Genomic DNA, 117,517 nt, shown 5'->3' with positions numbered 1-117,517 from the left:
AAATCCTTCTTGAGAGCAAGAGCTCCCACATTCTAAAGTTACGTGTTTTTCTGGAAAAGAAACAAAAAAACCCCAGAAAAAGCCACCCAAACCAGAAACAAAACCTGAAAACATCTGCTCAACTCTACAGACCTCCTACAGTCTGCAACTTGTTTTCTCTTTTCAAACCTACTGAAGGTGCTGCCAGGAAACTTCTCCAGGGGGAGGAATTACAACCTGCTTATCCTTCTGGCTATTGCACTCACACTCTCAGTTCCTGGCTTGGTCCAGTATTGTGCAGCCCTCTTTGCCAATAGTAAAATAATCCATAAACTCCCAGGTTAAAGATCATCTCATTCTGCTTATTCTCAGGCAACTCCATTATTTTCACTCTTTTCCCACCACCTACTTAGGAAAGTCTTTTATTTACATTTTAGAAAGCATTTTCACTTTGATATTCTGAAAAAATGGGGTGTGCAGGAGGACTATTGAAAAATAAGATGATATCTGAGTTGCTTTTTGGACAGGATTGCAGTCAGCTAAATAGCTGTGAAAAAATAGCAATTTCCTAACACTTAAGAATCCTCTGCCCCTTAAAAAACTATAGGTAAATTCAAGCCATCAAATTCAACCAGGTTTTAAAATGAAGCCTCAAGGAAGATGGCTCTTATGTTACCACCCCTTCTTAAAAACTACTTAAAAAAAAGATTTTAAAGAAAACATTAAATATGAATTCAATATCAGCACTGTGGAGAGAAATCAGTAGTTGTCTCAAGGCAAGGCTTGCTGTTACTTCATTGTTTACAAAGGAGTAGGCCCACTTGTGTCCTAAATCAGGCCTACAGCTGGAAGACTACAAAGGGTTTACACCATTACTTACACTGAGGACAGGAGGAGAAGAGATCAAAATCAGCATAAGTAAAAGATGAATCAGATCACCAGCTTCTGTTTTGGACCCCCAGGAGCAGACATCCCACGTAATCATGTCCTGATCACAGCCTTGCCTGTGTGCAGGTGGGATTCATGAGGAGATTTCCAGGGCTTTCAAACTGCCTCCACCTGCTCTTACCCAAGGTTAACTTCCACACACCCATCTCTTCATTTTCCCAACATCACTAACAAAGAGATAATACCACAGAAAAGTTCTTTTCATATTTGTCTGTGAAATGTAGAGACTTTCAGTCACAGGAAATGAGAAACAAAAATGTTACCTGCTTATCAAACCCTCTAATTAGTAATGCGTGGATGAGAGCTGCAGAGTTATCCTCAAAAACAATTTTTAAAATAATTATTTAAGTCAGGGTTCAGGTTTGCCAGCTGTGATAATTTGGTGTCATTTAGCCTGGTTTAGATTTAATTGCATGGCACTTGATATAATGCACACAAAATGACACCAATAAGCTGCATCACTGATTATCATATAACCTTTAAGTGAAAGTTGGAATAGTCAGGATCACCTAATGAATTCTTGCAATTAATCAGTTTGCAGTAGACAGGCTCCCAGTGCCTGGAAAAGCACCTCATGTCCTGTTCCCAGTTATTTTTTGTTCACATTGTACAAGACTGAAAACTGAGACTGCGTTAATACAGAAATGTTCTGTATTTTTTTTTTTTTGTGTGTGCCTATTTAGTTTGATTAAAATTTTTACAACCAGATTTAATATACTCTGAGAGTCATTGCAACGGAAATGCCAACAGAGATGACGCTGATATAAGCAGGGGCTGAATCATTTTAGAAATAAAGAGCAAGGTTGCCCTCTGGAGACTTCTCTAGAAGTGCTTCTGAGAGCTAGGACTTCTGAGAGTCTGGACTCTTCAGTTTTTCGGTCTTCAGATTGTTTATTATTTCTTATCTACAGAATTTTCTTTCTGCCCAGCCGAGGTCTGACCAGCAAGGCAGCCAAGGGCACTCTGACCACCCACGGGGTGGTCGTGTCTTTTTATACTAAAAACTACGTACATCATATTTACCTTTATTTCCCAATACCTTTCACCCATATTAGCAAGTGCACCTTCACCATGGACCAATCCCCAAGTGCCAACATCACCACAGAAAATGGATGACAAGAAGAAGAAAGAAGAAGGACAAGACACGCCCTGATCCCTCCATAACCCCCCTGTACCAAAACCCCTAAAATCTATATCTCACCCTGTAAATCCATCATTCCTGCACCATTCACTCCCAAGTGACTCTCACATCCTCAAACAGGTGGCACATCCCTAGAGGGATCGAAGTCAAGCCACCAGGCACTCCTGGCAACATTCTAGGATTTCTGAGCCCCCCAAGGGTTCTCTCGGCAGCTCTGGACATCCGGAGTGATGTGCTGAGTTCCCACATATGATGAAGCTACATTTCAACCTAATGCACTGTATTGTCATTCACCCCCTGGTTCATTATGTCTTTTCAATAGCAGTCTCATGTGTCAGCCTAAAAAACCAGTCATGGAATGGTCCTAGTTACTGAAATCCAAGTGAATTTTGTATTATTGACTCCTAGAGTGAAAAATTCTCAAGTGCCTTAATATTTTATTTTTTTTTTTTTTAAAAAGGCAATTTTCACAGTTGCAATTTCTGAGTCTATTTATGCTGAACGCACAGGCTGTGTTTGGGCTCACCGTCGTCTGTAGCTACTGTTGGGGCAGTAAACGTGCTAGTTCTAAATGTAAATGTAAATACACGCTCTCCATGTATTTACATTTACACAAATTCATGATCTCCCTGTATTCACCTCACGGATAAGCAGTTCTTGGTGGGATGTTAATCCTTAATCCCACCTCAGCCGCTGCCCGTGTGTGAGCAGCTGCGAGGGCAGTACAGGTGTGCCTGGTGTTTCAGGTGCAAAGGGTGAAGAGAAGCCGGGAGGGCAGAAATTAAGAAACCAGTCTAACTGCTGAAAATAATAATCAGCCTGCATGCAGCTGCGGCGCACGAAGGCAGTTTGGCAATGCGAGCTTTCCCCACCTTCAGCAGCCAGCCCCACGGCTGATGTTATTGCTGCCACTTGCGGCATTGCTCGCCTCACCGGCAAAGCAGCTGCATCTCCAGATGCCCTCAGACCACCCGGCCTTATCCGCCACGGGGAGCAGCTCCCTTTCCCTGTCCAGGTAAGGAATCTGCCTTGTTTACTGCAAAAGGGCTGCTCGGGGCGGCGAGCGGGCGGCCGCCCCTCAGGAGCTGCTCCCGGTGTTTCGGAGAGCGCCGCGCATGCGCCCCGCGCTGTGCCGGGCCGCGGAGCCGGTGAGGGAGCGGTGCCGCCATGGCGGGCCCGGCTCTGCAGGCGCTGCCCAGGTAACGGGGGCCGCCCTGAGGGGCGGTAGCGGCGGCGGCCGCGGGGAGCGAGGGGAGCGCCGGCCGAGCCTGCCGGGGATCGCAGCCCCGCAGCTGCTGCGAGTTATAGTTCGGGCCTAGATCAGCCAGGCCTTCACTAACTTTCACTTTCAAAAACAAGCATGCGATTAAAAACCAGCGTAGTGTACCGCGGCACTAACACATAACATGGATTTGGCTGGGTTTGTGCGCTGAAGTGGTTGAAAGGTGAAGTTTCTCACTCCAACTCTGCTGTGTGGCCAGCACAGCCTTCCTCGGTGGCCATTAATAAATGACAGCCTCAAAATTAATAAATTACTGCTCAAAACCAGTGGCGTGTTCACAGAGTTTGACAGCCTGGGTCTCTCCTGTCACCCACAAAAGCGCGAGCTCTTACGCAAATCTTGTGTAAATGTATGTGAAATGTGTACACACGAGGGCAGGTTTGTGTCATGGAAGCTTTTGGAAATAGACGAAGGTTTTGACAAGACTTTTTTCTTTTTATGTCAACATTTAAACGTGCCCTCAAAAAGGCTGTAAATCTTTAAAAGACACAGAGTGTCAATCATATCCCCAACCCCTCTGTCCTGGTAGTTTTCAGGTTCTCCTAACTTGAAAACATTAGTAGCTGATACTGAGATCTGCTATTTATTTACTAGTAAGCAAAGAATTTCCAACTGTTTCAATAATAAAATTTTAATTGGTTCTTAGGAGGACAACGTCAAGAAGTTGTGTTCCCAAATTTTTCTGCCACTGCTTTGCTTAACCTGGCAGTCAGGTATTTGGGGAATCATGTGGCAGGTTTATGGTTTTAACTGGTTTTTTAATGTTCTGGGTTTTTTTTTCAGGCTGAGGGCACTCAACAGGCTACAAGTAATATTTCAACATTTGGTAAGGACAGCATCATGTTTGACTGAGTTGGAAGCTTTCAGGACTTTTTTAACTTCCCTGAGACACACAGCACATGTAACTTCTAATGTGTCTGCACACACACTGGTTCTCAACTCTGACATTTATTGCTCAGGCATGGTATTGCCCACATCTTTGAGCACTTGGTTACAGGTGTCTATTATATTGTAAATTAAAACTTGATTTTTTGGCTATACTTTATAGATATTTCTTTAATTTATAGATAGTTTCTGTGTTAGCTCCCATAAATTCCTTAAATATCATCCCACTGTGAGTGTGAAAATAGTTGAGGGGATTTGTTTTCTGCTGTTTAAAGTTACTTAAAGACAAAGCAGGGTGTACATTTGGGTTTGCAGTGTCAAACTACCAGTAAGGATATATGGAACTGTCATTGTTCTAATTGTTGCAAGTATTTTCAGAATGTCAGTTTTAAGAAGCCATGGATTTCTGTTTTATTAATAGGGTGGGGAAATTTTTATTTGTTTGATTTGATTTTCTTTTTGTGTGTGTTTCTGTTGTAAATTTTATTTGACTGAACTCAAAACCTTACTGTAAAACAATGTGTGGTCCAAAAACTTCTCTGAGTTTTACTACTCTGACAGGCTCAAAGTAGTTTCCAAAGAACTGTTTAGGAAATGCAAATAGAAGTACAGGGGGAAAAAGTTAGCATACAATTCCAGAATGCATGTTTTGTGATCCTTGATAGTGTGTTTTGAGAATAAATTTCCATAAAAACTTTTGTAAATATGTTACTCAAGTTACCTAACTGATGACATTTGTTTCATTTATTTGTTTTTGCATGCACAGAAAATGTCTAAGCAGACAGACTCAGCAGCAGAAGTGTTGTTGGAAAAGAAAGGAGGTGCAGGAATAATAACTTTGAATAGACCCAAGGCTCTCAATGCACTAAATCTGCCTATGATCCAAAAAATTTATCCTCAAATAAAGGTTAGTAGCTGCACTTCTACCCATCCACTATACATATGTTATTTGAAACCAGTTTTAAAATGCAGTTAGGCACTTCTTGGTGTACTGATTGAAAGGATGAAAGTTTGTGTGAGTAGAGTGAGCTCTGATTTATAGCATGGGAAAAACCAGGCAGTGTCAAGCAAGTTAGAAAGAGGAGACACATCAAAGAACAGGCTATCAGACAGAGTTACATTTAGCATCCTCATAGGTAAATGCACATCCATGTTAATACCAGAGCTGAATTAAGAACAAGCAGTGCTCATCATTGGTGTGTTCCTTTTGGCAACACCCACCTGCTCAGTTGGTACAAATTTTGACCCATACAGTGGTGTTGCCTCTTGAGGGAGTGCAATACCACTCCATCAAGAGTGCAGTACCATTTTCATGGCTGAAAATAAGAGATATCAGCCACTAGGAAGCAGGGGGCTGTCAGTGTCATTCCTTAAATGACAACTCATGGATTTGCAGGCACTGTTTCTACAAGTGAAGTACCATGAGATTTTAAGCATGAAAATAATCTCTTTTAATTTAATGATACTATTTATCGTATTCACAGAGTCAAATTCATTAGATACCAGCATTTGTTGGATAATTCTCTGATGCCTTTTGGTGTTTATTAGACATTTTTAAAGCACAACCTGAAAAGGTGTCAGTTTTTGATTTCTGTCAGGCCCTGTTTTGTGGGGTGCTGCCTTTCTTCAGAGGCTGAGAGCTGCACACAGGTGTTTTTCTGAAAGAGGAAAGGCAGCTCTGCTTATCTCTGCTCTCAGGGTTGAATAGGATGCAGAAGTGGCAGAAAGACATTTAGATTTCAAACTTCAGTTTAAGACAATCTATTTTCAAGCATGGTTTGATTTGCTTTTTGAAAAAGTGAAGTGTGTGTTAGAGACACTAAACAGATTTTAGTCTTATGTGGAAATATTTACTTATTTTTTAGACATGGGAGCAAGATCCTGAAACTTTCCTAATAATTATAAAGGGAACTGGAGGAAAAGCTTTTTGTGCTGGGGGTGACATCCGAGGTAAGGACTATCCTCACTTAAACATTTGATGTCTTTCCCAGTCACTACTTTGTGTTGATTTCCTTTGTTTACTGTGTCTTGGGTAAGCAAAATCTTGCTACACAAGAGTAAGAGACCAGTTGTGCTGACTCTTAGGACACCTTGATGTGTTGATGCTATTTAAGGTATTTTTCAGGAGACAACTGTCAGGACAGTGTATAAAAAATTACATTTTTATGAATAACTGATTATAGCAGCCAGTCATTCTGGGAGGAGAGGTTCTTGTCTTTACATTTCTCTTCCCAAATTTTCATTACAGTCAGCCTCTTTCCAAGAAATTTGAAGGGCTCTAACAGGTAGCTCTGATAGTATTGGATAATTTGTGTCTAGTGTTTTATATGGTTAGATACAGATCTGACAAGGGTGATGAATGTATCTGTGATTAATTTTTAGCTATGAACTGCAGGGAATCTCCAAAGTGTCAAAATTAGCAAAATTGTTGTAAACTGTAGGTAAACAAGCAGCACAGGTTATTGTTATTACAATATATAAAAATATATTTTTATGTCATGCTCTAAGTGGCTCCTCATTTTTAGTATTTTGAGTCTTCAGAATAGTCAGTTTTAAGTGACTGTTCTAAATGTTGGTGTGAAAAATATCACAAATGAGTACTGGACATTAGGAGGGGTTAGAAAATGGACCATACTCTCAGAAGTATGTGACAAAGTGTCCAGCAAAATACAGTTAAATCAAATTTGAGACTTATGTTCATATTTTAATTTGAGCAAATCTTCTCAAATATAATAAAGTGGGATTAGGTAGGTCTCTGTTTGCTGTAGGAAAAGACCCAACTTATGAGGCATTATTTTCTCTTACTTGTATTTTCTATTAAACTTACAATTATCTTTGGAATTTTTGTTTCTCTTAAGCCATCACAGAAGCGGGAAAAGTTGGAGATAAACTGATACAAGATTTCTTCATAGGAGAATACAGGCTGAACAATGCCATTGGTATGTTAACAGCAATTTCTGAAACAGTACAGTTCTCATAACATTGGCTTCAAATGTAAATTTATCTCTTTGATAATCTGTTAAAGACTGTGGTAACATCAGAGAAGTAGTAATTATTTTTTTTAGCAAGTTCAATACCAGTAATACAACATATCCCATTTTTATACCTTGCATGCAGAATGTGTTTCTTTTGTTTGAGTTATTGTGACAGCTATTTTATCCCATCCCATTATTCTGGTTAACTGTATTTCCTCTGTGGAAGAATTAGTTTTAACTGTAGACACTGCAGTTCTACACTAGTATCTGCTTCAAAGAAGACCTGACATAAAAATAGATGTGTGAAAAATCATTAATATTCAATCAGAAAGCAGAAGATTAAATTATATGAAGGCTTTCCATTTAAATAGACTGCATGAAAGACTAGGGCTGCATAACTCAGGAGTGAGCTGCCTTAGTTTATTGCAGAGGCACTGGGTGAAGTTCACTGGAGTGAAGCATATTAAAAAAGGATATTAATTCTTTAGGCTAAAAGTCAAGAGTTGAAGGTTTTGATGAGAAGAAACTACTCCAAACATATTTTAATTGAATACAGTTTGAGTTTTAAAATATGGTGTCCTGTGTTAGTCCCTACAGGAGGAGGGGTGCTGTTGCTTGCATTGACAGAAGAGCACAGCTATTAGAGTAATTCCTGAAAAGTTACTTTTACTTTGTTGGACAGAGTTTCAGGACTGAGCATGCTTGTCATGCACCTTTCTTTCCTTCACCAATACAAGGCAAAAAAATAGCTTAAGGTTTCAAATAGTTGGGAAAAAATAGTATTACCTTGCCAGTTGAACTTGATGATGATTCTGTTGCAAGGGTACACGATTTAAAAGTCTGTTTTCTTCTTTTTAATTTTTTTTATAATTAGCTGTGTAATATCTCTAATGTATGTAATTGCAAAACCTAGATTTTTGCTAGCTTTAGTATGACTGTATTCCTTTAAGCCTGAGATTTCTGCTAAAAATATTTATTTATATCTTACATATTATAACTTAAAAATACAGCAGGGAGCTGCTGTCACAGCATTGCAATGGGGAAGGCTTGCTGCTACAGAAGTTTGTTTCAGGGAGTAGCATCTACAGCCCATGCATTAGCTTGTATGTTCATGTAAGAACAAAGTTCAAAATACAATTCTCCTAACATTTTCTAACTACTGATTTGGAGGATTGAACTGCCTTTTAAAATAGTTTATTTTAAACAAGGCTCTACATAGTTGTTACAGAAAAACTCACAACATGGTTGTAGGGGATACCTGTATCAGCAGTAATTCTGACCTGAAAACACTGAATACAGGGCAGCTGTTTCATTCACAGTCAAGTTCTGAGTCTTTCCATGAATGGTACTTGAAAGCACTGGGGTTTAGTTTTGTGCCATCTAAAGGCCCCAACAGGTGAAGTTGGTAATTCAGGACATTGTCACCTGAACCTGCCTGCACCACGTTCAGGGCTGTATGCAAGAGCTGCCATGACAGAACACGCCTGCATTGCAGAATTTACAGTCACGTTGTGGCTGGGACCCACCCATGCTTCTGCCTTTGTAATAGAGCACTGAAGGGCTGGAACACACCCCCTGCTCCTAATCCAGGCTCTGAGAGGGGGTGAAAGGGCATCTGCTGTGTCCCAACATCAGACAAGGCTATTTGTGCTGGCTAAACTGTCAGGTACTCACATAACAAACAGGCCAATGCTTGATAGTTGTATAATGTTCTCTTACAACACTCACAATCCAGTAAATCAGAGACTGGTGTTTCTTTTCATTACTTAAGAATTACATGAGGTACCTTCATTGTAAGATGATAATATGATTACTGCTTAAATTCCCATTTATTTTCTGCTGCTCTTGCTAAAGTAAGATGTAGGGAAACCTGTCATGTGGCAGCTAGTCACAGGTCCACTCTTGAAAAAGATGAATGATTGTTTTCCTTGACATTTTTTACAGGCACCTGCAAGAAGCCATATGTGGCACTTATTGATGGCATTACAATGGGAGGGGTAAGTTAAGGACCTTACCTGATACCTGATAGATTGTTTTAAAGTCACCTCATGTTGTGTCTCAGTTGAATGAAGTGCACACAAGGCATTTCCAACCTGTGGATTGAAGAACAAACATCATAATCTGAACCTTTGTCTTGCTTGTCTGGGTGCACTGCTGCCCTTGTAGGGCCTCTGCTGTTCCTTAATAGCTAATACAAGTGGTTTCTCTAGGAAAGGAGCAGAATCCCCTCACAAAAGTTCTAATAATACCCAGGGGGAGTTTATATATCATACAAAATCTGAGAATAGTTCTCCATTCTAATTGTATTAAAAATAGAATTATATAAAAATATATTTAAAGAGCAGCTCTTTGAGAAATTGAGAATTCTAAGCTACACCTTGACAGACATTCATGAGTTTTATATTTTTCCAGCAAATAATCTGGAAGTGCATCTACCTTCTTGCCTCTGTAGTACTTTTAAATAATAATTTGTGGGATACTGATTCCACACAACTCACCCAGGGCTGCACCTTATTACTAAAGCAACATAGAGAAGACTCCATCATATTGCTAGTTATACTCAGTGTTAATAATTTTTTCAGCAATTGCTGTCTGTAAGCACCATAAGTAGATAACAGGGCAATGCCATGCTTTTTTTACATGCTAAAATTCTGTTTTAGTGAGTTTCACATCTGTAGGATATATTTGCAGCACATCAGAGAGTGGATTAAAATAATCTTCAGTTATTTTTAACATGGAGTTTAACGATGAAGCCTGTCTGCCATGCCACTGCTTAGATTTGTATTGTTCTCTGGTATGTCCCTATGATATGGGTGTAGAATCTATTTAAAAAAGTTTGTCAAAGATAGATGTGAGAAGTGGAACACTACATGATCCATGACCTGTCATGACTCTTTTATCTTTCCTTACCCATTTCATTTGTCTGTTTTGCTCTTCTCAGCTTTTCATCTAAATACACAGCAGCTCTCTTGCCCTTTGCTTTTTTGCTACCAAGCCCCAAAGATCTCACTAGAGAGCCATTCCCCCAGCCTAGCATACATACATTGTTTCCAGCATAAAGGGCACTTGTTCTGTAGCTCTTCTTCCAGAAAAACTGCTTTATTGACCATAGGAGTTCTGAAGGTTCATAGATAAGAGATAGGGAGTCCATTTATTTTATGGACTTTTGAATAATAGGATGGAAAGATGTGAATGAGCCAAACTGCCCAGCAGCCAATATCCTTTAAAAGGTCCTGCAGATGGCTTGTTATGACTGTGGCCTGAGCAGGAATAGAATTTTGTCCTTTGAAAGGAAAGTGTATTTTTGGACTGAAAAGAACATAATGGAGTCAGATGGTCCTGCATTACTAAGATTCTTTATGAATTCTCTTTCCTTTGACAAGCTTTTAAAAGACAGCAATTAGCCTGAAACTGTATTTTAGTGCAGGATAAACCAAATTTTAGTGCAGGATACCCAAATTTCAGTGGGACTGTGACACAATTTAACTGCCATTAGGGTCTGAATCATAACTTAATTTGCTTATCATATCCTAGAAGTAGCATCTTTACTTGAGGGTAGGGGATTAGATTTTGACTCAGAAAGTATGGAGCCTAATTTAGGGGAAATAAGTAAAAAATCACAGAAGTGTGTTAGAAACTCAGTTACTATGTACTTGGATAGTAAAGGTTGCTACTGGTGCACAGATGCCATAGATCTGTGATAGTGAAACCTGGAATTTTATCCAAAAAATGAACTGGTTCTACTCCATTACTGGCTAGGGGCTGGTAGATGGTTTTGGGAGCTTCATTAGCCAACAGATGGGGCTGTGGAGCTTGTTCTCAGCACCTTCTTGTCTGTTCTCCTGTAGTTCATCAAAAATTGATATTAAATATAAATATATCTTTTCATCTTTTTGTACTTATTTGGAACAGTAAGTTCAAATTTGTAAGACAAATTTGTTAGAAGCAAAGGTGACTGCAGTTTACTGAAAAATAGTGAAATGAGTAATAATACCACATTTACTGCTAAAGGATGTGCTCTTTTGAAAGGAACACTGGGCACACACTCTCACATTGCTAGAAACTAGTTCAGATTTAGCTGATTTCTATCTGTAAGTTTTCTTTTCCTTGAAATTAAGTACCCAAACAGTTGACAAGAAATTCAGATGTTTGGGGCTTTAAAAAATATTATTGTCTGCAAATGACATCCCAAGTTTGGTCTTCTGGTTTTAGAAAAGTCACAGTTTTAAGTTCTTTGGAAATGAATATAGGTGATTTATAAGATCAGGCCAAAGCTCTGGTTTTAAAAAAGGCTTTGGCACAAAGTAAATTACTGCATCAGATACTCTCTCTGCCAGACAAAAAGATTCATAAAATTGTTTTGAGACCTGTTTCAGAGCCAAATAAAGCACACTAGACAGCCTGAGTGGTGGCTTTTCAATGTTTTGGCTTGGAATTCAAGGAGAATATTTGACAGAGAAAAAAAAGAAAAACTGGGCATAGACTTTGGAAGTTGGTGAAAATGGTCAAGGTCACTGGAATAATACAGTTTAAAAATCTGTAAAAATACTAAAGTAGCTTTGCAAAATGAGAAGTAAGTTTTCAGAAGGAAAGGCCTTTACTTGTAGTTTATAGAAGAATCTGTAACAGCATGAATGAAGAACCCTTTTTTGTAGTATCACATTCTAGAGCATGCAGGATTTAGAAACTTCCTGAACCAGGTTGTATTTCAGAACCACAGTGCTAAATAACCATCAGTGGTCACACTCACCTCTCTGTACATCTCATACTTTTCGACAATAAGTAGGCTTGCTGTTCAGAAAGGCCTCACATTTCACAGTCAAATGTTGTGCTTGGTGAAAAGCAACTTGTTGCTCTTTCAGGCCTATTGTCTAATGCTTATTTTTTTACTGATGAGTAAACAGAGTGTTGCTCAAACATAAGAATTCTTGGCCTTGGACAATTTTCTACAGGATTTAATCCTTTAGTCTGGTCTCTTACGCAACATATTTGCTAAGTTTGTTTTAGCCTTGCTTTGAAAATTTAGGCTTTTAGTTTTAGGATGAAAAAAATCTTCCTGTGAGGGAAGTAGGTTTTAACTTTAACTTACATTTAAACAACATTTTCAGAATGCAGAAATAAGTTTGGTAGAATTGCTAACAGTCTTAAATCTTTTGCAAAGCACTGTGCTTTGAGTTATTCCTAGCATCTTATTTTCCAATCTTCATATTTAGGAAGATCATTGGGAAGGTTTTTCTTTAATATAGTTTGCAACCTGACCAAATGTCCATCTGTGACTCCTCAGATTGTGGGGCCCAGTTTGTGAGAGTAATAGCAGTACACAGGACTGACTCCTCCAATCTTTCCTCAGAGGAGGACTTCAGGAGTACAGACTGGGAGAAGGAGATACCAACCCGTGACTGGGTCTTTGGGTTCATGAGTGGCTTTCCTTTAGTTTTGTCACCACACCTGGCAGTATGGGTTTTTAGGCAAGGTCTCATACTTACACTGAGTCAACATCTAACTTATTTACTAAGCTTCTTTAGGGTGACTGTTGGACAGTAGAATTTTCTTAAGAACTGTTTGAGTGTTACTCTCTTGTGTAATATGAAATAAGTTACACATCTACAGATGTGTAGAGCTGGGAGGAGCATCAGGATTATTCCTTTGCACTTGCATTAGGGTTAAGTACAGCTAAATGACTGCCTAGCTGATTTTCACCTGATGCACTCAGAACTCTCCAACAGCAGGAATGCTGGTTTTTTCTAGATATACCACCTGAGTGCTAAGTTACTCTTTCAAGCTTGGTTTCCCTGGTGTCTAATCTAAGTCTTCAGTATGTGTAATCAACATATTCCAGTCTTAGTCACAGCTCCCTGTGGACATTTTAAGATACTTGCACGCCTTGCTCCTAGTCCTCTCTCTTTAATGGGTATAAGGATAGCTATTCAGCCCTTCTTATAGATTAAGTCTTTTAGTCTTCTTGCAATCCTCTGGAATCTCTCCCATTTGTGTACTTTACAGTTTATTGCCAGAGACCAGGCAATATTTTAGCTGGAGGATTCATCAGCACCAAGTAGAGCAGAATAATTATCCTCCCTATATTACAGAGATATTCTGTCACGAACAATCCATGTAAATAGCAGTTTTGAAAGCATCCAGTCCTAGGAGGCCACCATTTCTACTTACTCCCAAAACTATTACTGCCACCTCTTTCCTCCTTGCCTAACATAAACTTCCATCACAGTACATTTCTTTATTGCTTACCTTTTACCAATTTTAAATCTTCTTCCTTGAACTGAACTCATTTGTCAAAGAGTCAGTTTTGCAGAGCCACCCTTTTCTTCAGAGCCTACAAAGGAAAAGAAAGTACTCCTTTTCTCTGAATTCCAAGAAACCTGAGTGTCTTATGAGGTGGCCCTGGGCTGACGAGGCTGCCCAGGTGGAGTGAATCTAGGCTGAGTATTCTCCCCTCTGCCTGCTGGTGCAGGCTCTGCCGTAGTGTGATACCTTCAGTAGCTCTTTTCACAACAGCACTGCCTTATTTGTACCAATTGCATGGTTGCTGTAAACCCCTGAAAGCATCAAGGCATTTATTCCACGAGAAGCACACTTACCATCTCTGTATTTGATTACACCTTCCTAAGTCCGGTTATTTTCATTGTGTTAGTTCCTCCAAAGCGAGATGGTTTTCAATCTTGCCCTTCAAAGTGTTTGCCTTCCCCAAAAGTCAACTGTGAATGATAGAAATCCTGGTTACTTCATCATCCAAGCAGATAATGAAGCTGTCAAATGAAGTTTCATTGATGATTGGCTCTGCATGACCTCAGCTGGGGTACCCTCTCAGTTTTATTGCAAACTGCTGCTAACTCTTAATATTGTTTCAGAGGATGGTGCCCTCCATTTCCCAGATTACATCTAGGCTGTGCTTCCCTGGCTTGTTTGTGAAAGAAAGCAGTGCAGTGATGGGGAGACATCACAAACATTGCAGTTTAAAATATGAAGCTTTCTCAGAATGCTGCCTAATGAGTGATGTCATTTTAATCAAGGGGTAATGCAGGTGTTCTTGCAGAGAAACATGTGCAGCCAAATTCCTGAACCTACTCCATGGTTTGGAAATATTAATTCTGTTGTGCATCTACCTGTGCATTTTCTCTTCTGGAATACAGAATCAGAATTCCTGCATCCATATTGCAATAGAAGAGTAAACTCAGTACCCAGTATTTAGCTTTAGCTCTTTTTCACATTAGTGCCATTTCATTCTTAGCAAAACATTGCAGATGCTGACATTGCTAGAGGAATCTGCCTTTCATTTTAAGTCAGATCTCAGGACCTGATGGCACATCTACCAATAGTTACAAACATCTACATTTACACTTCAGCAGGATTTGGTCAACAATCCTTACTAAATTAATATTTGTTCTCAAGTAAAATTGGTAGTGATGTCATAACCAAGCTTGTATGTTATCCATTTTAGTCTACAGAATTTTAGTACACAAAGGAGCTGAGTTGACCAATAACTGTCTTTATCCTGTCCCATTTTTATCCAGATTGTGCAGCTGTAACTCTTCAGGAATGTTCCTTTCACTGCCAACATATATCTAGTCATATAAGTTGTGTGCATGTAACTTCTACTCAGAAGTGTAGATAGCAGCATTTGACACTAACATTCAAAAACTAGGAAACATTAGGATTAAACATATCTATAAAGTCTCACTTTTTTTGCCCACGTGTGATGCAATTTTTAATTACAGGAATGTGCATTTACAAGTGGATATTGCCCACAGAACAAAGCTATTCATTTGTGAGTGTAATTTGGGGTGCAAATTTTCTTGCACATCATGGAAATACTGCTTAATATTTATCTATATCTATATAGATGTATACAGATGGAGCTTGGGCTGACTAGCTGCAGCATATGAAAGCTCATGAAATATTATGATTTTACATGGTACTTCTCTACTCTAATGGACATAATTACCCCTTTAGGCCTTTGTAAAGCTAGGAAACTGGAATCTATGTCAGTACATCTTGGGACTTGTCCCGATTCTTACTCTTTTTCTTCCTTTTTGTAAGCATGTCATGCCTCTTGTCAGCCATCACGCTCTGGAACATCTTTGGTTTTGTTTTAATTTATGCTCTAAAATCTGCCCTGGAGTAAAAGTAATTGTCATACTAAACCTAGATAAGCTGCTTTCCAGTCCTCTCTCTGCCTGTCCTCCTCCCCCCTCGTGCCTGTGTACCACAGAGAAGCTTGTGGCCTGTTTTATTGCCAGTGCTTCAAAGCTGAAGGCAGCTTTTACTGTGAAATAGAATGCAGATTTTGCAAGTACAAACAAATAGTTTTGAGATTGACTTGTGCACCACTTATGTCCTGCAATATGGGGTGTTGAAAACAATGCTGAGGTAATCCTAAGAAAGAGTTCACTCCTTGCTGCCGTTGCAGTCCCTTGGCCATCTGGCCATGCTGCTCTGCCTGCTTGGCTCTTGTGTGTGATCCCAGGGATAAATGGGGCTCTTCATTTTGTGGCTAATCGGACTAGAATGGCAGCAGCTCTCTCTTGACATTGGGCATTCAGTGGTTCTTTCTGTTAATCATTTGCACATGATGTTATTCCCCAAAGGAATCATAAAGCACTGTCTTGAATACAAGTATTTTAAATTATAGCTCAGTATTGGTACAGTAAGTAAAACTCCTTTCTCTCCCTCTCCTTGCTCTACAATGACTGAGATTTTTGCTGGCTTCTGCACAGATTTGTTCTTTCCATTTAACATCAGACTCTTGCATGCTGAAAATCTCTCTATTTTTCTCTAATTCTTGGCCTTCATGTACCTACCTAGCCTCATATTGAGAGTTACCTCATTATTTCCCTCCCCTTCCCTTTATTATAGATCAAAGAGTAAATGTCTAAAGGGAATTATCTTTGCCTGCTTCTCCATCCTTTCATATTTCTGCTCGTTTTCCTCAAATCCTGAGGAATTTGAGTGCTCATTTTCTCCTTGAGGTGTAAGACTTTCAATCACTTTCCAAGCACTTTTTTCAGCTGAGTAGAACATCATTACAAAAATCCTCTAGATTCACTCCTGTTTTCCCAAATAACTGTGCCACTGTTTAAATAAAGTTCTGATGCACGTACCTGTCTTTAAGAACAAGAAGCGTTTCTTCAATTTCAAGATAAAACCTAAAAGCTCAGTTATGCACTGATGCAAGGTGCTGGAACAGGTTCCCTCCCACTTGCCTGCCCTCCCTGCAGACATCAAGATTTGATGAGCTGGACACAGGGATTTCTTGCAGTAGCTACATTTTTAGGTGATACAGAAGGACAATTCTTCCAGAATTTTAGGAACAATAAAAAAGCTGCTTTTGCTGTCTTTTTTTTTTTTCTGAATACACATGGCCAGTTACATATAAAGAAACAAAATTGGGATAAAAAGAAGACTTTCAAATGTGAAACTAGAAAAAGTTGCACTTCTTACCAATTAAGAGGTATAGGCTTTTCAGATCCAGGTTTTCTTACATCTTCTCTTTTCTTCCTGTTGTAGCAGAGGTCTTGGGTCTGTAAAAAATTGTGCAGATTTTGACAGCTACCCTAGGAAAAATTGTTTGTGGTGACTGAAAACTAGGGCTTTTAAAAAGTCAATCTAAATCTGGTTGATATAGGACACTCACTGTAGCAGCATTGCTGCATAGAATGGCCTATGTGTCTTTTTCCCCAAGTTTCCTTGTGAGAAGAACCCAACCTAAATGATCACTATTCATGTAGTTGAATCAATTTATTTAAATACTTAGGGGTCAGAAGAACAACTCTGAGACATCAAATACTACTAGAGATGATCTGTCTCCAGTCACCTTGTTGTGCTTCTATGTCTCTTGTAGCAATTTGGACTGAGACTCTCTAATACATAATCAGTATATGGAAATAAATCTTTTATATTTAAATTATATAACATCAATATTTTATGTTTGAAAATACCACACTAAATTATTGAAACATTCACAAAACCCACTGTTTTTAATGATACTTTTAAAACACTTGTATAGAGTTGATTTATATGTCAGCAGCCAAAGCAGGTGATATTCTGTGTCCAGATTGATCTGTCACACTGCATTGCTCTGGCTCACCACGTCATCTTGTCTGGTAGTAGCTACAGATGAAAATGGATTATACTCTTTGGAGTGGGCCATAACATTAGTGATAAACAAAGATTAATTTTGGTTCAGTTTAAGATTCATTGTGTCTGGATGCAGGGCATAATGCTCTTACATCCATGATTTTTGATCCACCATAGCTATAAGCTCCTGCTGCCTCCTGAATCAATTCCACTCGCTCACTTTGCCTTTGAAAACATTTTTGCTGGCTATTTTTGCACATTTGTATGCAGACATATTTGCCATTGTTGTGTTCTGTTTAGTTGATTACTACATTTCTTTTTTGTTCTAGCTCTGCCAGCAGCTATTCTCATGCAGTTAAAAATGTAGGAAGTGTAGTCACTTGATGGGAGCTGTTACAAAAGGACTTTCACTGCAGTCAATATTGGTGTTATCATAACACTGCTTACTCAAACAGCTAAAAATTATTTTCCAGCCTGCTGAAAGTGACACAAGTAACATCCCTCAAGACCTTTTCTATTTATGTTTCTTTTATTGTGTTGCCTAAGCATTCCTAGGCAGTGATTCCTTTACAGTGTGAGTAGATTATTTAGTAAATAGCCAAGTATAATGTGTGGTTTTGCTGTGACACAGGTCTGCTTTTCTATATGTGAGCAGGAAGGGAGAATTTATTTCCCTCTGTGTAGTTCTCTGTTGTGGTGGCCCTCAATTTCTGAGTAACTTCTCTAAATTCTCTGATTTACTAAAGGTGGGTCGTTCTCAATTTAAGATAATACAGCCTTTGGGACACAAAAGGGTCACAGTAGTTGTATTTCATTTCTGCATCTGCTGGTCACATTGTTTTTCATTAGAAAAATACTTGAAATAAGGTTCTGTATCCATCATGAGAAAAAAAAAAAAGGAAATCAGTGATGAAGTTTCTATACAAAGTCACATAATGACTTTTGAAATACAGCATTGAATGGGCAGTCTTGTATGGGAAATAGAATTCAGATACTCCCCATTCTTTTTTATAAGTGTGTTGATGAACTCAAACTGAACTGCCTGTAAAATGATGTGCCTCCCTGAGGTATGCAGAGACTAACACAGCCCCATGCCATGAAGAAGCTACTGTGAAGAAAACCAACTCTATCTCAGCCAAAACCAGCCCAGTTGTTTAAATTGGTTGCTTGTTAATTTCTTTATTCTCCTTAACTCCTAGTCTCATTCTGTAAGTACCCTTTACAAAATTCAGCTGTCAGTGGAAAAAAAAGATTCCAGAAGTAAAAGCCTGATTGACCACAGGAGTGTATTACCCTGGAGAAGCCTGAAGGAAGAAATCAGCTTTAGTACATAAGATCATGAAAAGTAGAACCCTGGCAGTGAAGAATAAAGTGTATTTTAATAAAGATATTATAGTTTTAAGACTTGTATGTGTAAATGCTGGAAGTACCTGGTGAAGTGAGCACATAAATTTTTTTAATGGTGTGAAGGGTCTTCCTAGGGGGAACTCCAGCTATGTAAGAGTTCAGCTAAATGAAAACAAAATAAAATTAGAAAATCCTGAAATGAAAGAGGAATGCATTTAGACTTCTGACTGGTTTGTTCTTTACACAGGATGTATTAAACTAATGAGTATTTGTCCTTTGTGTTACATCTAGAAGGTTAAATATGCATTGGTATGCTAACCACTTGGGAAGTTACAAATAAACAAAAAACATGAACACCAGTAAAGAAATTACTGGGATTTGCATCATTAACTAATTTTTCTTTAAAAATCTTATCTCAGTACTGGATTATTTAGAAACAATCTTCAAAGAAGCAAGAACATATTTGCACCTCTTTCTTTAAAATGAATAAAAAGAAAATATAGTTTTAGTCTCTTAAATATACATCAGAAATAAGGCTGTACAAAACTTGGAGGCTATCTAGAAACAAATCCAATTATGGCTAAAGCACTTGAGAAAGTGAAATCTGATTTAATTACTTCTTTCAAAAGAAAATTACATCTTTCAACTTTCTATTATTAGAACCCGCCATTTATTTTTATCACTCTAAAAAAAGAACAAGCTTGGAAGAGAAGCTCCCTTCATGGAATTCACACTCAAATCTTTGGTACTTAATACTCATGCCAAAAACTTGAATCCTTAAACAAAATTCTGATTGTCAAGAAAACAAGCCAGAAAAAACGCTTTGAGATAGATGGTATTTGTATTTTTAGATATGGGATAAGAAAATACTAATTTAAGCATTAGAAAGACAAAAATGGGCATGATTGCTATTTCATTAGCTTTAGAAAAAAGGCAGAGTTATTGCTGAACATGCATAAAAATAACAGCAGGCTTTACTTAATGCAGTGAAAATATGCTATTATGACATTAAAGAAGTTTGAAGTGATGAAGTCACTTTTCCATTTCATGAAAGAGTTCTGGAGCTGTTTTAGGAGTGAAGGCAGCTCTACACACAGCTTTGCATTTTCAGGACAACTAAACACAGGCCCATTGCTCTTGCTGCTGCACAGATGAGATCTGCTCAGTGCTCAGAGAAAGGGCTAAAGGACAGATGAGGGGTGAGACATAGGGTTTTACCCTGTGCAAATAGGATTCAGATGTTTGCTCAAATCCCATTTGCCTCCCTGCAACAGCAGTGCTTCGTGTGAATACATTTGGCTTAGTTCCTGAATATGAAATTGAGTTTGGCAACCGCTCACTCTATGGGTGCATTTCTCAGGAAATTAAACTGGAATGTTAAAAACTTCATATATCTATATTAAAACCTGAGAGCGGCAGATAGTCATTACACAGAGGAAACTTGAAAATATTTTCAGATTTTAGTTGTGTATCACCCTAATGGAATAGATTAATTTCTTCTTGAGCAGAATTGTAAGACAGGCCAGGGAAGGGTGAGAGGAAATTTACTTGATATTAAATTGAGAGGGCTTTTAAAAAATTTTGATGTAGAACCCAACCGAAGATCTCTGTAAATAAGCAAAAGAAAAAGAAGTTCTACTCTCACCTTAAAAACCTGTTAAATATATATTGCTTGTCCAAGGGAGTATCATCCAGTTAATCTCACTGGTTTTGGTGGGAAGTATGAAATACTGGGAAGATACTTGTGATGACTAATAGCCTTAGTTGGGTAAAGTGCCCTTTTTCTAGTGTTTGAACAATTTAAAATGTTATTTAAAATCTATTATATCCTCATCAGACACTGGCTTATTTTGGCCAACGATTTTTAAGATGTTTTAGTTTTAATAAGAAACATGGATGGCTGGAAGGTCTGAGTAAAGGGAAAATTAACAGTGAGGAAGGGAAGTAAACTGAAATGGTGGAAAGGATGAAAGAGAGAATATTTGTGTGAAATAATGACTTGTGAATTATTCAGCAGAGGGTCTTGTCTCCAGATAGGATCAAACACACATTTCTATTGACAATGTTGTGGTTGTACCCTATAATCTAAGTATTCTTGGATTACACTGAATATTTTTGTATTATTTATCAGTCTGCCTCTTGAAGATTTATCTAAAGTAATTTATTTTGTGCAAAATTATTTTTTTAAACTGGAACTTGTTGCTGCTTACTACCTAAATCCAAAAATATGGCATAGACAACACCAGAAACTCTTCTGCTTTTGAGGGAAGGGTTTCATTATGACAGGCTGCTAGAGAATTGTGCTAGATACTTAGAAATGTGAATACTATTACTGACTTGGTGAACACAACTGCCCAGGATAAAAAAATTTAGTTTCTAACCACGTATTTTGAATTTGAATCAATAATGCCGAAGGCTTTTTCTGCTTGAAATACTTCTGTGTTTATAATGTAGGTAATTATCACATTAGAAGAATAGTTAATTATTAATTATTTTGAAAGTATTAGGACAACAACTTTGTGAAATTTATGTGTTTTTCAAAAGTATTGGGGTTTTTTTTTGGTGGTGATTTGAAGTAGGTGCAAAAATTATAGATGGAGTAACATTAGCAAAAGGATGTCAACTCCCTTAGTAGTCCAGTGGAGAGAACAGAGTCACTCATGGCTTTTTGAAGTTATTCTCTGTATGACTCACCCATCTTTCAAAGCATAGAAAGAGCTATTTCAGCCAAATGATGAAGATAATATGATGCTTTATTAGTGTTTGAACCATAAAAGCTCTTTCAATATTTTGTTGAGCTGCACATGGTAAATCTAGTATTATTTAAATTACAAAACAAAGCAAGAGGTATTCTACATAGAATTATTATTTTTATGATTAATCATTACCATAATTGTGGTTATGATTATTTTTACCAGTAATTTTATAACGGTGTCCTTTGCCTGTGTAGGGAGTTGGTGTCTCAGTCCATGGAGATTTTCGAGTTGCTACAGAAAAGACTGTTTTTGCCATGCCAGAAACAGCAATAGGTAAGTGTTTTCAGAAATTATCACTTGTTAACATTGTTAGAGCTTCACTGTTTGTGTAATCAGGGTGAAATGTCTTTGACTGAATGCTTTGGTGGTAGGGAAAGCATTTTAAAAGCGAACTGGAGATTACCATATATGTAAAGTATTTTCTGTTAAATTACCAGAAACTTCTCTGTTCTGGGAGTTGATCATTGAGCCTCTTAACTGTGTAGACTGACACAAAGGATGTCAGGATAAAACTATTTCTTAAAAAAAGTCTTGCTACAGATGGGGGCAGATAAGTCAGAAGCTCCCAGAGCAAGTACACCAGCTTTACCTTGGGAAATTGGTGCCAGTCAAACTGGGTGTACCACAAGCTACTCTGCAATTTTATAGAGACAGATTTTGGAATTCCAGCTTTTCTTGTAGATTATTAAGGTAGACCCATCACAACTGTGCACAGATTGTGCCTAGGCAAGATCACAGTGGCTTCAGTGTCACCTTTTTTTTGTTTTAAAAAGCAGCATGTACCTTATGTTTTCTAATGTTTGATCCTACAGTTTCTTTGTCAATTCTGATAAAATTTCTTTCAAAAAAGAAATGTATCCCAGAACTACATAAAGACACAGGTATGGCTCAAGAAAAATGAGTCAGATTAAAGGAAATTCTCCTGATGCAACTGTCAAGCACAATAAAGCATAATAAACCACCCAAATACAGGCAAGCTTGTTACCATTTTAATTCCTGAGAGAAATATTAGAGCAATTCCTGCTAGCTGATAAATATAATGTAATTTTTCTGAACAAGTAAAGTTGGGATGAAAAAACCAAAAACTACTTCAGCCCTCCAAGTATTGTTTCATTGCTGAAGAAAAGCTTAGTAAACCAAACTTAAGCTTTAATACAAAATGAGTTTTCTAAGCTCTGAAGTTAATAATCAGTTGCTGTATATGAAAACCATTTGAAGTTAACAATTTGTAGTTTTTTAAACTAAACGGAGGTTCATTGGTGTATGAAATTATTCTAATAATAAAAGCACCTTCACTTTCTTCTTCAAAGGGAAAGATATGAGTAGTTTTATATTAACAAGAACTATGTACTTTACACAGATTTATTGTGTTGACAAGGACTTATTTAAACAAAAATAGGCTGTGAAGATGTGAGGGAAAAGCTTAGAACTTGCTTGGGAAAGAAAGTAATTAAACCCCTTTTAGGATCACTTAGAAGTAAAACCACTGAAATCTGTTTGGATTTAAAGGCTTAGCTGTTTTGATCTCTGTGGGGTGTGTTTAAAATGTCTAGCTCTGTAGATACTGTATTAATAGTTTTTTTCATGTGTTCACTTATTTCAGTAGGCATGACACCTTTGCTGTGAAATGAAAACAAAGCATTCATTCAGCTGCTCTGTTTTCACACAATTATTCTGCATTTGTACAGCACCATAAATAAAAGGATATAGATAAATATGCCACTTAGCAAATAGAAAGAAAAGGCTGTTCTAGACTGTAGGAATTTCCCATAGATAAGATAAAGCACTGGAAAGCAGCACAGGAGGAGGAAGGTATGGAAAAACCACTGGTAGGGAGAACAAAGGATGGAAGTATAAGGTATGGGCTTTGGGGTGAGGTTACACTTCTAATGGATACTTCCTTGCACATCCCTGCAAAGTTTTTAGCTTTCTAGAAGTCAATAGTAATGAATTCCCAACCCTCTCTGCCAGACAAGATAAGAACATAGCAGGACTGCTTTTCTTCTGCCTGGCAAATGCAGGATTGCACCTTTGGGACTACAGCAGAGCATGTTGCATCTGTGTGAGAGCAGACTGCAAGTCAGCAGTACAGGCACAGGCTCATGGCCTGGGCAGCCCAGCAGCTCTTCTCTAACTTCACTAATTGAAAAATGATTGCTAAATGCTAACAAAAAACCCAAAAATCAGGTATGGAATACATTAAGAGAACCTCAGCAGCAAAGAGAAAAATGCAAAGTGTTACTGAGAGAAGAGCAATATGTAGAACATAGACAACAGGAGTAAAATTATAAGAGAAAAAGGAAGACAGGAACATTGAAAAGGATACAGTAGAAGCTCTAGCAGACTATGCAACCAAGTAAGTTTAAAGTGGATTAGGTAGACCTTCAATAATCCTGTTTGTAAATTCCTTAATTAAAGAAACCTTCATTCAATTTAGGTTTATTTGCCTCTAAAGCTACTTAAGCTAATCAACTTCACAGGTTATTTAGAACTGATTTCCTGTGTATGGCCAAGTGGAAGGACACTATGGATCCCAATAGAAATATGTTTTTCCACTGGAAATGTGCTGGAGAGTGGGGGGAGCAGTAGTCCACCATCAGTATTATTTTAAGTATAGCAAAAAGAAAAAAATATTGTTGCTGTTGTTGTTCTGGTGGATGGAGAGAATAATGTAATTGCCTTTTTGCTTTGGAGGGCATTTTTAAGATAGGTTTTACTTTTAAATGAGGTTGGGTTGGGTTTTTTTTATTGCAGTAGAAGGATATCCAAGGGGAGACAGATGAATAGAAACATAAAACTAAATAGAAGTCTTGGCATCACTGTTGTGATAGCTCAAGCTGAGAAGGTAAAATGTAGAATAGACTGTTTGAGAATATGAGTACAGATAAAAAAAAAGGTAAGTGATGAATTGGAGTTAATACAGCTTAGGGCTTTTAAAGGGTATCAGCAAGGCATTCAGCATTTCAGAAGAGTTGTATGTCTCAGTAGCCTGGGAGATGAGGGATAAATCAATTAATGACAGCACACACATCAGTGGGAATAGAATAGTACAGCTGTAACTGATAGGAAGTGACTCCTAAACCCAACCTTTTGATGTAGTAGAAGCAGCAGAACAAAAAAGACCAGGAGGGAACCAGAGGAAAAAAGCTGCTATGGGTTAGACATTCAGATTATTACCAGGGAAACACTGAAGGACAGCTGTCTGAAAGAAACCTCCCCTTGCTGCATCCAAGAGGGAGAACTATTCAGGGACCACTAATTTCACATGTCTCAAAATACTTGGAATAGGGTCTTTCTGTAATACATATATTGACTGTTGTGAACAAAAGCAATTACATGTGAGTGAAAAATTACCATCTTCTATGAGAACCCCACTTAAATTCCTTAGCTACATCTGAATTTTCCCAGTTAGTATCTCTTCTTTGGCAACTGCCTTACAAGTTTCTTACTGCTCATTTCTATTCTATGTGTTTTCATGATTCATTTGATTCATTCTCTAAAAGTGAAAGAAAAAAAATCCACCACACCTTTAATTTCTTTAGAAGACTTCAGTTTCATGAATGATTTTAAGTCAGTTTCATTGGCATGATTTCAAGGTAGTAACTGGACCCTGCTTCTATACATTCAGATTTTTGAAACCAAGAGTAAATACTGAAATCAATCTCAATATTGAAATCCATAGCTAAACTAAAGTTTTTTCAAGTTTAAGTACATTTTAAAATATGTCTAAATTTATTTTTGGTGAGCAATTTATTTAACAGAAGGTAGATACTTTCCAATACAACTTTTAAAAGTATTTAAATTCTAGTCACAGCTTTAAATTCTTAAAAAAAATTACCCTAATCTATAGATTTAAAAAAGTATATAAGAGAGTTACTAAACTGGAGAGTTTAATATTATTTTTAATTTTAGCTTAGTCACAATCCTGTCAAAGAGCCAAGTAGTAAGTCAGCATCTTGTGCCTCCACCTTCAGGAAGACTCTATCAATATTTTTGATCTATTATTGAATTCTTAGCCCCAAAATTTGTTCAAACTAAGCTGTGCAAGAGGCACTTCATCAGTGTTTAGTATTTTGATCATAATAAAAGATTTCATTGAAAAAGCAGTGTTCAGTTTGAGCTTGCACAAATTATTTCACAATTCTTTGGGTCACTTCTATTTCCTTGCTGAGAGCACACTTGATTTTTAAAGCACCTAAAATTGTCTCAAGTTGTTGGCAAATAGAATAAATATTCTTCTTTGGTATATGTTTGTGAAGTATGTGCCAGTGGAAAAGATGAAGTTTGGAAAGTGTTCAAGAGTTTGCTTTTAGGAAGGGTTTTGATGCCAGAAATGTCAAGCCAAGTCAAGGAGAAATTTGGGCAAGGATGCTGTGCCTATTTTAGGAAGATGAAAACAAGACAAGAAGAAATTGCTGCTAGTGATGATCAGTGCAAGATCTCCCTTCACTTTTGTTTTGTGTTGTTTATTGCAGGCCTTTTCCCTGATGTAGGTGGAGGATATTTCTTGCCAAGGCTCTCAGGAAAGATTGGCTATTACCTCGCACTGACAGGCTGCAGGCTGAAAGGAAGAGATGTGCTAAAGGCTGGCATTGCTACACATTTTGTAGAATCTGAAAAGGTAATGTGCCAGCAGTGCTGGCCAGGGCACAGCCCACAGCCACACTGAGAGCTTTGGGGTTTTAGCACCCAGACCCTGGTACCAACACCCCTGTCTGCAGAGGTGCACTCCCATTAGCTGCCTGTGCCCTGCAAACAGGCATGGTGAGGCACTCTCAAGCTGTCCTTCTGACACTTGCCAGCTGGTGACAGCTTTGCTTGAAGGAAGGAGCAAATGGTGCTGTTTTTACAATTCCACTCTTGGAAGGGCATGATCTACTCAGCAGAATAAAGCTGCTTAAAAAATTGTGCAGTTTATACAACAGTGTATGAAACTAGAGGTTTATACAATTGCAAAGTTTGCAGTGAAGGTAACACTCCATTAAAATGTTCTTTCCTCTCAGGCTGGTGCAGCCTGGCTTTACCTGCTGCAGCTGTAGCACTGCTTTTGTGGGGGGACTGCTTGGGAAGCAGCTTTTTGCTGGTCACTGCAGACATAATTAAATTGGGGTGGTTCCACACTGACACATGAACTCTGTCTCCTTGTGTTGTTTGCTTTGTCCTTCTTTAAGGTCTGTCAGAAAGTTAGGGGGGGTGAGGGTGTGTTTATACATGTATATCCTACTATTACCATAGTAATGACCCAAGCAGTGTGGTTTTACTTACTTGTAATTAAACCTTATTTTTAACAGCTACCTGCCTTGGAGAAAGACCTGATAGCACTGAAATCTCCTTCAAAAGAAAAAATTGCAGATTTATTGAACTCTTACCACATGAAGGTAATCTGAAATTACTGAAATCAAGCAAAATTGTTAAATATATGTAGACATTATTTTTTTATCCATGCTACTGATTATCTTTTTCTGTGTTTGAAAATAATGAGTTTCCAAACTCATTGCACTCATTCCATAATACTTGTGTTAGCCCCATGTAACAATGGGCATGAAAATAAAAGGTTTTGCCTTCACAATCAGTGGCTATTTTAACTCTTTTCATGTGCATTGCAGTTCTCTTTCAAAAGAAACCTCTAGAGTCAAACCAGTATTCAGTGTTACTCAGTCAATTACTCTGCTGTTGTTCAGCTTTAAAATGAACTGTGTCTACTCTTGTTATTTCTGTTTTGTAATTACTAAGTTCATAAATAAGATTAATTGGAAAAATAAATGGGATAAGCTAATTTACATCATAGTACTGATTATTTTGACTAAACAGAATGCTGTGAAATGGGAGTGATTATATGTTGCAGTATCCTGCTTTACAAGAGTACACTGAATGGAAGAGGAAACTGTATTTTTAGTTATCAGAACTGAAATGCCAGGGAACCTTTTCAGCTTCAGCTGCTGTTCCTGAAACATCTGCTTGTGTCCCAAACCCCTTAAATGCCAGAAGATGTGAAACATTTGACAGCCTTCCCACAGAAGGCCAATGGATCTATCACACCCTTTGTATGTCTAAATAAAATTTTGTTAAATGATGTAGAAAAGAGAAGGAAGAGAAATGCATTTTCCCTTGGCCATTAGAAAAGCCTAAACATAGGTCTGTATATTTTTAAAGAAAACGAAAGGTTGTTTTTAAAAACAATCTCTGATTCTTGAGTAGATTTATGTGCACTGAATTTAGTGTATTGCACAGAAGTGTTTTGATGGAATAATCAGAATTACTTGTGTACAAGATAACCACCCAGACAAATATGCATTCACAGTAGCTCAGACAAAGCACTGCAGTATGAGGCAACATATTTAACATTCACAGGATAGTGCCAAGTTCATATATACACACTGCAGGATTTTAATTCATTAAAAATTTCACTGTCTTAAGAACATCAGGTGTTCATTTATGAGAAAATATTTCTGGAACACAAGTCACTGAAATTTTTTGTACTGATACACTTTTCAGTCTAAAATAACCAAGTAAAATATGTATTTGCTTTTTAAATAGTGCACAATTGATCAAGAAAAGGAGTTTTCACTTGATGAACATATGGAGAAGATTAACAGGTATTCAGTAATTTTTGAAATTTTTTCACTCTTGTGTGTAGAGAACATGAAGTTAAATCTAGTAACATTATTTCACAGATAAGGTGAGAGAAATTACCTCCAAGTTTAAATAGCATTTTGTCTTTAGGGAGCTTTATCTGAAGCTAATTAAACATTTCACCCAGCAGTACATTAAATACTTGGGCAAAGTAACCTGATTCATAGCCTATGGCACATTAAAATGAACATTTTCTGTAGATATTGGATGGGAATTTGTGAGAGTAACTGTTCCATTGCACAGGAAATGTAACCTAACACATTTACAGTACTCATTGGGTAAAGGCCAATGATAGCTTGGAACTTAAGGAAAGGAGAAATAAATGAGAGTGATAAGAAAGAGCTAAATCTCTGCATGAAGGATGGCAGTAACTACATTTAGAGATAAAAGATGCTGACAGCAAACCAGCAGAATGGAGCTGATAGCTAAAGATTTACTATGTTATAAAAATACAGCTAAGACTGATGGTAGTAATTGAAGTTTATAAATAAATACCATAGTTTCTTAGTAAGGTTTATTGAAACACTAGAGATTTGTAAAGGAAAAGGAGATGCCTGAATTACTTGAAAGTGAACAGCATGGAAGACATTGCTAAGAAAAGCCATATCAGCTGGTTATGCTCTAACATCCCTTCAAAGGTAAAACAGAGACTGAAGCAGCTTGTTAACTGATTTTTTTTTCCTCTAGTCTTTTTTCAGCAAATAGTATGGAAGAAATTGTTAAAAAATTAAAGCAAGATGGTTCTCCTTTTGCCATGAAGCAGCTAGAGGTAAAGTCTTCTATGTCATTTTTATTAGAAATTTTAAGTCTGGTTTTATGGTTTCTTATCATAGGGCAGACTTTAGTTACCCTATAGGGCTTTGGACTGAGAGCCTCAGGTTCTCACACACAGTCCTGAGGGATTCTCAGTAGTTCTACTCAGACAAGGGTATTCCTCTAAAATCACAAAATGTGAGCACCATCATATGGTGCATAGAATTGTAATTTAGTAAAAAAAACCAAACTCCCCTTTCTTTTCCCCTCCTCATGGTCAGGGGGTTGTTGGGAACAAGTGTTCCCTTTATAGCTTCTCATTATGTTGCCAAGGCTTGGAATAAAACAGTGCTGGAACAGTGTTGTTGGTTTTTTTCCATTCCAGATACCTCATTTGGGTAAGCAGCAAAAAAATTTATAATCACAAAGTATTTTTTGATCTTTCTAATGCATTTCTGAGTGTTGGATGTAGTCACTACTCAAAAAACGTGCAGCAATGCTACAAATATTATTCATAGTTCAGCCTCAAAAGCAAGAAGCAACTTACATTCATTTATGAATAATGTGTGTATTTTCTTTTTTTCCTTTGAAGTATCTTTGTTCAGGTGCCTTGTAAAAGTTTTGTATGGAGCTAGTGAAATATTCCAACTGGATAGAACTGAAGTATTCCTCCAGCAAAAGGGTCGTTTTAACTTTAGTACAGCTCACAGAAGAAATCCTCCTTTCATAGTAAAATAAAACATCCATCATCTCTGACTTTGATATGAAGCAGAAGGAATTTTATAAGGTAGTGTTCACATTAGGCACCCTGTCACTTTAAAAAAAAAAGAATTCAAGATGTAACACATTGTCACTGCAACTATCAAACAGTTTGTGAGAAAGGAAGTTCTAAGACTATTTTTGTGCCAACCAGTACATCTAGTACACTGCAAGAAGTTTAGCATATGTCTTATAATAGCAAAATTGAATACAAGGGAAAGCTGATTTTTTCTCCTAGTCCAAATTTCATCAGATAAAGCAGTCAAATGAGTTGGTGCCAGAATAAAAATGTTATCTGTTCATATTATATTGATTAGGTTCAGTGGATGTTGAAAATAACAAAGAATTATTTGTTCTTTTTCCTTATTATGATAGCACATTTGTTTAAGAGTTTTAATTCAGAACTAAGTTATCTAGTGATGACTAAATTAGGTCATCTACTTCAAAGTTATGATTTTGTGTAACTGATTTTTTAAATTCCCGAACAACAACAACAACAAAAAAGGGCTATTTTGTTGCTTCTTCAGCTCTCTTATGTCTTTAATAGGACTTTATAACAACTTTTTTCTTTCATGTGATTCATAAATGAATGTCCTTGGAGTTGACCAGAGTTTCAGAACAATTGTCTGTTCTGTTCAAGAGATAAGACTCTGTTGGTATGACTTGCTTCAGTCCATGCAGAAATTCATGGGAAAAACCCCATGAAACAAATCCCACATTTTCTAGCAGATGCAAGATTTTAGTGTGATCAAATATTTAAATTTCAGAGGCGTTTCTGACAGCAGACATGCTGTGCTAAGCAGTAGGATTGGGCAAGGTTGAGAAACTGAGGTTTCACTTTAGTGACCAGGTACAGGAACAACAGCAAATCCACCTGATAAATATCATAGCAGCTGATTTAGTAACAGCAATGTCTATGCTTATTCTCCTTGCTCATTCCTGTATTTATTATATGTATAAGCAAGCTTATGGAATAAGCCCTAACTGAAATTTTAATACAAATATCCTAATTTGGAGGTACCCCTTGGTACATCCACCTTGTACCTTGGATCAGCAAGGTTAATAAAATGGAACTCCTAGTTCCACAATAATCCAAGTATGCTGGTGAGCCATGCTATCCCATGTAGCCTGTTCTCATTGACCTACAATACTCCTGCTTTTTACTTTCAAAACATGCCTGCTTGGCAGGCTGTCACATAGCTGATACTGAAATATCGTGTGAAGAATATAAAGTTGTTAAAATTCTACTTGAGAACGACTTCATGATTTACACCACACTTTGAACCCAGCTACAAACAGGTAGAAAGCTAGGGAACTTACACTTTGAACTCACTAGTTTTCAAACCTTTAACTTTGTAGTGCTACTTTGTTTTCAGTATTTACATGAACCAAAAAGCTTTAATCTGAGGGGCAGGTGTGCCATTTCTAGTGGGGTGAAGTAAATGCAAGGTCTTAACCTGAAAAGCACCAAATACTTGACTTGGTTTTCACATAAGTAAATGATGGAGGTCTTCATCTATTGCAAGGGGAGTCATGCACTGGACCTCTGGGAGGCTTTGGGGTTTTTAAGTGAAAGAAAGTCACTATTCCTACTTTTATGCTTGTAAGGGAATCTGCTGTGTCAGTGCCACTTAATTCAGTCACCTTCTGTTAGTATTTTATTGGTGTTCAGTCTACTGCAAATTCAGCTTAGAGCTTTTGGAATCATTGTGTCAGAATCAGGATGGTTTGAAAGATAATGGAATACATGTCAAGTACTTCTATGAAGACTTCTTTGCATTTTAGTACTCCCCACTCCAGCCTATCCTGTCTCTTTTCCAGGCTTGTTCCCTAGCACCAATCCCCTCCTCTTTGTACAGAGAATGTATTTATAGCTACACTGGTGACTCATTTTTCTGCAATTACACCTACCCATTTTCCTGCCGTGTTCCTCTTCCTCCAGCTTGATTTATGTCAGTACCTCCTCCACCTTCAGCCTCATTGATATGCCAAGATAACCAGTGTAGTGCATCTAGCAGCTCCCTTAAGTGCTGTTTGCAGATCTTCCCCATTCCAGTGCTTGCTTTGACCAGAACTTGCCATGACCATTTCACCCCTGGAGCCATCTGGCTGTACCATGCATAGCATTTAACCTGGTCTGAGCAAAGACTTCCTAATCTAAATGACAGAATGCGGAACTCAAAGGAGGAAAGGTCCAGCTGAAAGATGAGGCCAGCAAGAGCATCATACAGGAAAAAAGGGGTCCAGTTAAGAGCTGCCACCCATCTGGGACCTACAGAGTGATGTAGGTGGAGGTACAGCAGATTTCTTAATCTTCTGAAAGGCAGCTCATTGTTGGGAGAGCTTGACCAGAACTGAGGAACTGTTGGCACTTGGAGCCAATGTTGGCTCATTCTTTGCCAGCCTCTCTCTCTCAAGCACAGTGATCACATGCAAGTTACAGAACGACAGAGCCAGTGCTTTGAAGGCACAATTCCACACACTCCTGCTTGTGTAGCAATCACATGTTTTCCAGCTTAACTAGGCAAAATGGGTCACTGCTGTATCAGCTGGTGTCTGGAGGGATGAAGAGTAATTGGGAGCTAGAAAAAAATGTTGTTGCTGATGACTGGAAACCTGCCATTTCAGGCTGTGGTAAGGAGCCTAATGTCTGCAATGAAAATAATGTAAAGAGGCAAATCATACCATCTGCTGCTTTTTAATAGTGATGAAAATGTCCTAATTATCAGGAAGTGTCTGTTGTACCATGAATGATACATATCTTTTATTTGGGTTTATAGTGAAGGGAGGGTTGTGTTTAGAGTAAGAAAACAGTGATAAGCAACAATAAGATTTAGCTCCTTTTCCCCACAACCCCATGAAGCTTTAAAGCTCAGTTCTTTTTTCTTAACTAGGATTTTTATCTTTCTCCCCACTTTCCCCTACTGTTTACTGGCACACAGTTCACCAAAGGTACTCCTGAGAGCCAGATTTACAGCATTTGTTTGTGTGCTTTACAAGAATCCTGTCTGTGGCACAATATTTATAGCCTGTGCTTCTGTCAAAAGAAGGCAAGACCTCCAAGCTTCCTATCAGCAAAGTAATTTAGGGCTAAACTACTTCAGTATCTGTTAATCCTATACAAGAAACCTGGATAAATATGTTTGGTTTATTCTAACATTTTCTTCCACAGATTTCTTCCTTGCATATCGTTTGGTCTTTGCCAGTGATGGTGAAGCAATGACTTGAAGTTTGTTGCCAATCTCTCTATTATACCTTACTACTCTGTTGTACCAAATAAAACTTACATGCTAAGCAATACTAATATCACCTACACCTAGTAAATCTAGGAGTAATTCACACTAAATATATATATATGATATTCAAAACCAAAGTATAATTGCTTGTAACACTTGCCTTCACTTATCAAAAGATTCTCCTTGAAAATGTCTTTCAAACTGCAGTAATTTCTCTGGCCAGTAGTAATTTTATCTCAAATGATGGGACCTTAGGAGTTTCAGGTTTTCCACAAGTGATGGCACACATCCTAGAGATCTTGCTGATCAAAGCTCATGCAGGAAAGTTCATTTAATGTGACAGCTTGGTGGGAGGGAGCAGGAGGAGTAGGTGTCACAGAGGGAGCTCAGGGGGAAGAGAGCCATCATTTACTTCACAAAGTTTAAAATACACAAAAGACAGACTTGCAAAAGTGTCCAAATTGAAGAAAATCAAAATAATGTTACTGTCTCCCCCAGACTATTAATAAGATGTCACCCACGTCTTTGAAGCTGACTCTCAGACAGCTCAGAGAAGGAGCTTCCATGAGCTTACAGGAGGTGCTCCGGATGGAATACAGACTGAGCCAAGCGTGCATGGTGAGCAACAGCTGAGCCCCTTGTCCCTTTCCAGCCACAGGAGGGGGGAAGGTTTATCAGAGACTAAAAATTTCATGGAGATTTCATCAAGAGTTTATCATTTATACGTTTTAATTTTCAACATCATCAAGGTGTGTGGGTGAGGCTGTCACTTTTTCCACGTTTCATGTTATTATATGGTATGCAAAGGACACTACATCAGTGATGGTCAGATGGGAATGTAGAAGACTTCAATTAAAAAATATGAAAATATTAATATGTAGATAGTTTCATATTTGGATTGTAATTTTGAAACTGGTGTTCTTGAACAGGTTTTCTATTCAAATTACTTAGCCCTCAGTGCCTCAGTTCCCAGCAGCAGGATGCAAATAGTTGTTTATCACTGCCTTTCAAAAGTGTCATCTATGAAAAATTTATCACAGCAAGAGATTTTAGTGCTATTTGTACTAAGTGCTGAGTACTTGGATAGCATATGAGAAAGTGATCCTTGCAGTGGAACAGAGCTACTAACTGAATTACCTGAACAAATGCCTTATGGGGTTTGCCATGGCATCCTTATTATATTAGTTTTGGCACATTTTAAAATAAGGTTTTTATGTGTCCAATTAAATTATTTGTGATAGTCAAAGTAAATACTTAAAGAAGTGAAAATCTGTCTAATCCTGATGTTCTAATGCCTGACTAAAACTAAGATTGTGGCTCCATTACTAATGAAGCATGCTTAGGGATTTAAGTGTTACATTACCCTTTTTTAAAAAAGAATTGGATGTTTACAGGATTCCATTTCACTGCAAAGTGTTCCAAGGCTACAGAATACATCACAATTCCTGAAGACTGGCTTTTCTCAAAAGAATTTCTGATACTACACACCTTAGCCCCATTATGTGAACCTCTTTAGAAAAAGATCTGAGGTGTTACACAGAGACAACTTGGACAATGGCACAGCTACAGGTCAGACTGATTTTAAGAGATGTGACTGCATTTAAGCAAGAAGATACAGAGCTCTTTAATAAGTAAAGACAAAGTAGGCCTAGGAAAGGACAGTACAAGTGGGATTTAACTGAATCTTGAGAACTTGCATTTCAAGCAGAAGTGGAATAGGGAAAGATGGGATAAATAAAACCTGTCATGTTACAGCTTTCTTTTTTATAATCTTTCAGAAAGGCCATGACTTCTACGAAGGGGTTCGAGCAGGTAAGTATCCACACCAGAAACACTCCTCAAGCTAATAGCCCACAAATTCACAATTATGGTGTTTCTTTGGAAGTCACTACTAGGGCATGCAGCAACAGCCCAGAAAACTTCCCAGCTTTCCATAGGTTTTGCTTATTAGACTTCTGTGTGGCCAAAATTTATTATTGTTCCAAAGCACAAGATCCACGTTGTTTCCCTTGTGCAATTTCAGTTCCCTATAACATTATTTATCCACCTGGTTGCACCATTTCACATTTAACACTGACAGTACTGAGTAGCTGCATGCATCACTTGTGTCCAGGTTTAGTGTTGCCACAGAGCTGGTTCAGCCAGCTACACAATGCTTTGAGACTCAAAATCAAAAACAATTGTTTGTATAGAAAACTGTTAGAACAAAGATTTACTTTCCCTCCTGTCCAGAATATCTCTGAATGGAAGTGTCTTACTACTAAAAAACTATATATGTAAACATAAACTAATTCAGTATTTTAAGGCATTGGTCAAGAGAGGTAGAGGTAAAAGTAGAGCAGTGGCTCAGCAAATTCATCCAGGGGACAGACTTCAAGCCTGTCCTTGATCCTACTGCTGATTCACTGTGCAGTTTTTCAAACCCAAAGTCACATCTGTTGGGAGCTGTAGCAATTATTTATGTACTGTTCATCACGAGATGAAATAAAGCACAGGCTTTTTCCAAGGAGCTTACAGTACAAGGCATTTGGATGGATAACTTTTGGTTGGACTTTTAATTCACACAGTTACATATTCAAGTATTATCACCTCCTCCTCATTGTTTTATATCTGTCTTTATAAAGCAGTTTAAATTCCACTTGAGGAATGGATATTAGTTGGAGTGGCTGCTATTAGTAACACTGTACTAAAGATAGCCTGGGGTGAGAGATGCAAAATTTATTCATACAGCATGGGGAAAGTTTCTGACTTTAATTAATTAGTCTTTAGCACTCATTAGCAGACACTCCTTTGAAGAATTTACCACACATGTTGAGAAGTGGTTTTCATTATGTTGGTAATGGGGACAAGGGTACCTTAAAAATACTGTTCCTGGCATATATTCTAAATCAGCAAATAAGCTGCTAAAATGTAGTTATTCAGGAAGTGACAAACTCCAAGTTTGAGAGTCACAGGAGCACCAACTGAATTTCTCCTTGCAAGGCACAAGGTCATAAAACCATCTGGGACTGCAGTACAGTACAAAGGCAAATCCCTTGTCAGTATGGGCAGGAAATGCACAAACTGCTTGTAAAGAGAGGGGCTGCAAGAACAGCAGTTGGGAAACTTCTCTTTTCCACAGGATGATGTAGCAAAAGTTTAACTATATCAGGGGAAGGAAAAAAACAAACCCACCAAAGATCTAACTGCACTGAGGGGATTGCTTATAATAATTTGTTTCTGAAGCACTTTTGTTCTCTGCTTACTGCATAGATCTTGTTCCCAGATTTTCACTCTTAGCATTGTTTCTCCTGTTGCAGAGGAGTGTAGAATCTGACTCAAGATCACTTTTGTAGTTTGGTCTAATTTCATAAAAATCATTATCCATCAATGTGCTGAGCATCATTTTTAACAGGAAGGGAGATTATTAAGTACTTCACAGAACCAACCATTGTGAATAAAATTGATAAAAGTGTTATGTATTAGCTTTCTCTTTCCTAAAAGGTTACATTACAAGCATTTAAGAGCCAGTTCTTGACCCTCTCCACCACAAAAAGATCTACCATCAAAAGAAGTTGAGTTACAACAATCAGATTTTAGTTTAAGAATGTTTCTTGGCAGCCAATGGCCACAGGTCAGGTTTTACTAATACCTTTCATCTGCTTCAAACCATAATTTTAAAAGGCTTTCTAGGGAGTAGTTTTAAAGCTTTTTAAACCTACTTTGACCTGAGGTCAAAATTTCTTTTTTATTTTTAGCCAGTTTTCTTTCAACCTGAAAATCTGCTGTGGCAGTCTTCCCTGTTTATGATTCTTGTGATTGGAGTGATTAAAGAAAAGCCAAAACTCTTAAAGCGTAAAACACATGGATCACATTTCATCAGCATTTTCCTATAAAATAGTAATTGTGGACTTGGAACACATTAGGTATCAATTTTTCACCTTGATTAATAGAATAGTATGTCAACTAAGAAATGCATAGGTCTGGGTAGTTGCCAAGAATTGTTTTTCAAACCTTACTGCCTAAGAAAAGTGCTCAAACACATCCAGGTAGGATACAATCTCAGCAGCAAATCTCAGAGACAAATATCTGTTAATTCACCCTCCTAACTCTTTGTGCAGGAATGTGCACTTGAAATGGAACTGTAAAGGTCTTCTACATCTTGCTGATGCTGCAAAGATGATGTTTCTGTGCAGCTTCTGCCACCTCCCCTGCAGGGCTGGCAGATGTGAGCTGTACCCAGGGCACCCCAGGGCCCTGCACGAGCTGAGAGACTTTATGGCAGCAAACAGAATGTCAGGGGCTTGGAAATACCAGAGTTTAGACTGTGCTGGAGGAAGCTCAGCAACAGAGCACTACCTGAAGTCTGGTAAAGTCACTGCTGCTGAACAGAGGGGTTTGGGATTTTGATTAAAAAAGGTGAAACACAAGAACAAACCGTTAACACAATGTCTGTGCTCAGTTACTTTTATCATAATGAATTCTCTTAGCCTACCTTAGAAGTCTTCAGAATTTGTTTTCTTAATGATTGATGTCAGGCTGGAGAGATACAAAATGTAAAGAAGTCAATGCAGAAAGGGATTATTTTCATGATTCTACTAGAAAACAAATATTTCGACTCATACAAGATTAAAGACTCTACTGGAGAGACCATTATGAGCATTGAGTTTATCCTCCAGAGTAAAACTGGCCACAGATCCAAACAGAAAGATAAACTTGAATAGACAGCAGTACCCTGGAGTGGAGAACTAGCAGCACTTACAGCATGGCAGAGGGGAAGCTGTACTAACATACACATGGACACTTTCTGCTCTCTAATTTAAACCATCTCTAGTCACTGTTCACTCTTGTGGATAGCAGTTAGACTGTGAACTTCAACTAAAATTGAAGAAAATCTATAGATAATTTTTATTCCAATGGAATAAATATAGTTGATTTGGGATAATTACATCTTTTCACCCAAGGCAATCAGTGGTTTCACTGTGTTCAGAAATACCCTGCAAGATCACAGCTTTTCAGTAAGTTACCCAGTTGAACATCACAGTAAAAGCACTCTTTTACAGGACTTTGCTTCTAAAGAACTGTCCTCATGGATTCTGTTTTCAGTGGAATTGAAGTTTCCCATTTAATGGGTTACCTTTTACAATTAATTTGTTTCTAAGGAGTCCTTAGTTCCCTGTTTACAAGTAAATAGGTGTAGGGCTCTGATTTGCCTTTCTCTGTGGGGATGTATGCCTGTGTATCTTCAGCTACAGAAATATTAATTAGTGCAGTTGTCGTTTGAATTGTGTGTATTTTCTAGCCATTTTCAACCATTGGTTAAAGACAGAAAAGTTAAAGAGAAGTTTTCAGGTCACATCTTTTTTTTACTACAAGTTGGTGGGCAGAGCATAAGGCCTGTTACTTTGCTAAGCACAGTCTCTAGGTAGGTATTCTTTTAACTGAACATAACATTCCACCCCCTTACACATTCCTCATCTTGGATATTTCTAGTTCACTCAATAAGAACAAACTCAGTTCAGAAAAACATGACAACTTACCCAAAAATAGCTGTTATTCTTGGAAATACCCGGTCTCTGGAGTGTCATAGTTCACCTGCCTTTAGAACCATTCTCCTCTAAACTCTTTGTCAGAAAACAAACAAATAAAGGCCATTCTCAGGAGAGAAATTGGAAATGTGCTCCCTCTTCCTGCCCATCCTCTCTTATATGCTGTGGGCTGTGTTGGTCAGGAGTCTCCCCCCAGGCCACAGGTGCAGCTCCAAATCAGGTGCTGATCTCACTCATCTGAAGGGAATGAGGGTTGTGAGGGTTGTTGGCAACCAGTGCATCCTAGGGAGCCACAGTTCTTACAGCTGTTCTTCTTTAAATGATAAAAATGTCACATTTTCAGTAGCACCTTTATGGGTTTCTTGAAGTTTGAAAGGTGTTTGGAAGGATTCTCTGCAAGTCCATTAATACTGGTCAGTTTTACACGCAAATTAACTCCTTCTTGTTTTACTGTTTGCTAATGCAGCCATTGCTGACATGCCTTCAACATTCCTGTGATACAGGGAATGTTCTTTGGGAATTGGCATTTTCTTGTTAGCCTTTTACATGTGATTCATTCAGTGATGGTTTTTATCTTGAGTGCTGTATTTCCCAGGCTGCAGCATAAAGTCTGTGTACTAAGGTTATACAGATTGTCACAGTTAAATGTACCCAGGCCTCAGCAGCTGTCAGTATTTACAAATAAACACCCTCAGTTCCCACAAAGACACCCTCCTCATGAGTTATTTCATTATTAATGTGATGTGTTTAAATTAGCTTTAGGCACTTAGCACCACTGAGTCATCTCCTGTACTCTCCCAAGAGTCAGATTTTGCACAGAGGTGTGAAAGCCTTGTCCAAAAGCAGCACTGTAAAGTGCCATTCGCAGGCTCCCATGAAGTGTAAGTCAGCCACGAGTGGCAGGTCTGACTAAACCACTCATTTCAGGGCTGTTCCTTCAAATCTTGGGCTGCTCTGAAGTGATTCACTGTTCCTTGTGTCATCCAGCAACTCCCAGAGACATCTCTGGGCAGGTCACAACTCAGGAACTTCTGCTAGAGTCGAAACACCTGTGTTACAGGAGCTCTGCCTTCTCCAGAACACACAGATTTGTCTCCCCCATGGAATCACTGTAGTGATCTGTCTTGATGCAATCTTAAGTCATTTTAATTAGAGGAAGTTCATGAGTAACTTTGGTGTTTCTCTGTTCACCTGGCAGTGCTGATTGACAAAGACCAGTCCCCCAAATGGAAGCCAGCTGCTCTAGAAGAAGTCAGCGATGAATTTGTGGACAATTGTTTTAAACCACTGGGAAACGATGATCTCAAGCTGTAAAGATCAAACCTATTGACATCTATCTGCTTAGTTCTGTGATACAAAAATTAACTGCAGTGTGATCAGTTTGGACAAGACTTTTTTAGCTAGCCTGAGATTCACAAGTCTATTTTTCTTCATCTTTTTTTTTTGCATTCAGGAACATTCTTTGTAATGAGAAAATAATTGTATCTCTGGTTAATAATGGGAAAAATTACTTCAAGGCAAATTGTTATTTTTACAGCTTTAGACAGTGATTAACATTTAATTTTTTGCATCAGCTCTTAGTTTAGGAGGAGCCCTTGGGCAAAAGAGCACAGTTTAAGGGGTGACCTAATAAGCAAAAAGTCAAGAGATCTTTTGTGTTCTTGGCTCTGTCACTGATCTGGTAAATTGGGATTGTGCCACAGATTCTTCTGCGTACAATGAAAATAAAATATGGTTAAACCTTTAATGCAGTCAGAGCTACAAAGGAAAATGGAAGACAGAATCCATGGTGTTAAATATCCTTTTAAATAAAAGCTCAGACTGATACATTATTAGTCTGAGAACAAAAAATTGTTCTATTGATTAAACACTTGTAATTTTTCAGCCTTGCTGTGTGATGTAAACATTGTTTCAAATGTGATAATCTTGCCAGAGCCTGAAGCACACTTCACTTCGCTTGCATAGCCCGCTTTTTAAAATGTCATTATGTCTGATTCAACTGCATAATCAGTATTTCACGATTTCAGAAAATTGCTGGTTTTTCTTGGTCTAATAGTGGTGAAGAAACAAGTGCCTCAAACCTTGCTGTGAACACCAAGCAGCAATCTCCAGTGCATTCAAGGTGGTGGGGTTCTGATGCTGATAAGACATGAAGTTACACAACATAACCAGAACCCCTTGATACAAGTATTTGTGGGAGGGAAAATTATTTTTTCTTTTGTATACAGACAGCTACTAATCTTTCTTCAACATTACGCCTTCTTTTTTATGCTTCATCAGAGCACGTAGCAGTGTTTCTTTCTGCTTGCTTCTACACTTACAGGCAGGTCACAAGTACAAATTTTGGCTTCTCTGAAGAACAAAGGAAGAAAACTATTGTTCAAATGCCATAGTCAGCAGTGGGGGATGAAAAAGTCAGAGCTACAGCAGAACCATGGTGGAGTTTTCAATGTTGGGCAGTTTTTTTATGACGAACATCAATGGTCTGCAATGGCTTAAGGCTCCTTCCTTCTAGGAGCTGTTGCCTGGAAACTAAGTCCAGGAAATTCAGGCATCAAGGTGAACTTCCAAGAGTGACTTTCAAAAAATCAGAGGTGAGCAAATGGAGAGCTAAATCAAGAAAAAATGGCACCTTGCTTTGGCACTAGAGTCTTGTAAGATAAAATTGTTAAAATTTCAGCTGCAAGTTCATGTTACTGTGGACATACTTGTTATGGGACTGTCCTTGAGTTTAGTTCCAAAAGTAATTGAGATTTCATTAAAACCTCTAGGTAAGTCTGAAAGTGTCACAAGACTTTCTACCTCAAGCTGGTCCCATAAGCAGTGCTGCCCCTGTATTATTTAATATTTTTATATGTTTTACGTTCATAAACAATTGCTATTTTAAAATAATTTTTTCAATATTTGTTATCTTAATAATTCCATTATTTTTAATTATTATTCCATAATTCCATTATTTATAAAAGGAGCAATCTTCAGCCAACTATATTAAACAAAAAACAATAATTCCCAGGGAGTAGGGATCATGGCTTCTCTGATTGTACAAGATCTTAGGAAGAGCATACTTTTGAATGAATAAACTTTGACTTGCATGTTCAGTTGCTTCCAGAATTTATGTGAACAAGAATTATCCCAAGCTCAAGGTAACAAGATCCTGTCCAATCTTCGCAATCTTGTGTTTTTTTCAAATAAAAGGCATACAAGCAGATGGTAATTTGAATTTTATTTGGTCCACAAGAAAATATTTTCCACAAAAAATATTGTAAAAATATATTGTAGTGTGTTTTATTTGGGAATACTGATGTGCCTTAGTCCAGAAACGTCAACTGTACAAAGTTGTGCTGCAGTTAATGTATTTTGAACCATTATTAGAATATCAAGTCAGTCACATCATACCCACTCAGATTAATCTTGTTTCCTGGAGAAAATATAAAGCAAATGTATTTTTAACTCCTAAATAGAAGTAAACAGTTTTGCAGAGTATGCCAGTCCCAAACTGGAGTGCCTTTATTACACAAAATGAAGTCAAAGAATCAAAGGTAACTTAGTTGGAAACCCACTGTCAGTGGCTCTAAAACTCTAGCACAGCTTAGCATAAATTTGTTTTGGTGAAGAAGTCTTTATTTTTACAATGTATTAGTATTGTGCCTATTAAATGTACATACAGCAGAGCTCTGGGGAGTTATCTCCCTCCATCTCTTACCAGACTGTAGCACTGAACAGATTTATTTTCTATTAAGGGTAAGTGCATTATTTATAAGGACAGCATCCTGTAAAAGAGATGATTTTCCTGGTGAGAAGCCGTCTCCCTGTTGTTTGCTTTCCATTTGCTGCTGTGCCTTCCCTGAAGTGCCAGTGTCATGGAAAGCATCCTAAAGCAGTTGGAATTGCACTTGGGGCCACTCTGGAGCTGCTGGAATCTTCAGGCACCAGGGAGTGCCAAGGTTGGTGGCTGCAGGTGGGGGACTGGCTGGGCCACCAAGCAGCTGGTGCTGAGTCAGCCCGGGGGCAGCTGTGGGGCAGGCAGGGCAGCCACCCCACAGGGCAGCCACCCCACAGGGCAGCCACCCCACAGGGGCACGTTTCAGGGTGCCTGGGTGACCCCTGCTCTGGGAAATGCCAAGTGCTGATCACAGGGGATGCTCTGGTGGAACCTCAGCTGTGCTATAACTCTCTCTGCCTGCTCTCAAAAGGGCATCTGATATTCCTGAAGAGTGTCAGGTGCTAAGGCCACATCCAGAGGAAAGGTTTGAGACGTGGCAGCAGGAAGCACTGCAGCACCTCACTGCCTGTAAGTGCCTTGTACAAGGGCCAGGGCAGATCCACCTCAAGGTGCTCTGACAGCCAGTGCAGTTTTCTACCTGCTCCTCACCTGCCTGGCCAACAATGGCTGTGCAGCTTTGGCTTTTTAATTACTGTGGTTAGCAGTGTTCACATTCTCAAGCCCACACTCATGTTAGAAAGGTTGGCCCTTTTATTTTCTTTTTTGTATTAAAGCTTTATTTTAGCTAGAATAAGAATATTAATATTTTTTAATACTGAGGTTAAGCAATATCCAATTGATATGTACTTGATCAGTGTTTTGGCTTTGCTTTCTAACTCACACTAATATATGGAGGTATTTTAAAGCAAACAGAGTATGATCAAATATGTGCTGTAGAACTTGAAGGAACATCACTTATCAGGAGAATTTAAGTGAACCATAAAACCTTGGTCCCACTTTGCAAATGGCTTTGAAGACAACTATGTAACTTCAAAGAGGACGACGTTAACAGCATAAGCTGATTTTGTTCCCTTTTCCAGCAAAAGCCTGAAACAGCCTTAATAGCAGGTCACTGGGAATCCAGTCTGGTCACTGGGATTTAATGGCAGCCTTGTGCTGTGTCATAGAGAAGCATTTTTCACCCTCCATTCCTGATAAAACCACTTCCCCATATAGGTGAATTTCAAATACCTAAGTTTGTGTCACAACATTTGCAAAACAGCTCAATTCATAGACTGTCTTTCTACAGCATTTGACTTGGTCCTCTTTTTGCTTGCTTCCCATTGCTTGAAAAATCATGCTTTGGATCATTTACTAGAACTATGTGTACCTTTTAAAAATAGTAACAGCTTTAGCCAGTATGGAAAGCATTTCTCTATAAAATGAAAACAAAATGGAAAACATTTTGATCTAGGAAAAAGAACTATGTCTTTTAAACTGGGCATCACAGAGAAAAGAACAAACAGGTGGTAAAAGCCAAGCTGTTGGAAGGCCTTCACTTTGTATAAAGCATCAGCAACATTGTACCTTTGGGATGAATGAAACAATCCGTCGGTGTCCTGATGTGTCTGTGGTGCACTCGAGTGCAGTGGGTCAGGCTGTGAGCCCTGGGCAAGCAGGGAGCTGTGTGGGGATGCACTGGGGGAGAAATGGAGCCCCTGAGCTTGGGGCCTAAGGCTTGGTCCCTAACTCTGCACTCAGGGCACTGCTCAGGGCTGGGGCTCCTGAGGCTCCTGCTGGCATTGCCATGGACAGGTTTGCCCATGGGGAAGCAGCAGCCTACAGAAGCTGAAGGAAGAAGATGTCCTATCCCAAGGGTGATGCTACAGAGTGGAATTGCAGTGAAATGCAGCCACAGCTGCCATGAAGCAAACTGTCCTAAAGCACTGCCACACCTCTGAAGGTTCCTTTCACCAGTTACCAGCAGTAGTTTTTGCACATCTCTCTGGGTTACAGTAAAACAACAAAACCAAATCCTTCCAAACCGGCACCCTAACACAAAAAAAACCCAAACAAAACCAAAAAACCAAACAGCTTTGGTCTGAACACAGCACCAGATGTCATTAACCTATCTCACTGCAGGGTTTTAGAGACAAGCTCTCAAGCATTTACAGAAGCATCTGTTAATGATAATGCACTGCTTATCGACACTGGCACGTTTCTCACTGGTTCACTTCAATGGAAGGTGAATAGCATCATCATCCAAATGGCTCCCTGAATACTACTGGGGCTTGCAAAGCGCCTCCCATCACCTTCATTTTGCGATTTTACAGATTTGGTTAGGTCACAGAATCAAAAGTAAAATTTATGACAGCAGTAACCTTTGCTACATGCACACCTTGATTTCACTTTAGCGAAACGCAGACAAATCACCAAGCACGGAGAGTTCATCTCACCTACAGACAGACCACTGATCTTTTATGCAGAACACAGAAATAATCCACGTTTTGTCCTCTGTGGCAGTGCTTGTAGAGGTGCAGGGCAGCCACAGTCTTCTCATCCCCCTTTTAACGCTGATTTCTGCTCACATCCAACACGTACAAAGACAGAGTACACTCAACACATGGCTGACAAGGAATGACACTTGACAAACAGGTTCTACTGCGATCCAAGTGGTTTGTTAGCAATCCAGGCTGAAAGGCAGATTTTCTCAGGCTCTCCCTGCAGACACCTCCCCACGGTGATGCTCAGGGGACAGCAGGGGCTGTCCCGGCAGGAGGCTCAGGGCACGTCGCTCTCGATGAAGGGGATGTCGCTGTACTTGCTCTCGGTCACCGCCCACTGTTTGACCGCCTGCTCCAGGATCTCCCGGGAGAGCCGGTGCGCGTAGTCCAGCACGGCGGCGCTCGAGGGCCCCTTCTCCTCCGCCTGCACCGCCAGCAGCGACGACTTCTCCCCAGCACAGCCCTCGCCGCCTGCCCCGATCCGCTCATCCTGCACAGCGTTGGAACCTTGGAAGGCAGCCTTGGATTTGATGCATCCCATGGTACATTGGAAAATGCAGCTGCAAAAGTCAGTTCAGCAGCATGTTTGGATAACCTGGAAGCGGTTCCCTTGTTCGGTAGAGCGTTGCTGCTTCTTGCCAGTGGCTCCAGTTATTTTCAAAGAACAGGACATCTCCTTTTGTGCTTCTTCTGAGGAAATCTGTCAAAACAGTGTTTCACATAAAGGCAATAAACACGTTACCATTCTCAGTGAGCTCAAAGGAAACGTACATTCACTACAGGCGCTCGGAGAAGCGGCTTAAGTAAATCTCTGCCCAGCGTGTGTAAAATGTTTTTATCGGTAACATCCATCTACTACAAGTAGGCAAAGTTTGACCTGAATTCACGCTGCCTTTGAATGCAATTCCCAGGATGGGATGTAGGCCATCTAGGAATGTAAAATATTATAAAAAGAATAAAGTCTGTTTCTTCCAAGCTGACAATGCGTTATGCTTCTCCTGAAACTGCAAACAAATGCTGTTTAGCTCCAGGGACTGCTGCTGCTGCTGGAAATAAACACCAAAACCACCCCAGAGCAGCACCACACAACCACCATAGCCAGAGTCCAATGTCATGGCTGTCACACGCCCTCTGGGCACAATGACACTAATTCCCAGTGTCATTCTGCTGTTGCTGAAGGAGGCTGGAGCAGGGCAGCCACCAGAAGGTATTCACAAGGAACAAGAGCTGGTTTTGTTTTTTCCCTGGAGAGGGTAGGGAAAGCAGCAGCAGCCTGCTGTGATCAAGGCAGAGCACTTGAGAGCACAACAGAGCCAGAGCACCATTCTCACTAGAGCAGGACAGCTCTACACCCAGAGATGGGAAAGTGACCAACAAAACACCTGGCAGGGTCCTTTTCGAGTCCTTTTCAAGTCCTCAAGATCCAGAGCTAGTCAACTCCAAATATGGGTTTTGGTTTACTGGCCTACAAAGCTGTTTCTGGGGCTACTTCCTCTCAGGCAAAGCAGAATCTCACGCTACGCCTGACTTTGCCTGGCATGCGCTTACCCACTTATCAGAGTTAACAGACTGCCAGCCAAAATAAAGACTGCACAGCACAGAAACCAACTGTTCCCTGCAGCTTCACCCAATGACGTTGTACTAAGGTCAGCCAAAGTTAAAGATTTTTTGTAAATAGCCTTTGAAAACACACAATCGTGGCAAAGATGTTAAGCCTTATTTATTTCCTTTATACGCTGGAGGAAATTGGGGCTCCAATCCAGTAGCCTGATCAAAGGCAAATATTTGCAGAGGAAATCAATCCCATTTGCAGGCAAATGGTGCTTCACAGGTAGGATGGGACTTCCCCAGTCTAGCAGCTGGCTCAGGAGAACCTTGAACTTGTCCCAGATTCCTGGGACAAGCTCCTGTCCTCTCTTTGCTGCTTCATAAAAACCACTGCTACCTGTTTGTAGGGCTGAAGTGCAGCACAGAAGGAGTGGCTGGCACTCCTGGCAGGAAGTCGGTCCTAAAGGGCTCCAGAAAGCACCAAGTCCACACAAACGGTGCCACACCTTTAGCTGTGTAGCAGGACATTTCAGCATTGTAGAGGAGCATTTGTAGATCACCTCAGTGAAGTTCAGTGAGTCTCTTTGCGCACACTGACCTGTGCAGCACGTGCCCAGTGCTTTGGGACAGGCACTGTAGTCCACAGGCCTGTAACACAAACCCTGCTGCCAAGGGCTGACCTCTACCTGCAGTTTTACCCAACACAGAGGAGAGCTAAGCTATCAGATTTTTATTTCAATATCTCATCATTAAATGAGTAAAGACTGGATGGATAACTTGTTATTAGATGAGTAAACAGCAGGATTCCCTTATTACACAAAAAACTACATTTATCCCTATATCTATACCCATGTCTGTCCATAACATACACTGATCAAACTTACCATGCCTCCAGACCAGAGGCCTGAAAGCAATTCAGGCAGCTGAATAATTCAAAGCTTTAATAGTAATATCTTGTGAATGTCTAATTTCAATATTTACCATCAATAAAACATTAATACTAAGCACTTCCACTTGCTCTTCTGGACAAATATGTAGCTCCAAATACATGGTAAAGAATCACTGACAGCAGGTACCACCCAGCACTGCTGAAAGCTGCAGTCTTGATCCAGCCAAGGTAATGCACAGCTGCAGTGTATTTTTATCAGAGTTTAACCTTGACACTTTCCTTAAAATAGACTTTTCAGATTTGGATTTTTTCATCCAAGTCTGGAGCTATGGTTTTCCTTTTTTTTTTTTTAAGTTTTTTAATGGAGGTCTGTTAAATAGAAGCTATCTTTAGTTAGGATTTTATCATTGCTTTCATTGCTTTAATGTTTCCCATGTGCAGCTGGAGATTTCTGTTAGGGGACACCAGCAGATGAGTTAGCGTCTAATGGAAAGGACAGAATGGGAATAGAGGGAGGATAAACTTCTCCTTAAAGCAGGTAGGGAGAAATTCCCTAAGGTCAGCATCTTCCTCTGCAGAACTCACCACCTCTGCCTCTTCACCTGGGCCAAGTCAAATGTTCCTGGGACTGTCCTACACAGAGGGCAGGGTGGCCCAGCTTGCAGACAGCAAGGCAACTCACAATACAATTCAACTGTTCCAAATCAGTTGAGCTTCAAAGCCAAGTTATGGACCCAAGTTTAAATTCTTGCCTGTTGCTCATTTCATTCTTTACAGAGCTCAGTGCTTTCCAAGCCACTGCAGTGAGTGTTACAGTGCCTGGTCTACTGGAGTTAATAATTGTTGGCACAGAAATAATTGCAAATGAAGCTGCCCTCAACCTTTTGGCTGCTTCCTTGTTTTGCTGACAGCCCTTGCCTGCACACACATGGTGAAATGCTGTTTAAATCCTCTCTGCCTAACTCATCTCCAGAGTGTTAAGTTCTGACAGATTTTAACATCCCTACCTTTCCTCTCAACGCTCATACCCTGAGAGGGAAAAAACCCAACAAATCAGAGTAGCTCATTTTACTCCCAGCACGATGCTGCATCCTGAAACTGCACAAGGCCAAACTGTGTGATAGGAGCCTGCTTCTGTCAGTGCCCAAGCTCTGCTCTGAGCCAGTTGTGCCTCAGACATCACTGCAGAGATGGTTCGGGGCTCAGGCCAAGAGCTCTGCAGTTCCTCACGTGACAAAGCTGCTGGGCTTAGCTGGAGCCAGGGGTCAGCGAGCTCTGCTTGCTCTGCTCACTCTCAACCAGAAGCTAAAGCAGCACCATCAGAAACCAGAACTCATCTTCTCTTTTTAGAGACAGATTTTACAGTGGGTGAAATGCTGATTTATTCATCTGAAAAATATAGGCTACTAGTTGTGCTCTATTTTACTGGATGTACAGTCAAAACGTTTTTAAATGCTTCATTTAACTTCAGCACAACACTGTGCATGACTTTAATGGAAGTCTTGAAAACAATCAATTCTGTATTGGAATTGGAAGTTCCCAAGGACAAGTTCAGATGTTTTTTCACCTAATACTTTATTTACTGTGGTAATACTAGGAGAGAGAAAATTTTGAGGAGGTGGTAGCTGAACTCAGCAGGCACACTAGGGCTAAGCAGTCTCTTTGCCAGCCTGGCAAAGTGTTTCCTGCCAAGGTAAGTTCATTTCTACTGAAGGAAACAGAAAAATGGTGACAGGATGCCTGCAATTCACTATTAGAGAATATGAAATAGAGGAAAAAAGCATTAATCACATAACTGCCATTAAAAAAAACAAACGGGATTTTTAAAAGCATTAAAATTCTCAATAAAAATAACTGCAAAAAGGTAAATGTGCAATATCAAAAATTAATGGTTTCACTGGCCTCTGGAATACACCAGCATAAGATGAAAACAGGCAGAAGAGCAAGCATTTTGCTGTTATGCAACATCTGTAGCCATCATAAGCAGGTAAGTTCCTGCTGTCATCTACTTTTTTTCCATTCATGAGAACCTTACGAAAAAAACCTTGAAGTTCAATATTACACTATAAGAAACTGCTTTCTGCAACACTTTATGTTACAGCAGTCACCAGATTAAAAATAAGCCAAAGTTTTCAAAGTAGCTTCAAAATGTGCAGCTTTGCCCAGCTGAAGGCAGCAAGTAATTCCTGCTGTGACAGAGGCAAACTTGTGAGTTCAGATATGATTCTTCCTCCAGCAGGGACTTTCAGTTTTCCCCTGGGTATCTGCAGGAGAAGCTCAGAGTGCCACTTACCAGAACCACGTCTGTTTCTAACAGGTTGTCCCCTCGTCCCCAGGAGAGCACAGACAACTTCACGTCTGGGAGTCTGCAAAGGGAACCCAGGAACAGAGCTTAGCACCCTCCAGGACGTCAGAGGTGCACAATATTCACCAGCAAGGTGATGAATCTGTAGTGCTGGCCTTGCACAAGGCTGCCTGCCTTTCTTCCCACTCAGAACTTGACTTTGACAAAGGTAAAAGGATGATACAGCACTTAATAAATTAGATTGAATGACAGGCTGCAACAATTTACACACAGCACCTAATGCTGGGCTCAGAGTGGGGCCACTGCTTGGGCAAGGGGCTCCTGACCATCTTTAGGATGCCAACCTCTCCCACAGCAAGTCCAGGTCAGGAGGATTTCAGCAAGGATATGGGAAGGGTATTGTGCCCATCTGTTGCCCAACCTCAAAAGTTCTCTCCCATTTTCCCTTCTCCCTCTCAAAGCTTCTACTGAGACCTGGACCATCCAAGGACACAGGGAGAACAGTCAGACAATCCCAGTGCTGCCATTATCATAGAAACAATAAACTCTGGAACAAAGCTATTCAAAGCTGGAGTTTGGGCAGGTGACCTACCAGCACAGGTAACCAAACAGCACTCAGGCATCTGCACCTCTGAACTGCACCCAATCACTTAAAATATTCACACCCTCCATGTAATAACAGAGAGGGAACCCAGAGCACCCCTCTCCCTTCCAAGGTGGGCTGTAACTCAGGAGCACTCGTGGCACTGCCTTTGGATCCTCTGCAGCTGTGAGCAGAGCAGCAGCACATAACTGGCAGAGGCATGAATCATTCACTCAGTGCACAGCATCCCCTCCATCCCTGCAGGACTCTGAGCTCCCTGTGCAAAGCAGCCCCAGGCAGAGGCTCCCAGAGCAGTCCAACCCACCAGGCCTTCAGTTCTGCTCTCCTGAACATCCAGCTTCCTGCAAATCCTACAGAGGAGATGCACTGCGTAACATTTATTAGAACAACTCATCCTAGGAAAAGGAAGTTTTAAACAGCTACAGTTACTTTTAGACAAGCACAATACCAAAGATTCTGCTGCCTCAGGCAATCACTGATACCCAAATATCCCAGAACAGCTCAGGACATGAAAAGCAAAAATTGAGCTCTCATTGCTCTCAGAGCCATCCCCTCCCTCTCCTGTCGCTTAGTGCCAACAAGAGATAAGAGCTACAGATTGAAAGGCTGCATGCAGCAACTGCAAACAACTGCTGTGCAGGATTAGCATGGAAGGGAAAGTCTCCTGGTTATCTGTCTCAAGGAATGTCCTGGAATTTCAAAGGCTCGGGTTTTTCCCCCTCCATGGCGAGAATTGATAAAGCTTTTCCAGGCTTCTAAGCCAGTTTCTAACTGAATGGGGGAATTATAAATTTGCTTTTCCAAATCAGGCAGACCTCTAGTTTACTTTAATAGGTTTTTCAATAAGAGCACAGCTGATCACAGAATCATAAATTTGCTTTGGTTAGAAAAGGCCTTTCAGATCAAGTCCTACCATTATCCCAGCACTGCCACGTCCACAGCTAAAACCTGTCCCTAAGGGCCACATCTGCACATCCTGGGCACCCTTGCAGTGAAGAATCTTTTCTAACACCCAGCCTAAACCTCTCCTGGCACAACCTGAGGTAATTTTGTCTGGATCTATTGCTTGTTACCTGAGAGAAGAGACTGAGCCCCACCTGCCTACAACCTCCTTTGTCAGAGTACTGAGTTATTTAATGGAGGCAATTTCCATGTCAAATTTCATCTCTCAAGCACTTTAGCAATGCAGTTAAGGAACACTGAAAATCTTCAAACTAGAGGGAAAAACAAGACAGAAGAAAATGTTTCTTCTTACTTCACTTTATGATTTACATGCACAGTGCAAGTGGGGTGTTTTTGCTGCTAAATAGTACAGCTGTGTCAATGTGAGTTTTTATACTGACAAACTCTGGAACTCTAAAACTAGCACTGACTTAAAACAAAAGTTAAAGAAGGCAAAAACCCCCATAAAATCAAGAAACAGTCTGGCCCCTCTGCAAGACACACACCCACAGAAGCCAGGAACAAAAACAAGTGCTTTCTGCACCGTTCTAGCAATCTTACCCAAGCTTTGGGAGCAGCAAACCAAGGTGAAATACCAAAAGAAACCGTTGGGTGAAAATACCAGTAGTTCAGAGAACAGCAATGCCAGTAGGTACAGCCCTCAGCAGCCACAGTGTTATTCTTCATCCAGGAAGAAGAAGTCTTGTTAAAAGCAAGGAACATTGTGTGCTTGGTAGCTGTCTAATTTCATGAAAGTAAAACTGTACCCAGTTGGCCTGTCCTGAAATCCTCCCTCCAGTGCAGCAGTTTATTCACCAGAGCTGCACACACAGTGTGAGTGCCCCTGTTCAACAACACAGCTCAGGGGGCAGCCCAAAGGCCATTGGAGAACAGGATGCTAAAAACCTCTTACAGGTTCTGTTCATATTTTATCTCAGTTACTTGTCCAAACAGCTGTATAGACTGCTGTTAGTGCAAATATAGACAGAGATGTTTACAATGTATTGATGTTTTTTTCTCCAGTGTCTCAGAATACATGCATGCACCAGTACAGACTCTGCCAGACCACAGACAATAGGAAACATTAATTTAACTACCACAGGAACAGGAGAAAGATGCCTACCATTGATGGAAGCCTGTTTTCTAGGAGGGTAACAGTAAACCAATGGATTTCCTTAGCAATTAAGGCCTTGGAGTGAGGCTGGAGAAGAAAGGGCATGAAGAAGATTCAGGGCTTCTCAGAAACTCCATCTGCAGAAAGTTTAGCCAAGACTTAAGGAACCCAACTACAGAAACTATAGAGGAATACCTTTGGAAGGGAAAGCTAATAGTGACAGAGGAAATCCAAAATTCTCCAAGACCTCAAATACAAAATAATGCTCAAAACTGGTGAGTGAACAGAAATAAAATACCAGAAATGGATATAAAGATTTTGATCTATATGTACAGCTGTTTCCTTGCCCTGCGTCACACCAAAGGATGCAGGTCCAACACTTCTTTCAGCAAAACCCACAGGTCTTGTAATTATCAGCCCCTCCCATCTGTACTAGCTGCAAATCCATGGTCTGAACACCATCCCCACAGCAGGGGAAAACACAAGGCACACCAGCAAAGGTGTCAGAGACACTGGCCAAGTCCCACACTGAGGTTAGACTGCTCTAAGGCACAGCCCTGGGCCCAGACAGAGCAGCCTCTTGGTTTATTGCAATGCTCCAACGCTGTAACCAACTAGAGTGGAAACAGGAATTTTCCTACATATACCACAAAACTTCATCCCAACAACTCAATTATGGAGTCACAGCCTTCCTACTAACAGTCCTCTTCAGGAACCCATTGAGACATTAAGCTGCTAACTCTCAGACTAAGGCTCAGGATCCAGCCTGGTTTGTAAAGGTGCATTACTGTCCTCCACAGGTGCCTGGCAGAGACAGAGCTGCAGACAATGAAAAGGGATGCACAAATCTTTACGAGCAAGAAAAGCCCCTCCTGCAGCTCTTGCTGGCTGCTGCCCAGCCTGGGGATCCTGCCAGCAGGAGCTGAGGAGCAGCAGCAGCAGCAGCTAGAGCAGCGGATCGGTGCCTCAGGCTGACAGGGTCGGCCTTTATTGTAGTGGCTGTCACAAGATTCAACCACGAACATATGGAGCTGCAGAGCATAAGGTATGAATGAGGGACACTGCCTGCCTTTGTGACACCCTCAGGAAGCTGAAGGCTCCGCTGGAGTAACACAAATGAAAGTCAGAAGGAAGGCGATGGTCAAGATCTGCCCAAGATGAACCACAGAAGAGCACAATAAAGGCAGCGCACGACCCTATTCTGTTCTTTAATCTCCAGAAGCCAATTATAAAAAGGGAAATGGGAATTAGGAATGCACCAGGAAAGCCATCTTTCCACATCTCACATAGGAAGGCACAGGAGAACACAGCCCCACATTTTAAATCACAACTCTGTTACTACTGATTTGCACAAACTGAGGAGTAAGAGAACAAAGTGAGGAGCAAACAACCAGATGCTCCAGCTGTACAAAAGCCGCCCCGAATTGCAACAAAGAACTTTGTCAGCCTTAAAAATCACTCTGTCTCACGGCTCTCCCCCGGTATTTGTTTCCTTGAATTCCACCACTCCTGACGTGCCAGCTCCTGCTTCCAGCAGCTGCCGCCTTCGCGCCTGGGAAGCGGGAAGGGCCGGGAGCCAGGCGAGGCAGCCGTGCCCGCACAGCCTGGCACCGCTGCCAGCCCTGTCCCCCAGGACCCTGCCCACGGAAACACCTTGTCCCCAGGGACAGGAGCGTCCTGGGGCTCTGCTCAACCCCCTTGGGCAACTTGTACCAAGCAAGGTGATTTTAAAGCAAGAACGTTCTCAGCAGAACGTGATGTTCAGAAGAAAAACTAATTTGTATGTACTTGAAGGTTAAAAATGCCACTTTGTTAAGGGTACAGGATAAATCCCCGCATTTTTTCCTTTTTTAAAATGACTATATTTAGAAACCTAATTTGGATTGCTACTTACTGAACTATGAGAAAGCATAAAATATTTCTAAATGTTTAAGAATTTTTGCCATGATTCATTATTAAATCTGGCATTATTAAATTTGTATTTTATAACATGCCAGATGAACATAACCTGCTCTGTATAAGAGTCAGTGTGGAAGCCTGGAAAGGTGCTCATGGCAAAGCAGGGGCTGACAGACCCTCACATCACCTCGGCCGGCAAACACAGCAGCCTCACGTCTTCCCCACAGCAAGAACAGCGCTAGGAGAGAACCAGCCACGCCGTTCACCTTCCCACTCCGCATCACTCCCACTGCTGTCCGTAGCACCACCTTTCCTCAGAGTGCTCAGGGGGAGCGGCACCTCCGCTTTGCCCAGTTCGGAGGAGTCCGCGGCCGGCCCCTCGCTGCGAGAGGATGGCAGGAGTAAGGCGGCAGCACCGCCGGCTGTCCTGACAGACCCCAGCTCAGAGCCCGGCTCTGTCTCCCCGCTCTCCGGCACGACACCAGCCCGAGGCGGCCGAAGGCCAGCGCTGCCCACGGCCCCGCGGGTGCGGCCGCACATCCCCGCTCCCTCCCGGCCCCGGCGCGGCTCGGGGCGATGGAGCCGGGCACATACCGGCGCGGCGGGGCGGTGTCCGTGCGAGCAGCGTGCTGGAAGCGTGGCCCCGCCGCGCACGGTCCCCGGCCGCCGGGCTGCCCCTTCCTCCGGCGGTGCCCGCGGGATCCGGCCCTCGTCCCACCGACGCCGCCGCCTCCTGCAGGCTCCTGAACGGCAAAGACGCAAACCCACCGTCAAAGTCCATGCTGGGAGCGCCTCCCGGCCCCGCCCGGCCCCGCGGCGCTCGCACAGGTAGCGCCGGGAGGGCCCCGCGCCCGCCGCCACTCCCGCCGCTCCGCCGGGCGCTCCCCGCCCTCCCCGGGGCGGCGGCGGCGGGGCCGGGCGGGGCCGGGGGCGGGAGCGCCGCCGAGCCCGGGAGCGGCGGTGCCGCGGCCCCGACCTGTCCCCCGCCGGCACCTGAGCCCGGCCCGCAGCCCCCGAGCGCCCCTGGCCTCGGCGCTCCCGCCCCGCCCGGGCACAGCCGCGCCTCAGCGCCGGCACCGGCCCTGCCATTTAAAATAAGGGAAAAGGGGAAAAATCACCCAGGCAGGAAAGGCGCCTCTCATTGGCTTCTCCTCCTTTAAATCCTCCTCCCTCTCTACTCGGCCCTAGTGAGGCACATCTGGAGTGCTGTGTCCAGGTCTGGGCTCCTCGGTACAAAAACACCAGGAGCTGCTGGAGAGGGTCCAGCAGAGGGCACAAAGATGATGAGGGATCTGGAGCACTCTCTTACAAGGAGAGGCTGCGGGAGCTGGACCAGTTTAGTCCAGAGAAGAAGAAATGGAGAGGGGATCTCATTAATGCATATAAATATCTCAAAGGCAGCTGCCAAGAGAATGGTGCCAGACTCTTTTCAGTGATGCCCAGCTACAGGACGAGAAGCAGTGGCTACAAAGTAAAACACAACAAGTGCCACCTCAACATGAGGAAGAACTTCTTTACACTGAGGGTGCCAGAGCACTGGAACAGTTTCCCAGTGAGGTTGCAGAGTCTGCTTCTCCAGAGACATTCCAAACCCACCTGGGTGCATTCCTGTGCTCCTGCTCCCCTGCCTTGGCAGGAGGCTGGATGCTCTCCAGAGGCCCCTTCCAACAACCCTAACAGTTCAGTGATTCTGTGAAATATGGAAAAGGTGTTCAAAGAATGGAGTTGCCATATAAAAGCTTAGGGCCATCAGCATTGTGTGTTCCCCTCAGCCCTGGGACAGCACTGAGGTGCCAGAACACATTGAGCACACAAGGACCGGCGAGCTTTAAAGCAAAAGAAAACAGTGGAAGAGACTGGGGGAGAGGCCTGGGTGATGCTTCTCTGATTTTATCCTGTCAGGCAGCATCAAATCATGTACAACCACAGAGAAGTATTAATTATACCAAAGCTTTTTAGGAAACACCCCCATTCCAAAGGAAAGCTTCCAGAATGAAAGCTGAGCAAACTAAAATAGCATTTTCAATTTTTCAAAAATAAAAGCTATGCTAAAAATGAAAACTATTTCATAAGAGAGGCTGCAAACAGACACCCTGGGTAAAGCATTCCTGCTTTTGGGGAGTTCTTGACACCCAAACTACTGCACAATACACACGAGCACGCCTGGGCATCCCCTCTGGGAGGCTTTCATGGAGCTCACACCTGGCTGGGGCTGGCAAACAGCACCCCAGGACTCACAGGAGTCTCCTGGCCCTGATGGGACAGGCCTGGGGACACAAGGCTCATGCTGGCCCTGGCTGGTGCTACAGCAACAGGCTAAAAGCCAGAGATGCTGCAGGGCTGGGCACTGTGCTCGTGCCCCTCACTGCACTCAGCACTCACTTCCAGTGTCTGTGCTGAGCTCTGGCTAAGTCTCCCATCTATTTAGGCAGGTTTTATAGAATCAGAGAATCATTAGGATTGGAAAGGATCTCCAAGGTCATCAAGTCCAACTGATAACCTGGCACTGCCATGTCCACCACATCCCAAAACCATGTCCCTTAGTGCCACACCTATGCAGCTTTTCAATACCTCCAGGGATGGTGACTCCACCACTGCCCTGGGCAGATTGTTACAATGCTTGGCCATTCCTTTGATGAAGGAAATTTTTCTAATATCCAACCTAAACCTCTCCTGGCACAACCTGAGGCCATTTCCTGTGGATCTGTTGCTGTTACTTGGGAGAAGAGACAAAGCCATCTCACTACATCCTCCTTTCAGGTGGTTTAGGGAGCAATAAGATCTCTCCTGAGCTTGCTTCTCTCCAGACTGGACCCCCCCAGCTCCCTCAGCCCCTCCTCACATGACTCTCAGCCCCTTCACCCAGCTCTGCTGCCTGCTCCTGGGCACACTGCAGCACCTCAATGATTATTGCCAAGCAGGTCTCCAGTTGTCAAGTAAGTTTCTAACACATTTCCAGTCAGTCATTGCCTTGCCAAGGAATTTCTTGCAGTGCTTTCAAAGCCAAAGAAAACACTGCACTGGTAGCATTCATCAAGAGAAGCACCACTGTAACTGTAGCTGCTGGTCACAGATTACCCATTGCATGCTGGAGGGGCTGCAAAGGGCCAGCAGAGCCAGGGGATGGACAGGTACACAAAAATAAGAACAGCATCCCTCTGCTCCTCCAGTGGCTGGGAAACCCTCCCTAACCTGGAAAGCTGGGGGACAGGGAGCAGGCAGCCACCCCTGCATACACCACCAACAAAATCCAGCAGCTCCTTGTACAAAAGCACTGCTGCTACAGCTGTTGTGACCACCCAACAACAGCACACAATATTGCACTCATTACTTGCAAACAGTCCACCTGTGAATTAAAAACCCCTCATCTTTTACTAATTACTGCCTTGGGGCCTGGAGAAAGCATTGTGCTGCCAAGTGCTGGGTGCAGGGTTTGTACACACTGTGTGTGCTGTGTCATTTCATCCAGCTCTAATGGGAGCCATGCTCCCTCAGAGACCAAAGGCAGAGTTTCTGGGGCTGGGGTGCAACAGGAGACCAAAGCTCAACCTCAGGTCCTCACAGGTGTGATTTTTTAAGTGACAAGTTCCCCAGGCAGGATTAAGCCCCTTGGGCACTCAGCAGGTGCTGCAAGGGTTTACAGGGGCAGGTCTGAGGAGCTCGACCACCCAAAACCTGTTAAAGCTGGTGACACTTTGCCCTCTGGTTTCAAGGAGCTTTGACTCAGGACTTGCTGACCTGGGCAGATCTTGTGCAAATGTTTTATTACTGTTTTAGCTCATCTGTAGGTGGCCAGAGGAGAAAATCAAACTCCTGGCCCTGAAAATTAAAACAAGATGAAGTTCTGGAAAGGTATGGTCACCTTGCATTAACACAGTGGTATTGCTACAACAATGACTTTTAAACTACATCCTGTTTTTAAACAAGAATTTTGTAACTAAATTATAAATATCTTTGTATAGGCTTATGCCTACTGTGCTCTTTATTATTCTAGCCTGGTTTCTAATGCAAGTTTCTACTTTTATCTTCAGCTTTTAAATGAATGCAGCTCCCACTGAGCATCTTGGTGCCGTGGGGCAGACATTCCACAGGCTGCAGGCACAGCTGGTGCCTGGCTGGATCACTTCACTGCATCCCAATAGATAACAGTCTGGTCTAGTGCACTGCTCATCTCCTGTGCCACCACCCAACAACAAGCCTTGGCCTGAGCAGCAGCACCTCAGTGTGATGTGGCAGGGACAGGGAGCTAAGGAGAGGGTGATACATGTGACAAGAACCTCGAGCCCGTATTTATTTCTGGGTGCTAAAACAGATTTAATATTTCATTAGCTGTGGAGCTGGCAAGACAGCTGATTATGTTGGGCTGAGGCAGAGCAGTCAGTGTTTTTAAATGCAGAGCATCCGTTTGAAATGACTACAGCCAGGCACAGGCTAGGCAGTCAATGAAATATTTAGCTGGTAAAGCATTTCAGTGTGCAGGGCTGGGGCCAGACATGTGTGCTGTGATGTTAAAAACCACAATACCCAAATCTGAGGTGCCCCAGCCCTCAACATGGAGGCCTCAGAGGTGCAGCAGTTGCCCAGAAGCTATGGGGCTTCAAGGTCCCCACCCTGTGCCAGGGTGCAGGAAGCCTTGCTGGGTATGGACTAGCTTGGGAGGGCACAGGCATCAAAGCCTTTCCTGCAACTCAGCTTGCCAGATAATGCTGCCTCTTGTACCCTTCTCCCAAATTTCAGTGAAAGCATTTTCCTGTAGGAGTAAGGAAGGCACTCTCCCCTCCAGAAGAAATAGTTTTAAAGCAAGTTTGACTTTTTGTTGTCATAAGACCTGGTATTTATTTTATTAGCTATTTTTACTCATTATTTGCTTATTGGAATTTGCTAGTTCTTCTTACAATATAGGCCAAACCCTCTAAATTCTTGGCAGGTCAGGTCCTGCTCTGTGTGCACATGTTCACCCCAGAGTGATGTGGATGCAGCATCAATCCAGCTGCAATGAGGGAAACTGGTGCAAACTGAACCACAGAAGTCAGGGAATGGTGTTAGCATTGGAACTGCTGGAATGATATCCAGACTGAAGGATTCAGCAGTGCTGAAGCTTCAGAGGAATCTGGGTAAGGAACTGCTAACCTACCTCTTTTGGGTTAAAATTTGTCACTTAACAACCTCTGCACCAGATGGCAAAGTTTTAATGAGTTTGTCCAAGGGTAACAGAATAAATGAAATCTGGTTTCTCCCTCCCTCTGACACAATTTTATAGTTCCTGCCCTTGCTACCCCTTCACAGTTCCTCCACATCTGCGAACCCCTCTCCAAGCCTTCAATTCCTCTTCTCTGTCTCACACACCCACAATATCCTACACTGACTTCTGGACTACTCACATGCACTTCTCCCTCAGCTCCCTCCCATATCACCTGTAAATAGTGCCCAATTTCCAGTAACCCCAGCTTTCTTCCACATCTTCTCACCTGAGCTGTGTGGTTGGCAGCAGTAGCACCTGCTCAGGTTTTGCCAAGGTGCTGTTCAGATGCTCAGTCCATCAGTCCTGCTCACCATGATGCTGGGTCACATTCTCCCTGCCTTTCCAACAGAAAGCAGAGAAAATACAACCATTTTTCCCAAGCAGTGCTTAAGTTCAATTAAGAAGCCACTGATGTGGCATTCAAAAAAGGATGACAAAGCTCCATGAATTTACCCAAATCCAACCACCAATTCAATCCCTAGTCAGAGGTCACTGGTTGAAAAACTTGCTCTGTTTCTCAATTCATTTTTTAACTGTACCGACAGACCCTGGTATTAGGGAGGGCTTCACTGAGGCACATATTTCTAATTCAGATGAGGAGGTAAAGGAAGCCATGACAAGCACTCTCTGCCCCAGGATCTCCCCCCCAGCATGCCCACAGCCACGTGGTGACTTTACCAAATCTATTTTTACGTGCAGTAATCCACTAACTGCATGGGTTGGAAAATGTTGCACAGTCTGACAAGAATCAATATAAAGTCTAAAGAGGTATGAAGCCCTGAAAATTTTTGTTATTGACTAAAACCTCCTAATAATCCAAAAGCCTTGAAGTTGTACCTGATATGCTGTGAATACATTCTAATAAGTATTTTAGTAGAGTTTCAGAATCAAGCCCATAATGCAAAGAAGGTCACTGCAACACAGCTTTATAGACTAAGGAACCACCATCTAAATAAAGGTTCTATTTTCAAAAACCTTGTGCATGGGAAAGGTGTTCTTTTCCTCAACTATGGATTTTTCTTTTGTTTACCTAATTCTTCTTTCATTATACACCACTCTCATCTGTTTTTGCTGTTCTACACACAACCAAGATTTACCAAAGCCTTTTCTCAGAGCTTTTATTCTCTTAAAAATATTTCCTTGGGGTTTGAAAACAGGTTGATTAAAAGCAAGGGCAAATATGATTGCAGGATGCCCCAGCACATGCCATGGCAGTCCCTCAGTGCTGCCCTAGTTTCCAACTCTGTTACTACCAAAAGTAAATGACAGTGGGGATTGCACGACTGCTCCAAACCTTAGGGCACAACATTGATTTCTAGATCATGATTATTTTTGGAATGTCCCATCCTCCTGCTCTGAAAAAAAGGTTTGATAGCTTTTACATTTAAGTTAAAATACAATAGAATATAGAGGTAAAGCCTAATTCCACTCTCTTGTATGAAGAGATCCTGAATATTTAAAATAGGTTTAGCACATTGCTATTAGTTTTACTTCTTTTGGTATTAGCTGGATGTGCATGTACTGCTATAATTCAAAGAAAAACACAAAATCAGTGCGTGCACTGAACTTTATACCCATTAAACAACTCCCAGCACTTTGTGATTATCACAATGAGACATTTGGGGGAAGAACTTTTTTTTTTTTTTCAATGATAAAATACCTCATTTAGCAGCAGAATTTGAAGAACATGCTCAGTTTCACTCATGTACTTACACATCAGTGTATCCTGCAGGACTTTATTGGATAGGGGCTGAGTTGCAGAAATTCATTTCATCCAGTCAGCAACACCTGTGCAAAGATATTTAGAGCTGCTTAAGTCACCATATTTGCAAAATTTTCCAGGAAAAAACCCAGCATTATATACTTAGAATTTCTCTGGATGCTTAAAAATGTGCTAAGAAGATAATTATGACAAAGTTACACTATAAAGGCACTCTGCTCAAAAAAATGAGATAGAATATGTGGGCATTTTTTTCTCCCATAGAACAACCTATACTTAGCATCAAAGTGAAAAAGAAGAAACCAGAATCACAGAATGATTTAGGCTAGGAAGCTTCTAAGCTAATCAAGAAGAGGATTAAAATAAATGACATGTTTCTACACAGCACAAATGTTTATCCAACTGAGTGTAATAGTTGTTAGATCTTTTGTTTCAATTAGTGTAATTAATTTTATTAGAAACTTTTTAATGGAAATTTTTTTGGGCAAATTTAGGAATCTTTAAAATGAAATTTTTGCTCCTGAGGCTTTCCAGGTTTTGTGTCCTGGAATGCACAATGGTGCTGACTCCCTGGGCCTCTCCAAACTCTCCCCAGGGGCAGTGAGGTCAGTGTCTCTGAGTAACCACAGACACCCAAAGAATTGAGAAGCAGACAAGAAATTGTGTATTAATTCTGACTGGAGATGACAGTTTTCCAGAAGAGGGGAATTTCTTCCAGCAGGGGGAGATGGCAGTGAGCCCGACCTGGGCTCTGCACTGCCAGAGGAGTGCAGCCTGCTCCCCTGGTTACACTGGCCCTGGGTAGGGCTGATCTCGAGGCCACAGCAAGAACTGGGGTTGTTTTTCCCCAAGAAACCTCTCTGGGTGATGGCTCCTTGTGTGGCGTCCGCAGAAGCCGGGTGCTAAATCATCACAGCAGCACTGCACATTCATTGTGGAGCAAAACACAAACAGCAGCAATAACCCCCCAGCAGCTCTGTCTGGGGAAGAGGCAGCTACAGCTTTTGTTCAGTCTGTTTATGAAACTGCAGATTGTGTTTGGCAGGAGGTCAGCAGCGAGTCTGAGCATACTCTGGCTATGAGAGGCAAAGTGCACACCCAGGGCCCAGCAGCAGCCCTGGTGTGGTTTGCACCAGCCTGTGCACTCAGGCACTTACCTCCTGCTGAGCAGAGACCATCCCTATCCCATGGGCAGGGCTGGAAAACAGAAATAGATAGAATAAATAACAAATCTTATTCACTTTTTTTTCAAATAAGGAAGTATATTAGGCACAGAATATTCCTAATTTATATGCAAGTCCTCTTTTACTTCATTTTTTATCAGTACCTAACAGCACTAAGGCACGAAGCCTAGGCAGACATGCAAACTGCAGCCCTGGAAAACCCAGGCTGCAGCACAGCAAGAGGATTAACCAAACATGAGGCATTAGAATATTGCAAAGAGGATCAAAAGAGATTTGTGACTGAAAAGCCACCCACCAGAATTACAGTCAGCTGAGAAGCTGGACTGAGAGAAAGTGGGGAAATGTTTTGCATTTAGATGTCTCCTAGAATAAACTTAAACTTCAGGATGTGTGCTGCAATACACCATCAGATCAAGCTTCCCTGTGACATGGAGCTGCAAACAAAGCCACCTTCTTTCTATACTGAAAACCAGAGCTTTGTGACAGTCAGATATTAGCTGGAAAAAAGCAAGAATCACATGGAAATATGGTCGCTGGCACGCCTAAAGCAAAGAGCCCTGAGGGCAGCAACAAAGCAGTAGCTGTACAAAAACTGCCATGCAAAAGGAAACAATACAGAGAAGTAAGAGGAACTTAAGACCTAATCTTGCCATAACATTTTCTTCTCCAAAATAAAAGTCACTGTTGGTGTTCCCACTCCAAAATGATACTAAAATTAATTATTAAACAGGAAATTGCCTCCTAGTAGAGATAAAGACAGACATCACTGCAGGCGAGGTTGTGGATCAGCAAAGCAGTGACACACTGAAACCCTGCTCCCATCAATTTTATGACATCTGTAGACATTATTGTACTTAATGTAGGGAAGTAATGTGTTTCAGAGCAATGTTGTACCCACGTCTGCATCTCCAATTTTCACACTGAGATCAACATTATTATGAGCACCAACTCCTCCCTTTTCTTCCTCCTCTGCTTTGCTTTCACAGCTTGCTTTGGCTGCACCTGCCTATCTTTATGTCCATCCATAAATCTTTCCTTCCTCCTCCTTTCTTCAGATCCAGCGGGAGAGGGGAGGGCATGAGCAGCCAGGTGGGTGTGTGGCTGTTAATTGAGCTTAACCCAGCAAATTATTTTATCCCAGCTTTGTTCAGAGTAAGGCATCCTGCCCCTAAGAACTAGTTCTTCATGTGTTTTTAGGGACAAGGCTAAAGATGATGAATGGGTATGAAATGCAGAGTTTTTTCTAGTACCTACAGTAAGCCCCCAAACCACCTTTCTCTATCAGATCAGTTTCTCCACCTTGAAAGATTAAGATTAAGCAGTACAAATATGTGGAAGGGTGAACTCTTGCTGCCATGAGAGCAGTGGGGATGGCTTTTGCTGCTTTAAGAGCCTGGCCCACTTCTGTCAATGCTCCTGGAGGGCAGGCCTGCATCCCCCCTGGCTCTCAGGGATATCTCAGGCAGCAAAGACTGTTCTGCCATGCAGAACTGGGCAGTGTGCTCAGGAGGAGGGCAATAAAACTGGCTCCCTTTGAGCACAGGGCAAATGGATTTTCAAATGAGCCAGAAGAAATGAGCCAGAGGATGCCTTAGGAAGAAGCTGGGGTAGTGACTCTCTCAGAGGATACATTAAAGCAAAGATAGAAGATAGGGGACTCAAGGATACAGATGCTGAGGAATTGCATCCCTTGGGGAGATTTATGGGTGACTGAATCTGAGCTATTGCTGCTGCTGCTGAAAACTTCCATTTCCTTAAATTGCCTTGCTGGCTGAACTCAAGCCCTCTGTACTTTTTCTCATACACCAACATCACCTTTTGCAGCACTAATGGCAAATAAATTCCTTTATAAAGTCACAAAATTACTTAAACTGTCACTGAAATGAGAAGATAAATTTGAAATTAATTTTCAGAAGAGTCTAATTTACCAACAATGTCATCATGATTACCTCACATAATAAGTATTTTGATATCTCTACACATTATTCAATACCCAAATGATCTAATTATCTTATCTGAGATACCATCCAATATTAAATGTCCTTTCCACTCTATCATGAGGCTTTTCAGCTGCATCATCTTCATATCAGAACTCTTGTGCACAGGGAAATTTATGACATTATACAGATCAAATAGAAAGATACAATATAGTTTTTGGAGGTCATAACTAGAAATATTACCTATAACCACATAATGCCAAAGAAGAAAATAACAAATTTGATTCGTGCTATAGGTAGATGCCTATACATATAACTTCGCAATCTGATTTCAAGAGAAAAAAAATAACTTTTAACAGGGAAAAAGTAATTTATTTGGGAGGACACGACTGTCTTGAGGACAACATAAACAAGTAGGACAATTCTGCTGAAATAATGTTAGTTGTGGATGGTGTGTGTAACACTTACTCAATGCTCAACAGAGATTCAACAGAGCATGAGCTCCATTTCAGGAGCCCTTTTGGACTAGAGTTCTGCTTCAAGTCTTGTTTTTCCCAATTTCTCGTTAATTTTATGATATCTATTCCTACCTTAAATATAGCAGTGGAAAGAATATTTCAGTTGGAATATGGAGTTAGATGGCATCAGATTGCTACACATTTACTTCATCAAGGCAGGGCTTTGAAGAAAAACTAATCTTGAGTGCATGCAAAAAGAAAATTTATGACAGGTGATGGGTGCACCTACAGGTTTGGGACTGGCAGAGGCTGCTGAGCTAAGCCAGGGCTGGAGCTTGGGGCAGGCCAGACCTGCAGCAAAAATAAACAGCCACAAATACACTGCTAGTATGCCCTGAGAAGTGATGCCTAAGCATTGGGTTAGGCAAAGACAAATAGGGTTTAGGCTGGAAGGAAACTTGGATCTAAGGCAAAATCTTGTTTAGAGAAGCCTGCCAAAAACCACCAAGGTTACAAAATTTATCTGTGGAAGTTTAATGGCGGGAGCTCCAACCTCCATCCATTTTCCAGCCATGTCTGGCTTACAGAAGAGTATACCTTGAGCAGTATGAACTGATGCCTGGTTTTGTTATCCAAGCAGAAGTGTACATGAGAAAAATGTCATGAGTATTTCATGAGAATTAAACCTCTTTGGATAAGCCTCTGGCTGTTTTAGGGTGCAGATATCTGGTATCACTTTGGTTTGGGATGTGGCTCTGAATTTTAACAAGGACAGATATGCACCGACAAACACATACACACACATGGAGTTTTGTACCCTAATAATCTATAATCCAGTAGCTCCTAAAACTAGAACATGCATTGCAGGGGTTTTCAGTATGATTATATAGTTATGTTTTAATAAAGTAGTTAATGTAGGAAAATAAAGTAATATCTGAGAGACAAATTTACAAAAAACCTGGTAATCTCCCAGGTAATCTCCCAACAACCCTATAGCTTAATATTAACTTGAATAACTTCTCACTCTCTTTCTGGCTGTCCCTCCTTCCCCTTTCCTTCAAGTCAGAAATCTGCTTTTTGATGTCTGAATGAAAGATTGTTCATCTCACACAGTTCAAAGTTCAAGATCCTGCTTGTATGTAGCATGACCTCTTACTAACTGGAAAACTTTACTCAAATACAGGCTTTGTGATGAGAGGCCAACAATTGGATGCAGTTTCCACAGCAAACTTGTGTCACTTAGCTTGAAAACAAGCCTGCATTTAGTGAATTAAAGGAGTTGTTCAGTGGCCCAGCTAAGAGCTCACAAACACACACAGTCTGACAAATTCTTTTCAGCCAGCGTCAACAGTATCCACAGACAGACAGGCATTTCAAGCCTCACTTGTTCTGAATCAGAGAGGACGAATCAGGATGAACAGTTTCAGCCAAACAAGAACATTTAGAGGTTTTATGTATCTCATCTAGGAACAGCATCACATCGTACCAGTAAATAAATAAATAACTAACCCACAAATAAATAAATAAATTACCGAATATGATCCTTTGAGCTTCATCAGTCACCTTTTTCTATACCAGAAAAAAAGATCCTAGGCCACTCCATCTTGCTTATGGCCGTGAACAATTTCCTACCTATTTATTATTGCCTTGATTTTAATTAATAAAGTAGTTAGTAACATTTTTTCTTCTGAAGTCTTTAGACAGAATTGATGTAAAATATACTAGATAAAGGCCTGCTATAAGTAAAAATATTTTTGAACAAAGATGTAGCTGCTGAATCCACTTCTGAGATTCCCTGCAGGCTTACAATACAAGCACTCCAGTCCAAACATAATGACAGGCACAATAAATTAATGACTTGTATTTATGAATATAACATTATTTCATGGCTGGCACATACACGCTGTTATCACATCATACTGTCATAATATTTGTTTGATGTTCATATAAGGGCACAGTTAAGAAGAGACTGTTCATCACCTTTTTATTAAGGTGACAAAAAAATGAGAACCATCTCTCACTTGGAAGAAGCTTGTTTGGAAATAATTTGAAACACTAGCCCTCTCAGGAGAGGCAGCAAAAATATCTCTTCTATCATCTTACAAGAGTAGCCTGTGAGCCACGTTAATCATCTTGGACTGAAATTTATAACAACATATGGGAGACTTGCCTCACTATTATTAGAAGTTGCAAGTTTCATATGTGTTCCTCAACTAATTTAAGGGTCACTCCTGCTTCGAACATTATACCCCAAGTAATAAGTGCTATAACAGGTCATTTGCATTCAGGAAATTATTTTTGGAAGAAGCTCCTGCTTGATGCAAAAGGGCAAAGGACACTGGAAACTGAAGTCTAGAGCTGACTTCTCTTGGGCCCTGATCCACACAGCTTTTGCAAGTCCATGTGATCTTTTAATTAAGTTTCAAAGGATTTTGATAACATCGCCTTTGGAATATTTTGTCTCCTGTGACATTTTGCCAGGTTTTATTGGTATTTACTCATGGCTTTGTGTATGTGCTTCTTAAAAAACAGAACTGCACACAAGATCTGATCTCTTCAACCAGAATTGTGACTTTCTTGTACCTTTACCATGCTCCAAATGTACTGTTATTTCATCTTTTGAAAGAAGAAAGCCACTTCATGTTATGATACCTCTGTCTTAGACTCTGTCTGTATTATAGCCATGAATAAAGAATTTAGTGAAAAGCTGTCTGCATCCTTTTGGGTGCTTCTCAGTTCTCCCTAGCAGAAAACTACAAGCAAGGTTTTGTGTTCCCCCCTGCAGTGAATTTGATGGTGTTGGAAATGTTTACATAGGCATGTTGATGATGACACCATTGCACTGCAATTGTATCCATACTCCACCCTTCTCCCCAGAATCAAAACCCCCTAAGCTCAGTCCTACAGCCATTTTGGAAGGATCTCAGCCAATTCCAAAAGTCATCACTGAGCATCAGTCAAGTGAACAAAGTCTGTTTATTTAAGCTCTGAAACACTTCTTTTTCCTCATGAATTTTCTTTAAATATAGTCACACTGCTCCTACACTCAAGCATACAGCAGATGGAAAATAAATTTATTCTGACTTATTTCCTGAACACTGAGCATGCAGCAGGCAAAATCACAGGTGGTGGTGTATACACTGGCTGCATGATACACCACTGGGTAGTAGTAAAAATAATGTTACATTTTACTTTTACCCCATGAGGAAAAGTACATTTCAGATCTTCTCGAGGAAATAAAATCTTGTCTTAAAAAAATTTTGGGTTCTTATCCGGTGTTAAATTATATTTAAGGGATGCCACTGATAAAAGTATTTAGTATTCTAATTATCACCCCAGTAAACTCAAGTGCAGTATTTAAAACTATTACATGACTTAAAAAATCTTAATAATACATTGTTTGCATGAATCAAACTGATGCAAATCTGGTTTTACATTCAAGACATTTCCATGTTATAGAAGTAGCCAGAACCACCCAAAGTGGAATAATTTAGTGCTGCATTTTAAGAGCCACAGTTCTCATGAAGTTTGGCCATAGCTAAATGGGAAGCACTTTCAGAAAAATGCTTTCATTCTGCCTTCCAGTCAGACAAACATGTGAAGCAAACTGTTCCTCTGGCTGACTGAGTACTCCCAGGTGAACAACTGAATTACCTGCAAAGCTTACAGGGCTTCATGTTAATCATTCTTTTAAAAAAAACTGTTATTATTTAATGAGCATGCCACTGTGGATAGCTTAATTAAAAACTTCTCTTCAACATGCAGGTGCTTTTTTTTGTAACTTCCAAATACTGGTGTGTAGAATGAGTAAATAAAGACAGCTCTGGTTTATCTCTGTCTAATCTATGTTACCTTGCCAGAAATACTGTAGACATTTGCTGAATATTGTTGATTACTCCATCTTCAGAGAAAGAAACTCCTTGCAGTGTAACCCTAGAGAAGGGAGACAAAAATGACACAGAGCTGAAGCACCAATACCTAAAAAGCAGAGCTAATTACTACAGAAAAAAACCCCAACAAAATAAATTATCAAAAGTTATGCAGAGAATGAAGATAAGAAATCACTGATTTCTCATAAAAATAAATTAATTTTAAAAAAGGGTATAATAGACCATATAATGGAATGGAAAGAAAAGTGACTCCATAGGGGTTAAAAAGACAATGCAATACATAATGAGCTCATAGGAGATGCCACCATTATAATGGATTTAGAGCACCCAGATTTACTGCAGTGTACACCTCAAAGCTTGGAAAAGGTTTTTGATCTCATGCTTTGACACTAAAGCCAGCCTTTAGCATAGCTCAAGGTGTGAGGTGGCAGATTCTTTTGCAGGCTTGCTGAGATTGCTTGAGGATTGTACAGTTTCCTAGCACCCATGGTTCTGGTAATATAAAAAAGGACCTGGTTATATTCAAACAAGCACAGGTTATCTCCGATTTCACAGCTTCAGACACAATTGATGAGGTATTAACTAAACAGCAGAAAACAGAAAAGTACATATTTCTTAGAACATAGAGCTTAAAGACAGTTTCCATGGAAAACAAAAGACACTGGTGAAAACCAGAAGAGAGAATGGAAAGGTAAAGGGGGAACAGCAGTTAGCAGTTCAAGTAACAAAGTCTGCATTCCCTGTAGCCATGTTTCCCTTCATACCTTGAATCTGAAGAAAAAGAAGACCATAAATTTTAGGGAATTAGTAATTAGTAAGCACAGAAATATAAATCAACAGAATGTTAATGCTTAGGACCCTAAATGGCTGAATTAGATCCAAGAATACAACCCTGAGAGTCAGCAATGAAATATTGAAAAGACATTAGCAGTACATCATTACAAAAGCAAAGAAACCTTACCAGGCTTGTCCTGGAGGGGAACAAAAGCAACGTGAATTCCTGGCTCCCAAGGATTTTATCATGTGGATGCAAAGCCTGCTCTGCAGGCCTGAGACTCCTCAAACACTCATAAGAACTGCCCCAACCCCATTAGCGTTTTGGTTGAGTACAACTCATTAAGAAGATTTGTGTTTTATTGTGGTTCTCTATCTAAACACCTGCTCTTACTCTATCATTTGTAGAGTGCCAAAAGAGATTTTCCAGGAAAACCCCAAACCAAATCCACTCTATTTTATAATGGCTACTGGAAATTTGAGAATGGAGTACCTAAATGGAAACTGTGATGGATATTTCCCCTGTGCTGTGGAGGTCAAAGGAACCAGCGTAGGTAAGACAAAAATTATTTCAGTTCTTTAGCCATGTCTCAGATCAACCTTCATCACCAGATGAGCTGAGCCAGTGCCAGTGTATTTGGGCAAGCTGGGTCCAAGTCCTCAATTTTGCCCTTGCCTTTGGTTCCCTCCTTGGCACTTCTCAGGAATAAAAAATGTGAGGAAGGTGTCTGTCAAGGCAAAGCTAGAAAATGTACTTGTCCTCAGATGAAATCTGACTTCCCCCAAATTGAAGCCCAAATAATACACTCCAAGCTCCATTCACTGCTGAAAGGTAGAAAAAATATTTGTTTAGCATCACCACAACCTGCAGCTGGGAGAAGAGGAGCCACCATTCCCATGCTCCATAGCTGTTAGTTCACAAACCAGGCCTGGGAATGCTTGTACTGTGTGTTCTCATGCTGTCTGCTTTTATACTGAAAGAGAAACTCCATGGGGACAGTGCTGTGAGAAAACTGTGGTGGAAACACCCCCCTACACCATTGGCTGATTTTTCTTATTCTGCACAGAAAGAGGAAAAGTTTGGCCAAGCCACCACGACCGTTCTCATGTGAGGTGATCCTTTGGTGTGTTTCTGGTAAGGGTGTGGGTTCCCTGATTGCCCTTCCTTCCAGCACAAGCATCCAGCCAGCCACACTCTGCTCCCACTGCCTGGTATTTTCCCAAGGAAGAAGGATATGGGAAAGGTTGACTGTGATTGATACACTGCAGATGGCAAACACACTCATTTGAGAGGGAAGAGGTGCATAAAGCATGACGGGTGTGTTGTAGCAACTGCATATTAATGCCAGCTCCCAAAGAGCAGCTCGGCCCCAATGCCTGCCTCCAATGCTCCAGCTCAGGAAGATGGCTCTTTTCAGGCATTAAAACCCTTTCCAAATGCTGCAAACACTCAGAGCATTCTGGGGCTCTAATAATTTATAAGCTAACTAAAAAGAACACACCTCATACCTTGCTGTATGGAGAAATTACTGACAGATGTGATTTCCTCACTGTCTGCAAACCACAAATTACACCATTATAGTGAAAAACACTTTTCAATTAGATTAGAAAATAAAAATTAAATTCTGTGCTATGCAGTGGGATTTGCTGGTATTCTGTTTCACTCTGGGCTAACACAGCTTGGGGGTATTCAAAGAGCTTCTTGAAACACAGTACATCACAATGCAAAACTAACATCCTTTCCCCTGTAATATGCTTGTTTCAAAATTACTCACAGAAGAGGCTACAACATTGCTTACCAGCCTTCCTCTTCTTGTTGCTCTTTATTAGTTCTAAATGGCTGAAAGAACATGAAATTTAGCCCTATTTCAACTGTGATGTTGAAATTTAAAAAAACCCCAGAACCTGTTAATCTGAGTTATTATTAAATATTATTAATTTATATTAATATCAGGTGGCACTAAATGTTAGCCCAAAGTGCAAGATGTTCCTATCACTAAATAATTAGCATTTCTAAGCACAGCAGTATTCCTATATGAACTGTAAATAAACATTTCATATTATTCCAGATCCATAATGAGATAAGTAATTCCTTCAGATTATTTTGTTCTTGTAAGAAACACACAGAACTTGTCAGGTAGCACAGCTGTGGAAAGTATTTTGTGCCATTATGATCCCCTAGCTAATGCCTGATTGACTGATGTGAAGAAAGGGCTGTACAGAAAGGAAATCTCATTTCTCAAACCAGCCAGTGCAATGAGAAAGCTTTTGAGCAGAAACTGCTCTTTCACCTGAATGTCTAATTAAACATATCTATGTGGAATATATGTACACAAACCTATAACTACAGGTATACCAACAAGTAACTTTTAACACAATTTAGGATCTAGGGAAGCAATTTCTCTCTACCAAGTTATTACAGGGATGTTAAAATTTACCACACTGCTTTCTCAGACTTATTCATATAAATCATTAGATACATCAATTAAGGTTTAAGCAGGCAACTGCACAATTCAATAGTTATTCATTAATTTTCCTTTGTTCTAGAGGCTTTGGACAAAATGACAAAATGCTTCCATTTCTTAATGTTGAGCTACTTCAGTAAATTGTAGAAAGTGTAATAAAGTAATTTGATGTAGTCAATTTTATTTCCATTTTGCATTGCATTTGTAATTGTACCATCAATCTCTTTTATTAGTATGCTCTGGATAGCCTTAAGTTTGGTCAAGTGAGTATATTTTTAATTGATCATAAACTCAGCTTTGTATGCAGCAAGTCTTTTTTTCTTCTCAAAACTTCAGAAGCAGTTGTGAAGTCCCTCAGATTTATGTACTGGAAAAACCCTGGTACAAAGTTCACTCAACATAAAAAAAGCTTTGTGTAGTTATCACAAAGTCAGTAGCAAACAAATAACTCTGTATCCATTAATCTGGGTATCCATGGAATATTTTTCTCCATTAACTCTTCCAGATCTACTCACTAAAAGCCATTCTCCAGCCTTCATTATGCTGGGACATCTTAAAACTAAACTTTGAAGCAACAGCCACTGTAACACTTTCAGATTTCCTATGTGAATTCCAATCTTTAAGCATCCTTTCAATCATTTGCATAATCAACACAGAGTATAAAATCTTTACATGATTTCCATGAGTGTAGGGCATATAGCCATGGATACATCAATACTTGCTGTGAAGAGTTAATCCTTAAGCAGTTTTATATCTCTGCAGGATGGTAGAGGGGGTTTGGACATCTGTTACTGAAGGTAAAAAATCCCCAAACAGGCAATTCCCTTCTGGTTTATCCTTGTTTCCTATCAACCTGTTAGCTAATGCTGCAAACTAGCAGGCTATTGGGAGAGAAAAACTTGAAATCCCAAGGATGAAAAAACAAAAACCAAAAGCAAACCTGTAAATTTTTAAAGCGTCAGCCTTTAAAATTTTTAGGAATTGGAAGTGTCTGCTAGAGTAGCCAGAGGCAATTCCCAAGAGAAAAGGGCAGTAAAGCTAAAGCTTTAGCCTGTATAGGCAGCTTTCCTTCAGTTGATACTCTTATGTGATGCTTCATAATGGAGCTCATAAATGGGAACATCTTTACTGCATCAGCAGAGAGTGAACAACAAATAAGGAAAGATATAAATAAAGCAGGAGGAGTAAAAGCTGAATTTCTTCTTGGATGCCCCAATACCTTTAAACACTTGTACTAGTTATTTGAAAATCCTTCAGATACTTTATTTAAAAAAAAAATTTAGCATTTCTATTCTTTTCCTCCAAATGAGAATCAAATACATCAAGAAATTTTACGCAGTCTCTCATCTGCCCTTTGTCTTCAAAAACCCTAAAGCAGCTTATGTGATTTCCTGTCTCTGCATTATTCTGTACAGGGGTTTTCATAAATACCTGATTCTTCGGGGTCCACTTTAAAAGAAGAAGCTTCCTCAGCCTTTTGTGCTTGCTTTTTCCCATAATACAATTATGACATTAAATTATTTTGTAGGGTTATATGTTTGTAATATGTTACATTTCATAATACGAAATAGATGATTAATTTTTTCTATAGGGTTATTAAAAATCTTAATTATCAGCATTTTTAATGCCAGAGTTGAATCAGGTAGCCCAACTCTTAGCTGTAAATTTGACCTTTGCTGATGAATATGCCAGATTCAAAGGCCTTCTTGGATGACTGCATATCTGAGTGTTGCTTGATTTCTAGGAGAATGTTACCACCCCTTTTCATTCAATCCTGGTGATTTTTGCCTCAAATTAGCCCGTCTAAAGCTGACCATAGCCCAGCACATGCCAGAAAGGAAAGAAACTTAATTTTGCCATAACTTCATCCTATTGATGGAATTCACCTTCCTCAAAGGTCTTTGCTTTTGAGCCAGCAGGGCTGATTGACAGAGCTTTGAACTAGACTTGAAGGGAGAGGGGATAACATCAGGATTGGCAATGACAAGCTGTGGGATGAGAGGCCAGGGTTAGAGGGTTGGGATGCAAGTGAGAGCCCTGAGCTGGTGGCTACAGGACACACTGGCTGTGCTGGAGCACACTTGAAATCAACAGAGATGAGCCAGGGGACTGTGAGGTGATTGGAGCCAAGATGGGAACACCAGAGAGTTTAAATCCCCTTTGTATTAAAAAAGAAAAAAAAAAGAAAAAAGAAAAAAAGGAAAGGAAAAAGAAACAGGAAAAGCAAAAAAACTTCAGAGCAGCGGCCCTCGCTTCCCAGCAGCTGCTGTTCCAGAAGAACCCAGCAGAGGACAGGCCACTCACACAAAATCACTGACCTCCTGCGCGAAAATCCCCTCCGAAGAGCTGTGCCTCGGAGAAAATACAAGCATTCTTGTAGCTAGTGATGCTGAGACAAAGTATTGTGGTATTTCAAGCACTTTGATTGTGCAAAGGCACAAGTGAAACCTCTCCAAGCACGGTAACAACTCTTGAGAGGAATCAAAGGTTTCCCATCAGCGATGCAGCAGCTGACACAGCTATTTTAAAAGACATTGAAGATGAAAGTCAGAATGAACGTCAGGAATTTTGGGTAAAAGCAGAAAACCTACAACTGTAAAGAAAAGAAAGAAAAGACAGCATCCTTTAAGAAGGGCAGAACCCTTAGAATTAAGAGCCTTAGGGCTCTTTTACAAGATATAAGATATATACACACCATAGTAAAGAAAGCACAATAAAATTCTGAATACAAATGAACTCGGAAAAACTGGAAGCTTTCACTATAACTGCATTCTTCCTTAAAAGCATTTAATGAACTTCATGTACTTCCCTATCTGTTTCTAGTTTCATTTCAACTATTGTATCAGGTTCTGGAGCAAAGTGTACTGGAACACACATGAGAGGAAAAAGCAACGGGGCATTTTTGGCCTAATTCCACAGGCACAATTATGCATGGCAACACAAAAGCTGCAGGCACGAGAGAGATGGCCAGAAGCTGAAGGTAACCGTGTACAACTTCCCCAAAATCTACATTCAGCAGCATTTCCTGGGCAAGCTGAGAAGTGCATCATGGGCTGGAATGGCCACAGCAGCCCCTTTGCCACCAGTTTTACCTGTTTCCCCCATTTTATCCATTGCACAATTGCATATCATGGCTTGTGAGACACTCCTTAGCAGGCAAGACTCACTAGTGCAACACCCACAGCTCTTGAGTGGAGGAAATCATCTGCCACTTTGTCCTGGTACTCAAACCAGAGACCCAAGTACACCTCAGGGGAGACCACTTAAAATTCCAAATTGCTGAATGTTTTGGGCATCCATACCTTGAGCCACACCCTCTCTTCTCCTGTGTGAAACAGAATATCTAGAACTCAGAACTGGTAAAACCAAGGTGGATTTCTTTCTTGGTAAGCTGAGAGAGTTGAATACTCATACCATCAACGTCTGTGAAGTTGACTTCCAGTAGCTGATACTGCAGAATGTTTAGAAGGTTAAATATGACTGCTTTTTTAGGGGAAAAAAAGAAATATAGCAAAGGACAAACTCTTTCAGGCCATTTGTTCTGGAGCAAGAACTCACATGAGTTACAGCTTTCATATTTTAGTTCATGATAATAAGTTTAAAAGTGGCTGTGTTTGTCTCACAGTAGATGCATTTACATAATGTGATTGGGATGATGTTTCCATAGGCATTTTGTTATTGCAAGAGCTCTTTCTAGGTGTTTTATAGGCATGGCCTTATATCTGTGTTTTGGTTCAAAGTAATGCATTTATCTTGTGATTCAGAAGGCTAAGAGAAAGCATCTGATGAGCTGGACTCATAGTTAAGCCCTTGAAACACCCTAACTCCAATACATTTTATGATACATCTGAATTTTTCTATTCAAATTTAACTGTTCCAAACAAAATAACTGCACAAACATTATTTCCAGCTTATAGTAGCAAAGAGAGAGATGAGTCCAAAAAGATTTAAAATGGAGTTTTCTATCTATTTCATTTTGCTATTCTTGAATTTAGGCTTTGTGCTGACAAAAGTGAGAGAAAAGCTTACTCAATTAGTACCTTCCTCAGCAGCTCAGGAGGAATGTTATCTCTTCCTTATAAGCAAATCAGGGAGAGAAGCCAACTGGTTCAGAGGTAGGACTTGACATCAACGTAAACAGCAATCACAGATTAACAGTGCATTTTGCAACACCTGCTTTATTTCTTCCAGTTCTGCCTTCTGAGGTGAATCAATTATGAGAACTATTTCATTTAACTTGAACAACAGAATAAAGAAAAGTGAATTTCTGGTCCTACAGGCTGTAAGGAAGTGTTTGAAAATGTAGCCCATAGCAGGATGAAGTCGTCCAGTTACTGGCAGGGTTAATAACCCATGTCCCTTTCCTCCCCTGCCAGGAAGGCAGCTCCTTCATACTCCTGTAACTCTCCCTTTTCTCAGAAATGTCCTGGTTGCCTTCCATGTCCGTTTGGTCCTCCCCCAAAACAAGCAGAGCTCTCAGCTGGCTGTCCCTGGGCGCTGCTGGCCGGGCAGGGGTGACAGGCTGCGGATGCTCAGGGCGGGCGAGCGGCGTGCTGAGCGCTGCCGAGGGAGCACGAGCTCCCTGCCCAACGACAGCCTGCCAAAAAGGATGGGTAATGCTTGGGCTCTGCTTGCCTTCTCCTCAGGGAGGCCATTAGTAATCTCCTTTTCCTCTGCACAGTCACTGTTTTTCCACATAACTTGCAGTTACAGCATGTCTTTGAAACCTCTTTATCAAATTTGTAGGGGTGGGTTTGGTTTCTTTTCCCTTTTTTCAACTTTTTTTTTTCAAATTTTTTTTTTTTAGGTTTTCCAAAAGCTCATGGTGGAATGGGGAAAGTAGAGGAGAAGTTGCCAGGTAGACAGATGTATGCCTTTTTCCTTTTCAAAGGAACATTCTTGCAGTGCTTGATTTTGGGGGCCTGAGCCATGATCTTCGCATAGTCAGGATTGGGAATACTATTCACTATTGGCAGGCACAACGGGTAGAATGACACAAATCCCAAAGATAATATTAAAATGCCATAAAGTTCAGTAAGATGTGCATTTCATTTTTAACTCTTCTTTAGTTTTGCTAGTGAAATGTCTTAGGGTTTTGTTGTTGGGGTTTTTAAAAAATATTTTCATGCCTAATTAATTTTAGAACAACTTTTACCTGGTCTCTTCATCACTTATTTTTTTTCTCTTCTATCACCACTTCTGTAGTCATCACTTTTCATCACTTGTAGTCATCGCAGTTTTTCCAAAACCACTACAATGCCAGTCAGACAGAAAGATAAATCACATATTCTATTATTATTATCAAATAAATTAGATCCTTCAATAGCTCCTGATCAAGTGCAACTCTTTGTGCTCTCTTAAATTCTTGCAGTTTCAGAGAAAAAAAAAAGGATAAGCCAGCAACCAGAAAAGATGAAAAGTATTCTACTAACAGCCTAGAGTTATTCACAGTACCTATGAAATGCATTTTATGAGGGAAATGGAAATATTGCTCTCTGTTATGCAGCTGCTGGTGAATTCTGGGGTGCTTTTGTCACCCCCAGGCCCTCTTCCACCACTCCAGCTGCTGTTGCTGCCTCCTAAACAGCGGTGCTCAGCAGGGTCTGTTTGCCACCACGTGTCACCTGAGCCCTTGCTCTGAGTTCCCTGAGGATCTGGGCTTACAGGAGAGGACCTTGGCCCTGCAGCCATAACTAAATTCTGCACAGAAAGGAGCAAAGGCACTCTTGCTTGCAGATTAATGGACTCTCTAAAGATTGGGAAAAGAACCTCGAAGCTCTGCATGTTCATGCTGGCCAGAACATGAGGACTGGCAGGAGAAGGAGCAGGCGAGGTCCCAGGGTGGCTGCAGAGCACAGCCCAAGAGGGTCACAGTGCTGAGGCACTGCTTTGCTGAGCACTTCTCTTGCCCCTCTCCCTCATGAGAAGGGCAAGAGAGGTTTTTAGCCATGATTTTTTAGCCATGGTCTGCCAGAACATTGAATTACTTTCATATCAATGACTGCATCATTATTGATGGATCATTATCTTAAACTGTTTCTGGTGCGAAACCTGGTACCTGTCAAACTTTCTACTTGGGGTAGATTCCCTTCTATAGCCATATGGTTAAGTTTAGTTTAAAATAAAGAAATAATTAAAAATAATTTCATAATGACATTAACTGTAGAAATAGTAAACAACCCCTAACTTAAATCCCCCCAAAATTCAGTGCTTTTGAGAAAGAGTCTTACTGTAAATTTTCCTATGCATCTTTCACAAAAACACATTTCCATCATTTGAAATGCACCAATAATCTGTTTTAAAGATGTTACAAGCATGGCAGGCAGTTTCCTTGTTCCAGTGAACCACAGCCCATTTGTGCTACCACATGCTGAAAGTAGCTGCATTGTCTCTGTGTAAAAACCAAATGCTCAGGAGCTAAGGCAGCAAACTGCTTGCTTTAAACATGGGTTTTGGTTAAAATCAGAATATCAGGGTCTGACCCTAAAGCTACATGCCTGGAATGTGTGAGCATGATATATCTGTCACTTGCATCAACTTTACATCAGGGCAGGATGACCAATTTTAATTGAATACTTGTGATTTATGTCACTGGTTATGAGCTGAATATTAGGCTCAGTTCTGTGGTATACAGTGAATTCGCATGCCCTGGAGAGGTGATACAAAAAGAATATGAATGACCAGGCAGGAAAAAAATATTTTTGAGAGTTCTGTCCACATCTTTACTTATACCAACGTTTTTTCTATATGAACACATGCAAAACCCCTTGTCTGACATATTTTTAGGAGTACTCAGAATGGGAAAAGAAAAGAAACTCTGTGAGAAACTGAAAATTCAGTCCTAACTTAGGCAAACTTTGGCATATTGCATGGAATTCCAGGATTTCTCTTTGCTACAATACACAGATTCCAAATATTCAAATATATACAATACATACCAATTCCAGGGTTTCTGTTTGCTGGGACATGCAGCCAGGGTTGAGCAGTAACCCCCTCACCCCCCTCACTAAGTGTGAATTCCATAATTATTGCTAACAGCTCATCAAATGTGAGCTACATTTGATTTTAAGATCAAATGTAAGATTTTATAAGCCTACCTATGCAATCACACAGAGATATATGACTCTTATGCAGAAAGCATATTAAAACTGTATTTTTTAACATATAAGCAGGACATAAGAGAATTTCTAAGTATTTGAGTCGAAAGTAATAAAGCACAGAGATATCACTTAGGCTGGCATAATACAGAGACATTTTGAAGAGAAATAAAAGGTTACATAGAAAAAGAAGATAAATAACCAGTAGATATTTAAATACTTTAAGTCTTATAATGCTTTCACTAATAATGAAACAAGCAAGTCAAACGATTCCTGTGTAATATTAGAGTGAGTAGCTAAAGATATTCCTTAAAAATACCTTTGCTACTAAAGATACTTAATTTACTGCCCAGAATTCTGGTGACAGCATGAAGAGGGGACAGAATCAGTTTTCATTACTGACTGTTAATTCAGTAAGGCATTTGTTCTGTGGGTTTTGATATATGCTAAAGGGGTAAAAAAATAAGACAGGCATTTGCATAGTGTCAGATATGCACAATACCTTCAATACTGCTTTTGCTAATGTCTAGGAAAACCCAGTAAGGTTTTCTGAAATAGGAACTGCTGAATATATATCAGTTGTTGAACAACATAAATTAGTACTCATTGCAATCCATTTCTAAAGTATAATTTTCCTGCCTGCTAAAAGTAATCTCTCAGGATTTTTTTGTAAATAGAACAAACTTTCAAGTCAGAAAGATTGGCAGAAGCCTAAAGCAAGTTTAGAGCAAGGTTTCTCTTGATTCATAGTACAAGTATACAGTTGGTATAATATTTAAGAATGACAGTGCTGTCTTTCAGTACTGCTGCCCACAATACTTGGAAATATATCCTTTCAGAATGTGAAGGCATATCCTCTGCGAAGTACCCAGATAAATCAGTTCACCCTTGGCTGTAACTAAACGCTGTCTAGTGACTTGTGATCGACAGGGCTTTACCCTCTGACAGCCAGATTCATTGTTGGGACAGCAACCAATCGTCGGGTTTGACGACATGAGCCTAATCAAAGTTGGAGTATAAAAAGCCCCCCTTGGAATATATAAGGTACACCAGTGTGGCAAGCTTCTCTCAGATTGCATTTGCTTTCACGGATCTGTTTAGTACTGAAAGGGAAAGGGGGAGGGGGAAAAAAAAGAAGGCAAAAGTGCTGCACTGAATGTGAGATCATGCAAAAGCTAGTGCTCTATGCTTCTATTTACCTGTTCATGCTGATTGCAGTTGATCCGGTGGCTCTTGATGACAGTAGTCAGCCCACAGAGAACGCTGAAAAGGACGGACTGTGCAATGCTTGTATGTGGAGACAGAATACAAAATCTTCCAGAATAGAAGCCATAAAAATTCAAATCCTCAGCAAACTGCGTCTGGAACAAGCTCCTAACATTAGCAGGGATGTTATTAAACAACTTTTACCCAAGGCTCCTCCACTGCAGGAACTGATTGATCAGTATGATGTGCAGAGAGATGACAGTAGCGATGGCTCTTTGGAAGATGATGACTATCATGCCACCACCGAAACGATTATCACAATGCCTACAGAGTGTAAGTAACCCTGCTTCTTTCGCCTCCCACTGCTCCTCCGAGAGAGTTGTCTCCCTGCTGTAGAGCCACACAACTCCTCCTCAGGCTCTCCCAACAGGCTGCTGGCTGAAGTCTGCTGGAGGGAGGGAGGAGAGCGTTATTTCTAAAGAATTTGAGCCAGGTTCAGATGGCCGTGTGGCAATCCTTTGTTTTACTGTTCGGTTTTCGGCTCCTTATAATGTGTGTGCCCTGTAGCACTTAGGATTTGCCCATTGCCTTAGAAAGCAAAGGGAGATCTGCAGTTCAGTCAACTTCGTTATCTGCAGCACTCGGGGCATTTCCTCTCGCAAATATAAAGTACAAGTGCAGATAATGAGAGAACTAAATTTTTGTGAGGGAGGTTTCACTGGCCAGTATTTTTAGAAGGAATAGAAATCAACAGAAATGCAGCTTAGAGCACTACACCTACCTAGCTGCAACATGCTACAGCAAGTGCAAGCAGAGAGTTAAATTCTTGCCTCTTTGCTGATCCCATAAACTAGCACCACCCACCTCAGAGTTAAAACTATATATTTAAAGCAAATATGTGTGTAACAGATTAAATGTAAAAATGTCCGTGCTATAGCAATCAGCTCATGTAATCGTGCCAAGGAAGAATGAAGGCATTTACTGAATGAGCAGATTCTGAGTTGTCTTCTGAGTGCTAAACATCTGCTATGCCTCCTATCAAGTATCTTTTGCACAGCTAATACTGTAGTATCTTATGTTCTTCATCAGCTAAAGTATTCGACTATGGCAGCTGTTTTTTTAAATAACACTTATGAATATGATGTCAAAAAGGAAAAATATGACAGGACATATAAGGCATGTTAGCAGTTACAGATATCATTGTGATATGCAGACTAGAATAATATCTGCTGCTCTCACCAGCTAAAAATGAACCCACAGATGAAAAAGTAAATTTTTCAGTGAAATTTTTCAACTTAGTAATTATTAAGATGGACACTTAATAGCATAATTTTACTGCAGCCTTATAAGAAAGCTGAGAGCTGAGGTCTGCCTTCATTTTTATTCCAGACTTTTATGTTCAAGGGTTTATAACTATTTTTAATCAAACAGCTATACATTTACAGTGACTGAAGAAAAGTCGTTCTATTTCACTGCTCTGAGTTCATTTCCTACTTATAAAAAGCCCCTGAGCTATTTTAAATGCACTAAAGAGACAGGTATCTTAAGTGATGAGATTTATGAACGTTAAAGTCCTGCACCATTTAGGATTAGTACACCCATTTTATCCTGGCATGGAAAGATATTGCCATGACTAGGTATGACAGCTGCATCGTAGGCTACAGGAAGGAGGAACGCAGCACTGCACGTGACTTTCCTCTAATGTTATTCAAATGAAAACAAAATGATCCTTATATTAATCCCCTCAATTATTTTCTTCCCACTGAGAAGAGAAATGTAAGTGTTTGTGCAGTTTGCCCAGGGCTGTATGGTCTGCAGCAGGCTGAGGCATTTGAGTAAATTAGAAATAGCTGGATCACCACACACATGTTGAGTCAGCTTATGCAAAGTTGCTATTCTGCATGCTTTATGAAGGTCCTCAGGAGGTGACCAGCAGAAGTGAATTGGTAGTAGGTGATAGAGTAATTTTGTTGACATCCATTAAAGTTTCTGTAGTGTGTAAACCATAGAAAATGAATTAAGTTAAATCCACTTTGTTACTGATAGTCTTTATAACATATTGTAATATTTTTATACAGTCTGAAAAAAATAGTCAGGTTTATATTCGCGTTTTTTCTTGTTCCCTGTTCAGTAATCTGTTCTTTCCATTCATTTATAGCTGATATTCTTGTACAAATGGAGGGAAAACCAAAATGTTGCTTCTTTAAGTTTAGCTCTAAAATACAATATAACAAAGTAGTAAAGGCACAATTGTGGATATACTTGAGGCAAGTCCAAAAACCTACAACGGTGTTTGTGCAGATCCTGAGACTTATTAAGCCCATGAAAGATGGCACAAGATATACTGGAATTCGATCTTTGAAACTTGACATGAACCCAGGCACCGGTATTTGGCAGAGTATTGATGTGAAGACAGTGTTGCAAAATTGGCTCAAACAGCCTGAATCCAATTTAGGCATCGAAATAAAAGCTTTTGATGAGAACGGACGGAATCTCGCTGTAACTTTCCCAGGACCGGGGGAAGATGGATTGGTAAGTCTATTTAGAAAAATCCCATTTCATTGAAAAGCATTTAAACTCTGTTTTAAAGATAAAATGGATGCATTGCTTAGGAAATGGAAGATAAAAGTTCTGTGTATCCAATTCTTTCATTCTTTACTCTCTGATCATGCCAAAAATCAATAGCTTTCCTCTGCCTCTGTTTCCCTATCTAAAAAATTGAGAGAAATTGCAATATTTCAGAAAGACATTGCAAGGCATTAACTAGAAAAGGTTTTGGCAATTACTGATAGATAATGCTATCAAAGTAACATTGTTTTCAATTTTGAGAACAAAAACTGCTTGATAAGCAACTATTTCACATAAAGAAAAGTCTTTAGAGTCTTTCACTGGTTAGGAAAGATGCCTCCAATATTGCTGAGAGGCAAGGGAGTTCCTACATACTCTCTATGCATATATTTTCTATTAACAATAAAAAATATCTCTTTATGAAGGTGAGAACAGATCTTCTTCATAATATTAAGTTCTTTACCTTTCAGTATTTGGTGGAGTGTATCATTCTACCAATTAGAAGCGTCTGAACAGAGAAATTCTGCTTGATACAACAATTGAGTCATGATGATAAAAAAGTGCACAAAGTAACTGGTTTGTTTCTATAAGAAGAGATGAACAAATTAAATCTGAAATGTACCTACAAGTACACCTGAAATAAACCTGAAACTACAGCATTTCCCTTGCTATTTGTTTCTGTAATCACTATTCATCTACAACCTATACAAATTTCTATACTTATCACAACCAAGTGATACCTCCTTTTGCATAAAGTATGAAGAATATTATTCTACTTCTACTTCTGTGTAGTAGATGAATCTGTTGATCATAGAAACAGAAAAATTTAGGTTGGAGAAGACCATGGTGTCCAACCATATTTATGCAACATTTAACTTCACAGCAGTATAATATAATAAGGAAAAACTCTGAGATATCTTAATTGTACATCCAATATAAATGTGGCTCTCCTGTATTTGGAACAGGCCAGCTGGATATCATGATCAGGAATGTCCTCACCACCTCCATCCATTCAAATGATGATACATACTAACCCATGGCTATCATAATTTATAAATAAACATTTCAGTGGCAGAGCAGGGTTAGAGGCACAGCCGATAATGGGAGAGGAAATCTTTCTTCCCCCCAGCTCCTCTCCAGCAGCTCCCAGTACAGGGGTGCTCCTCTCACCAAACACCTCTCTATATAATTTACCTTTGGAAATGGCACTTCCAGCAGCTCCACAGCTCACAGGGAAACAGCTTGAGAGGGAAACCTGCTTAACAAAGTTAGATGGGCTGTTATTCCTGAGAAATGGTCTCCATGGGATGGCCCCATCAGTGCTGAACCAACTCACGGGGCAGAAATCAGTGTGTGGAAGGCAGCAACTTTGGGAACTGAAGTTGCAATTGTGGGGGTTGCAATTTCCTTCTAGTCCCAGTTGGTGACTGTGGAAACACACCTTCCGTAGGAGGCATGTGGCTCAGGGATCTGCCAAAAATACATTCCTGGCCACAGGACTCTTCCAGGAGTCAAAATATTTAGCTGCCCCTCCAAATTCATTCAGTCATAGAGTCATTCAAGTATGGCAGCAATAGAGGAGCAACTTTTGTCCTCCTTGGTCTGGACAAAAAAACTTTCCTTGATATCCAGAAAGCCTGAATTCAATATGATTTTTAGGAAGGGAATTTCAGTAGGACTCACAAAAGCTCTTATTATGGAGTTTAAAACAAAGTAAAAAAATCCACATCAAAAGTAAAAATCCAGCATCCTCCAAATTTCTGAAATGTTCTTACAGCAGTTAAACAATGTAAGCACTGAGACAGTGGTGATTTCAGGGACAAATACTCAGATATTAAAGCTCTGTATAGAGAAACAGCAGGGAAATGCAGAGAGAACTATAACAGAATTGCAGGTCAAATTTTGTTTGCAAACATCACTTCGGAATATCAATTTGATACATCTACATCTGAAATATTGTTTGCATGTTTTTAGTGAACTTGGGCTTACCTCAGAAATGATTCCAATTGCTTCTCCTCTTCTCACAGAACCCATTTTTAGAGGTCAGAGTTACAGACACACCAAAACGGTCCCGCAGAGATTTTGGTCTCGACTGTGACGAGCACTCGACAGAATCCCGATGTTGCCGCTACCCGCTGACGGTGGATTTTGAAGCTTTTGGCTGGGATTGGATTATCGCTCCTAAACGATACAAAGCCAACTACTGCTCCGGAGAATGTGAATTTGTGTTTTTACAAAAGTACCCGCACACCCACCTGGTGCACCAAGCCAACCCCAGGGGCTCGGCAGGCCCTTGCTGCACGCCCACCAAGATGTCCCCCATCAACATGCTGTACTTCAACGGCAAAGAACAAATCATCTACGGCAAGATACCAGCCATGGTTGTAGATCGCTGCGGGTGCTCATGAGATCCTCACCAGATCCCACTGCTTCACACGTCATGGAAGCTACCAAATAAAAAGGAAAAAAAAGAAAAAAAAAGAGAAAAATAGAAAAAGTTATACCCCCTCACCATTCTCTCAAACTGTGAAGTCACGTACACAAGGCATTGCCGACCTGCTGCGTGCTACCAGCAGCAGTTACAGAACATGAACTAAAGGACAATGTAATTACCTGATGGCTGCTTGTGAGCCAGCAAAAGAGAAAAGCTACAATCAAAATCACCGGATTTAATCCACAAAGTTCTTACATTATGAGGGAATCAATATTCAGTCATTTGGATGCAAATTTATATGCAGGTTTCAGTACACATTGGTAATCAAAAGCAAGCTCCTTCTCACCTGAGGACAGAAGGAGCAGGCTTTTAGGTTCCTTTCTTCACACCTTCACTTAGTATCATATTTACAGGAACATATATACTGGTAACATATACACCACTACACAATACCACCAGAATCATCCTTAAACACTTGAATATATAGTGCAGACTTGTGAAATTTATCAGATGAAATTCCACACAAATGGACAAACCCTGAAATTAGGGATGGCATAGTGTATTTAGCGTGTTTCCATTCCTTTTTCTCATTAGTATGTTAGTAATCAATGGCAATGGTGCTACGTAAGCAGGCTGAATAAATAGAAAGATAGTTATATAAGTGAAAGAATTTAGGCTTAATAACGAATTTTCCCTATCCTCAGGTACACTATTCAACATTCTCAAGAAATAGATATTTTTTAAATGAAAAGGAATACTTTTCTAGACATAGAAAAACAGAAGGCAGCAGAGAAATCAACATTCAAATTGCAATCCCACATTTTAATCTGCCTTTGCAACATTACCGTTTGCACTATGGTAAACCAATGCAAATAGTTGGTTGCTACAGATATTGTTTAAAAACCACTTTGATATAACTGACTTGTGTAATATGTATGCATCAATATTTTGTAAATAAATGTTTATTTTTTAGTCACTGTTGGTATATGTTCATCACAAAGAAAAGAATGGCTTTAACCTGTACTTTAGTTTAATAAACAAACCCCAATATTCTCTTCATAACAAATTTTCTGGATTTTAACACAAATAATATGTAGGAACAATGCAACAAAGTAATCCATATGTTGAGAATTATTCTACATTTTATATGTTTTTTACATTGATATGAGCCATCTAGGATAAATGATGGCTGTTGACATGTTTATAAGGTTCTTTGGGTTACTGTTTTTATGGTCATTTTGATCCACAACTGAATTTCCATATTTTGAATGTTATGTTCATAAATAATAATGATATCACAAAAGATTGCTATTAAATGCATTTTATTATATTTAAAAGTTTGCAGCAAAGTATTTTCTGTATTTGAGTAAACATAGTACATGGATTTCCACACAAATTCTGTACATTTTCCTTATAGTAAAAAATTGTTAATTGAAATTAAAAAGATCTATTTACTATAAAGTCCATTTTATTTCACATGTGAAATAGAACTGATAAACCAGGTGTTTGTTAAGACAACACAATCACTGTTAAAACATCTTCATGTTAGTATGATGCACGTTTTTGTTATATTTCAGAAATCAGTTTTGAATTTTCCTTTGTGTAAAACCACCCTAAAATTGCAAAACTGCTTGATTTTCTTCCCTTCCTCTTTTATATATTTTCTGCCTCGGTGGTAAATATTTTGTATTGATTTTTTTTTTTTTTTTTACTTTTAAAAAAAATTTGTATGTAAGGACATTAAAACTTAAAGTTTGAGTGATGAGGTTTGAAATTTAAAAGCAAACAGATTTTCTGCAATTTCTTTTGAATGATTAGGAGTTCTGCTAAAGCTGTGTCCAGGCATCAAGCAGATGTTCAGCTTCTCCCGATACAGTTCACCAGAGCAGGTCCCTGGGGCCCTTAAATACACTTTCAATTTAGTTTCCCACAAAACACCATCAGACTAAATAAAAAATCTGAAAGCTTTTGGAATACAGACTCTCAGTGAAGCCACAAGAATTAGAAGTACAACACAATTCCCCTCCTAAACAAAGTTACAGAATTAAGGGAGAAATCCTCTGTTTGTTAAAGTCAATGGCAAAACTTCCACTGGCTTTAACAGAGAGCAACCTTTTGCCCTCTGACTTTTAACTCTTGACATTCAGGCACCAAGCAGTGCCATCCTGCTCATGTGAACTATCAACAGCATCTCCTTGCATGAGGCTCTTAAACCATTCAGAGACTTCCAATTAACTTCCATATACCCCATAGCTAAACATTCACTGCTTTAATTGGGCCAGTTCATATAGCAACAGCTGCAGAGATGCAGCAGCGTGGATTTTGCAGATAGGGAACAAAACATATTCCCAGTCTGCACCAAAGTCCAGTCACAACACCTGCAAGATTGTTTTTACTCATGATATGCAAATTACTCATAATGCAAATTCATTTACCTCCACACAAGTGACATCATTGGCTGCCAGGTAATAACTGTACCCTGCACAAAGGCAGTACAAAAGTGATGGAATTTTTTATTCCTGGAATCAATTAAAGCAAAATTAAAGCAAGAAAAGAAGTAGCATGAATTCCAAAAAGCATCTACTCCAACCAGCACCCCATCTTGACACTCAGAGAAATTTTATTCCATGTAAATTTTATGCAGTATGTGTCTTTTATATTTTGCCAAATTTGAAATAATCATAGAGCAATTATGGCTCCTGAGATTTAATATTGACCTTACAGATAAGTGGCTACTCATGGAACATGCTGTGGGCTTTGATCTTGTGGATTTAGCTGCTGAATAGCTCATTATTAATGTGTTTATTCACAATCAGTTTAAGATATGTCAATGATTCCTTCTGTTCTTATTGTTACGTCCTTTTATTTGCAAGGCTCAGGTCTGAGACTTCAGCAGCATTTGTGAATACTTTGTACAGCTTTCAAACCTCACTGCTAAGCTGTGTATTCAGAATAATGAAAATATCCAGTGAGGGATGATGTGTCAGAAACAGCATCACTTCCTTGCCTGGCATCCTAAGAATCCCAAGAGGAATGAACCAGGTAGAGTCCATCTTTCCAAGGCAGTGTCCAAGTGCCCCAAGATGCACGTGCACACCTGCAACAGGGCAGTTCCTCATCTCTATACTGCTCCAGTTCTTCCCCTTGGCTCTGCTGCCCAGCCCTTTCTCTCCCAACATAAGCCAGTCCTTTTCCAGGGCTGTTTGACCCCAACCTCCTACCCAGCTTCAGTTACACTGTAACTCGAGTACCAATTCCCCTCCCATTTCACACAGCATCTCCCATCCCATCCCACCCCAGACTCTTACCCTACAGCCCCTTTTGCAGGGGGAACAGCCCCCTACAGTACTGCCCTCCTGTCCCTTAAGCAGATCCAGTGCATCCTGCTCGTGCTGGAAGCTGTGGTTAGGGGAGAAACCTTCCAATGTGCTCAACAGAGCCTGTGGGGAATTTAACAGCTGAACACAGAAGTCATCACCACTGAGCGTAAATGCACAGCAACTTTTCACAGATGGGCTGTTTTGCTAAATATGAGCAGATTTCAAAGGAAGAGCTAAAGGCCAAATCCATTCATAGCTTTAGGTAGCTTTTTCCTCAATTCTGTGGAGTCTAGGTTTGGAGTTTGTGGTTGTTCATTGTGCATTTGGGGGTTTTTGAAGGTTTTTTTGTGTGGTTTCTTTTTTAATCAGACCTTAGATGCGAATGACCTATTTTGGCTGAACATCTCAAAAAATAAATCTGCTTGAGATTAGGTTTGGACAGCTCAGTCCAGGCAGATAGATTTTGTTAAAGCTGCAGTATAACAAAGCAGGTTATTATAATCTGAAGCACTGGGTGGACAAACTTAAAAACCAAAATATCCTACCTCAACTTATTTTTATTGCAAGGTACTAACTTTATAAGTTAGGAAACAGTACATAATGGGAGGCACAAGCTAGAAGCTTTACAAACAATGCTGTACCTATGTAACTTAGCAAAATTGTCAGGAAGAACCTTAGGGATGTGTTTTAACTGACTCAAGTTAGCTCTGTGCTTCCACTTGAGCTTGCTCCCAACAATGTTAACTGCAGCAAGTAGGTATCTATACACTGATTTAACACCAGCAATGAAACCAGTAATGCAACTGCATCTGCTTTTCTGTCAAGTCTTCCCCGGCAAGAAGTAAGACTACAACTCTGGCTTGAAATGCAAGTGTAACATGTTTGAATCCATAAAAATAAAATGTTAACAACTCTGGAAACACTAAAGCTCTAATTCTCCCATTTAGTTTATAAAAGCCCTGACAAAATTCAAAGGAAAAAGTTAGGGCTGCAGGCCAATTTCTAAATTTGAAGAGGCAAGAAGTACAGCTCTGTTCACTCTTGGCCACTTCTAAATAATCTCAAAAAAAAAAAAAAGTGATAGTGCTAACATCTGTTGTAGTAATCTTGCGAAACAAAAAAGAAAATGGAGAAGTGCAAATGTACAGCTCATTTAACAGTGAATGACTCCAATTAATTACTAGGTGCATTGATAAATTAAACAGAATTATTCTCTTTGGTGGCTAGACAGTGAATTTGAGGAATGAAAAACTACTACAGTGACTATAAAACAAAAAACTGCCTGTTTTTATTGCTCCAGAATATAGATGAGAACAAGTAACGAAGCCCTCTGTAGATGAGGTGTCAAGATCAGCAACAAGCCTTGCAGCATTTTGGGTGTAAGTCTGGCTAATTCTCACCAGCCTTAGCCCCTAAGGCTCTCTGAGGGTACAGGAAGAACTGTTCCTTTCTTTATGGACATAACTCTCCCACTATACATGCTTCCAAAGCAGTGCTTTCAGAAAATAAAAAATAGCTTAGTGTCCATGAGTCAGCTTGTGATCTTGAACTGGTGTTTCTAGAGACTCTGTGCTCTAAATCTTATTATGAATCAAAAGTAGTCAGTGGTCCTAAAAGCTGTTGCAATTTCTCCCCATAGAAATGCCTTTCACCTACAAGTCAATAACCAAGTTACATTTCAAACCTGTAGCTTTTCCATTATATTTATCATACTACTTCTGTACAAGAGAATCCCTCAAGAGCTGAGAGCATCCACCTTGAATGAATCCCACCTGTGGAAAGGCAGAGGAACAAGCCCTGGCTCAGCACTTCCTTTCCTGTTACTCCTGATGAAGCCTGTATGGCCTTGGGTGAGATCTCGTTAGCAACTCTAGTTAGGAAAGAATAAAAAGGCTTGGTTTGGGCATTATGTTCCATGTTTCACCAGTAAAATTACCAGGAGCACTTAAAGGTTATGATGGTAAGGGAGGAATACCCGGGAAAGCATTATGGATCGTAAACAGCTTCCATTAAGTTTAAAAAAAAGCAGTTTGGAAGACAGCTGCAACACAGACAGGACAATATACTGAAATCATGTAAGGTGTAACAGTCATTGTAAAGCAGTCATGTGCTAACAGTGGTCTGCTTCTATGCATTTCAAGGAGCTGAGTACAATAAAAAAGTGAAATTTAAAGCAGTTAAATAATTTAAGGGATGTAACCAAGGCAGCAAGAAAGATTTTATCTTCCCAAATCCAGGATGATATTGAAGGCATTTGCTAAACTTTTACTCCTCTATCTTAAGAAAGCTTAACATGAAAAGGTCTGCTCTTTGCCAAAATTAAAAGATGTTTCACAGCAAATCTAACTTTAGTATAATCTGTTTCATCATAATTTGAATATGTAGCTATCTGAAATATAATTACTCATAACTTGGCTAATAGCTGCAGATAAGGTTCATAATTCATGCACTCTTTCTGCAGAAATCCTTATTAGTTTTTTACCTAGGAGAGGAGCAACTACCCTCGAACCAAGCCACAGTATCCAGGAATTTGAGCATTATTTCAGGGCACTTTGTGGCATCCAATTAGGCATTCTTAAGCACCACACACAACAGCATGAAGAGCAAAGATATTCTTTACTCTTTATCATCTGTGCATTTGAAGAAGAGGCTTATTCTGATTCCAAGCAGCAATCATCTCTCCTACTAATATTTTCCCCATCATTTTCCCCCGTTGTTATCCCTCAAACCCGGCAACGCTGCCACCGAAGCAGCAGAGCGAACACCTGGCTGTCACGCATTATGGCATCAGGTTGCAGCGCCAGGTGGTCGGAGGAGCGGGAGGCACGTCAAACACATGCCTTCAGGCTGAGCTCAGCTGCCTACTGTATGCTGCTGTCATGTGGGAAAGCTCGGCCTAGGTGCTGGTCCAGGGCAAAATGCCCATGGCTTCTCTGCTGTAGGTGACACCTACCACAATGAGCTCTCTGCTCACTGTGCTGCTCACCCGCCATGGGGTGGGACAACAAATCTCACAGGATTCCACTCATGATCACTGTGAGCCCAGAGGCACCAAAGAACATGGGTCATTCTGACAAACAGAATAACTTCATCATAATTGAGTCTTTTCCTTCTAGAAAGGACTTATTCTAAGAGCACCCTAAAACTGGGCTTTTCCCCAAGGCAGAAGTGCTCCTCTCATCATGTCATGACACGCAGCTGCAGCATCAGAATTTTATACTCTGACCTGCAGTGAGATCTTACAGACCTGAGTCCTCACAACACCATGTATCAACATCACCAACACACTGGATAAATCAAACTAATAATATTTATTGAACCTGGTTTTTGCTACCATGGTTTTTGATACCATCCCATTTACAATTACACCATTTGCCTAAGAAGATAGAAAAGGCAGCTACTCAAAATATTCTCTTTTGAGGCCACTGTGTTATCTCCGAAATAGTCTCAGCATACCTGCCTTGTTTTTTTTTTAATAGCTTGTGACTTATTTATTATTTTGTACTGCTGCACAATTTCTTTGTACTGCTGTATTTTCAGTTCTCCAATACCTTACCAAACCTGGGAATACTACTAAAGCATCCTCACAGAACTCTCCTCTGTTTTCCAAGAGCATCTTACTCTTATTCCCAAACAACTGTCTCAACTTTTCAACCAACACAGATCTAGACACAAGCTCTAGTTACCACAAAATTATAAGCCCAAAGCTGACTATCCCTTTAGGGATGAATTTACTGATTTATATTTTAAAATTACAATCCTAGGAACATTTTAAAAAACTAGAAAAGGTATTTTTTCAAAAAAGCACTTTTCCATCTTAATCATTATTTTAGCAGGGTACTGCTCTGGAAATTGATCCTACACCAAGTGGGGCCTTTTACCTCAACTTTCTTTTCATCACGTGATACCCCTAATGCCTTGCCTTTATCAATGTACTCATGTGAAGACTACTGGCCTTAACAAAATGCTTCAGAAATCTGTAGCTGTCCTTGACTGCTCACTTCTTTACACCCACTGCACTTGTACAAGACCTCATCTGAACAGAGTTGTAGTAATTGCTACTACCATGTGAACACAAATGACAATCCTCATGGATAAAATAAAAATTGTGTCTATAGAAGGCACAGTGCAATCCTCAGCACCATTGTTTGGGTTGGACATGGCTGAGTTTCAGGTCTTCAGCAGAAAAACAACTGAAAATTGATTCCACAAATTTCTCTTGACTATGATTAAGAAGGAGCTTAGTTACAACAAAATGCAATTACTCAGTTTTGGCCACGCAGCCTTCATGAGGCTTTTCCAGATCCGCTCCCACGGACCCTAATTCTGGTTTGGAAGCCAATTGTTCCTTGGCAGCGTTGCCATGGATCTCACTCAGAGATTTAGCAACACATTCTCCACCAGCTTACAGCAAACACCAACGTCTGCAGCTCACCCACAGCTTGCTTATACCACAATTTGGAAGTTATCCATATTAGAGCCTGCCCATGATTCCCTTCCACAGGGAGGGTGGAATGCTGTGCCACATGAGACTGAGTTCTTGTAGCTGTACCTGACACTGCATTTTCACAACAAGAAATGCCAAAACACAAAGTCATACACAGGGATTAACAGGCAGGAGGAACTGGGATTTTCCAGGCATTTGCAGAGCCACTGGGATCAAACTGATGTCCCCACCAAGGGAGACATCATAGGTATCTGTTATGGAACATCTAAGCAGGAAATCAGGAAGCCTCCTTTAAAGAACGAGATGAAACTTCACAATTCCAGGTTAGCATGGGAACTTTAACCACCCCCAGCACCTGCAGGAAAGGCAATGCAGCAGGGCACCAGCAATCCTAGAGATTTCTGGAGGATGGCTGGGACAAGAGACTTTTTGCTGGCACTGCTATTCATGCCTTTGTAAGAACGTAGTGACTAAGGGTACCTGTTCTGTCCCAAGGCATTCTGTGATTCTGTGACTGACACAGTAGGGGCAAAGGAAATGAGGGAGGCAGAATAACAGAGGAAAAGCTTTAGCAAAAATAAGATTCTGTGGCATCAACATGGACATCAGAATCAGGCACCCTGAATTGCCAATATTTTTGATTATTGCCACCATGATGACAGAAAAGTGTTTACTGGATCTGAAAAGCTCCTGTTCCACTGCTTCTCTGACTGCACTGAAGCATCTCACTTTAAACTTGTATTCCATAGAGAAATACATTTCTGTTTGCTTTTCTCTTTGTTTAGCTTCTTTTAAGTATGGGGAAGCCTTCTAAATTCTGTATTTCTTTTCTTCTGGATGAATGCACTCTCAAGCTATGGGAGAACTCTCCTGATAAAGTACTACCACCTAATGTGGATAAATAATTAGATAGTACTTGAGGTGATGGGAGAATGGCATGGCCTCATTCAGCAGGGTGGAGGAGGAATATTATTTTCATGCTTTGCAATTAATTTTGAAATCTTCTCTCACCATTCTTCATTGGTGGAGATCATGAGACCCCCAACAAGCACCCCAACTCTGTGAGCTGTGTGGACTTCAGACAATAAAGAAACTTAAGTAATTTTTTTTGTAAAAATAATTACATTCTTTAAGGATTTTTAAAAAAATATTGAACCTTTTCCAATAATGCTTGACCAGCCTAAATAACTGGAAGAATTATTGGCATTACTACTGAAACAAGTCACAAAAAAATTCTTTTTTTCCCCTCTGCCCAGATGGTCATATTTAACCAAACAGGGAAATAATGAATAAAAACCCTTGGACTCAATAAGAAAATCCTGGACTGGAATCTGAATTTCATGACCATTATTTTACAAGTGAGACAAAAGTCTTAAATACCAGGTTTCAGTTGTGCTAAAATACTCAAGCAATCTTTATTCTATATATGTGGAAAGAATGCAAGAGAATTTTGCCATTGTGATGGTTTGCTTTAACTACAGAGATTATTACAAATAGATGTATTTTATCCCAGGAATTTTTTGGGAATACCAGGAAACCCACATGAGCAAATGGATGGAAACACACAAACATTGATTTGGACCGCTATTCAGAAACCAGGAGCCTAAATTTCTTGTTGGATTTTTTCATTTTATGTCTTAGCCCCTTTTCCTTTGGCTATACCTGTTAACAACAAAGAAGTTCCACTCTCAGTGTTAGGAAGACTGTGGAATTTGGCTGCTCAGAGGCAAATTTTTAGTTGGACATTTGGAATGCTTTTTTATATCTCACATATTTGTGTTTAAAGGACAATTGACCGTGAATAAACCTTTAGGTGAGAAAGTGGCTTTAACACACAGCTTTGACTTCAGCATTATTCCATAGTTTCATTACTACTTGAGAGTTCAACAGAGCAGGCTATAATTTATAGTAAATTACACTTAAGACTACAAAATTCTGACAGTTTTACTCCTGTGTTGTTCAATGCACAAAGTGACCCTATCATGAGGCTGTTGACCTGGCACCCTTGGGAAGTACAGCAGATTTTTCTCAGCTAATGCATGGCCTCACTCAGCAGGACAGGGCAGCCTTGCTCTAAAAAAGGGCAGCACAACAACCCCATGTTCCTGTTACCAGAACTAATGCTACACAAATGAAGAAATGAGAAAGACACATCAATTGAAATAAATATTGGAAGAAAATTCTACCATGTGTTTGTCTCTTACAACTAACATTTGCACCAAATGATATACCAGAATGATTACTCCTAAATCAAAACCATAATTAGCTGTGTATTTCAAAAATCTATTTTTCATATCATTGCAAGCATGAACTCTGACTGCCACCGACTGGGATACACAGGCACTCTCACAAAAGGATACCCTGTTGTCTTCTATGCCACTGCTCAAAACCCCCAGACTGTTGCCAGATGCTGAAAGCAAACTTGTAGTAATTGTAGTAGAGCCACATTTAATACTATACAAAAAACCAGAAACACAATTTAAAAAATCCCAAAAAACCACAGATGATTGAAAAATATTAATCCCTTTATCAGTAGTTAACCTAATAATTTCCTCATTGAAAAGAAAAAATATTAGCTATATAGATTTTGAGAAATGTATCAATTTTAAATGACTTAACCAGAAAGTCCATCCTCCCTAAATGTGTATTGTATATACAAATACACACCACCAATCAGAAGATGGAACTAACAAAAAAAATCTTAATGAAAAATTGAACTGTGAAAGAGCTTCTATATCCAGCTGAAGACTTCACAATGAAATTAGGACAATCCAACACTAATGGTACAGTCTCTGAAAGATTTTTCCATTCCTCTTTTCAGGAAACCCAGTATGAAATGCTGAGATCTGGAAATGTACTTCTGGCTACGATAGCTGTTCTTAATCCCACCAATAGAGTTATGAAATCTGAAGCAGCCAACCTTTGTGTTACCCTAATTCACACTTCAATTCCCAGTTATCTCCTAAACCAAAACTATGCAAAAGTCTTCCTTCAAGACTAAATCATAAAAACATTTAAAACTACCATGGCCATAGAATGGGGAAAGGTGGGTTAGAAGCTAATCCATGCTCCAGACTCGCTCTTTTGGGGTGACTGTGACACTGGGGGGGATACAAACAGCCTCATTTTCCTGCATTTTCAGGTAATACACCCAATGTTTTCCTGAGTAATGTGATGAACTGACTGCAAGCCTCATTGCTCACCCCCCTGAACTGATGGGGAAAAAGGCAGAGAAAATTGGGAGAGAAGTTGAGCCTGTGAAGAAGGGACAGCAGAGGAAAGGTGCTTTTAGGATCTATTTTCATTTCTCATTACCATATTGTGATTTGATTGGTGATAAATTCAACTCATTTCATCAAATCCTGTTTTGCCCTGTTTTATTTGACTCTAATAGCTGTGAGATCTCCCTGCCCTCATGCCAACCCATGAGCCTTTTATTATATTTTCTCTCCCCTGTCCAGATGAGGGGACAAGTGAATTTGATGGGCACCCAGTATCCAGCCAGGGTAAACGCACCGCAAGGTATGCAACACACTCAGATTATGGAAAATTCTACAAATATAAATATTAAATAATTTCTCCAATTCCTAATATGCACTACTTAGAGCAAATATTAGATTTGGGAGCTTTGACTAGCTCTATACTCCTGGATTAAATTAGGGTCCTTACTGAATGTGCACACTCCTATAGCAGAAGGATCCAACACCACCAAATGCCTTTGAGAAAAAAAGAAATGTCCTACTGAATGAGTTTAGAATATTTTAAGCCTTTTAGTGAGGATACACTAGTAATGGAAATAGAGTTTGCTTTTGAAAGTACTATTCCAGAAGGTGAACCAAATTCCAAAAGCAGTAGGAAACTGAAACACCCTAAAACATTTTTTCTTCCTCCCTCCACCATCATTACAGTTTACCACAGCTAAATTATTCTGTAGAGCCAATGCATCAGTGCACAATGGAGACCCCAGCTGTGGAAGTCCAAGATCCAAACAAGCAACCTGAAATAAATCATGGCAGGGATAAGCCCAATTCTGTACCTTGAAGTGCTACATCTACCCTGAGCATAGCACTGCAAAGGTTCCCCCAGGATTTGCTCTGTTTCTGAACACTCCTCTGTGATTTGGATAAAAAGCTGCCAGGGTGTTTCCTCGGAGACTTCACATCACCTCACAAGAATGCTGTGACACCTAATCTCACAGCACAGAGCACCAGACATTTTCCAATCTGTCCATTTCTCTGAAGCTCTTTGTCACCAGGTGATTACCACCCTATATTCAACTGGAAATTCAATTTTCATCCCTAGTACTAAAAACCTATCAGGTGATAAAAAAACAACTCATTGCTTCAAGAACACTGTGGCAGGTGACTTCCCAATGGCAGAGAATTAGTGCTATCATCAAGAAGACAAACTGCTAACACTTCTTCAGTGTAAAACATTACCAGAGAGCCATTCCAGAATAACCTCTGCACGTGGACAAATGTTTTAGGAAAGGCATGTGTTAATTCTGGAAGAATTATTACTTTCAAACATAACATACAGAAGAAAGGGAAGAATATCTGGCAAATATGAATCAACTCTTGATGGGACAAGGATGGATAATACACCACCACCCACCATGACCTACCCTAAGGGCAGTCAGGAATGTTTTTGGACAGTTGCCAGCTTCTTAGCCTTCCTCCAGAGCCTTCATGCAGTGTTTGGTAATTGTTGCCTTTCCACAAAGACACACAATTTGTCTTATGTTGAGCACTGAAAGACAACAGTGATCTACTGCTTTTAGCTTTTCTTCATATAATACCTACTGAAATTATTTGAATATGGTTAACTTGGGAGAAGTTTGCATGGTTTTATCACTACACTCTGTGCATAATGAAAAAGTGACACTAAAAAACCAAACTAAACCACATCAGTTTTTAAATCACCAGCAGAAAGAAGCAGCTTGCCAAAATAAAATCACTTGAAAGAGAATGCAATTCTGCTATGTAAGTACAAAACTCCAGTAAACACAATTTTCCCTCATCCTTCCTAAAGTTTGCTGAAAAACATTTAGAAGGGTAGGAAGCAGAAACTTGAAAGATTCTTCAAAGATCCCTGTGTCCTTCTGAATCCTATTCCTGTAATGGGAAGCCTTCCTCATGAAAGGAGACACCTGCTTTTCCATGGTGCACAGTTCCCCTATGGGCTATGAATAATCTGATACATTTCAACAGTGGTTTTCATCCTCCTGAATCCAGTGGTAATCCTATTTAAAATACAGAATGGATTTTCCGAGGTAATAAATTATCTGTTATTAACATAAGATTTTTTGACAAGTTTGGCTTTACAAAATTAAGTACAGCTTTTTAAATACCTGGATAATTGGTTGGTTGTATTTTGATGTCCTGCTTTCTCAGATTGACATTCTACTATTCAAGAAGAAACACAACTTGGACAAGGCAAGATAATATCCTGCACTCTAAAGATGATGTTTATATTTCATTTGTTCACATTGTTACATGTTGAACCAAACACTTAGAAACAGCTAAGAAACTAAAAACATGGGTGGAAATCTGAACTATATTATATATTTAGTACTTGAAAAGATCATCTGTTTCCCAGGTCCAAAAGTCCAAGGCTAAAAAAAATATTTATTATTAAGAATCTCTCTTAGATGTTTAAACCAAGTGACTGTATTCAAGTTTGCTTATGGAAGTTATACTGAACTTAAAATTATCCTCAGTTAACCAGAGATGTTCTTGCTTTTCTTCTAGCCTCAGGAATATCGCAATCTCTGCTGTGCAGGTTTGTATAAGGCTTATACATGCTCAATCATAAAAATAGATGCTCTGAATATAAGGAAGGTACAAAAAACCTGAACACTCAAGTCAACATGATGATCTCACCAAAATCGAACACCTTTAGCATGAACCTAGTGAAGCCAAGAAATGTAGCTTTGAAACAAATGATTCCTAATTTTGTATTTAGCTTTAGTCTAGCAACTGTCCCTATCTGTCCTTGATTAGGAGCAGCACCTCTACTGAAAGTTAATGCAGCATCTTCACCAGAGTCCCAGTGCAGTAAGAGCAATACCAGAACACAATCATGAGCTGCTGCCACACTGCCCTGGTGAGTGACCCACTCCCAAACTCCACTTGGCACATGGGAAAAGCTTCTCACATGGGAGAAGCTACAAATTCAGGGGCAAGTAAAGCCTTTTATAGCTGTAGCTCAGAGTTTTAAACAGCTTTATAAAAATTACCTGAAAACCCATTCAGCAGCCCAGAGCTCTTTAGAGGGGCTTCCACAAATATACATATTTATAAAGGAAAAAAAAAAATCAGTTTTGTAAAGCTTTTTGCAAAGTCTGTTTGATGAGTTTATTTTAGTATTATTTTACATGGCTATGTTCATTTCAACCACACCAAATGGATAATGAAAACCACTCAATATCATTGCCTTTCAGCTGTAGTTCTAGCTGAAATATTAAGCTATCATATGACAGTGGCAGCTCTCCAGGCAGGGGAAAAGTGTTTTGCACCTGTTTACAAATGTATTTAGGCATTATTCATCATTACCTTGACTCTACATCTGATTAAATACATTCATGCAAGACTCACTTTGCTTTATGCCTGCTTCAATCCCCAAATATTCACTTTGTCAATGACAGGGAACCCCCAAAGGCCCTTGCCATTTTGCTTTCCTGCATCAGCATGGTGGGTTGATCCTGGCTGGATGCCAAGTGCCCAGCAAATCTGCTCTATCACTCCCCTCCTCATCTGGACAGCGTAGACAAAATGTAATACAAAATATAATTAAAGGTTATAATTATCTGAAAGGCAGGAAGAGATCACTCCCCCATTGCCATCGCAGGCAAAACAGACAGGACTTGAGGAAATGAGTTGAAGTTATCACCAGTCAAATCAGAATAGGACACTGCAGCACCCCCACTACCAAGACCATGCAAACCCAATCTTCTGTGATTCAAGGAACTCCTAATATGCATTCATTTAACATTTCCTTGAAGATCTTTGAAGCCACCCTTCTGCTGACCTACACCAAATATACATAAGCAAACTTCTCTTAGCTGCCCCTTCCAACAGAAACCTCATCCCTGAGGATTGTCTGCTGCTCCTGATCTTACTCCTCGGTGTCAGTAAGTTACACAAGTATTGTTCCAAGTACAGGCATAAAAGCAAAGGATGGTTTTACTTCTGCCAACACTCACTAATCCCTCTTCTCATTTTTACTATCACAATTGTTCTTGAAGTTTGAATCTGGCTTGAGCTGTTTTGACAGTTACACAACTTGGGAATTGAAATCAAAAGCACAAACCAAACATGGTGACGAAATTTAGCTATTTTAGAGCCATGATATGATGTAAGGAACTACTGGGAAAATTTAAAACTGGTAGAGTTCATTTGCTAAGCTTTGTCCAAAATATGGACATCATTTCTAAAACAAACAACAAAAAAAAAAAGGATGGGAGGTTATTTGAGGAACAAATTGGACCATAAGGAAAATGTAGGAATTTCACCCAAAGATTCTGATCAATTCCAGCCAGCATTTACCAACTATGATCCATCTAATCTCCCTTAATTTTTCAGAATATCTCCTGTTCTTATGGGAAGTGCTAAGAAAAAACCTAAATTATTTATAGAGGAATTGGTCTTGAAAATGTTTTGTTTACACTGATCTGTATAAACTACACATTTGCTAGGTGCCTGCAATTAGATTTTCTTGACATTAATATTCCTTTGGGTGTGACTGTACCTTATTTGCCCTCCCTATTGCTTTAAAAGGGTAGCAGAGCTTTAGCTGCACTTCAGGAGGTTTGGCTGATAGGTTAAAAAGTCTGTCTTGTTAAGAAAAAAAATAACCAATCTTTCTTCACCTAATTGGGGTGATGGGGTAGGGTGGGTGACAGAGGTGAGTGATCATTGCAAATATACACAAATTTATTTTGAAGGTAGATACACGTTTCAGCCTAAATGAAATTTATTCCCCACAGACTCTCATCTATGGGATTCAAAGGCATTCTACATTGAGCTTCAGACAAAACAGTGCAATTTGAAGACTGAAGAGAGCAGACTACAAATCCTTTCTACAGTGCTACATCAACAGGTAAAAATTTCATGTATAAATCTGATTCTAAACAGCAACAACCAAAAAAACTCCAAGGAACTGCTGAGGAGAAGCAGCATTGGACTGCCTGAGCCTCAGAGGAACAGGACTTTAACATGTTCCTTCTTATTTGATAGCTAGTCTTAATATAGTTAGAAGAGTCTGAAACAGATAAAGGCTGACTTTATCAGGACAAGATTGGTAAAACTTACTACTTTTATGGAGTAGGCAAAAGACATGGAGGGTATGAAAAAGTTCTAGGAAAAAAAGAGAAAACTCATTTTCCTCTGCATTGAAACACAAAAGTCTTTCCACACAGCAAGCACAAAATTTAGCATGGTTCAGAAGAAAACAGGGGCTTTGGGGAGGGCAGAGGGGGGAAGATAAATCATTTGGCTACATTGAAAGCCTGAAACTATCTTTGACAGAAACTTGAGAACATACCTAAATCTTATCACAACATAGGATATGAAATATTTTCCACAAGATCCTTTCCATAATATCTCTTCAATTTGAGACAAGAGCCATATAGAAGACTCCACTGATTTAAAATCCCCATTAGTGAGTAGGTGGTTTCTCAGTCCAGTGACAAAACAGACACGTGAGGGTCCTCAGAGGCTGCCAGACTCTGATGGAGCTGTGGCTTTCCAGAGAGCTGCCATTGGGAGCATCTGGAAAGGACAAGGACAGCAGGGACTCCTGTACCTACACTGAGCAGAGGGTGAGGAAACCACCAAACCAGGCTGAATGGAAGAGGAGATGCTGTTCAGTGAACATTTCCTTTAGATGCTCTATGGGACAGAGCCAAAAGAGCATGCAGTGCTAAAAAGGGATTTGGTGCTAGTAAGGCAAGAACAGGACCATTAAGGAGATGATCAGACCTGAGAGCAAGGCAGCCCATAATATTCTTTGCAGTGAATGAGCTTGTTGAACAAGTCACTTAGCCAGCTCATCATCTTCATGTAGACAGTCAAAAGGAAAAACACCCACCCAACCCCTAAACCTGACAGCACTCAACAGTGGGAAAAGCTAACAGGAACACAGCAGGAGATCATCCTGAATGTAACATCTCTACCTTAGCAATTCTCTTTAGGTGATTTTCTGAGCACAGCAGCTCTGCCAAGGCAAACAGGGAAGATGGCACAACCTAGCACAGTTACAGGTGTCTGGTTTTGCTCCTAGCCACTCACCAGCCATGTGGCTGTAGCTTACACCCCTTCCCAGGCCATGTGCTTTAGCTGAGGTCCCAGCTTGACTCAAGGATGGTCAAGAGGGGGGGAAAACCTCCCCAGTCTGGGTTCTGCTGGGCACTGGCCAGCAGAAGAGCCAGAAGAGCCACAGGAGAGAGAGGGAGGTTGCTGCTCCCACTTCTGCAGTGAAGGGTTTGGCCCATGGCCGCTGCTTGCCCTCAGTGGAAAGTTAAAACTCCAGAGTGGGAAGAAACAGGAAGGTTTTGCATCAGGCTGTTATTTGCCATGCCAGCAACAGGCAAAACAGATTAGTCGGTGTCCAAATTCACGAGCATGTCCTTCAGAGCCAGCTCCCCAGTTGTTCACCATTTATCTACTCCTCATCTCCTCCTAAGAGAGTGTTAACTGTTTCAAACCTTAAGTAAGTCACCCTCAGATTATTCATCTCAATTTCAGTTAGTGAGTATTACTGGCATGGCTGGTTTCCCCAAGAGCACAACAAAATTTTTGTGTAAAAATCCACCTGTCTCCACAACCACGTTAACTAAATACTTGTAAAGAAATGGAATTTAGAGCAGTCATTAAAGACAACATCCCATAATGATGATGAATTTTTGGAGAAGCTACAGATACTGCTACAGTTTCACTCTAATGAACTGCAATAATAATCTATTATTCTGGGTAGACTACATAATCTCCTAAGTATGAGGAGGCTGGGGCTCTGAGAAAATTCACTTTAATGCTTTTTCTGAAATTTCTCAAGTATGTTTCCTGCGATGACTAGGACACTGGTACAGAAAACTATTTACAAAAACCAACAAAACAAAAAAATAAAATTAAAAAAACCCCAACCCCCTTAATGCAAATTCACTTATTTTTTAACATATTTTAGAATATTTAATTATCAGATTGTATCTTTAATTAAATACAGCCACAGAAGGAAATTTGAGTTTGGAGTACTAAAGATACAGGTTGAGAAATAAGAAAAATTATCAATGAAGAAAAAAAAAGAAAAAGAGAGAAGAAATAGGTAGGAGACCGGGTTAAATCAGAACAACCCCATTTCTTTTAACCTTAGATATGAAAGCTTTTACTGAGTGCAACAAATCTGAATTTAGAGTGCAACAAAAATGAATTTCTAATTAAAGTTAATTAGGCCAGAGAATGCCATGGGGAACAAAGATGTAGATGGAGAGTTTAAAAAAGAACATGCAGACAGTTGTGGGTAACAAAATGAGAGAGTAAAAATTATGGATGAGTAGCAGAAAAAAAGAGCACATTCCTCCTCTACAGAGGGAGAGGATGCAAGAAGTAGGAACAGCCAACAAAGCAAACTAAGAGAATTTACTGGAGAAAAATAAAGTGTGATACCTTTGAGGGGCAAAGCACAAACAGCAGAGACTATTCACTGAATGAATATCAGGATTAAAAATAATTCAAAATACAGACTGATTTATTAAATTGGGTTTTGATATTATGAAAAATTAAATTTGATACTTAAATTAATGGAAAACAGTTGCACATGTCATGCTAGGAAAAAAATACAAAATATAAGAGAGCTAGAAAGATCACAGATGCACAAAATTATGGTTTATGCACCTCTGCAATATTTTGCTGTGAGTCACCTTCCACCTAAAAAAAGCCTTTGCCACCTTATTCTAGCAGATTACCTAAAAGCATGATTTAATAAATTAAATGTTCCTCAGGTATTAAAATACATGGATTTCTTTTTCTGCATGAAAGTTTCCAGCAATTTGTGTCTCATCTTGGCAACAGAACCTAGTACAAAACAAAAGGATTTGCCAAAAGCTGATTTGCCAAAGCTCTTACAAATAAAATAACAAACACTTTAGGATGCTTAGATGATGTGAAGACATGTGAGTGTAGATGTGAAGAGTGAGTACAGAGCTCTTGTGCCTGTCAGGAGACAATCAGTGTGAAAAAAGCTATTTATACTTATTTACACTAACTAAAAATAACAAATTTCCTTCTGAAATATATTTACAAACTAAATGTATTTTTTAAGTGTGTTGGTAATAGCAACTAAAAAGTATAAGAGAAACGCTTCAGATCACAGCTGTATTTTATGCAAATATTTACTATCACATATTGCAATTAGAAAAATGCATTTTTATTACTGGTTACAGTAATAAAACTACACAAATGCTTATTTGCATTCTAAATGGCAATCTGTTTTTAAATAAGAATAAGCCTGAATAGAGTACAGGCAAGGGAACTAAATTTTTTTAAACTAAGTTACTCTCCATTAAAGCCACACTGAGTGGGATTACATAGGTGTAGCTCATAGGAACATCTGGCTGTGTAGTTAGTGCAGGCTCCTTTCTAAGCAACAAGCAGTAGAGCACATTGAGCTAAACCAATTTTCAAATATTTCAATTTATTTCAGCATTTTTCGCAGATCAGAAAGAGATGTTTGTGATAGTGTAGTTTTTGACTAAAACACAGTGGAAGACCTTGCGAGGACATTTTAAGCTTCAGGCTTTCAAACTATCTGTATTGTATTAGGCATGTGTTTTAATTTTTTTTAATGTAAAGAAGAGTTTTTTCAGTTTCTTGATTGGCTGTTTTTATTTTTTTAAGCTTCCTCAGCAGCACCAGAAAATGGCTGGTGCAGGGTCAGTGCAGATCTCCAAGCATCCTGACTCAGAAGGCAACAAAAAGAATCCACTCAGGAGCTCAGAAAGTGCATCACATTCGTGTATGTGTGCTCATACATTGATTTTTCCCACCTGGGACTGGAAGTACATTTCTTGTGCTAGCAGAAAAGTCACCTGCAAAACTTCCACCTTGCCCTGTAGCATGGAGAGTAGCTCACCTTCAGGCATGTCCCTTAATTAGCAAGAACATTACAGCACAGATCAACGCTGCTCTTTTGTTTCTATCTGACAATGCTCTAGGAGACAAATATCTGATATAAACAACCTTTTAGGCTGTTAGACAGACTAAGTGACCTCTTGAAAGAAGAGTTTAGCACACTCAGGCTAGCGTCTGTACAAAGATGTATGTAATTTCCTATGTAGTACAGTTAAGCTTAGTATGAGACACCCCAGTGGAGAGAAACCAGTGTTAAACTAAACAGAAAGACGCCTCCAGCCACACTTGACCCTATTTGCATTGCACATATTTGACATGCAAATCTCAGATTTAGAGAAGATTGTGTCTGAAGTCTCTATATATTTGGTCCATACAGATATTCAACACTATCTTGTTAAACACTGCTAGCTACATATTTTTTCTGCTTATAAGCAACACTTACATTTACATGAGTCTACCTACAATTAGGCTGCAATACTTTAATGAAAATTATAGTGTCTTTATAATAAAAAGCTTTTCTAGTATAAAAAGGGGTAGAAAAAGAATAACTGTTAGAACATTAGTTTTTAGTTGCTGCACTTAAGGTTACAACAGAATCCCTAAGGAGGAGGAATGTTTTATCTACATATTCGTATATATATACTTTAATTTGTGCTTCAATTGAGGCAAAAGTCACATTAGCGTTTTTATGTAGCTCATATCCTTCCTATTTTGTAAATGAACCCTTTAGAAAAGCTTCCTGTACTGTTAGTTTGATCTTTTACCTTTTTTATCTTAAAAAACTCTGAGAAGAAGTTCAACAAGGAATGAGAACAGTTGTTGATGCTTTCTCATTCCAAATCTGTTGCACACAGTTCACACTCATTCAGGGCTCAGATTAACCCAGTTCATTTTAAACAGGAGATAATTAAAAAAAAAATTAGGCATAATAAATTACATTTCATCCAAAAGGCTCTTAAAATGCTTTATAGACTCTACACACAGATCACTCCATCAGTCACTGAAAGCAAGTACCTCTGGGATGAAATGCAACAACTGTTCCACGGGGCACGGCAGAGGAGAGGAAGTGAGGAATACCAGCACATCGAATTGCAATTGCAGGGGGAATTTAGGTAGGAAGAATGTAATTACCCCGTTTGGAGCCTGGCCAGACCACGGGGGTTAACATCTTATAAAGAGCCCTCTGAGAATTTTAACAACCCCTAGTGCTCAGGACCTTTAATTTATATTAGCCCTCAGGAGCAAGGCTAACTGCTCTGCTCAACTGGGTTTGTGCGCTGCAGGAAACGGGGAAAATCAACTTCTAGCTGTTCTCTGCTTCCACCCAACTACTAAGCAGATTAATGCTACTTAGGCTGCAACTCTTCATGAAAATGCAGCAGAAGGCAACACGTATGAAAAGTGCACAGAATCAGAGCTGTTCTTAATTGATCTTTTTAAAGCTATAGAGGAACAAAAATGTTTCCTATTCCAAAAGGTCCTAACTCCTCATACACAAAGCACTCAAGATAATCTCAGATGGTGTAACAATAAATAAACATTACAAAGATAAACAGGTTAGGAATACAACATCAGAAACACCTATTCCCTCTCCAAATCAGCCTCTGAGAAAGAGCATGAAACTCAAGCATGTGTACAGATCAGCTGGTTTCTTAAATGAAACTAACAGTTTTCCCCAATTATTCTAATATATCTGATGCATGTACATTTTCATTTTTAAGAGCAAGAAAAGGCAACAATGAAAATAAGAAAGATGAGTAGGTAAAAGAAATATAAGCATGCAATTCATCTTACTTTTTTGCCACTGTCACCTTAAAGCAATTTTAAAAACAAAGTAGACTTGCTTCCAAGCTTCTTTGCTCTAAAATAAAATATCAAGTGAGGCTGTAATGGAGCATGGCTTTTCACTCCCATTGAACCAAAAGCATTTGGAGCAAATTCTAAGACTGCCAAATACTCTTTGAAATAATTTACATTATGCATCCATACCCCACAGAAGTCCTGTTTTTCAACTAGGTTCCACACAATTCACAGTAATTTAATTTTTTTATTGTAGTCTAATGTAACGTAGTGCAGATTTTTTTTACTTCATTGTTTTTAAACGTCTGAATGTCTCCAGGGTTGTATTTGCTTTGCCTTTAGCTGATTTATTTTGTTCACTTCAGACACGCCTAATAATAAAAGTATCATGGTATTGTGCATTATTTTCTCTTAAAGCCTCTTATTTGTTTTATCTTATAATGAGAAACTGAAAGAAGAAACGAGGCTTCTCCAAATCAAGCAAAGCAGAGCCCTTTGGCTTGTAAATATTCTTTGGGCACAGCAGAGATGCTGTATATCACATGGACAACACAATTGCTGCAGGAGCTTTGTGATTTATGCTAATTAGCAAAGCCACCTTGACGAACAGAAAACAAAGGGCAGAACAGTTCAGTGCTGATGCAGATTTCCAACATTAGGTTTAAGTTTCACAGGAAATACCGAAGACCAGTGGTTACAGGAATCCCACAATGCTGGTACATATCTGGGAGCCCTCGCTGGAGGAACGTCAGCCAGAGGCACAAATCATGAGTGATTTGTATCATGCAGTCTTATCCCAGACTCATCAGCTCTGTGGGCTCTGGGGAAGAGTGGACAGCCCCTGCTTTTTTAAGAGGATTCACAGACCAGGACTTTAAACTGCAGAAAAACCTTTGAAAAAGCACATCTTTCAGTCTTTTATGTAAGCCCATCATGCAAGGCTGCTCCATATCCCTGCAGCTCTAAGGGAGAACTTGTCTTGCTACAGGTGTTTATGTTCAAACAGCTCTCAGTATTGGATTGGTGTGCTCCTCTTTCCCCCAAACAGTTCTGGTGTATTTCTCAAGGGTTGTTTAGGAGCCTAGTATTTTTCACTGAGTCTCAAGATTACATGATCTTTTTTGAGTCCCTAAGAACTAGATTTTGAAAAGCATTTAGGCACATGAAACTTTTCACATGTGCTCATCCCTGACTTCTGAGCATTTCGAAAAACTCCAGTGCTGGTTTAGAATCTGTCTCCTTTTCTTATGTTGAAAGATGACCAAAACCAAAATTGCAAGCTTTGAAAGCCCATAAAAGGCAGAAATTTGTAACTCAAGAACTCAGAATGTGTTAGAGTACAGATCTGCTCTGAGGTCTGAGTTCATTCCATGGACATAGAAACTGATACAAATAGGTAGGTTACTTTTGCAGATGATATGTGTAACTTTGACCACGTAAAGAATTGGTCTAAGTTAAAAACTAACTCCTTTTCCATATCTACAATGTAGACATCACGTCAGCTTGTTGGCAAATAAGAGCAAAAAGCAGTGATTTGAGACATGGATTTATCCCTTTATAATGATCACACCGTGCAAATTATTGTGTACATAAATTAATCCCATGTTTTCACTTTTTACTTAACTAAAGCATCACAGGCCATGGAGCAATTTTTGTCCTTGTGATTACTAGAAATGCTGTCCCTCCCAGTACCTCTAAGGAGGAGACCTGTGAGCATACACATTCTTTCAAGCTATCCGTGCCTCACTTTGAACATAGTAATTGCTACACAAGCAAACAAAGTGCTACACAGGTAATTACAAAATGCAGAACACTCTATGTAGACAACTCCAGGTTGGATTTAGGAGTTGTTCCAATTAGGTTCCTGTGCAGCAAACAGCTACTAAGTGTTCCTCTGAACTTGAAATGAATCATTAAAATAAGACCAATTGAAAAATGCATCAAAACTCACTCTGGCTCAGGAGGCTTAAACTCTACAAATATCTAGGCCATCAAAACGTAAGTAAAATCTTTTCCATGCAACAACAATAAAAAAGGAGCACTTATGTGATTTGCAGGGTCAGCACTGCTAATTTATAGCAAGGCCATGATGAACTGAGTACCCTTTTTGTATTTCTCAAAATACATGTTATCCTACAGATGCAGCACACTGTGTCACAGATGCCCAATAATTAAACAACATGGACAACTTCACGTAGTTGTTTGCTATGACCTATTGAAAAACTAACAAAACCCAGCAGTTCTTAGGCTTAATACAAGGTGCAGAAAAACAAGGACTGTATTTTGCCCCATTGGTTAAGGGGAACAAAAGTGGCCATGTATCTTAACACCTGGGAAAAGTCAGGGCATGCACAGCTGGCCGCGAGCTGGTCACACATTCCTGAGGTTACAATTACAGCTAGTGTTCTCAAACCAGCCTCACTGACAAGCAGTTGCAGATGGCCAAAACGCTTATGTATGGAAAGAGCTTTACTCAGCAAAATCTTAGAAAAATAATGTATCAATAGGAGCACTTGTATCTGTATATGGAGCACTTTCCCAGTGATGTTTTCTTCAGTTAGCCCACAGGTCATGTCATAGAAACCCCCACCAAACAGGAAAACTTTTGTGTTGCACATCATATAGATGATTTGGTACCAGCATATCATTTCTCCCTAAAGGAGAGTCCCCATGTAGTTAAAATGGGGAAACTATCAGTGTGTTCAGCTACCAGATTTGCCAAGAGCCAGCCACACTGCCAGTCCTCTACCCAATACTCCAGTTTGATGAGGGGACAAAAGGGCATCACAAGGATCATTTGTGTACACAGCTTCACACTTCTGACACTTGGGTGAACAGCTAGCAACATTGTAGAGAATGAAAACATGGGGGAAAAAAGTACTGTTCTCTCTCTCTTCAGCACTGACATTTTAAAAAATACACCTACATGAAGCCTTCTGTGAGGCTTACTGAAACAATCAGAATTCAAATCTGATATAAACTGAAAAATTACCTGCTTAGACATGAGAAGAGAAAATGAAGGCTTTTGTTGTTTGCAAAACCATCCTTACAAGACACTTTTTAAAGGATGAGGTGATCATATGATTGGGTGCAATTTTTTGTGATGCTGAAAGCATGGATACTTCAATATATAAAATAAGCTACAGCAGTTATTACTGTGTTAAAATAAAGGAGGAAAAATATATTTAAGTTAAACATCTAAGATGCTTTTAATTAGTAGCTTTCAAGCTCCTGGAGTGTCTAGCAAAATTTATACAAGAATTGGTATAATAAAAATCATTACTTTGCATCAAACATGGCCAGAGCCAACAATAACAACTGAAATTGGGCATTGATTATTTGCACCACTAAGTAAAAACATCTTTCATAAGAAAAGAAGTGCTATCTTTTCCAGAAGAGAATAAGCAAAAATTGCATCAAGGAACAACATTTTAGTTGCAAAATTTTTTCAATTAAAAATGTAGTAGAACAAATACACAAGAGTACTGCTTGTGCCTGCTGTTCCCTGAGCAAGAGCCCTGTTACTGTGATTAGTACAGGGCACCACATGAACATCCTTCTGCACATGATCAGCAAGACTAAAAGGTCACTATGGTTTTAATTTACTATTTGCTATAAAACTCATCTCTTAAACTGACTTTGCATATGTTTCTCAGTTATCACGCATACCTTGACATCAACAAATCAGAGGTTAGATTACAAATCACTCAGAGTAAACTTGTATTCATACTCTGTCCCAAACCAGCTGAGAGTAGAGGAGACCTCTCCAAAGCTTCTGGCTGTCCATTTTATTGGGCCTTACTCTGCACTCCCTGAGACAGGGATATGTCCCTCCCTGAAGGTTAGGGAATTTTGCCAGAGTAAAGAGTACAGGACCTGACCTCTTGAACAGCAGTAGCCACATAGTTCTCTTAAAACTATTAACATTTGCACACAACAAAACCTCATTGTTAAAAAGATTTAAAATAAAGTATTAAGTCTGATACTCAATTTTGTAGGCTCCTATTTGTGAAAATCCCTAAGTCTCCTAAAACAGAACTTGTTATGAGGTAAATTTGAATCTGAATATTCCCTTCTGCATATTGAGCTTTTCAAAGATTATTTTATTCAGCTTGTAACTACCAGCACAAATGCTGATTCTAAATATATCTGCTGAACTCTAAATGACTTCTGTTTATAGAAATAGGACATAACAAGCTATTAAATCTTCCTTACAACAAACTGCAATGCCAAAATACTTGCTCCAGATTTCTGAGCTAGAGTTAAAAAGACTTAGACTGGTAACCAGAAGAAAACTGGCAAGAGAGTTATTGCACTGTATTTTGTCATTCAAACCTTTCTTTAAATGGACTTGATTTTTATTAGTTCTGCATCCACAGAGGCTTAAAAAAATAAATTAAAAAAAATCTCATGGTGCTTGAAACCTTCATGACTTGATATGATTAAGGAATTTAACACAACCTTTGTTGCTATAGAGCACCTAAATAAACTCACACGAAGCAGGACACAACAATAATGAAAAGATGCATAACTTGTGATGACTTGGATTAATATAGAGTAAGAAATGATATTGAGAACTCCACAAGAAGTTTGCAATCAGGCAAGAATGAACTGCACACACCCATTAAACACTAGGTTCATGCTCATCCTAGTAAAAATACAAGTGTAAATCTGAATTGCAGCATTTGGAGTTTTCACCCTTGCTAAACTCTGCATCCCTCTCATGGTTGACTGAGCTGTTTCTTCAGTTTCCAGAAACTACAAGTGGCTGGTGCACTATTAAGCATTTTCAGATTCTACATTGAAGCTCACTAAGAGCATAAAGCACTGTTATTGTAAAAGGTCAGTATCCATTTTATTGCTGTTATGGTTAATGCATAATCACAGTTGCTCATTTGCAAACATAGATCAAAATTGAAATTTCAAAGTCACACTTTCTCAAGGAGCTGGCAGCATTTTCAGTTGCTCAAAGGTCATTGTAAATAAAGCATAGAAGATATGGCTCTCCTAAATGGCAATGGGATCTGGGACAACCACTTTTGGAAAAGGGCATTTTGAAGCTCAGTGTGAAGCCTCAGGGAAAGGTTCTGTAACTCTCTTGTGGGAGAAGTAACTGAGTGAATTCCTCTGATGAGAGAACAGTTTTCTACAGTTTGTCTTAGTAACTATTAAATGGTTCCTGTTCTAAATTATACACATCTAAGGTCTCAGGGAGCATCAGGAATGTTAACTGACTAAATAATATTTCTACTCACTCTGCTTAAAGGAAGAATAGACCTCCTATGAAACGTTCCTTTGAAATAATCTATTTACTACTAGTCTGTTTTGGCAAAGTCTAATAAGAATCATATCTAGACTTGCTCCTCACAAACTGGAATTATTAGCCTTTCAAAACTAATTTATATGAAAAGCTCAAATTATTTCACAAAGAATTTTCCTTACCACTCTATTGAAGTGATATGATAGGAGTCTTAAATTTACTTAATGGACATGAGAGGGTTTCTCCCTACTGTCCCATTTTGTTTTTTTAATTGAGAAAATTAACCCTCTTATCTTTCACCAGGAACATCTCTAATTTATCTAATATAAGCAGTATCAAGCTAATAAGAACTAAGGAAGACATTACTTAATTAATTTTAATTATTTTGTATAATTTTAGGTATTTTTACCTAAGCATCTTGAAATCCTCCAAGAATAGACTGCCTGGCATTAGAATTAACACAATCTTATTTCTACCAATACATTTTCATTACTGCAATGACCTGATGAGCAAACACTCACACATAAACGCTTTATAAAGCATTCCTCTGTCAAAATGCTTGCCCCTTGTAAATATAGTAATTTATCAGGCATTTCAAGTGCTGAAGCAAAAAATATCAGTGATCTAAAATATGTAAGAAATGCAATGATTCAATTAATGCTGAGTTACTTCATGCATGAATGAACAATTTGACCTGGGCTTGAATACAGTATTTTTAATAATGCAGCTGCCATATTCGTTGGTGTGTGCATTTCCTGAAAACTAATCTGCCAAACAAGTCACAGAGCATGAATCTGCCGGGCTTCCGTTCTTCGAGGGTCACTCGGTAACGCTCCCCCACGCACGCTGGGTCACCGCAATGCTGCACGCTTCGGAACACTCACACACACGCTGCCATTCCAAGATTAAGACATGCATTGCCAGTTGAAGAATGCCTGCTCTCACCTCTGAGCATCTAGTGGACACTACAGTTTTGAGGAAACTTCCAGTCAGTTTAGGCAATAATTTGTAATTATTTTGGAATACTTGTTTTGGTTTTGTTTTCTAAGTACATGATATTGTGTCTGCAGTTTTTAGGTATTTCTTTCCAAGAGACTGTCAGATTCATAGCTTCTCTTTAAAACTGAGGCAGCACAACACATTTGAAATGAACTAAAACTATTTTCACACAACCCAAAAAAACCCCCACCCTCTCCTGTACCACCTAACTGATACTATTCCAACTGCAGTGCTTAACCTGAGTATACTCTGGGAAAGCTTCACCTATAATCAACTTCACATGGAGTTCATATAAAATTAATGTGCTAGACTGGGCCCTTAAGAGCAATTCCCCCACCCCACCCCTTATAAATATAGCTTGTTTCATTTCAGGTGAAATTTCAAATACAGAAATAACCTTTGAGCAAAACCAAAATCAGGGCTACTTTGAGTAGCTCAATCCAATGAAATCACCAATAAAATTACTGATGTGAAAAAACAATTAGGCTGGGTTGATGAAAGACTACAATAACTTTGGATAAACATTTATAACTTCAGATAAAAAGTGATTTAAAAAGTAAGTAAATATTCTTTAACTGCAGATGACAGCAGCAGTACAGTTAATATTTAATCACGACATTATGAGAATATTCAGTAGTGGAAGAGAGGATTAACATATTGCTTTAAAACATTCCATTACTTTCTGCATCTGTTTACTGATAATAAAAGAAACAGCTGTTCTAAATGTAACATTAACAGGTGTAAACCATTCATTTGAGATTTTAAAACAATAATTCTCCTCTGTTTCCTCCCTAGCTATTCTGAAATGACATTACAAACACCCCTCCTATTAGCTTACACAATTAACTTGCAATTGTTTAACCTCTCTGCATGTCCCCAAAACATATACATGTGGAGTTAGCTTCCTTCTCCTTTTGGGCAAAAGGCTCTGTTCTCCTGCACTGCACATCCTGAACTAATGCACCAGATGTGTCCCATAAAATGGTTGGTCACACTGTTCAGCAGCTTTCCTTTAGCAACTGTTCTATATCAAATTTACTGTAAAAAAGCATCGTAATTATGAAGTAACACTGTATCAAATTCACAGACTGAATATCTCACTATGCTCGGTTAAACTATGAATGATAATTGAGCTTGAAATTGTATATTTACTTTAAATAAGTCCTCCAAATCATCTGCAACAATGTGTGCTTAATTCGAAGCCATTAACAAAAGATTTAACATTTCCACATTTATACTCTCCATAATTTCAGATATGATACTCCATACTTACAGCGAGAAAGGGAGAGGGGAAAAAAATAAAAGTTCTGGTAGCCTTCCATTTGCAAAATTAAATGGATGTACCTGAAGTTTCTTATAATTGCTAATCCATCCTGTTAAATGCTGGGTACAAATGAAACAAAATTCTCAAGAACCCTCCAATATCCTATTGAAACCAAAAAATAAATTCAGAATTATAAGTTTATTTAGCAAAAGAAACCAAACCTCAATACAAAACCAAAACCTGACCTGCTTTATAGAAGATAAAACAAACTCTGAAGACCAATACTACAACCCTTTCAAAAACCTAAAAAGTTGTTTGTTGAAGTTAACTTTCATTAAAATAATACCAGTAAGTTTGCAGGAGAAAAAAAAAGGAATGAAATCCTTGAGACTAGGGAATATTTGCTTGTATAACTAAATAAACTCCTTGGGAATATTGTTCCTATTGATAGATATTTTAAATATTCCATATCAGAATGGATTCTGCTCTATTTCCACATTCTAACAAATCTCAAACTCCATCATCTAGATTTTACTGTTGCCAATGACTGCTAGGTGCTCCTGAAATAACTTCAACATTCCTTCTGGTTTTGCTATAGTTCTTTGAATGATTCATGATAAAGGGAAAAAACCAAACAAGAAATAGTCCAAACTCCTTCACATACACACTGGTTAACTGGAACAGAAACTTCATTAATAAGATTCCTACAACATTCAGAAAAGACAGGTGTAAAAGGTGCTACCTCAATTTCATGGTTATACCCATATTTACATGCAAGGAAAAATAATTGTTTTTCCAATGAGATTCTCCTCTATTTATAAAGTCAAATTTATATTCAGCTGTTTCCCATTAAAGGAATGTACAACTTCTCGGGATTTATGTGAAGAGGACACCTGAGCTGCAAATGCACTACCAGAACCAAACCTGCCCCAACCAATGATACAAACAATCCTCTGAAAAACGCAAAGCTACGTATGACCAAAAGGCTTTGGAAGCTTTCCTACGAGTCTGGAAAGCTCCTGACCCTCCCCTAGGGAACACTGCTACCTGCCCCAGGCGTATTTTAGGAAAGCAAGCATGCACACCACGAGGAGCAAGGTAAGCAATAACGCTTTCACCTGCTGGCAACGCAAAGGAAGGAAGGAAGGAATGATGCTCATCAATGGTCAGCTCCAGACCTTAATTTAAGTCCAAATTGTACAAAAGCGAAATGCCAGCAGAGGGCAGCGCAAATACGACAAGTCCCTGGCATGCCCCAGCCCGGCCACTCGTGGGGAAGCAGCAGCGTGGGGGACAAGGAGGTGGCTGCCACTCGCTGGCCGCTGGGACCCGCACCCACCACGCCCCGCAGCTCTTCCTCCCTAGGAACAGGTCAAGGATGGCAACATGCAACTCTACCCAACGTTGCACATTTCAGGTTTTCCTCTTCCTTTTAAACAAAGTGCCCGTGGAGCTGGGGACGGACTGACTGCAGGCAAAGGCAGCCTTTGTGTGCTTCCCCGAGAGCCTGGTGGGGTTCACCGTGTGGCTCCCGTGCTGATGCAATGGCAGAAGCCTTCTCCAGAACTCCTACCTCAGGCACACCATTTAACTGCTTCCAACTTGGAAACCTAGAACCAGGGTATTTCCATTGTTTGAACAAAGAACATAAAATGGATGCATCATTAGAGGCATCAGTGAGAACATCTCTAAGAACAGAAAGTAACAATTCTTTTTGTTCACACCGGATAAAGCAAGGAGAGACCTCCACCCTGTCCTACCTAAAGCCATCTCCCATCAGCAGAACAACTCCCAATTCCAGCTTGCAGTCCCAACCACGAGTAGTGTGGTGGGGAGACACCCAGACTTACAGCTCCAAAGGCATGCTCCAGCAGTCACTGCTGGCACCCCAGTGCCACACAACATCCCCCAGAGACAGAAAACAAACTGTATCTACATGTACCTAAGGAAGAACTCCAGAGCAGCTCTCAGAGGTGCAAGTCCAACAAACACAGCAAGGAAAGAAGCTCCAACTCATAATTACCTAACCTGGAGCACCTGCACTTAAAATCCTGATGCTAATTTGCTTCCATAGCAACTAAGTGACCCTGGCACCTGTGAATACCATTTGCCAATCATGTTCAGTCCTCAGTCTAGGGCCTGAATACCAATTAAGACTTGTCCTCTTGATATAGACTCAAGTGTTATGAAAGATGCTAGCACTGGCTTCAGTATAATTAGGATATAGCTATCTTACCTTTTGGAAAAGAAGCAGCAATTATTTATCTTATTAAATACTGTATATTATACTCCAAACTGACTAAAAGTGTGCAGACATTAATTTAATTTCCAACAATCTTAGGAGATAAACTTCAATTCTGCCATTCTGCAGCTTGCTTCTGGCTTTTCTGACTGTAATGGCACCTCTCTAAACTCTCAGAATTTGTACTCCAACAAGAATAAAAATAAACAAACTATAACCTTCTATATCCCATGCAAGGCTGGGATCCTGTTTCCCCATCAGAGCCAAGGGTCATGTCTCCTTTCTCTATCTCCATCCACCTACTCACTTCGATTCTAAAAATTCACATCTTCTGCACTGAGTGACATTTAGAGCCAAGTGTCCAGTTTGCAATTGACATTCTCATTTTGTACCTTGCTACCATTAAGCTTGGAAAGACATCCTGCTTATGCCCTCTGATCATCCTTGCTCTTTATGAAAAGGACAAACTTACTTTAATGGCATAAAGAAATAATCATAAAGGTCCCCTGCAGGGAGCAGGGACATCTTCACTAGATCGAGTTGCTTAGAGCCCCATCCCACCTGACCCTGAGTATTTCTCCACATGGGGCATCTACTGTGTGTCTGGGTAGCCTGCTTTAGTGCCTTACCACCCTCATTGTAAAAAAAACTTCTTTCTAATATGTAATCTAGATTGATCCTCCTTTGGTTTGAAACAATTACCTCTTGTTCTGTTGCAACAGGCTCTGTGAAAAAGATAATCACTGCCTTTCAGGTTAGAATTTACATGTTGTGATGTATGACTGTGATGTGATTTCTTAAATTAGTTCACCACTTCAGCATCGGTGATTTAAACATTCAAACCCTACGTTTGACTTGTGTGGTCCAACACTCCTGTCCACAAACTAACTTGCACTTGGGTCTTTCAGCAACCTTTAACCATTTACCCTGCAGCCACAGAAACACTACACAGCTAGGTCCTACCACCACATTTTCATAGTGCCAAGGTTTGCAAACAACAGCAGGGGATAAACAGGAATTTTCAGGTGAGTTTGAAACTTTTAAAACATACTCTTCCAGAGACAGGGCATCTGCTATGCACAGAAGGCCTAGGGGGTAGGTTTACAGAAGTAGGCCACTACTTGAAATAGAGGAGTAAACATTGTGTTCTGGTAGAAGAGAATGAACCGTTTACCAAAATCAGTAGCTCTCTATATAGCAGACTATGCCCTAGTTATGCCACATTCTCCCTGAGGGAGGACAGTTTATGTTTCCCACCCCCAA

At 39.9% G+C, this 117,517-nt stretch overlaps 3 protein-coding genes across 12 annotated transcripts; 2 read left to right on the top strand and 1 right to left on the bottom strand.

The window, feature by feature from the left end:
• Positions 1 to 2,956: 2,956 nt before the first annotated feature.
• HIBCH (3-hydroxyisobutyryl-CoA hydrolase) lies at positions 2,957 to 41,520 on the top strand. Of its 2 annotated transcripts, none has more exons than XM_054636224.2 (14): positions 2,957 to 3,083; positions 4,134 to 4,176; positions 5,002 to 5,142; positions 6,101 to 6,185; positions 7,094 to 7,174; positions 9,155 to 9,207; positions 21,600 to 21,678; positions 25,881 to 26,026; positions 26,697 to 26,783; positions 27,943 to 28,001; positions 28,726 to 28,807; positions 33,285 to 33,404; positions 34,565 to 34,598; positions 39,513 to 41,520. In XM_054636224.2, exons 1-14 carry the CDS (start codon positions 2,965 to 2,967, stop codon positions 39,626 to 39,628), a joined length of 1,245 nt encoding a protein of 414 aa, XP_054492199.2. In that variant the 5' UTR covers positions 2,957 to 2,964; the 3' UTR covers positions 39,629 to 41,520. The 2 variants fall into 2 exon arrangements, with proteins under 2 accessions (XP_054492199.2, XP_054492200.2); XM_054636225.2 differs by lacking the exon at positions 2,957 to 3,083 and adding an exon at positions 3,162 to 3,267.
• Positions 41,521 to 41,522: 2 nt separating this feature from the next.
• Positions 41,523 to 79,924, bottom strand: AKAP19 (A-kinase anchoring protein 19). 9 transcript variants are annotated; one of them, XM_077181162.1, is made up of 9 exons: positions 79,789 to 79,924; positions 76,648 to 76,743; positions 73,811 to 74,011; positions 68,216 to 68,296; positions 61,942 to 61,981; positions 60,778 to 60,852; positions 59,291 to 59,402; positions 49,252 to 49,324; positions 41,523 to 45,221 (listed from the first exon to the last, which is right to left on the bottom strand). In XM_077181162.1, exon 9 carries the CDS (start codon positions 45,060 to 45,062, stop codon positions 44,799 to 44,801), a length of 264 nt encoding a protein of 87 aa, XP_077037277.1. In that variant the 5' UTR covers positions 45,063 to 45,221; positions 49,252 to 49,324; positions 59,291 to 59,402; positions 60,778 to 60,852; positions 61,942 to 61,981; positions 68,216 to 68,296; positions 73,811 to 74,011; positions 76,648 to 76,743; positions 79,789 to 79,924; the 3' UTR covers positions 41,523 to 44,798. The 9 variants fall into 9 exon arrangements, with proteins under 9 accessions (XP_077037277.1, XP_077037274.1, XP_077037275.1 ...); XM_077181159.1 differs by lacking the exon at positions 59,291 to 59,402; XM_077181160.1 differs by lacking the exons at positions 59,291 to 59,402; positions 76,648 to 76,743 and having other exon boundaries at positions 79,789 to 79,903.
• Positions 79,657 to 86,525, top strand: MSTN (myostatin). Its single transcript, XM_054636508.2, has 3 exons — positions 79,657 to 80,128; positions 81,954 to 82,327; positions 84,391 to 86,525. The coding sequence occupies exons 1-3, from the start codon at positions 79,756 to 79,758 to the stop codon at positions 84,769 to 84,771; spliced, it is 1,128 nt and encodes a 375-aa protein (XP_054492483.2). The 5' UTR covers positions 79,657 to 79,755; the 3' UTR covers positions 84,772 to 86,525.
• Positions 86,526 to 117,517: the final 30,992 nt, after the last annotated feature.

The sequence above is a fragment of the Agelaius phoeniceus genome, chromosome 7, assembly GCF_051311805.1.
Source record: "Agelaius phoeniceus isolate bAgePho1 chromosome 7, bAgePho1.hap1, whole genome shotgun sequence".
Lineage (NCBI taxonomy): Eukaryota > Metazoa > Chordata > Aves > Passeriformes > Icteridae > Agelaius > Agelaius phoeniceus.
Note: the sequence above shows the minus strand (reverse complement) of the source record. Positions and strands in the feature narration are given on the sequence as shown.

Bases quoted from the DNA above. Each gene is read 5' to 3' on its own strand.
- AKAP19 (XM_077181157.1), bottom strand. From the start codon at position 54,911: ATGGCAGGGCCGGTGCCGGCGCTGAGGCGCGGCTGTGCCCGGGCGGGG. The intron at 49,325-54,416 runs GTATGTGCCCGG...TTCCCTTTGCAG, and splicing joins GACACCGCCCCGCCGCGCCG to ACTCCCAGACGTGAAGTTGT. The intron at 45,222-49,251 runs GTAAGTGGCACT...CTGTTTTGACAG, and splicing joins TAGAAACAGACGTGGTTCTG to ATTTCCTCAGAAGAAGCACA.
- HIBCH (XM_054636224.2), top strand. From the start codon at position 2,965: ATGTTATTGCTGCCACTTGCGGCATTGCTCGCCTCACCGGCAAAGCAG. The intron at 7,175-9,154 runs GTATGTTAACAG...CATTTTTTACAG, and splicing joins CAGGCTGAACAATGCCATTG to GCACCTGCAAGAAGCCATAT. The intron at 34,599-39,512 runs GTAAGTATCCAC...TTCACCTGGCAG, and splicing joins CTACGAAGGGGTTCGAGCAG to TGCTGATTGACAAAGACCAG.
- MSTN (XM_054636508.2), top strand. From the start codon at position 79,756: ATGCAAAAGCTAGTGCTCTATGCTTCTATTTACCTGTTCATGCTGATT. The intron at 80,129-81,953 runs GTAAGTAACCCT...ATTCATTTATAG, and splicing joins TATCACAATGCCTACAGAGT to CTGATATTCTTGTACAAATG. The intron at 82,328-84,390 runs GTAAGTCTATTT...CTCTTCTCACAG, and splicing joins GACCGGGGGAAGATGGATTG to AACCCATTTTTAGAGGTCAG.